The sequence below is a fragment of the Quercus suber genome, unplaced genomic scaffold (genome assembly GCF_002906115.3).
Source record: "Quercus suber isolate HL8 unplaced genomic scaffold, Cork oak 2.0 scaffold_77, whole genome shotgun sequence".
NCBI lineage: Eukaryota > Viridiplantae > Streptophyta > Magnoliopsida > Fagales > Fagaceae > Quercus > Quercus suber.
Window position 1 is genome coordinate 166688 of NW_027069542.1, and position 144179 is coordinate 310866.

A 144179-nucleotide genomic window follows, 5' to 3' on the forward strand; every position below is an offset into this window, starting at 1 on the left:
TGGTTTTTATTATACCCTTTTGGGACCAATATCATTGCTCAAAAAGGTTTTGGAATAATGTGGAAAAAAATTGTAAACTATATACCTCTGGATCCAACGGTTCCTTTAGTTTCTTACACACATTATGCTAAAGTGTATATGGGTTTGGTGTGAATTTGAGGATGGACACGTAGATTATATCCGAAGTTGTCTCTGTCATGTATACATGTGAAAGAATATATGTATATATATATATTTTGTGTGTGACAGTGAATCCCATTGATATATACGTTTAGAGCTTGTTTATATGGTGTACTTTTTTTCGGTGTGTACAGAAACCATGCTAAGTATAAGTCTAAAGTGATATATAACTAAGATACGACCTTCACATAGTCCCAGCAAGCAAGAGGACCCAACTCTCATGCGCATGCGCGACACTTCTAACGGTGACTGCGGCGCAGGGCCTAGCCTGTAAGTCACAAAAATATTCTACGTCTCAGAATTCTAATATACACGAATCTATTGGGGTCGGTGGACAGGATCTTCAGCCCTACATATTTTAAGCCTATAAAATTTTTGTTGTTTGTTGCTTTTGTTTGTTTGTTTGTTTTTTTTTTTTTTTTTCTCTCTCTCTCTCTCTTTGGTCTCTAGCTTAATTGCCCTAAGAATGATTGGTGTTTCTCTTAGTATTTTGCAATGTATCCAAGTCATTTGGGACCCACTTTAGCATGTAAAACCCGACCATATATTAGCTTGTCCTTTTCGCATCATCTTCTCTTCCAAATTTTGTGTCATTGTCCTGTTGGTCCTGGCTTGACTAAGATGGATATCCAATGAGTCAAGTGACAAGAGCAAGACATTGTTGGTTGGAACGTGTAGATTGGGTTTTGGGTTAATAAATTTGTCTGCAAGTCAACATTGGAGAAAATGTTCACACTTGGTTTTATTTAATGGATGGACTAGGCTTCATGCTTCAATCTTATAATATAAGACCCACGAAACAACAACTAGACATTAACCATCGAATTGGTTAATCAAAGTTGACTTCCACGTTTGATAATCACAATGGAGTATCAAGATGCATGTGTATCTATGAATAATCAACATGATTGGCTTGAAGAGCTATAACATATGGTTGGATAAGTATAGATTAATGTTAGCAAACTACATAATTAAATGTAGAAAGAATCTTAAAAGAAGGTAAGATTAGTACCAATCTTAGCACACTTATTGCAATTGTTGTTCCTTGGTATTGGCCATTTTTTCAAATGGATATCAATAATTTTCTTAATGATGATTTGAGTGAAGAATTCTACATGCAGTTTCCTCTGTCATCTTCGTCATATTGTATGTACTTAATATGTATACCTCAGCATGCTTAGTTATTTTCTTGGGCTTGGCATCTTTTTGTCTTCTTTAAATGGTTACCAGCTCAAATAGACCAAATATGCCTCGGATTTTATTTCTCCTGTTGGATTTATTGACAACGAAAGTATTAGCACTCCACAAGAGCCTAATAATGCTTGACTCACTCCCTTCAATTTCGAGCCTACACTGATGCTGATTGGGCATGAGACCATACTAATTATAATTAATTATTGCTTCACCATAGGTTTTTTATTTTTTAGTTGTGATGGTTGTTGCAGGATATTGGTGTCACTCTCTCCTCTGCCACTTCATTCTATTGTGATGGTTGTAGCACGATTCAAATTGCATACAATGACATTTTTTTTATAAGCAAACTAAACGAATCGAGATCGAGTGTCATTTTGTTCGTCATCACTATTAATCTTTTTCAGGGTACTTTGCAGCTTCACTCCATGTCATCTTGAGACTAATCTGCCAACATGTTTTTTACTAAATCTTATCCATTTTTGACAATTTTGTGATCATTTGTCCAGACTCAAGGTGTGCTATAACGAACCAACTTGAGTTTGAGGGAGATTGTTTGATTATGTCATCCCTAGACCTAAGCACATTTTGGCCCATTGCACTTTATTCTATGATTGTATTATGTACTATTAGTTCTAGACTCTACTTGTATATATTATAGGCTTCCACTATGCATTATGAAAGTTACTATTTAGACCCTTAAATGGCTTAGCTACCAATTTTAATCAATTGTTTCAAATATTATTTGAGAAATTTATTAGTCAATGTTTGAGTCATACGTATAATGGATAAATAAATAAATAAAATAACTATTAAGAATATAAGTAATAAACTTATACACAGAGAGAAAACATTCGTTCACTAAGTGAAAATCCAAAATTGTAAAAACACTTTGAGAGTGAACTCCAATAAGCAAATCCACTATAAAAGGTTGTTGTTGTATAAACAGTACTCACATGACTTCCTATACATGTAGTCGAGTACTGAATTGGAGCAAACCTGCTCCTTTTAGTTTTTGCAAACTCTACCTTCTGCCTTATATGTTATCTAATGTGTAATGCGATATGCAGCTTGCGAACTGATCTCTCAACTACTCCAAGATCTCTTGAAGATTTGACATAATTTATGTGGTTTGATCAACTTCAACATCCAACACATATATGGTGATCAAGTGTTTGGAACAATATAATCCATTCAATGATGAACAATAAGAGGGGTCAGAAGACAAAGAATTCTTAGATCTAATTTTTCTTGTGAAAGTGCAGTCGCCTTCCACTCTATGGATTAGTGTTTATTTTTTTCTTATAAAGGTGTAGTGTTTGGGCTTAAGAAGGCTACAAAATTTGTCATGAAAAATTAAATTAGTGCTTTCCATAATAAGGTTAATTAGCTCGACAGGGTCTCAATAGACCCTCTAACAAAAATTTATGTCCAACTTCCAACTTGGCTCAACCGATCATGGATTCCCACTTGACCAAGTTCTTCATATTTGCACTCCAAATGAAACTTTCAATCTTCAACCTACGCCCATACACAATACAAAGTATGGTATATTAGAAGAATTACAACACAAAATTTTGTCATGGAACTAATCAACACTAAAAATCCTCACACATTGTATTACTATTGAAGACATAATCCATACTTTTAATTTCAACAGCTTCAAATATTTTATCCCAAAAATCTCTCTTATGTCTTAATCCTCCTATTTTGTCACAGTAAAGGGATAAACACTGACTAAAAATATAATCAGCATACCTAGTTATTAGGAATATCAAATCTTATAGGAGTGTTTAATTTGATTACGTCTCATTTTCCTTAGAATATAGATGTAGCATACAACAAACTCCACGGCAGCTCTTATCATGAGATGTAAATGTATACTTGTATATAGAGTGGTGGCAAAATGGAATTTTACCCTCCCCGCACACAACAACGGCTCCAGAAAGTTTTTTCAGAGTGATCATTAAAAACACTTAATTTTAAAAATTTATTAATAATAAAATTTGAATATATTAACATCACAAAATAAAAACATATTCAAATACATAAAGTTTAAAAAAAAAAATTCACAAGTTTTCATATGTTAAAATTGTTGTGTGATATGATAGTTTCATTATTAATATTATCAGCTTCATCTTTTTCAATATATATAACCAAGCAATTATAAAGCTACTGATCTCCTATTTAATTACTAACATATTGCTTAAATAAGTACTAATATAAACAAAATATGTTATCTTTTTGAAAAAATATATCACATAAATTCAACAAATTCGGCTAAAGACTAAAGCATATACTAACAGACTAGCTATTTAAAAAATGTGCATTTTTTTAAATAAATAAATAGAAATTTTAAAATATGTCAGTTGGAAAAAAAAAATTTAATCACAATTAAACATTTGATTTGAGATTTTAGGCTAACATGTTTGTTTAAGCAATTTTTGAGAAGTGTTATATTCATAGCATTTTTGTAACAATTTCACAACAAAAACCTAAGTTATAAGTTTTTACTGGTTCTAATTTGAACTTACCACTGAAATTATTTTCTATTAATTAATAACAACCTGTTATTTAAGATTTGTTATGAAAATATTGCGAAAATGTTATGAACATAGCATTTCTTGCAAAAAAAAAAATTCAACATTCAACCGACAAAATTTTTGAAGAGGTTGAATTTTATTTTTAATGGGCTCAATTGTTATTAAGGGTTGTAAGGACCAGATAAACAAGCAGCTTAGGCTTACTTAGAACAGTGGGTAATACAAATTCAACCTTGGCCCAAAACAATAAAGTTATAAGAGAAGGAAACAAACAACAAAAGGGGGCTTGCCCGAGACTGAAAATAAGAAAGAAAAAGCTGAAATTGTTGAATAGATGAGTTAATGTCTCAATACAAGCTAGCCTGAGGAGGCCAAAGTCACACAAAAATGGTACTGTTCACTCTCTCCTCTCAGTGCTCTTCTTGTTTCTTTTTCTATTTCTCGAAACCCTTTTTTTTTTTTTCTCTCTCTCTCCCCCCCTTTTTTCTGAAACCCTATCTTTCTTATATACTCCTCTCTCTTTCATATCCTAACCTTCCATCTTTACCTAACAAATCTCCCTTCATGACACTTGTCTCTTTTTACATTTGAAGAAGGTGGTAAAAGGAGTTTGCTTAACTGTGATTTACACTGTTCAGGTCACTTCCTCATCAATGTAGCTGATAAAGTTGGTGTCCACCATTTAATGCGAAGGCAACAAGCTAGCCCAAACTGGAAACTTCCCCTATTATCACTGATTCTCTCTCTTTAGACCTTTCTTCCCACCTAGAATGCTTCAGAATCCTTTATCTCATCCCTTCCTCTCCTCGAGCAAATTTCCTTCTCGGGCCCGTGATATCTCAATATCAGCACTACAACTCTTCAACTTCATCCTCAATCTTCGACCACCCACAAGGGCGTTTAAGTGTTTTTAGACCCATATTAATTTAAAAGTCAAAATTTTTTAAGTTATATTAAAAAAAAAAATTTTAAAAATCAAGATGGTACTGTGACTACCTTGATTAACACTTGGCGCCGCCCATGTCCACACATATGATAAATGTTTTTTTTTATTAAGAATGAAAAATGTTGATCTGCTTATAGGGAGGACCAATCCTCCTATAGCCATGCTTGCTTAAGTTTAGAAAAAATAGCCAAAAACTTTATAACTTAATTGTCATCACATAACAAAGAGTTTGTAAGTTTAAGAGGGAAAGAATACGAGTTGTAAAATTAACAATATATTGTAACTATTTAAAAAAAAATTTGGAAAAAAAAAAATTGCCACTATTAATTTCATCATCAACGATTGTGTATATGACCTTACAAAGGTGATTGACAATAATAAAAATTGTGATAAAAGCGAAACTACTCACCAGTCACCACGCTAATTTAATAATTCATATTCTAAAGCTAATAACAATCCTATCCAAGCAGAACTCCACATCACTGGCTCAACGTCTTTGTAGTTTGTACTTCGTATGTTCATTTCCACGAAGCAACCACACACTGCATTTGCATTTTATTTGATAGATACGACAAAATAATAACATCGCTTTATAATTATTTCTTTTTATTATTAGGTTAAGATATTATTTAATTTTATGATGTAAGTGAAATTTGAACCTCATGTTTTTCTTATTCGATGATAATAAACTTTAGCATTTGAACTAACTGAAACCTATATCATTGCACTTGCACCAACAATATTAGGGACAACTATTTTCACATCAAATTTCACAACTTATTAACTTGTGCAGTTGTTAAAATTAACAAAAAGTGGTGGCTCCATATATATATATATATATATGCATAAAATGTTAACAAATTGTAAAATTGGATCTTTAAAATTATTTCACCGCACCATATCAATGTAATCATTAAAAAGTGGATTTGGGAGAAAACTATTTGTATATAGTTAAAGGGACCGGTTAATGTGTGCCTTTAGGGCATACATTAAGTTTTTTATTTTTGGAAATATTTTCTCGGGAATTGAAAAAGCTGATATTACTTTTTCAATTCTCGAGAAAACTTTTTTCAAAAATAAAAATTAATGTATGCCCTAAAGACACACATTAATAAAATCCATAGTTAAATTGTTAACCTTTATATAATATACACTACTGCAAGTCTGCAATGGATTCAACTTACACACAGTCAATGCAGAAGAAAATGATTATTCACGAGCAAAATAGGAAAAATAATTGGACCAAAAGATTCCCAAAGGCATATCTGAAGTTTCTTTCACACCAAATGACCAAATAGAATTTTGATGACGACTTGTATTTATCTCCATGATAGGTCCATCCGTCCATGCATATGGTCCAGCCTGCTATTTGCCTAAAAAATTGACAAGTTTCAACAATGTTCTTCCCTCTAATTGGATGAATTTTTATGTGATGGAACCCGTGGTTTTGGCTTTTTGTGGCAACATGTGTTGCACAAGGTTGGCGGCTTGGTTTATATTCTAGTTTTGGCCTTAATGGGCTTTTAAATTTTAGTCCAATTTGGCTACCAAATTAAAAAATTACTATCTTAGTAAAATATTTCGATCAAAGTAATGCACGTGTAAAAGAAAGATATATAATTAGGACAAAGTTTAGCTACAAAATCGATTGTAACTTTAGACTACAAACTCACTCAATATCTTTTTATTGGAGATGAATTTTGACAAATCCACTATTGGATTGCATCTTCTTCTTATATTATCCATGTTTGCAAAATTTCAAGAAAATTTAAGATCAATAGCTATGTCATCAATAAATTTTTAAATTGCAAGTTTTTATAATTTAAAATTATGCATAAAATATAAGATTATAGATTATATAATAAATGATATCCGATTGACACAAAAAATGACATTTGCATTAAGAGCGTAAAGAACATGTAATTCAACGGTTAGATTTTTAAAATGTGCAATAATATTTATTTTATTGAGTGAGTTTGTAACCTAAGACTATAACCAATTTTGTATCTAAACTTTGTCCATATAATAAATCATGGATTAAAGGATGTTTTTCATTTTAACATGGTTCAAGAATATGACATACAAAACACACTAGATAAATATATAATATTGATAATTATGTAACATGGATAGAGGAAATCCATCGCTGATTGACTTAGTTGTAACTTATGATGTACTGAATTTATCTTCTTCTTAATAAAGTTACAAAATTTTCATCAAAAAAGAAAAAAGAAAATAAAAGAAAAGAAAATGACATGCAAGCAAGACTACATCTTAGGTGTCCTACTTGAGCCAAGATTCAATTAATCTTTTTCTTGATTAAGACATAATATGTGCTTCATTTAATTTCTACACCACATTAGCATTAATGGATTGATAGGGGTGTTGATTCATTATATTTAGGGTCTATTTTGAATTCGCTTATTTTACTGAAATTGAATTTTTTTTGCTAAAAGTACTGTAGATAAAAGTAAAAGTTAGTTGAAATAGTACAGTGGAAACCCATGAATAATATTAAAAAGTTTAGTGAAATCTATAAAGATAAATAAAAATAAGTTAAATAGTAAAATAAGCTAATTTTTTTATTTGGAATCAAATGCACCATTAGTCTTTGTTATCAATAATTTGAAGCTCATTGGGCCATGGAAATGAAGCTTAACTTGTGAGTCTTTTTTTTTGGTTCCTTTAATGCCCACGTTTTAAGTGTGTCGTCAAGGCCCATTCTAAAAGGAGTCTGCACGTTACCTATTCATTTTGAAGCCCATCCTTTGGTGTCAATTTTGTCGCGAAATTGCCTCTTGGATCCTTGAAGCCCATCCTTAGGTGTCTCTACAATTGCCTCTTGGATCCAAGGTGAAACAGTGAATCTATTGCTTAATTTAACTACAAATTCCATAAGTAAATATCACAAACAATTTATATCAACCACAATATCAAATACCGAATCTAAAATCAATAATAATAGGCGGTTAAACATGTAAAACAAAGATTTTGGTAATAAATAGGAAACCAATGAAGAATCTCTTCCCAAAAAATAAAAAAAAAAAAAAAAACCCATTCCAATCCCATTAAAAAATCCATTGTAAAAGAACATTTATAAATTAACAAAATTTAGTTACAAAATTAGTTGTAACCTAAAACTACAATTTTACTTAATAAAATAAATATTACTACATATTTTGAAAATCTAACTGTTGAATTACACATTTTTTATGCTCTTAATACACATGTCAAATTTTTTGTCAATCAAATATTATTTACTATATTAACTATAAACTTATATCTTATTTATAATTTTAAATTACAAAAATTTACAATTTAAACAATTTATTGATAACATATCTATTGATCTTTAATTTTCTATAAATTTTGTAAGCATGGAGGATATAAGAAGAAAATGTAATTCAATGGTGGATTTGTCAAAATTCATCTCCAATAAAAAGATATTGAGTAAAGTTGTAACCTATTTTGTAGTTAAACTTTATCATTTACAAATTACAATAGTCTATACTCATAAAACATTGTCTTAGGCTCTATATGCAACCTTTGCAAAATACCATGCTTGTTTTCTTACCGTTATAGTCCCTGAACCACTTGAATCATCCTGTAGTGATCTTGCATATGAACGAATCTCGCTCGCATGAACTAAAAATATTGGCAGCCTAAAGAACTACTCGAATATTTGTAGCAACAATGAACTCTTTGGAAGCAAAGTTTGCATATTTAACGCCGGTTTAGGTTGGGTTTGGATTGTGATGATAAGGAAAAAAAGAAAGCACTTTTTTTTTTGGTGGGTCCCATGCACTGTTCACGGGATCCGCAAGCACGGATTTCAGCAAATTTTTATTTAAAATTGGGTCTCACGGTACTATTCACGCATTTAAAATTTATTTTGCTATAGTGTTTTCAATTTTTAGTTTTCAGCTGTGAGAGTACTTTTTTTTAGCACTATGGCCCGAGGATCCTGGGCCGTGTGAGGGGTACTTGGTGGACTGGGATCAATTCCCCGCAGCTAACAGGCTGATTTAGGAATAGATTTGTGCACAGAAACAAGCTTCCTACAATTACAAACAAACCTAAAAAAGAGTATTTGTATTGAACAACATTTAGCAGTAAAGGAAATGCATAATAAGTGAAATAAAATGCGAAGAACATGTTAGGGATCCTCCGACTGATGAGGTATGTTTTATTAGTTTTTTTTTTCCCCCCCCCCCCCTTTTTCTGAAACCCTATCTTTCTTATATACTCCTCTCTCTTTCACATCCTAGCCTTCCATCTTTACTTAACAAATCTCCCTTCATGACACTTGTCTCTTTTTACATTTGAAGAAGGTGGTAAAAGGAGTTTGCTTAACTGTAATTTACACTGTTCAGGTCACTTCCTCATCAATGCAGCTGATAAAGTTGGTGTCCACCATTTAATGCGAAGGCAACAAGCTAGCCCAAACTGGAAACTTCCCCTATTATCACTGATTCTCTCTCTTTAGACCTTTCTTCCCACCTAGAATGCTTCAGAATCCTTTATCTAATCCCTTACTCTCCTCGGGCGAATTTCCTCCTCGGGCCCGTGATATCTCAATATCAGCACTGCAACTCTTCAACTTCATCCTCAATCTTCGACCACCCACAAGGGCGTTTAAGTGTTTTTAGACCCATATTAATTTAAAAGTCAAGATTTTTTAAGTTATATTAAAATTAAAAAAAAAAAAAAAATCAAGATGGTCCTGTAACCACCTTGATTAACACTTGGCGCCACCAATGTCCACACATATGATAAATGTTTTTTTTTTATTAAGAATGAAAAATGTTGGTCTGCTTATAGGGAAGACCAATCCTCCTATAGCCATGCTTGCTTAAGTTTAGAAAAAATAGCCAAAAACTTTATAACTTAATTGACATCATATAACAAAGAGTTTGTAAGTTTAAGAGGGAAAGAATACGAGTTGTAAAATTAACAATATATTGTAACTATTTCAAAAAAAAAAAATTGGAAAAAAAAAATTGCCACTATTAATTTCATCATCAACGATTGTGTACATGACCTTACAAAGGTGATTGACAATAATAAAAATTGTGATAAAAGCGAAACTACTCACCAGTCACCACGCTAATTTAATAATTCATATTCTAAAGCTAATAACAATCCTATCCAAGCAGAACTCCACATCACTGGCTCAACGTCTTTGTAGTTTGTACTTCGTATGTTCATTTCCACGAAGCAAATACACACTGCACTTGCATTTTACTTGATAGATACGACAAAATAATAACATCGCTTTATAATTATTTCTTTTTATTATTAGGTTAAGATATTATTTAATTTTATGATGTAAGTGAAATTTGAACCTCATATTTTTCTTATTCGATGTAAGTTCACAACTTATTAATTTGTGCAGTTGTTAAAATTAACAAAAAGTGGTGGCTCCATATAAATGTATATATATATATATGCATAAAATGTTAACAAATTGTAAAATTGGATCTTTAAAATTATTTCACCTGCACCGTATCAATGTAATCATTAAAAAGTGGATTTGGGAGAAAACTATTTGTATATAGTTAAAGGGACCGGTTAATGTGTGCCCTTAGGGCACACATTAAGTTTTCTATTTTTTTAAATATTTTTTCGGAAATTGAAAAAACTAACATTAATTTTTTAATTCTCGAAAAAACTTTTTTCAAAAATAAAAATTAATGTGTGTCTTAAGGGCACATATTTGTAAAATTCATAGTTAAATTGTTAACCTTTATATAATATACACTACTGCAAGTCTGCAATGGATTCAACTTACACAGAGTCAATGCAGAAGAAAATGATTATTCACGAGCAAAATAGGAAAAATAATTGGACCAAAAGATTCCCAGAGGCATATCTGAAGTTTCTTACACACCAAGCGACCAAATAGAATTTTGATGACGACTTGTATATATCTCCATGATAGGTCCATCCGTCCATGCATATGGTCCAGCCTGCTATTTGCCTAAAAAATTGACAAGTTTCAACAATGTTCTTCCCTCTAATTGGATGAATTTTTATGTGATGGAACCCGTGGATTTGGCTTTTTGTGGCAACATGTGTTGCACAAGGTTGGCGGCTTGGTTTATATTCTAGTTTTGGCCTTAATGGGCTTTTAAATTTTAGTCCAATTTGGCTACCAAATTAAAAAATTACTATCTTAGTAAAATATTTGGATCAAAGTAATGCACGTGTAAAAGAAAGATATATAATTAGGACAAAGTTTAGTTACAAAATTAATTGTAACCTTAAGCTACAAACTCACTCAATATCTTTTTATTTGAGGTAAATTTTGACAAATCCACTATTGGATTGCATCTTCTTCTTATATTCTCCATGTTTGCAAAATTTCAAGAAAATTAAAGATCAATAGCTATGTCATCAATAAATTTTTAAATTGCAAGTTTTTGTAATTTAAAATTATGCATAAAATATAAGATTATAGATTATATAGTAAATGATATCCGATTGGCACAAAAATTGACATTTGCATTAAGAGCGTAAAGAACATGTAATTCAACAGTTAGATTTTTAAAATGTGTAATAATATTTATTTTATTGAGTGAGTTTGTAGTTTAAGGCTGCAATCAATTTTGTAACTAAACTTTGTCCATATAATTAATCATGGATTAAAGGATGTTTTTCATTTTAACATGGTTCAAGAAAATGACATACAAAACACACTAGAGAAATATATAATATTGATAATTATGTAACATGGATAGAGGAAATCCATCGCTGATTGACTTAGTTGTAACTTATGATGTACTGAATTTATCTTCTTCTTAATAAAGTTACAAAATTTTCATCAAAAAAGAAAAAAGAAAAGAAAATGACATGCAAGCAAGACTACATCTTAGGTGTCCTACTTGAGCCAAGATTCAATTAATCTTTTTCTTGATTAAGACATAATATGTGCTTCATTTAATTTCTACACCACATTAGCATTAATGGATTGATAGGGGTGTTGATTCATTATATTTAGGGTCTGTTTTGAATCCGCTTATTTTACTGAAACTGAAATTTTTTTGCTAAAAGTACTGTAGATAAAGGTAAAAATTAGCTGAAATAGTACAGTAGAAACCCATGAATAGTACTAAAAAGTGCAGTGAAATCTATAAAGAGTAGTAAAAATAAGTTAAATAGTAAAATAAGCTAATTTTTTTATTTGGAATCAAATGCACCATTAGTCTTTGTTATCAATAATTTGAAGCTCATTGGGCCATGGAAATGAAGCTTAACTTGTGAGTTTTTTTTTTTGGTTCCTTTAATGCCCACGTTTTAAGTGTGTCGTCAAGGCCCATTCTAAAAGGAGTCTGCACGTTACCTATTCATTTTGAAGCCCATCCTTTGGTGTCAATTTTGTCTCGAAATTGCCTCTTGGATCCTTGAAGCCCATCCTTAGGTGTCTCTACAATTGCCTCTTGGATCCAAGGTGAAACAATTGCATAATTTAACTACAAATCCCATGAGTAAATATCACAAACAATTTATATCAACCACAATATCAAATACCGAATCTAAAATCAATAATAATAGGCGGTTAAACATGTAAAACAAAGATTTTGTTAATAAATAGGAAACCAATGAAGAATCTCTTCCCAAAAAAAAAAAAACCATTCCAATCCCATTAAAAAATCCATTGTAAAAGAACATTTATAAATTAACAAAATTTAGTTACAAAATTAGTTGTAACCTAAAGCTACAATTTTACTTAATAAAATAAATATTACTACATATTTTAAAAAATCTAACTGTTGAATTACACGTTCTTTGTGCTCTTAATACACATGTCAAATTTTGTGTCAATTAAATATTATTTATTATATTAACTATAAACTTATATCTTATTTATAATTTTAAATTACAAAAATTTGCAATTTAAACAATTTATTGATGACATAGCTATTGATCTTTAATTTTCTATAAATTTTGTAAGCATGGAGGATATAAGAAGAAAATGTAATTCAATGGTGGATTTGTCAAAATTCATCTCCAATAAAAAGATATTGAGTAAAGTTGTAACCTATTTTGTAGTTAAACTTTTACATTTACAAATTACAATAGTCTATACTCATAAAACATTGTCTTAGGCTCTATATGCAACCTCTGCAAAATACCATGCTTGTTTTCTTACCGTTATAGTCCCTGAACCACTTGAATCATCCTATAGTGATCTTGCATATGAACGAATCTCGCTCGCATGAACTAAAAATATTGGCAGCCTAAAGAACTACTCGAATATTTGTAGCAACGATGAACTCTTTGGAAGCAAAGTTTGCATATTTAATGCCGGTTTAGGTTGGGTTTGGATTGCGATGATAAGGAAAAAAAGAAAGCACTTTTTTTTTTTTTGTGGGTTCTGTGCACCGTTCACGGGATTCGCAAGTACGGATTTCAGCAAATTTTTATTTAAAATTGGGTCTCATGGCACTATTCACGCATTTAAAATTTATTTTGTTACAGTGTTTTCAATTTTTAGTTTTCAATAATAAGTGGTATCCAAACAGACCCTTAGTGCTATAGGTGCATAGGAACATGTAATGGTTTTTCTTGTTTTTGCTATAGGCATGGTGATGCTTTTCTATGTTTAGGCTCAAGAAGGATTTAAGATCCGAATGTTTTAGCTTTGGTATGATAAAAATTGTGCAACAAGTTGTTTATATAGTTGTGCTTGTGCACAATAGGGTCAAAAGACTCAAAACATATCAAAATACCCTTCTTTTAGTAGAATCCAAATTGTAGATTCCAGCAATTTTGAGTGAAATTCTTATAGGCAACATAGTACCATCTTCAAAAATTATATCTCACTTGATCATTTCAAGTCCAAATTTGGTCAAATTTGTGTCATCAAAGTCCCGAATTCCACGTTTCAATAAAACAAGTTTCACTAAAATATTCAATGTAGTACGAAGGAAAATGGGCAAAATATCATAAAATTTGTTTTCTTTAAGTGGATTGAAATATTGTTGTCTATGAATGAGATTTAACTAAGATCTTGTGCTCACATGAGATGCAGTCGGGGAACTCGAACCCCATGTCTTGAGGCAATTTGGCCCAAGCTCTTACCACTAAACCAATCATGTGTTGATTGCATAAAGACCTTGCTTACATTAATATTTCTCAAAACAAAATATCCCAAAGACACCCACCAAAAGAGGGGAGGTCTTAGAATTACAATAATCTTTAGGGGCATTACCATAATTCTCTCGATCTTCTCTCCCACAAAACACGATTTGGCGCATTAACAAAATCTCCGCAAAAATCGGCCTCTTCCTGTCCCCTTAAAAAAAAAAAAAAAAAAACCATTCACGTTCATTCATTCACACACTCTCTCTCTCTCTCTCTCTCTGTGTCACTTCCTCTAAAACCCCAAACCCTTTCCTCTTCATTTTCGCGCCATTTCTCGCTCCCCAAACACAGCTCGACGACGAAGAAGAAGATGAACGCACCCTAGGGCATCTCCCCCTTCACTCTTAATTGCCATTCCATTTTCCATCGCTTTCGGAGGAAAATCGGGCGATGGTTACTTCGAGAGATGTACAGGAGATCGTCTCCAAGCTCTCCTCCGATAAAGCCAAAGCTCGCGATGTAACTCTCCTCTTTCCTTTCCTTCCTCCATTTCTCTTTTTCTCTTCCCTCCATTCCGACGGAAAAGGAAAGAAAAATGATTATTCGGTTTTAAAAAACAAAAAAAAAAATACGATAATGAAAATTGTTGACTGAACTTAAGACTAAATTTAAACGATATGCGTTTATTTGATTAGTGTGTAATACCGAAATTTGAATTTCGGTGAATTTGTGCATTTATTTTTTGCTGTTAGTTCTTATACTGAAATGATTAGAGTGAATAGTTCAGTTATACGAAAACCCTACTGTTTGATTTTTTCCTGTATTTTCTTGTTGACCAAACAGAGATTTAGTGTACACATGTTTCTTCTTGATTTCATTCGGAAACCAAAAGAGAAAAAAGAGAAATGCTACGTCCATAATATTTTCAGAATAAATTTTAGTTAATAGGTTGTTATCGGTTGATACTCATGGGCAAAAAAAGGTAATTTTAATAGTAGATTCAAATTAGAACTATTAACACTTCTTGAAACCAAAAATGTGATAAATAATATGAAGTCAATTGTGCGAAATGATTTTCACACCGGTGATACAATTTTTGGTTTAGTTTATATGTTTTACTTGGTTACCAAAGTGAATTTTTGTGTGGGTTACTCCCATTGTTTTATTTAGAAGAATGAGTACAATGCTCCATTCAATTGAGCTGGATTGCTTTGGTTCATGAATGCTTGTGTTTTCCTGGCTCAATAGTTGAAAATTTCAGTCTCTCATTATTTACTCTCAATTATCTGCAATTAAATGAATGTTATTTTATGCTTCTTTATGTCTAATTTGTGTTCTGAGTTAGTTCGTGCTTTAATATACGCTTGTTTATTTCTTGATTTCACCCAGAAATAAAAAAAAAAAGGAAAAAAAAAAAGAAAAGAAAAGAAAAGAAAAGAAAAAAGGAACCCATTGTGTGAAATAGTTGTATGGGGCTCAGTTCTGTGAATTGGTCACACCGTGATACAAGTTCTGATTTATTTTCTATGTTTCACTTGGTTACCAAAGTGAATTTTTGTGTAGGTCACACCCATTGTTTTATTTGGAAGAATAAGTACAATGCTTAATTTAATGTTTGTGCTTTCCTGGCTAAATTTCAGTCTCTTATTATTTACTTTAGATTATCTGCATTTAAATGAATGTTATTCTATGCAGCCTATGCTTCTATTCGTTTAATTTATGTTTTGAGTTAGTGTACGATTTAAAGCATGCCTGTTTGCTTCTTGATTTCATCCAGAAACCAAAAAAGAAAAAAACTCAATTATGTGAATTAGTTGTACGGGGCTTGGTTCGGTGAATTGGTCACAACGTGATACAAATTTTGATTTAGTTTCTATGTCTTACTTGGTTACCAAAGTGATTTTTCGTGTAGGTTATTTGATACAATCTGCTCAGGGTAAAACTTTATGTGGATTTGATGTACTCCATTGTTTTATTTGGAAGAATGAGCACAACGCTCCATTCAAGTGAACCAGATTGCTTTGCTTTGTGAATGATTGTTTTCATGGCTCAATAATCATAATCTTTGGTCTCTCATTATTAACTTCAGATTATTAGCAACCAAATGAATGTAACTCTATGTTTCTTTTTTGTTTAATTCATATTCTGAGTTTGATGCATGTGTGTAGGAAGGGATAAAGTTGTTGAATACATGGTTAGAAGGAGAAAGATCGATTGCCTTTTGTAAATTTCTTGGTCAGAACACTGCAAATCTAAGGCCTGATGAAATCCCTCATTGTAAGATTGAATCTTAATCAAAATTACATGTATTTTTATGGGCATGGCCTCATTGAAAACAAAATTAAATGGTCTTGTTTTGGTTCTGCAGCTGAGACATGGCCTTTTCTTGTTACTTTGCTGATTCAATGTACATCATTGGAAATATCCTCAAGCAAGAGACGATTGCCGAAATTGATATATGCAAAAACTCTTCGAATTGTTGTTCAACGGGCTGAAGATGCTAAATTTTCTGGTAGTTATTGAATGACATAGTTATTTATAGGGTTGGTACTGATATTGAATGTATGTGTCAGATAATTTTTAGAAAAACATATGTCTGCCTCATGTTTTACAGGTGCATGCTGAAACCTAGTTTCTAGTAGGTATTAAATTGACTTATTTATTGATATACCATAAGTTTTTATTTGGAAACTACTCAACTTCTCATTGGAGTTCTTTTCTACAATGCAAATCTTCTACTTTGGTGGAAACATGGTTAAGCTGAAAACTTGTTATTAGTATGTAGCATTTTAATTAAGCCGATGATGAAGTCTAATAGATGGCTGTCAGTTTTTGGTTAACTGAAGCTCTGTTTTCTTGCTTAGAGAGCAGAGCGTAGGACTTCTTATTTGAATGGAACTTAGTTTATGCTGATTTTCTTGTATGTAAATCAGAATCCAGTTATTAATTGTCATAATATCTTCCCATTCTGTTGCCAGTTTTCTCAGCAAAAAATGGAGGGATTGTTTAAAAAAAGAATTCTATATTGTACCATCCTGACATGATTGTTATTTATGAAGTTATTTGTATGCATTAATAGATATTATTTTTCTTGGAATTGACACTAGGAGATTTTGTTTGGGTTCTATCCTTATTTCAGGCAAAATGCTGCCTTTGTTATCTGCGGTTAAATTGCTTTCTAATCACATATGGGATGTCTTAAGCAATGTTCCAATCTTTCAGTCCGAATATGGGGTTATTCTCCGGCATCTTCTGGCTGTTAGAGATTATCGTTTCCACATGAGAAAGCGCATATATTGCAGTGAGTTTTTCTTTTAAATTATCATGAGGCAGACATGTCTCCTTCTAATTGTTAAATAATACAGTCATTAACAATCTTCTCTCTTTTTCTTATTCCGTTTTGGCAAGACTTGGTGCTTCTTTACATGGAGAAAGTGGAAACAAGTTTGGGTGAGAAGATTGATGGTCAATATAATCCCAAAGAGGAGGTCTTTCGATGCATCCTTACTCTCCAATCACTTTTGGAAAATCCTCCTGGAGATTTCCCTCATACTTTTAGGGACGATATTACCCTTAACTTATTATAAAACAATTGGATATCAAAATTCTCATTCTTTGTCAACTTCCGTCTCNCATATGGGATGTCTTAAGCAATGTTCCAATCTTTCAGTCCGAATATGGGGTTATTCTCCGGCATCTTCTGGCTGTTAGAGATTATCGTTTCCACATGAGAAAGCGCATATATTGCAGTGAGTTTTTCTTTTAAATTATCATGAGGCAGACATGTCTCCTTCTAATTGTTAAATAATACAGTCATTAACAATCTTCTCTCTTTTTCTTATTCCGTTTTGGCAAGACTTGGTGCTTCTTTACATGGAGAAAGTGGAAACAAGTTTGGGTGAGAAGATTGATGGTCAATATAATCCCAAAGAGGAGGTCTTTCGATGCATCCTTACTCTCCAATCACTTTTGGAAAATCCTCCTGGAGATTTCCCTCATACTTTTAGGGACGATATTATTAAGGGGTTTGTTGGGATTTTCTCTTACATAAGGTAAGTCATGAATTCACCCTGCTCTTGGTGAAAGGAAAAAAAAAAAATCACCTTGCTCCCACCCACTCCCCAAATTGAAATGATGTGCTTTTTTGTGATTTTTTTGGCTGATAGTGGTTTTGTACATGCTTTTTTCATTGTTTTTACTGTTTCAGGGATGAGGGAAAGATTTCACGCAAGCTTATTGAGTGTGTTAATACATTCTTGTTAAAGGATGGGCCAAATCTGGGCAGTCAATCCCTGGAAATCCATAATTCTGTGCAGCAATTTGTGTTCCGTTGTTGGTTGACAACCCATGATCGAGCACTTAAGGTTTCTTTATCTTATATTTTGTAATTATTTTACTGATCAAAAAAATATTTTGTAGTATTGTCTCTTTTGATGGCTAAAGTAGAATTTTGGTCATTGAAATTTAGGATTGATTCTATTTTAGTCTCTAGATTTAAAAAAAGATCTAATTTTGACCTTGACAAATTTGGGCAATGTAACTTCCATTCACATTGATGATGATGCCGTTATAAAATAACTGACAAGCTATTGTTTATTGAATGGATGGAAGGCTTGCATCACTCAAAGTTAAAAATTTCAAGAATGAAATTGGAAATTTTTAACATTTTGGAGCAATTGGAAACTACTCTCTATTTCATGGACCAAAAATATGGTCTATGCATTTGAATGTTGCAAATTGCTTATATATATATAATATTGTGTGTGTGTGTGTAATGTCCATACTTTATTTTGCAGGATGCACTTATTCAATATGCCAGGTTACAACTAAATTTAACTCGAGGTGGTGCTGATGCGGGTTCTTTGGTAGATCAACTTTTGGACGTAATTTGTAAGGATCTAGATCAAAGCAATATATCCAGCACTGGTGTGCCTTGGTGAGTGTTCTTAACTTTCCGTTCCCTCTTTTTTTCTTTTCTTTGGTGTGTGTTTATTGGTGGATTTTTTGGTATTGATCTGATTAGTGATTATTTATATATTCTTTGTTGTTCAGGAATGATGCCACTAAAGATGATAAATTTGGGACTTTAAATAGTTCACAATGTGGTTTGGTGGAACTTGCAGCTGTTGTATTTTATCGGGTAGTTTTCGACTCCTTTTGTATCTTGTACTTGTATTCAGTTAGCAAATGATGCTGTGTGATCCAATCGGATTTGTCTTTATCATAGAGCTTCTTCTCAATCTGAAGGTTACATAAAGTAACTTCAAGGACTGTTGCACAACCTTTGTGTTGGCTAATTTAGTGTGGTTTTAGTGGTACAGTGTTGTGAAATAGTGCCTGTTGGCCATGTATAATTTTTACTTACTTTATTTGTTTGATTTCACATTTCAAACAATTTACCAATCATGTCATATATATATATATATATATATCTCAACTCCTTATTATCTTTTGTTTGGATACTTTGGAGAATTAGACAACCTGAGAAAAGTTAAGAGTAATGCTTGTTTCAGTCTAGTTACTCCTGGCTTATCTTTTTTTTTTTCTCTTCACTTCTTCCTCTTCCCTGCCCCTTCTGTTTATGGGTGTAGCTGTACTTTTATGTACCTTATTTTTTAATCTATAAGCCAAGAAAATAAGCTACCCCTAATCCTTTATTATTATTATTATTATTTTATTACTGTTGTTCTTATCATTATTATTGTTTTCCTTTATTTTTTGTGGTGGAGAGTAGCCCTGGTTACTGGCTAATATGATTTCACTCCACAGGCGTGTATTGGCACAGCCAAAGCACCATCAACTCAAAAGCGCCTTAAGAGGGAGCATGCTTCTGCCCATTTAAAAGAGGCTCTTATGAAAGGAAAATGGCTATGGTAAGTTTTAAGACTGATTGGTATGAAGTTCTGGCTGTTTAATATTTCATTGGCCCTATTGTCTGCAGATAGATTTTAATCAAAGTTCTATTCATCTTCCAATGTCACTCATATTACCATGGATAATTAGTGATTAATATTTTTTTTTGATAAGTAATAAAGATGTAAATTCAAAAATATTACCTCATGCAGAAAATCACATACGATCTCCATTCTTTAGTGATTAATATAGTAGTGATTCATGCGTACTTTATTGGATGCCATGATGTGCTATATGGAATAAATAATATTTGGATACAAATGGAAAATTTCTTCCTATCTATATGTTCTTCCCACTCTACAAATTTGTATTTAGTAAAATTTGGTATTGGAAACATGTTGACTTAAAATAATAGAAGATGGATGAAGCCAATGAGCTATAGCTTAACTGGCACTTCCTTTTCCCATAATAATGGGATGGAGGGTAAGGTTGTGGGTTCAAGAGTGAGACCCACTAAGTGCATGTGTCACCTTTAAAAAAATGAAGAAGATGATGAATTCCGCCATCAAGTAATTTCTTTTTATTTTAGGTGAATAGTAATGTGCCTTAACTTTCATTTTGGTCATTTTGTTATGGAGAAGAAAGGTTGACATCATGATCATGAGATTACAATGCTCTGTAAGGGTTGGCTTTGAAGAGGAATTGTCTGTTGTCTTATAAGAAGATCTACACATGAGGAATGTTTGGAGAAAATAGTTTCCATAAATTTTTAGTCTTTTGAATAAAGTGGAGAAGTGCTTTTAGAGTTTGAAGAAGGATTTGCAAATAAAATCATCATTGTCCTCCATTTATTCATAACAAAAATGTCTATGTATGTGAGTTAATTGAGTGGCATGTTCCCATGCACAATTATGATTAACCCTTTTGAATATCAGTTTATGAAATTGAGCATTCATGTATTCTTTTTATTTTTTTATTTATAGACAATTGATGCTTGTCAATAATTGGCTTGGATTTTCTTGTTCTCTGACATACTAGATTCAGTGTAACAGAGTTACAAAATCAAATCTTTATATGCATGGCCCATGTGCCATATACCTGCTGTTATCTACTTCTTTATTTTTTTAGAGGATAATTCAGTGAAAATTTTATCATCACAAGAACAGAGAAATACAAAGGTAGAAAGACCACTTAGGGAACTCAAAGAACCTGATCCAGATCAAAATACAATAATACAGAGCACAAAGCCACGCAATCTATATTACCCACCAGTGATTTGGCATTGCATGATGGATCATACCTAGAGGGATTCCAGACTTGCTCTTTGGCTGGTGGAATTGGTTGGGGAAGCATTCATATAACATTTGGAATTTAGTCCCACTGCGTTTATTTTGGTGTCTTTGGAAGGAGCAGAATCGGCGAACGTTTGAGGATTTGGATAATTCTGAAGATTAGATGCTTGCTTCTTTTAGTGGAACTCTTTTTGATTGGTCTAAGGCTTGGGAACTCACGTCTAGTGATTCTCTCCCTTCTTTTCTTAGCTCTCTTCTCTTTTGTAATTAATTTGTTTTTTGGTTTCTTTCAGCTTGTTTGTTCTTTTGTTCTTTTTTGTATTTCTTGGTGTGCATTGTGCTTTTTATGCATTGAGAAGCCTTTTCGTATATATATCATTCTTACTTATTTAAAAAAAAAAAAATTACCCACCAGCTCACAGGAGAGGAAGCACCCTATCAAAACAGAGTTTACACTACTAAAACCCAAAAAACACATCAGGTCTGCTAGTGAGGTAGACACTCCCTTTGGTTATGATGATAAGCTATTACACAATAAAAGCCCCAATTGGAAGCAAGAATGCTACTATTAGAGGTTTGAATCTGGAGCTTAGCCTCCATTCTTCCTCTGACATCCCTTTCAATGCTTTTGATCAGCTGGTCTTCTGTTTTAATGCTCCCTCCATGATTTGCAGAGTTACTGTAGTTTTTAATTCTTTACTACAACATGTAGATATTAGTACTACTTGGAAATATATGAAACAAAATTGCCTAAATAAATGGCTGAGTATTTGAATGGTAAATATTGTTACACACTTTTTAGTGTGCATTTTGCACAAACAATGTCCATAATTTCACACACGTTGTCCACATTTTTTAAGCATGTCCATACTTGAACATGAAACAGGTGATGTAATGCGGACAATGTACACTAACCAGTTTGCAATAATTAATGCCCTATATGAAAAGACCAAATTTGAAACTAGTTTTTGGTTGGAATATGTATGTGAAAAAGCCTAAATTTAAAAACTTGTTTTCACTTATCAAAAAAAAAAAAAAAACTTGTTTTGAAAGAACTAACTCTAAAACTATCTTTTTTATGGAAATATGTTTGCTCCAATTTAAATGAAAATGGGTAAAATTTATAACTGGTTATATAGTTCTTAATTAGCAGGATTCTAATCTATGGCATCTCAAACACGTTCTTAAAGTATTTTGTCTTTCCCCATCCCAGTCCTTAAGTATATATAACTTTTAAAGAAGACATATATGTGTATAAGATCTAAAAATTACCACAAATAAGAAACAAAAGCAGATTCCGTCATCTACCACAAGTTCTTCAATAACAAAATATAAAGAAATTATTTGAAAGCCCGAAGAACAAGTAATTTCACCTTCAATCTGACACAAATTTTTGTATTAGAAGCTTCGTTGTTTGTTTTCTTTGCGAATAAAGCAAGATGTATGCATTGGCATTTGTTTGATAGGTATATAAAGCAGCCTTCAGCTTTTACTTAATCAAAAGCATTATGAAATGAATCTATATGACTATAACTATGACAGAGAAATCCCTCCTTAAAAGTTTATGTTAAGTTACTGATTGTTAAAAAACTAAAGTTGTTTGTGTTAAGTTACTGATTGTCCAAAAAAATTAAGTTGTTAGGAAATGGTGCATTTAATCATTTAGTCTAACAATTCCCCTTCATGTGTGGGCCTAAATTGCCCTTATTAGGTGGGGCCCTACATGTGATTTTATTTTATTTTTTATTTTTAATGGGAGGTAAGATGGAAACAAGATTTGAATGTAGGACTTTTGCTCTGATACAATGTTTAGTTATTGATTGTCCCAAAAGTTTAAGTTGTTAGGACATGGGGAATTTACTCATTTAATCTAACAGATTAAAATACCTAGGTTGTTAAGAACTTGTATTCTCTGTAACCATTTAAAATTGAAATCCTATGTTGTAAATTTTGAAAGTATCTTTGATGTTCATAATTACTTTCTATTAATTAATGTGACATCTTGTGATTTTATATTTGGGTGGTTGTGGATGATTGGCATGAACTAAGTTTCATTGATGTACTTGGGTTGGACAAATATGATATATGTTGCTTGGATCTATTCTTATTTGATCATATGCTTGTATCATTGACAAAGTTCTTTAGGACATTTTTGATATGGTACTGCATGCATTTATTGGTTTATGTGCAGATGTATGTGCTCATTAACATTTTTTTTCCTCTCTTTTTATACGCTTCTGGATATTAATGTGAAAGGGATGTACTACAGGAATGCTGCATTCTGTTATCTTACTCACAACTACAACAACCGCATTAGTAAGGATCTTTTGGTCTACTGGTTCAAGGGCATATGTTCAAACTTTGAAAGGTGATTCTATGCATATTATAGATAGTGTTGATTGTGATCTGCTCTAGTTTTTATTAGATTTATTGTCTCTTTTATGTTTCTCTTTTCACAGGTTTAATGTTATTGCTCTTGAAAAAAATACTGCTTATAGCGTTGAAATAAGAACAGAGAAATGCTAGGGTCTTCTCTGTTTCTAATTGTTACCACTTCCATTTTCTTGTTCTTCCAAGTTATTGTCACATATAATATTCAGGAAATGTGTAATTTTCTGGTTACTAATAATCAAATCTTGAGTTTATATGCCTTTTTTTTTTTTTTTTTTTTTTTTTTTTTTTTTTTTTTTTTTTTTTTTTTTTTTTTTTTTTTTTTTTTTTTGGTTCTGACATACTGGATTTAGTGTAAAACAGTTACAAATCCACATTTTATGCATTCCCAAACCCAAAGCCCTACTTGTTATCATGAATAAGAATTTGAGCTGTTATAGTTCTGTTCTTTATTGGACTGACATGTGGGAAAATATTGCAGAATTTTGAATGATGCAAATATGGGACATGATTATGATGGTTTGCTGTGGACTCTACGGTACATGCCCTGATTAAGTGTAACCATACATTACTTTTTATTTAAAATTTTGTTTCTTTAGCACATGTTAGTAATACTGTGAGGATTGCGTGCTTTAGGTTTCAATATTAAAAATTGTTAGTTCTCCCCCATTGTAATGTTCATATGTCTGCATCAGTGTTCATTGTTGGTTTGGCTTAGCATGCATAGATATGGCTTATCTCCTTATTCCCTTAGAGCTCATATGTATATTTACTTGCATTAAAAGGAGTTTGCAGGAACTCTCTTCTGTACCGCTGCTTCCGTATTCAAAGGGGGAGATATCATCTATATCATCTTCTACTTTGAGTGAGGTATCTAATTTTTTTTTCTCCAGCCTCTTTCTTGAATGTATCTTTAACAGACGGCACCTGAAGTCAGCAGACTTTATCACTTTCAGTTATTTTTTTAATAATCAAAATGGTTAGGGTTTTTAAATACTGTTAATTTAGAGGTGGTGGGAAATTGTCAGTCTGGAGAATCAGGAAAAGAATTAGGGTGGGATTGTTGGTTCATTTTTTTGTGGGGTTTGTCACAATTTTGAATAGTTAAATGGTGAATAATTGCAGCAATTAGGAATAGTTGAAGAAGAAATCCAGTTCTCTAACCTCTAGACTCAATGACACTTCTAGCCCGCATAGATGGGACGGTGGGTAAGGTCATGGATTCAATGGTTACCTGATTTTTCCTTTGGGCTAGGTCTATCTATTTATGTTCTCTGGGCATTGTAGAGTTCTATAAATTTCTTGAAGGGATCCTCTTCTGCACTTTTGTGTAGTTGAGTTCCTCTTTTTTTTGCAAGAAATGTTTTTATGTATCACAAAATTATAAATGCTATTAATGAACATATATGTCTTCTGTATTGCTCTGATTAATATTGTTATCATCATATTGAATTAAAAACTGACTTTTTTTTTTGGGGAGAAAATTTTGCAGTTTGACTGTAGTTGGCAAGTAATATGGAGTTGTCTTATGCATGGATTACCAATGTTCAGCTCAGTAACTGCAGTTGTAAGTTTTGTTTTTGGAATCTTCTTTCGTATTGTCAATATAGCTGTTGTAAGTTCAGTTTGTACAATCATCTTTGGTAGTGTCAATCTTCTTTGGTAGTCTTAGTATAAGCTATTGAGGGTTCGAGTTCTTGTATATTTCTTCAACTTATTTTTCTTTGAGCACCTTAAATTTTCACTCAACTTAACTCTTTTTTTATTTGTTGTTGTTGTTGTTGTTGTTGTTGTTGTTTTGTTTTGTGTGTATACTTTTATTTTTATAAGTAAGTTATGCCTGACTGAATTATAGTTATGATGATAGACAACCTTTCTAATTGTTTGTTTGAGTGCTACTTTAATGTACATTTTAATTTCCATGCAGGTTGATGCCGCTTTGGTGCTCCTTGGAAACATAATTTCATATGTGAGTGCTAGAACACGTATCCTCTTAGACTTTGTTCTCACACTTTATTTGCATTATTCTTTTTTCTAAGCAATTAGGCGATGCCTTCTATAGTAGTCCATTTACATCAATGTACATACTTTTGTTCGGAAAGTGTTTTTATGTCACCTATTCTTCTTTCCAGGATTTAATAAACACATATATCATACCTCAAGACATATGGGATCTTAGGTTATTTAAAAGAATGCCATCAGTGTAAGTGCATTTTACTTTGATTACATGTTAGTGGAAACAAATTCCTTTTGATTCTCCATGCTTGCTTCATTATAGTCTTTTAAATAGAGGAACTGAGGAGAAACATTTGCATTTCTCAGGACGTTTGTATGTTTTGTCAATTTTAGTTGGCTGTTTGATTTATGTGATATGTGCAGTAAAGACATTTTGCTAGGTACAAATGTGCATGTAAGCACTCGTAAATTGTTGGTTTTCCATTAAGTGGCAGTCACCATATTATGTTTTATTCTTGTGCAAGATAGAATTTGTTAGCATGATGCACTCATTTTAAAGGTGGAGGGTTGAAATTTCCACCCAGGATGTGTTTACAGCTTATACAATGGCACTGCCATATCAACAGTTAACTAGTCAACCTTTTAATTTTCGTGGTTACATTCTAGAATTATTGTATTGGACCTTTGTTAACATTGTGACATATTTTGTCAGTTGTAGCCTTTTGTTATTTTTCAAACTCTTATCTCTTGAGGAAATTTTGTGTCGGGAATAGAGTGAAAATTCTGAGCCATCCCGGGGAGGGCAGATGACAGAACTAGTTGGTGACTTGGTGATTGACTTTTGGATTGATAAGTTTCCCAAATTGCATCTGATTGTCCATCTTTGTTAAAACCGAACTGTCATAGAATACCTAATAGTTCAAAACTTTTTCCTTCACACACTAGTTACTGGCAAGTGTTATTCTTCATTGATTTGGCAAATTTCCCATGTAGATATAATTGAGAAAACATAAATGCATGATTATAGATGTTAGTGTATATTATTTCTATGAGTATATGACCATGTTTAGCATCCCCCTTACAAGTCATGGAAAACCCTAAAGTCACATTTTGTCATCTAAAATGGAAAAATAGGTTTTTTTTTTTTTTTTCATAGAGTAAATATCATTGAGATAAGAGAAGGGTGGTACCCAAGTACATGAGTTGTATACTGCGAGTGTAACACAAAAGCATGAGAAAGCAAGAAACAAATCAATTTAAAGTATAGAGCTAGTGAAAACTCAGGCAATGCAGGCATTACTGGAATCCCTTGACAGAAAAAAGCAAAAGTCTGAAATCCAATCATACAATGCCTTTGGCAATAAATATTTCAATTTCGCTCCTCTCAATTCATGGCCCTTGAAACACCTAGCATTACACTCTCTCCAAAAAAGCTACATGAGACACAAAGGAGGTTCTTGCCAAATCCCTCCATTACCTTGATGTCCTACACGCCCTTTCCAACATGCTAGCATATCGTGCATTGACTTAGGCATTTACCCTAGACACCAAATATACATGATACTTTAGCCCCTCCTCTTTTTGTGTATACTTATGGAACTTAAAGTCTATCTATTCTATTTATTATGTGGACTTATCTAATTATGTTTATAATTTTTTTTAGGTCTGTTTTGTACTTCATTTCATGTTACTTTTCAAGGAAAGGTTCTCAAGTAAGTGGCTTAAGCTGGCGTCTTTTGGATTTTTCTTGTCCATTATCTGGTTTATATTTGACTTATGTTTGTTGAGATGGATGATTTTGTCCTTATACATTAGGTGAATATCATTAGTGTTTTCTTTGGGAGGGGGTTTTTGGGCAAAAAGAAGAGGAGCAGGGAGGAATATAGAGTATTGTGTTTGACTCTTGTAGATTTTTGAGGAAGGAAAGGGAGGAATTTGGAAGGAGAAACCCACCCCTTTTGGTTCCCTATCCTTTCTTCCCATAGTCAAGCGAATTGGGACAGGTTGGAATGTCTTTTAATGAAACTGTGTTTCCAAAAATACAGCTAAATGAAAAAGAAAGAAAGAAAGGTGGGTGTAACTAGGCTTCAAAGAAAGCCCCTATCCTTTCCTCTACTTTATCTTCTACACGTGTAAAAAGGAGTGATAGATTCCTTTACTTTGCATTAACTATCCCTCTAAAATTTCCCAAATAATTTATGGGCGAAACAAATGAACACGCAAAAGTATTAGTCATAGCTCTTGCTAACCCGAACTGAATTAAGCATGTTACAAGTAGTATATAAGCTAGGGGAAAATTATTAATTTTTACCCTACACACTTCCCTGTAACATGGTATTAGAAGCACAACACACCTCCCACCACCCACCATTGCCAGCTTCGACATTCCACATCGCCAGTCACCACATCCTTTGTATTTTGTCTTCCAAGATCTCTTGATTGGGAGGAAGACTTGGGGTGGACATGAGTTTGGTGGACTCTACTATCTTGATGCTTGTGACTCCTCCTAGTTAGCAGCACTTGAATAATCTACTTCTCCTCTTCAACATCAATGTCACCACAATCAGCCTTCTCTTCAGTCTACTTCATATTATTCATCTCCTTCCTCTATGAGTGTCAGTCCTCCTCCGTGTCTTCCTTGATTGCCTCCCTCGCCTCCTTCACCAGTATTGATAGTTCTTTGGCCACAGCGCCCGAGAAGCCATTACAAGTGTTATGAGTAGTATATATGCTAGGGAAAAATTATTTATAATGTTTAGAAACTTCATATAAATGAAATGTCGTGTCTTAGGGTAATTTAATTTTTACCCTATTCACTTCTTGAGAAAAAAGAAACACAAGGTACTTGTCAACTTAATGAAGCTGGGGTAGAGTTGCAGAACATTTAAGTTTCATGTGAGTTTGGGTTTGATTGACTTTTGTATGAGTTTGGATGTATTCTTGGATTGGCCACACATCAGATCCTTCTTCAAGGAATCAAGAATGCAAATTACTTAAATGCTTACATGGGGTGTTGTTCTATGTAATGAGTTTCAATTATGGGTTGTTTACCAACATGTGTACTTGTACATATTCACTTTCTTCATTTTTGTGCAGGGTGACATTCGTGACATTTTAAATCTTAGGAAAAGTCTCCTGAGAGTAGTTTTGGGACATGTTAACTGGAAGGTCTGTTTGCTTATAGTATTATGAATATGACATGCTCTTTAGTTTTCTAGTTGTTCTCATTTGGTTTACAATATTTCTAATTTATTGAAGCATTGATGTTAATGTTGATGTTTAAATCTGTTGTGGTACTTGTGAATGTGATCTTAAAGACTGGAGCTTCAAATATTTTAGTTTACCACGCATAAATTATCCTTATGGGTTAGAATTCTGAAGTTTTGTCTAAAAGATCTTGCGTCTAAGAAATTTGCTTTATTTTTGTTAAACTTGACTTTTAGGAGGTAAGATTACTTTCATCCATTGTGCTTTGTAGTCTCCCTGTACTGGATATCCATGACTAAAAATATCTCGGTAAGCTCAATTTTCCATGGTCTGGTTTTAGGTGATGAAGGAAAGCATCATTTAGTTGATTGTGTTTTCTCATCCTTGAAACTTAAAAGGGCTTGAACTATTTGTAGTATATGAGAAGTTGACTAGATGTACTCGCATTGCTGGCCTGTGCTCACCTTGATCACTACAGCTACCATCATAATGTGGCCATGATAAAAGTACTTTGTACGTTATAACTCCTAGAAAACAAAAGAGGCTGGAATTTTATTTTAGTAGGGTAAGAAATGTGTATAGACCCCTAGGTTATGCTAAAATTATTTTAACTGAACCCTCAGCTTTATGAAACCTTAAATATTATCAAAAAAAAAAAAAATATAATCTATACTTGAAAGAGCCAGAGATTGACATGTTCTTCTTTTGGAACTGTTGTGATAGACTTAAAATTTAAATTTGCATATGGACCTTAGGTGTTTCATTTTGCTATTAGTTGAAGATGTTTTATATGATGCTTTATATTTCCTTTCTTCTATTTGATGTGTATTTTTCACTTTTGAAGCCTGCACACTTGAATCATTGATAAATTATTTTAGTACTTTGGTAGGGATCTTATATTTGATTTGTTTTTGAATGTTGTGGTATTATGTATTAGTAACTGTTTTTTATTTTTTTATTATTTATTATGTAGGAGCCTTCTATATTGAATGATCGGGTGGTATTATTCTTGCCTGCAGCAGTGTATGCTATATGTGCTGGTTGTGCTCCTTTTAAGCAATGCTACAATGGGTTTCCTCTGTCGTACTCTTTTGTAGATGATACTGAGGCCACACTAGAACAGGTTAAGGTTTGTGTTGACCTGTTCTGATTACCATCCAACTTTGGATCACATGCATGTTGGTTTTCTCTAAGAAACCCAAAATTTGATTGTGCTTGTAGACAGAAGACTTTGAGCATGATAGTCTTCATGAAGTTTTTGAGTGCTCTGTTGAAGTTCTTGCGAGAATTGATCAGGACTGTGGCGTTGAGGTGCTGAAATATTGTGTTGAGAATCACTCCATCTCTTTGGATTTTATATGATAAATTTTGGATAAATCCCTCTCTTTTATTTTTTTCAGGTTTCCCCACTTCAAAGCCATCAGGGTGTACGGCTTCCCCGTCAGTTGAGAGATCAGCTGCTGCAGGAAATGGAGACTTATATTCTTGGATCTCTTGTGGACAAGGAAATTGAAAAGAGTCCTATTTCAGATATATTCTTTAGATGTGCGCTATTTTCAAACTTCATATATGGCTCATGTTTCACGAGGTTTGTGTCATCTTCTGATGCAGGACAGTAGCTTGAATGAGCTTTGATACCAATTCTGATATAGGATCTTTAGGCATTCTGCACTAAATTAGATTCTTGATGTAGGATCTTTAAGGCATTCAGCAATATCAAAATTATGGTGTTGTACTTTGATATTTTGCATCCACTGGCATCTGATGTCGGCCCCTTGTGTTTCTTCACTGTTATGTATGCTTACAGGCTTTGTTAATTTTTTCAGGAAAAGTGAAGAAGTTTCACCATTTCTCTCTGAAATGGGCAAGTGCTTGTTAGAGTTGCTACATCATGCTCATAGTGTCATTCAAGGAAACTACACTAATTTTCGATCTCTTAGTTGCTTAGGCTCTGACTCCATTTTTGGTGGAACAAACACTCTGGTTGCATCCTTACGAAGTTTCATTTGCTGTCCAATTTTCATGAAATGGAGAGATCAAGATGATCTGGATGTATTCCTCTATGGGTCGGTTATGCAATCCATGGAAAAGCTTTTACATGCACTGGTGAAACTATATGAAGAATATTCTGAATGTGTAAGGAACTTCCGTTCTGAGAATATCTTGCAGGACTTATCTGTATCTGATAACTCTGTACAAAATTCTTTCGCATCTGATGGTAATAAAAGTAGGATCATGGATATGGAGTTGGATGTGAATGAAGATTCCAGAGATGTGGATATTTTAACTGTTGGTGTGAAGATTGCCACTGGCATATCCTTCTCTTCAGAGAAGTGGAAGTTCAGCATTATATCAGTCATTTCGAGTTTTTTCTCAGTTTTGCCTATTGTTACATGGGATATCCTTTTTGAACTCATGGGAAAAGAATCTGATCAGAAGGTATATTCCACATATATAAATTTATGTAAAATTTTTCTTAATTGATGTGTTAAAGGTTCTATTTTTTAATTCAGGTGTGTGAAAAGATCTTATACAATCTCTGTCAACATCCTTACTGGTCCTCTTCAACAAAAATTACAGACTTGGTAAAAGAATAACTTGATGCTGTTTGCATACATATCATCTAACAATCAATTAAAATATAAATAATAATATGCTGTACTATTTTTGATCCTTTGCGTTATTTTGCAGGTGAATTTATTTAATGACATGATTGAAATGCAAGTGAGTCTTAAGCTCAACTGTGTTAATATACTTGCTGCTATGCATGGGTTGCTTGCTTCTTTATTATCTGTGGTGACTGTCAGAAAGGATAAATATGCTGGCCCATCTTTGGGGGAGAAGGATTCTAAACAGGTATTTCAGATCTTCTTGTTGCCAATGAACCCTAGCTCAAATGCACTCCCTCCTCTCATAAGTGTGGGTGGAGGGTGAGGTCATGGGTTCAAAACCTGCTGGGTGTGTTTAACTTACTTACCAATTAATAGGTATTAAATAAATATGTTGGGAGAGGAGAAAATTTTATTAAATGAGATATTTGAATTTGTTCTATTTCTGACTTATCATGATGAATGTTGCTGGGTTGCCTTTTGTTGCGTGATTGTAATTATGGTATTCATCTAAACTTCAATTGAGAAACTTCTTGATTTGCTTTGCAGAGATTGACACGTCTTGGAGATCTGGTGAATAAAGTTGCTGACTTAGATCTTCTTGACTGGTTTGGTCGTGTTAAGCTGATTGATTGCACATGTGATTTTGTTTTACTTTGTCCGCAGATTGGTCAGGTGATTATCTTTTGACACAATTATTGGTGTGAGTGCTGAGGGTGGTGGGGGTAGTGGGACATTTAAATTTACTCATGATGTCACCCAGAAGGATTTCCATAAATTTAGGTTGGAGGACCAAAAGAAAATTGTAGGTTTATGGTAAACAATGTGCAGATTTGCTATGTGTTGAGTTTTCTATGATTTCAGTAAATGAGGCTCAAGATAACAAGATATTGGGCTAAAATGTGAAGCCCTATAAAGATTTTTTTAAAAAAAAATTATTATTATTATTTTTTTTAATTGGGAAGGGGGGTAGAGGAGGTACTGTTTGAGCTCAGTGTAGTCAAAAGCGTTTCAGGCGAGCGCCTAGGAGCTCAGGTGAGGCGAGGTGGCGTAAAAGCGCCTTAAGGCGATTGAGGCAAGGCGCCTTTAGTTAGGCGAACGCCTCTGTCGACTAGTCGCTTGCTTTGAACACTTTTTCCAGGCGCTAGGCGAGAGCCTTTGTCGCCTCTGTTTTCTTTCTGTCGGTTATGTTTTCTTTCTGGTGCAGAGGCCTTGGCTTCGTTAAAAACAAGATGACTGGCGCCTTTTTATTTTTATTTTTATTACTCAGTTTTGTCTTTTAGTAACATTAGTGGAGTTTGAGTTGACAACCGCTTAAAAAGCACATCAGACTTAACTTTGTAGAACTACAAATAAATAATAAAATAATTCATATAAGTATTTGGACCTTCCCACCACGACAGTTGCCCACCAGCACCCTATCTCACCGGATTTTATTTCTACTTTTAAATTTTATAACATTATTTTATTCTTGTTTCCTACACGTAATTTTAATTTAAAAAGCTCTCTTACTTCTCATTCTCCGGACCTCTTTTCTCTCTTTTCTTTTTTTGTTTTTGTCTTTCTTCTTTTTTCTACTCCTTTCTTACTCAGAGCAGCTCTCTTTGTTCTTTTCTTCCCCTCGTAGCTTCCCTCTGTCAGTTTTTTCCCCCCTACTCTCTAATAGCAACTCTCCTCTTTTTATTTTTATTCCTACTCTTTCTCTGCTTCTTCATTTTTTGGGTTCTATTGGATTCAACACAAAAACTGGTTTTATAGACTAAATCCCATGCATTAGGAACAAAGTAAGAGAGGCTTGATTAGAATTTCCAGTACATTAATATATATGATTTAAGCTCTATATATGTGAAAAAAACTATATTTATTATTTAGCGCCTTGCTTCACTCAGGCTAGCACCTTTTCGGCGCCTCGTCGCCTTGGGTGATACCAGGCCTTGGCGCCTCAAGGTCGCCTAACGCCTTTAACTACCTTGATGGCGAGTCCCTTTTTCTTTTCCCTGGTTCCGGATTTGCACCGATTCGGATGGTATCGGCCAAAACGGGCTTTGAATCAGGCCGAAATTCTAGTAAAAAAAAAAAATGGTTGCATTGATGATGATAGTCTCGTCTCAAAATTATTTTGCCCCTTTCAATATATGAACAGAGAAGGTGATAAAAAACAGGGGCAAGATGAAGCAGACGATTTTACTTGTGAAAGGAAGATGAAGAAGAAGGGAAGTAGATAGACCCACGGTAAAGATGGTAGAAAGAACGGCTGGAAGAAACTAGAAAGTAAAAAAAGACAAAGGTTACAAATTTAAGTAAACAAAATGACTAGGTGGGGATGTCAGGATGTGGGTGCTTTTCACGTGGGTGCATGAAGGACTTAGGAAAAACTAAAAAGTAATTAGTTGGATTGTTTAGAATTACCTAATATGTTAGTCTTTTACAAAAGAACCATGGTAAATGTTTTTCTTTTTTAAAATAAAAATTTAATTTTATTTGATTATTTAGATAAAAAATTATATATATATATATATATATATGCTGCCTAATCCTGGTTGCTAATGTTGCTTCGAGATCCTGATTATCGAGTTAGATTTTTCCTTGCTAGACGAATTGGCGTGCTTTTCCAAACGTGGGATGGTCATGAAGAGCTATTCCAGGATATTTGGTATGTTCCACCACAAAATTTACTATAGACCTTTTTGTTTTGTTTTTTTGTTTTATTTTTTTTGGGGGGTGGGGGGGGTTGTGATTTGCTTTAATGTGCCTGTTGTGGTTATTCCTAATTTTTTTGAGGCCATCCTAGTGGTAGATATTGTTATTGAATTCTTTGGCAAGTGGATATTTTTGTCTTTAGGGAGAAGCTATACATGTCACAAGGAGAATGTCAGCATTATTCTGACATTTTGGTGAACTGAAATTGTCTTCCGCAAGAATGTCTGTGAATCTGTGATGCTGATGTCTTTAGATTACCATAATCCATAAACGCAAATCAAATCAGATTTTCACCTGATCTCATTCCTGATAACAACTCTCTGTTAGTCTCTTAGTTTGAGCATAAATATACATCATGATTATCACCAAAAGTACATTATGGATATTGTTACCTTCTCTAATCAGTCTGATCATCATTAGCTGTGATTTCTCTTTGGTGCCCATTTATTTACTTTGTTGCAATGCCTTAATGCATGTACTCATTTATTTAGTTGCTGCCTAAATTTTGTACCTCTTTTATATTTCTGTTTGCTAGATTGAACCATGACTACCAACTTCACTTATTCTTCCCTGTTTGGTTGAAACCATTACTGTTATTAAGGATTTTCGGGATTTTTAAATATTAGAAAGGCCATCAGTAAACCAGGTCACTGTTGAAAGCTATTGATTTTAATTGTTAAATAATAATATTGGATAGTCATATTCAACTATTTCTTCCACCATTTTCCTAAGAATTTCTCTTTGAATAAGTTGATGGTCATTTTGCAGAAACACCAGTTTTAATATTAAGTGGAAAACCTATGAGTTCAAGATCCATTGGGTATGTGTGTAATTTACTAGTTAAAAAAAATTTAGAATTTATGCAGAAGAAAGACGTAGTTGGCCTATGACTTAAAATGCACTTGGAAATATTAAATTATGAAGGGTTTCATGGGGCCGCAAATAGGAATTAAGGATGGAGGATTTAATTTTGCAGCATGTATTTGAGGGAGTTAGGGTTGTTGGGGTTAGGGATTTGTGGTTGGTAATGCTGGAAAAATAGGTTGATAGAGATTCAATTAGGGAGTAACAAGCTGGGTATATTTTGGAGCTCAACAGTCAAAAAAGGTGTGAAAAAGGAAGAAAAGCAGATCTGGTTGGTTGTTAGCAATAACTCAGTAATGCAGATATAGGTTTGTGGATTATATAAGGGTTTTTATCCTATTCTTTTTAGGGTTCTCAGGGTGTGGAATTATGATCTAGTTGCAAGACTTCAGGTTATTGGAAATTAAAGAGAAAGGAATAAAAAAAGAAGAAGATAAATCTAGACATTGCATATATTTTTTTTGATAAGTGACATTGCACCTAGTTTTTGCAGGCGTTACACCTTTGGTCATTGACATTGCTTAGGGAAGGATTGCATCAAACAAACCTCTACACCATTATAGCTGTAAATTTATCTTTTTTTTAACCATTAAAAACCATAAAGAAAAAAAAAAAGCCCAATAAAATAACTAAACCCAAAGTAAAATGACCCAATGGTCTGAAACTACAAGCCGTTCTAGAAAACCTTAAAGCTCCAAAATGACCCTTGAATACTAAAAGAAAATTCCACAAAAATATAACAAGACCAACCTTTTGCCGCCTGCATCACTAGAGACTCGAAGTGCTGAACCATAAGAGAAGTAACAGAATCAAATAGAATTTTGCACTGATAAAGCCCTATTCTTGTTGTGGTCAATATTTTATTGTCATGTGGTTGCAACCATATATATTACTGTCACTAGATTCTTCTATGAATGTGAATGTTATTTTGGTTAACAGAGATTGATATTTAGATTTTGAAAAAGTGATTTTCAATACTAACGTCTATTAATATTCTCTTCTAGTTCGAACTTTGGTGTTACATTGGTGGTTTCCTCAAAAGAAAAACTTGTTACAGCAAGGGAGGTCNCCCCCCCCCCCCCCCCCCCCCCAATTTTTTTTTTTTCCAATTATGAAAAATGAAAAATTAATATGCATATGCATATTTATTCATTACATATCTGAATTTACCAATAAAAAAAAAGAATATGAAATGGTGGTGAAGATGTCCATTCTTGTAATGCCTAGCTTCCTTGAGAGCGACAATAATGAAGGATACTAGATCTCCACCTAAGATTTAGTGCAATCAAAGTGGATGGATACTAGGTAATTTCTCATGATGGATGAGCATGAATTGAATTCTGAACAAGGCCAATTCATTATTGTTAAACAATTCACCTTTGGTAAAGTGGTCAATCTTCAAAAAGCATCTTACAACCTGAATCTTCAATGCCTTTTTGCCTTTATACACGAAATCTTTGTTTATTGGCAAATCTCATCTTGATGTTGAGGCAAAGAAGACAACATCAAGCGTTGATTGATTTGTTCCCCTTAACAAGAGTTAGATAATAATTTTCATCACAGCTATTGAAGGGTATTCAATTTGCTGGTAGAAGATTGGGTTATTTCTTAATGCATGTTCACATATACATACTTTGCATATAAGTAGTCTTTTTCTTACCGATCTGTTTCTTTTCCATGGTGTGGCATATAAAAAATGCCTAGGATGTTTAAAACTTGCTACAATCTTGTTATTGGAATTTCAAATTCATGCATCTATATCAACTCATTATGTTTATTTGTGATTCTTGATGGTTCATCCAGGCTGTATTTATGATGTGTGCAGTTGCTGCTATTGATCCTTGTCAGAGGTATAAAATTCATCTTATTTCTATGGTTTGCATTATCAATTAGTAATGGTGAGTTTCTTATTATTTGCAGTCTTTTTATTTTTTATTTTTTTTTTCAGGGAATTGGTCAACGCAGTAATTCATAATCTATCCAGACAGCTTAAGTACACATCTATGTTGAAGGTAATGAATATAATTTTCTTCTTTTGGTAGTGTCTAAAATTTCATGAAACTAATTGAACTATTTACTTTTTAAAGGATCTGTGAGAACATTCATCTTAATGGATTTAAATTTCCTGAAAGTTGAAGTACTTCTCTGATATTCTTGAATTTCCTTTGTTCTTTGGCAGTATTTGGAGGAACTAATGGGATCAATTATCTTTTGCTGGGTCGCTTGTGGTGTAAGCTTAGTTGCACTTGTGGAGGTAATGCTTATCTTAGTGTGTGTGAACAACCCTCATTGATAATATAGTTTTCTCCAACATAGATAGGGAAACTGCTATCATATTTGGCATAGGTTGCAACTCAGTTAATTTGAGGACAGAGTTTGTAGAGATAGGGAGACGAAATTTAAAGTCTTGAAGTACTTTAAAAAAATGAAATTATAAGTTTGTACTAGCTTTTTTATTTTTTTTGTAAGTTTGTCCTTTTACGACTTTCCCCTTTTGTCTTCTTAGACCAGACAAAGGAAAGAACATCTAGAATTGATGCTTTTCTTACATACAACCTAACATGTTGGAAAAGGAGTTGACATAAACACTATGCTCACAAAATTACTAGGGGCCGATTTGTGTCTTCGGTTTAATATAGTGATTTAGGAATCAGACAAGGACGGCATTTGCTTCCTTAGAAAGAAACATTAAGTTGTTTCCCACTTTATAAACTGTAAATAAAGTTGTGCTATTCCTCCTTGCATTATTTTTACATGACATTCTCCAATACAAAGTAGGGTGACCTCAGTTTCAAGTGTTTCAAAAAGCTGTCATTTTGTTGAACTGGAAATGATTCAGGGTCGCATAGTTTCTACCCTGTAATCAAGTTGTTTCTGTTCCATAAGGCATGGATCTTTTGAAAATTCAAAGATATTGGTATATATGCTTGACGGGAAACTTGAATATTATGTTTTAAGTATGTATTTTTACCAAAAAAAGAAAAGGAAAAAAGGTTTTAAGTATGCATTTTTATACTATATTGCCAGGAACCAAATTCTTTACAGGTTAATTCTTTAAGTCATATACTGCCGTACTGGATGCTTCTATTTTTAAGCTAATCAATGTGTTTGATCTTCTGTTTGAGAAATAGATTAAGCAATGATTATTTTCTTGATTTGAGTTTATCCTAAACTACATTGATTTTTATGCCTGTTTTATTGCAACTATGTCTTGTGCTTTATTCTTTGATGTGGCATGTCCATCTCCTGTTCATTGTATTGCATTTTAACATGTCACATTCTGACCCTGCCACCGCTTAGCAATAAATAAATAAAAAGAATTAATTTCAACACACACACCAAATCAAATCTTGGAAAATATTTGGAGTTGTGGGAATTTCAGAGAATTCACTATTTGAATGCTTTGGTAGCTTTTTGATGTAGTGTGTTGTAACCTTTTTGACTTATTTTGGTGGTTTAATTGGAGTTGGTGCCTTTTGATATGAACTATTTCAAAAATCCAATATTTTTCATTTATTTTAGTTAAAAATGATTCATGAAACTGATAAGAAAATGCATTTGTGAACTTTTTTTTTTGATGAAATGCATTTGTGAACTTTATAAGTCTAAATGGTGTTAACCTATAGTCCCTTTTTATTTGACCACCAATGTGTTATTTTGTTATATTAATGTTGAAAACAAAGTTGATGCTTTGAATATTTAGTTGCTTGTGTAGTGCCTTTATGCGTATGCAATGCTGGTAGCTCAACTCCAACCTATATTGAAATTTCCACATTATCAATCTATTGTTGACTATTTAAAGTGTTAAATTACTGATTTTCCCAAAAGCTTAAACTATTAAGAAATGATGAATTTAATCACTTAACCATAATTCTAACACTTCCCCTCATGTGTGAGCCCAAACTCTCCCTTAATAAGTGAGGTCCAACATGTGGGATTTTAACATTTTAAATGTGAGGTTGAGTGAAGACAGGCATTGAACTTAGGGTCTCTTGCTCTAATACCATGTTAAATTACCAATTGTCCCAAAAACTTAAGTTATTAAAAAATGGTGAATAAAATCAATTAACCATGATCCTAACAAAGTTTATATTCTTCTAATGGATTTTTCTTGGTTTGTGTTATGGAGTCCATAAGTGTTCCATCTGACCACATTGCACCTGTTCAATGTAGATACGTCAACTTTTTGTTTCAGATGCCGAACCTAGTTATTTCATACAGTATTGTTGCCATTGGCTTCTTCCAGCTCTGGTCCTACATGGGGATATCTCCAACCTAAGCTGGGTCGCTAAGGTATGAGCATATTCTAATATCTATCTCATTTTTATAACAAGGGTATGGGAACCTCTAATTTCAGCTTGATATCAAGTTTCTTTGTTGAATACTTGAGTTTCTAGAATGTCATTGTTAAATATATAAGTTATAACTGTTGTGTTCTGTGTATTGCTTGTTGATTGTGCTGGTGTCTGGTTCTTTTATCTGTCTTCTTAAAAATATATTTCCTTGTAAATTTGTCATTGAATCTGATGGTTGTTTGATACCAGGTTGCTTGTCACCCGTTGGCAGTTCTGGTCAAAAATCACTTTGTGCCAATCTTTGCTATTTGTATGGCATTGCATTGCAGTAAGAAATCTGGGTGGGAAAAGGGAGCAGTTGTGCTTCAGAGTTCAATTTTGCGTCTTGCTGAGATATCTGAGAGTGAACGAGACAAACTCATAAAGAAACATATGGTTTGCTCCTGCTTTTCATCTCTCTCTCTCTCTCTCTATATATATATATACATATATATATATATATAAATGATTCAGGAAGTTTAAGATCTATGACATGCATAAAAATATTAGTCTAATTTAAAAGACATCACATAGTCTCATGCTCTTTGAACTATGTAATCTTTTTCTTTTTTTGGATAAGTAATGAGTAAATTTTATTGAAATATGTATGTCACCGATACATCATATCTTTGGTTTGATGAGTATGCTGGGTGTCTTCCTCCTAATTTGCCTTATTGTTAAATGTGCATATTCTTAAATGTGAGTGAATAATGGTTAAACGATTAAATTCACCCTTCCCATCAGCTTAATCTTTTGGGACAAGTGGTAGTTTATCATGGTATTGGAGCAAGTGATCTTGAGTTGAAAACTTGTCTCCACTTTATCTCCAATTTAAAAAATTAAAAATTCTATGTGCTAGACCCCTCATATTAAGGGAGTTTGGGCCTACACGTGAGGGATAATATTAGAATAAAAGTTAAATGATTAAATTTACTATTTCCTATTAGTTTAAACTTTTGGAACAAGCTGAATTTTACCATTTCCTATCAAAATGAGGAAATTCTTTTAAAGATCAAGGTAACTTCTAGTTTAAACTTTTGAGATGGTTTGGTCATATCTAGAGAATAGCAATTAATGCACTAGCCAGAAAAAGTGAATTGATTCAAGTTAATGGAATGAAAAAAGGTCGAGGAAGAACAAAAATAACATTAATAGAAGTAGTACAAAAAGGATGTGTCAATTAAGGAAGTAACATAGAGTAAGACTTTGGATTGAATGGAATGGTGGAAAAGAATACATGCGGCCAACCCTTAGTTGAGGATCCATGTTTGGGCCCAAAGTGTCTGGACTAAGGCTTGGTTATTGTTGTTGAAGGTTATTTATTAGAATTGCATTTTTTTTTTTTTTTTGTAATGCTAAAGAAAACCCTAAGAAAAAAAACTCTGGCCCCACCATTGATTAAATCTGGCCCTACATTAAAACCTTAATTAAAAATCCTGAAAAGACATAAATGGTCAAAACAATAATCTACTATATATCAGCTGACTTCCACGGACTCTTATTGGATTAAAAGGACTTCTTAAACTTAGCAGGGTTTATGAGCTAGTTTAGGGCATTGACAATGGAAAATTCTTCTCCATCCAGCCCAATGTTACATCATCACTAATTTCCATGTGCATCTCTCCATGAGAGGTTTTTTATGCAATTGCTGATTTGTTCTGATCTATATTATAGTTGATAAAAAACTAATTTATATTTCTTGTTAGTCAGGACTGAGTGAATTTTTTAAAGATTCTTTAGTTATAATTTGTTGTCTGGCTTCTTAATATTTGTAGGTATCTATTGTCAGCCACATTCTGTCTCTAGCCTCTTGTGCATCAGATCCTCCGGTCCCTTTATTTTCCAAGGATGCAATTGTGCATGCGGTTCAAACAGTTGTTGATGGTTTTTTGGAAATGTGCATTGCCTTTCTACACTCTTTGATTTTTCTCTGTGTTCCTTTGTGGAGCCTTATATTCATAATTGTTCTTACTGGACTCATGCAGGGAGGACAATCCTATAACTGCTGGTGTTGTCGATAAGATTAACATTTTTCGCCCAGATAGAGTTTTCATGGTGATGTTGCATTTTCATCTAATATGCTTTTCTGTTTCTGTGTTTCTGAAATTTTTCGTGCAAATTCCAGGTCTCTTTCTTATTTCTTAGAGTTTCCTTGCATTGTGCAGTTTATAGTAGAAATGCATTATAAAATAGCAGCAGCTGTTCATCATAGGCATAAATGTCATCGGTTGGCTGGAATTGAGGTTCTTATAAATATTCTCGGGCACAGAGCTGCTGTTTCAAGTACTTCCAAGTGAGTTTACATTGAAAAGCTTTATGTTTTAGTTGTTAATGTGAAGTACTTAGAATTTGCCCATTAGTATCTTTTTTGGTCTGTTAAGATGTGGTTGAGGTGCACAGGAAGAGGAGCTGTTGTTTAAGGCCTCATATGTTTAAAACCCCCTTTCATAAAGTCTTCTCAGATGTTGTGGGGCCTAGAGGTTTGGATTTAGGCTTCAAAAGATTTTATTTTACTAGCTCTGTTCAAGTAGATTTGAAGTCAGCTTGCAGCCACTTTTGTTGTCTTTTCTTCTGTCTTCTTTCTTATCTATGTTTTATAATTACTTTGTCCCCCCCCCCCCACCTTTCTTTTTTTTGGAAGTTGTTCTCCAAGTTTCAATTATTAGTGAGGGTATTAGACTTCACCTTGTGGGAGAAAGAATTAAATTCCTTCTTTGGATTTAGCTTCTACGATTAATTAGAAAAGGTCAAGAGGATGATCACTTGCTGGATGTTCTTAATGTAATTTGTGATGGTTGCTTTCTGGTTGGCATAAAAATATTTTGGATTTTCTAGGCCAGGGAGAGCTTCACTATTTTTTTCTTTATGATTGGTGGATATTATATTTTCACTTAATGCTGTGAATTTTTAGAGTGTTGTTGTTTGAAAATTGGGCTATTAATTAATTTTCATGTTATACAGTGCTAATTTTGTTCAATTATGTCACATTGCAGTCAATATGACTTCTCATTTAGATTTTCTAATGTTGAATTTATGCAGTTATCTTTTCAACTTAATTGGGCAATTCATTAGTTCTCATGCTTTACAAGACCAATGCTGTGGTATCATTTCCGCATTGCTGAGGACTTTTAAAAGTAACCCATCCGAGGAAATGATCAGTGTACTGGGTGAACAACTTCAGGTATATGTCACATATTGATCATAAGCTCTTTAGTAGTTTGCCCTTTTTCTCAGTCAAAAGTTACTGCTCTCCTCTGATTGTGTGTTGCAGTTTTTGGTGTCAAAGTTGGTGGCTTGTTGCATTCCATCAGAAGCTAATGGGGAGGATTCTGGAACTATATTGTCTCAAGTTTTATCTTTGTTACTCCAGCTAACTGTGGATTCTGATCCAGCCTTTTATGATTACATCAGAGTAAGGTTTTTAGAAGCAGATTTATTTCATTTGTAATTAAGCCTTGAACTCAATTTAGTTGAAATATTGTCTGAAAATTGACAAAGATATCTTTACGGCAGGAATTGGAACCATTCCCTGAAATAGATATCTTTGATAAAATACGAAAGTTCCATCAGGAATTATGCCGTGCCTACTCTCCAAGAGACCACTTATTGAAGGTAGAATGTGTTCAGCTTTTAAAAGGTTTACATTGGTGTTCAAGTAATTAGATATTGTTCACACCTTGTTTTCACTTTTTTTCCCCTTTTACTGGTCCCATTTTCAGTTCGTGAAGAGATCTTCCTATCTTCCACCGAGGTTACTTTTGTGGAGGTGATTTTCCTATTTACCATTATTGTCTGTACTAATGAAGTACATCAAATCTGAAGTTATAAAATGATATTGCTTTAAATGTTCAAAATAAGGAATAGAATTGCATAGTATTAACTTTCTTTTTTGGTGAAGAGTATCAACTTTTGATGTAATAGAAAGTTGGTTTGATTGCCTATTATTAAATTATTCAATTTGCAATGTTCTAGTTCTGTTAATTGAAAACTTGTGATCTTAGACGGCTTGTGAGATCCTTTATAAACTTGGTATATTCTTGCAGTCTCCAAGCACTGCACAAGAAGTTACTCATGGGTGAAACTTGTCAGAGTGGAAAGAATTCAGAAGATCTTGTGACAGATAGATATTGGAATGGTGACAATGAGATAGTGCATGCAGTCTGGACTCTTGTCCGTATGTGTGGTTCAGATGATGCTGATAGTGTTAGAGCATTGGCGTCAGATTTCATTTCTAGGGTATCATTATTAGATAGTTTCACTTCATATTTTTTTATTACAGGTTCATGTAATTGGGCTTGTGACATAATCTCTGTTGATTGTGACTGCAGGTTGGTATTGGGGACCCACATTGTGTTGTTTTCCATTTGCCTGGATATTCTAGTCACATTCATGTTTGCCAACCAATTAATCATGACACTGCTACAGAAATCAACTTTCACATGGTTACTGGCATATCTGATGAACTTTTAATGGCTATTTTGAAACTTCTGAAAAAGTACCTGATGGATGATTCTGTTAAAATAATTGATATGACATCACAAGCTCTTCGGGTGAGTGATAGACGTAACTACATAGTTTTGTGCGCTATGTTTGCTTCCCTGCCTTCCACCCCCCCCTGGGGGGGGGGGGGGGGGGGAGGAGTTTTTAACTTATTATTTTGAGGGCTTGTGGTAAGGTATAAAATAATATCTTCATTAGCTATTTGATTAACAAAATCATGTTTGTTTATTTAAATCTCAATGAAATTTAGTTTCAAAATTTTTAAGACGAGACGGTCCTTTTTCCTCTGTTGTCTTGGTACATGGAGCAAGAGAGGATGGTGAGGATATAAGTTTGACTGGAGGGTTTTGCGGTATTTGTTTTGCACAGGAAGTCATTTTTGGATGTAAAAATAACTAAATGTTCTACAGGGTGTAACTTGATCCTTAATGGGACAACCAATCCCAGGTGAAGGTGGGATGTCTGGCAAGTTAGCCTGCACCTTATGATTAATATATTTTTATGACTCTTGGTGTCTATTCTTTATCTTTTGCAGATATTATTTGGTTTAAGAAAAGTGATGATGGAAATGGAAAGGTTTAAAATATGGTTACTACTCTTAAATGCATAGTCAAAATGTTAGCCATTAAGACTAGAGTTGTTGAAGGGCTACAAGACAAAACAACTACAAAGAGATCTGTAATTGTAAATCATTGTAAAATGTGCAGACCAATGGAGTTTTAGTTCATCATCCACTTTCTTAACATAAGGAACATTGTAAAAGCTAACAGATTGTTTGTAGTTGATCAATTGATTAATTATAGATGAAAATTGTCAACAGAAAAACTCATTGGAAAAGTTTAGATTAGAGTGTTACAATGTTGATGAGAGTAATAATTGAGGGATGTAGATTGGGGGAAATGAAATGCAAGGACTTGGAGATTCATGGAAAGTATCAGAGAGCTTATCAGGATGGGAATAAGGCAGAGTACATAAGTTATTCTAAAAAAGTTGAAGAAATTTCTGGCAAGGATATGCCTTTAGGACTGCATTGAGGCATGATATGATTTTCAATTATATCATTATTGTTTAAAAATTTGGAATAGTTATGAGAAAGACTAGAAAATAGTAAATTTTTTTTGATAAGTAATGAAACTTCATTGAAAAGAACTGAAAAACAACATGCAAGCCTTCATGTACAGAGGTAGTATACTAGGGACAGGAAACGACAGAAAGTACAAAGATTTAAAAATTCTATAAGAGAAGAGAAAGAATGACCGCTCATCATATCCATCTAATCATACAAAGAACAAAAGAAAAAACTCCGCACATCCAACAGTGTTCCTCCTTTCAGATTCCACTCTCCCTAAATTGTCCACATAATTATTTAGAAAAAAAAGTTGGGTTCCCTTAGTTGAAATACTTACCTACATGCTATTGTATGACGATCTAAGATTTTGACAAAGTGATCTCCTGCTGCATACTCTTTAAGGTTTGTGGTAGCTGTCATGTTATTTTTTCCCATTTCTAGATTTTGAAGCTCATGACAGTTGAATGTATATGTGGGAAATCTAGTTTTAGGTCCTGTGTTCATAATGTTTTGTTTGAGAATTAACTTTGCATGTATGCCTTTTGTTCATAATCTTATTTTGTTACTAACAGTGCTTCATATAAAGGTGTTTATTTTGCAAGATTGACTTTGTTCCTGTTGAATTATCTTCTAGTACTGTATTGTATTTATGTGTTTATGATTGTTTCTTCGCCTAAACCAGGGAATTCTTTCAACTGAAAGTGGTCAAAGAGCTTTAATGTCATTTGATTCTTATGAGAGGTCTCTTATTGAGGCAAGTATTCTTCTATTTTAAATTTCTATTTTTTAATAATATTTTTTTTCAAGCCATAAAATGCTATAAAATCTTTTTGGCAATATGGTAAAAAGGTTCTTGTTTTGGCTTAAAGGCTTCAAATGTTATTGTTAGGGTATCAGTAACAGCTTCCTCAGCATCACTACTTTTATCACTGATTCATATTGAATTTTCCACGTTAATGATGAGTCAAAGTTATTTTAAGGGACTTTCAGTGGTTAGGAATTAGATGCAATGTGGTGGGGTTTGGAATCAAATTTGTATGAGATTTTTGTGAAATGTTATTTTGATTACAGAGGAAAACCAAAAGATGATGATTCAACCATTTTGGAACCTAGTGTGCAAATTAACTTTTACTTTCAACATTTTGTGAAAATTGAAAATTCATGTATATTTGTTCGTCTTGCAGGTTCACTCAAAAGGAATAAACATCGATCTAGTGGAAAAGTTCCTTTTGGATCTGGAAAGGAAGTTCAAAGGTACACACTGCTATTTTTTGAAGTTTATTTGTATTTCTGATGTGATTTTTTGCATGCGATGCTTTTTCCTTATGGAAGTGTTTTTGGTAATTTTTTTAATGTGTAATTACATGGTGTTGTCAGCTCTTACTCACTCATTATAGTGAACATTCTTCTTTCTCTTAGGATAGGTGGATGAATGATTCTTTTTTCAGTTGCTTTTTGGTTGTTTCTTTTCAATAGCCTGTTAACCATGTGCTTTATATTTTCCAGTGAACCTCTGTTACACCCTCCGCCCCTTAGAAACTTATTAGAAGTTTTCTTCTCTGTCTTCACTCCTCTTTTTTGTCCATCTCCTTTCTACTGTATTTTAATTCCTCTTATGGTCTCTTTATTGAGACTACAGAAAATGATTGTTCTTTGATCCTTTATTTTGGCCTTGAATCGTTGGTTTTAAACTTGCATTACCTGTATTTTCCTATCAAAATACACACATTTCATATGTACTATGTATATGTGGAGTCCTCCATATGTAGGAGTAGCCTTTAAAATTACACGACAAATTGTTGCATAACCATGTCTCTGGTGACAACGAAGTAAAAAGGATTTGAAGAGATCTAAATATAATATTTGACAAGTGATGTTCAGGATTATCAATTTGGAATGGATATAATGTCATCCAACAAGTGTTTGAGTAAGGATGATAACTATCTTGTATTTATTAATCATGTAGCCCAAAGAAGCCCAGCTTTGCAGGCCCTTCTTTAATTATCATAATTCTGCCATCTTTTTTTATTGGAACTGTAAGTGCCTCAGTATTTCACAACTATCATCTGAATAAAAAAAATGGAACTAGGCTAATTTATGCCTTCAGTTTGGTATAATTCACATTCTGATTTTATTTCCTTGGTACATTTTAGTTTATCCTCTGGAGTATAGATCTCCCCTTCCTCTTTTTTTGGCTTTTCTTTATTTGATGATTAGTGCATTGAATATTCACTATTATGATTGTATTTATATTATCAGCTGAAGCAATTTTGTTGGAGAAATCTACTGTATGGGTGACACAGGGTAAAACCTTCGAGATGTGGATTTGTCCACTTGTGTACGCACTAATTGGATATTGCAATGATGTGATTCTAAGGTATTGTATTTGTACTTCCTAGAGATATCGTGAGAGTTCCTAAACCAAATTCTGTTTACTGGTATTCATTATGGTTGCCTCATATTTTGGTTAATTAGGTTCAATTTTTGTATGCAGATTATGTCAGGAAATTGTGTTGTTGAAAGCTGAGGTTGCTGAGCTTCTATTACCAAGTGTTATTGTCAATCTGGCTGGTAGGAAAGATTTGGAAGCTGGTCTTCACAAAACTATCTCCTTGCAGGTTGTATTCTTGAGCTCTTTTGATTGGTTTCTAGTTATAAGTTTTTGAAGTTTATTTTACTTTTAAAATCAGTAGAATATTTAGACATTTTCTGTTTAAAACCGATCACTCTTTGGGAGGCAATAACTCAGAGGGAGTGTCTGTGGAAAGAATTGTGTCACTTGTTTCTTGTTTGTGGGCTATGCCTTTTCTTGTTCTCAAATAAAATGGGAAGATATCATGAGGTGAGTGTAAGGTCAACCATGCTCTATAATTCCAACTGCTTTGTGAAGCAGCAGACATTCTGAAAGGAGGATTTTGACAAGGACAAGTGATATCCAAAGGGAGATAAAAGATTAAGAATTTAACATAATCCTTGTATATTGGATGTGGAACCATTTGAGGACAATATGCAAACACTTTATGCATGAGAAACAAAGGTACATTGCACTAGGTTGTACTGGCCCTTGTAACTGTTTGCAAGTAGCTGGGTATTGGCTTTGTGGTTGAGTTGTTCACTGACAAATGTGCATCAGCATCATTACAATTAAGCTTAACGTAATTATTGTCTGATGTGCCATTCTGCTATATCTTTTGCATTGTTGCTCTCACAAAGTTGCTTTTTAACTTGGTTTCACTTGCAGTTGCAGGAACATATATTCACAGAGTCTAATAAGTTGATCAAATCAATTCAAGTTTTCTTGAATGCCCTTAATGAACTCCGATTATGTCATGTCATGGAAAGTTCTTCTCTGCCATCAAAGAGGGAAAGTTCTAAGGTGAATTTGTTAAACTATCCTTGAGTTCTTAGATTTTCTGAGATTGTTAAATTTTAAATTCAGTAAATAAATAAAATATTGTCCTCTAAGACTACATCCATCAATTCCCACTTAATTCATGACTTTGTGGTGCATTTGTTTGTGCTAAATATATATAGCTTTATTTATTAAATTTGCTTTGGGTTATCAGAAATATATGAAGGAAAAAGATAATTCAGAAGAGGTTTTTTATTTTGTTGATGCTATGATTGTTGAGAAAGAGTTTTGAGGAAAATAAGTATAGATAAAGTTGGGACAAAGTTTCCTGATTTTGGTCTTTACATTGCTTTTGACGGGATGAGGCTTTGCTTATTTGGTTTTGTATAAATTAATTGTCATAAGACAAACAAATTAATTCCGTCAATCATAAGCTGTCAAAGTTTCTATGGGTCATTACTTCGTGCTCATTCAGCCAAGTGGGGTGTTAGGAGGGGTGAGCCAGTCATATTTTCTTTGTCTTACACACATGCACACACATGGATATAAACGCATTCACAATGTGTTTTCTTTCAAGAGTTTAATCTGTATTTTTGTGCTTGATAGACTGATGTTTTGAACACTAAAAAACTAGGAAACGGAAATTAATTAATTAATATTTATTTTTAAGCAAAATATTTGTAAAACTATCTAAAATTAATTTAAAAGTAGTAATAATACCAAAGAAGTACAATGATACCCATAAAATGTTGTTTAAAGTACAAAACAAGAGTTCAAATAAAAAAAAAAAAAAAAAGTAATTACCCAATCATAACCAAACCAAATCTCTATCATAATTTTAAAACCAAAAAAAAAAAAAAAAAAAAAAACAAAAACAAAATTTATTACCACAATAGTTCCAAAACAATTTTAATGAAAAAGTCCAAACCAAATAAAGTCTCTCCTCTCACAAGTCACTACTGGCAACTAGTCATCCACCTTTGAAAACAAAAAAAAAAAACAGCTTAGTCTGAGAAAAGATAATGGAGGAGTGTGAGTAAGAGTGGGAAAGTCCAAAAATTAACTGTGGGTCACTGGTCCCCAAAGAGGTGGGTTAGGCTGTGATGGATTGTTGGTATTGGTTGATCTAAGGTTGGTCGAGAGAGAGAGAGAGAGAGGCTTGTGCTAAAATCCTCAATAGATGATGGAGGTGGTGCTAGGTTAGCAAACCTGTCGCCAAATCTGGCCTTTTTCTTCCCCCTTTTTTTTGCATTGTTTCATTTGTTAAAGTATTGGATTTATGTTGATGTAATGGCCCAAGAGGTCCAATTATGTTGTAAGCCCATGTTGTGCTAACCCTAGCTTCTAGTCTCTATATATACCGTATTAAGGGTTTTTACTGTAATTGATGACTTGAGTGTACAGTAAAGATGTAGCCGCTAGGACTTTATTTCGTGGATGTACCAAGTAATCTCTTGTGTTCTTCTCTCTTTCTTGCTTCGGCTTTTATTCTCATCTTTAACAACATCCAATTTGTGTTGTAAGCGTTTCCCATTTGTGTTACGAAAGTGTCCACATTAAAAAAAGAATTTTTTTTTGCTTCAAAAAAAGAGATGCTCATGGGAGATGCATGTGTTAGGCTATGTTAAGCCTGGTTTGTGTTCAATCCGGTTTTGACCAGACTTGACTTGGAAACTTTATGATTTTAAAAGTGTTTTTTATGAGACTTAGTCCATGAAGTGGAGGCTCGTTCTTTGGCTTATATATATTGTCGCTTCAGAATTAGGGTTTGATGTTTTGTAAGCTGCCTTTGTATTATTCTCTCTTGACATAATGAAAATCGCTGCAACTCGTGGATGTAGCCCTAGTGGTGGACCATGTAAATCTTTGTCTTGTGTGATTGTTCTTTGCGTTCTCTATTTTTGCTTCTCATAGGTTTTGGGAATTAGAGTCCATTCCCTTCAACATGTAGTCGTGGCTGTGTCGGACTCATGTTGGACGCCGACACTTTCTTATTTTGGCATGTCTGTGCTTTATAGATTGCTTTAAATGTTGGTATATGAGACTCCTTAAGTTTCTCCAATTATATTCAACTCATATGGTTGAGTTGTGAAATGTGAGATATTACAGGTAAAAAAGAGAAAAAGAAAGAAGAATGGAGATAGGGAGAGATTTGAGAAAAGATTCAGGCTACTCCAATCAACCCTTCACCTTAGCACATATTTATATTTAGGTTTATGACATGATTACAAGAATACCCTTGTTAAATTACTGATTCTCCCAAAAGTTTAAGATGTTAGAAAATTGTGAATTTAATCAGTTAACCATAATTATGATACTCTCTCACTTGTGGGCCTAAACTCCCCCTCAATAAGTTGGGCTCAACATGTGGGATTTTTATAACGTTTTAAATGGGAGGTAGAGTGAAGAGTGAAGATAGGGATTGAACTTAGGATCTTCTGCTCTGGTGCCATGTTAAATTACCAATTCTCTCAAAAGTTTAAGCTGTTAAGAAATAGTGAATTTAATCATTTAACCATAATTCTAACAACCCTTATTAACATGCTAATATAAAAAAATTGCAAGAATCAACTCTTTAACACTCACCTCAAGGTGGAGAATATAGACCAAACATGCCTAGCTTGAAAGGCAATGGCAGAAAGGAGTTACAAGCTAATGATTTGAGAGATTATCACCTAATAGTGTGTTTGGATGGAGGGTGAGGGGTGGGGAGTAGAGAGAAGGGGATGGGGAGTCTTTGATTGACCCTGTTTGGATTTTTTTGTTTTTTTTTTGTTTTTGTTTTTGGGAGTGGATTCGGAGGGATAAGATACGCCCGAACCCCTCATTTTTAATTCTCTTGTATTGGGAGAGATTCTACTTGTATTAAAATTTTTCTATTTACCTTTATGATGTCAATTTATATTTGTTTCTTTAAATTAAAAAAGAGCATGGTGTAATTGTCAATTTATATGATGTGTTATCATTTCTTCTCCTTCCCATTTTACTTTTCAAAACATCCAAACAAAGGGGAGGGGTATCTATTCCCCTCCCCATATATAATTTTTAAAACATCCAAACAAGGGGAAGGGAGAAATATGAGATACAAAGTTCAGTTGTCAAATATGTGTGTGTGAGAGAGAGAGAGAGAGAGAAGGTTTAGCTACTCCAAGCACTCCTTCACCTCATTGCATATCTATAATAGGGTTTATGGAATGATTATAAGAATACATTATTGACATGTTAATATAAAAATAATAATCAGAAGTAACTCTAACACATATATTGATGCTGCTGTTACCTACAAAAACTCTTTACTTCAAATAAAAAAAAAATACTGATGTGTGCACAAATCCTGAACAAATTTTTTTAATCTCATGAATTCAGCTTGTATCATTTGGGTCAGTCATGATAATCTTCCCATTGAGTGTTAATTACACTAGTTTAGCCAGTGCATGGTTTATTTGGAGTTCTTTTTGATGACCCCACTGCCCCCTCCCAAAAAATAATATACTGCTTTGTTCTGCAGTCTGCAAAGCCTTCAAGTTATAGCTCAAAATCCCGTTCCACAACAGTAAAGGCCAAAGATTTAGTTGCTACATCAAGTGCGGTAGAAATGGCAACATCTTTATGGGACAAGGTATTATCTACATGCACACAAAACTTATAAATTTGTGTTCATATTATGTTGTAATATTTGGCTTATAACATCATGAAAATTGGATTTAGTTATTTATCAAAAAAGAAAATTTGGATTTAATTGCGATTAAGTCTTTTACGGAGATCATGAAATGTGACAGTTTTTTGCTCCATTTTTCTTTTTTCTAACATGTTACATTTATTCCCAGGTTTATTGGCTTTGCATTGATTATCTTCATGTAGCTAAATCAGCAGTTGTGAGTATCAAAATTTCCTTCTTATTTTTGTGTTTTCAATTTTGCTGCCCCAATCCATTTACTTCTTTAGCATTTATTTGACAGTTTCTGTGACATGGATTGTTTACTTTATAGATTTGTGGTTCGTATTTTACTTCTATGATGTATGTTGAGTATTGGTGTGAAGAGCATTTCAACAGCCTCATACTGGGGAGCCCAGATTTCTCCCATAATGAAATGGTAAGTCTCATGGAGATACTGTGCGTCATACCCATTTTGGATATAGAGGTTTTTTTTTTTGCTATTCAGGATCATGTTTGTGGTCCAATTTGTTGTAAAAAAATAGACGGCCACCAAGTATCCATGTAATCTTCAAGTACATTTGAGCTGTTCTTATTTCTATTTTGCTCCTTTGCATTCTTGAAGATTCTCATAATTCCAGTCTTTTTTGTTTTTATGGGTCTTCTTGATCACCAGTTACCACTTCATGTTGAAATACTAGTCTCAGCAGTCACTCAAATCAATGAACCTGACAGCTTGTATGGGATCATCCAGTCACACAAGGTTAGTCTATATTATTTACCTTTCTAAATGTCCTTACAACCCATTATCAGCATCTTTTGTGCCCTACTGCTTATTATTTGTGTAGTGCTACCTTTTGTGCTGTGCTTAGGGGAATTTTTTGTGCACCTCTCTGTCCCCACCCCCCAAAAAACAAAAAAACCCTGGGTGGAGGACAAACACAACAAAAAAGAGATAAGGGGAAAATGGGAGAAAAGGTCTAATAGTACAACCCTTTGCTGTCCCTGATATGGAAATAAATGGCAAATGGTGCAAATCAGTAATTTTTTTGGCCCCTGCTTAGACGTATTGTTTACTATGCCTAGTTAGATTCTTTATTTATTTATTTTTGTATATGTGTATGCATGTATGTATATTATCATGCTGTTCGGAGTTTGAACTTCTGTCTGGGTGCTGTACACTGAATAGTCTACACAGATGTGACTCCGTATTTCTTTTTAGTGACCTATGGGCCACCCCTTTGATGTATTGATTGCATTCTTGTTTTTGAGTCTGATTTATCTAGTTAATTCTGACCTGCTGTTTCTATTCATTGGATTCTCAAACTACTTTTGGGTAACAGACTCTACCACTCTTCATGTGGTGGCGTTTAATTCTCACCCAGCCAAAACTTTATGATAATTTAAAATTGTCTTTGTCTTATGGATTTGAAACCTTTCCACTGATTGGATCCTCCATTTAGTTGGTTTGTCAATTAGCGAGTTGAACTGCCAAAGTGTATATATATCACTTAATTGGTAGATTTGGTCAAACATTGTGCGATCGAAGTCATTCAATCTAACTTAGCTGACAGGGACCAAAACATCATCCAAATATAAACTGGTAATGAAAGTCTGAGTCTGTAACTTTTTTTCTGCTGCAATAGTTTGACTTTATATCTGTGTTGGTTTGTAGCTTGTATTTACATTCGCAACATAATTATATCCTCACACTTCTATACTTTTGTGGCCTTTTGGTAATGGCTTCAAAAGTTGATCTCTCAAATCATTACCTTTGAGCACGAGGGGAACTGGAGCAAGGCCCTTGAATATTATGACTTGCAAGTACGATCAGATGCCTCACTACAAATGGATGATAGTTCCAGATATTTGTCATCGGAAGAAACTCAGCCAACGAATCATCTATCAGTATCCAAATTGGAGGATGAGATGACACACAGGAAACCTTATAAAGGACTGATTAGATCTTTGCAGCAAATTGGCTGTATGCATGTGCTGGACCTATATTGCCAAGGATTGACTTCTCGGAAGGGTCAGTTTCAGCATGATCTGGAATTTGCTGAATTGCAGGTTTGCCTTCTTTGTTTATTTTGTCTTGTTATAAAGTTATGATTAACAATATATGTCACCCATCTTTCTAGTTGTAGTAAGTTATTTGGATAAATTCATTCTAAAATTTCCATTTTCCTCATTTTTGTTTGTAGTATGAGGCTGCGTGGCGTGCGGGAAACTGGGATTTCTCTTTACTTGATGTGGGAGCAAATTCTCCATCTTCTAGTCGGCACATAAGAAGTGACCATTTCAATGAAAATTTGCACAGGTAATTTGTTTTGGCCTTTTGTTTAATAGGAGTCTATTGTAAAGTTCTAAATTTTATACCTTACTGGCTGGAACTGGTAGAATTTTTCGTACTGGCCACCCAACTAGTACAAGTAACCCCCTGTTCCATCTTGCCTAAAATACTGGCCCTTAGGTTTCTTATAGCTGTTTCAGCCAAAATATTTGTTTGACATGAAATGAGTTTCAAAGCCACAACAATGTCACCAGCAATTTCATGACGGAGCCACTGCGCGACATCTTGTTCTGCGCAACTGTCATCCTGTTTGTCTCAATGTTTTATTAGTCTCCGACAAGGCTGCCATATTCAGGAGATCTTATTCTCAATTTTTCTAGTGATTTGAGTTTTGAAACTTTAGGAGCAGTCTGTAGATGAAGTGAATGCCGGCAATGGTGGTGGAGTGTGGCATGTGAAGTAATCTGAAAGTGAATGTGGGGGGTTAATGAATGGTTGGGATCAGTTATGCCATCATTGTATATTGAATTTAGCTTTGGAATCTTGAAGGATCTAGACTCTAAAATTGTGGGAAGTGGACCATGACGTTTCACTATGACTTATTTTCGTTTTAATTTTACTTTCTTTGGAGTTTGGACCTCGGAAATGAGTCATGCAATGGACTTGTTATATTGTTCTTTAGCAAGGTCTTGAGCCAAAGTAGAACTACTAGTCCAACTCAAACATGGCTTGTGGTTTTTTTTTTACTCTCCAAATCACCTTTTTAAGAGATTAATTCCCAAAAAGTACAAACAAAATAATATTTATAAATTAAATTAAGGTTTCGATAAATAAAATAATCTTATTCAACAAGATAAAAAGAAGAAGAAAATAAATTAAGGTATATTTAGTTTGGTTTTGTATTTTTACATATACACACACATATTAGCAATAATCTTGAGACAGTATAGTGGTACACACCAGTACCAGAACATTTCGTTCTAGTGGCCAACTTGAAACAACCACCAATATGGTATTTATGACATTGGTGTATTGTAAACATTTCAATAATAAATTTCTTGATTTGAAATGAATACTCTTGATATATAATAGTGAAGAAACCATTTCCCCCTTTAATACATAGCCAAAATTGAGAAATCATTTGAACTATGCTACATCAAGTCACACTTTACCATAGGTTACTAATTACAAAGCATAAAAGAAGGCTAATAAGTAGCTCATGATTCTAACCTCACATCACACCTCGGAGTATAATTTTTAATGTTTTTCACCCATAGATATTTCATATTATGTAGGACATGTGAATGTGTATTAAGTGCACTTAATAGGGTAGCAAGAAAAGTATGTATTTTCATGAAATTGTTGCTAATGCAATCTTTTTTATTTCTACAAATTAGTTGCTTGAGGGCATTGCAGGAGGGAGATTTTGATGAATTTCATAGAAAACTGAAAGATTCAAAGCAGGTAATATTCATCAACATTTAATATCCTTAAACCAGCAATTGGACTTTATGTAATCAACTTATGTTTCATTTGTTTTAGGAGCTTGTGTTGTCTGTTTCTCGTGCAAGTGAAGAGAGCACTGAATACATCTACTCAACAATAATCAAACTCCAGGTACTTATAATACTTGTAATACAATGCTCCTAACATAGAGGGCAATAGCCAGTATGGCTTTATAAATTTTGAAGCATAAACTAGTAGTAGCAACCTTTTGGAAATCAAGTCCAAATTATAACTTGTGGTTCTTTCTGACATTGGTATAATTCTCTTTGGATAATTAGAATTGATTTTAGTCAATCCTGGTAGATGTATTAACAGATTTTCTTTCAATAAATGTTGGTTTTGGTGGGTACCAACACAAAGTCTAGCAGGTATTTGAATGGTTTGAAATCCTGTGAAATTTTAGTACCTAAATCACTGTGCAGGTCTTCATGGTTTCTTTTTTTTTTTTTTTTTTTTTTTTTGTTGCTAATAATGAATATAATATATATATATATATATATTTTTTTTTCTTTATATAGTGTTTGTTTCAAATTTCTGCTATGTCAATGTCCCCTTTGCAGATTTTTTATCATCTAGGCATGTCTTGGGATTTACGTTGGACAACATCTTCATGTGAGAGAATAAAATTCTTTCTGGAGAAGCAGAAAGTATTTTCTGAGCCTGTAATTCCAACCACAAACCAGGTATTTTGTTATCAACCTTGCTTTCATGATGAATGAAATGCAAGCATCTGTCTTTTATTCTATAAAAGCACACTCTTCTTCTGTTTTGTTGTTTTTTTTTTTTTTAAAATTCTGTTGATGATGTTGGTTCCTCTAATAGATCCTTTATTCCTAAACCATAGAAACTGCATTGCCTTTAATAGATTGTTCAATTCCAGTCATGTTCTAATGTTTAATTTTGTGGCAATATACTTCCTTGATCCGTTCTTATTAAATTGTAATAGTGACATGTCAGATGGCTCTGAGGTCTTTGTGGAATAAGATTAGAGCCTGTTCTATACTTATCTGCAATGATAGGGTGCTCCTAGATGCTTAAGAAAAACCGTCGTTACAATATTTCCTGGAAAATTGCCATTTTTATTCCTTGAAACCAAATTTTCATGTAGAGAAGAAGCTGCATAATTATCATAATAATGTACGTTTATGGCAGAAGTCTATTGTAATTGAATTTTGAAGCATATTTCCATTTTCACACCCAAAATGTATGTACATATATACAGAGGAAGGAAGACTGCAAAGGAAAAAAAAAAGAAAGAAAGAGAAAAGATATTCTGTTTTTTCTGTTCTTCTGATTGAAGTTTTTGAATGTCAACTAGTTGTCATGGTTGAATACGGATTGGAAGTCCATTTTGGAAAGATCACAGCTACATATGAATCTGTTGGAACCATTTATAGCATTCAGGCGAGTACTTCTTCAAATCCTTAGTTGTAAAAACAGTAAGATGCAACATCTATTGCAATCTGCATCCACACTTCGTAAGGTATGAACAATGGTTATTATTATTTAATTTATTTTTTAATCCATAAACCTTGACTTAATCCTGTTTCTGATATCTTGTTCTTTGGTTATAGGGCTCCAGGTTTTCTCAAGCTGCTGCAGCTTTGCATGAGTTTAAGTTCCTATGTCTTGAAGCCACAGAGCAATACTCAACCTTGTATTGGCTTGGAAGGGTAGAGAGTTTCGAAAACTTTTCCTTATGTCCAGAACTTTAAACTTTGTTTGATTGTAAACTGTTAGAGCTAGTATGAATTTATTTTTATCAACGCTCCATCATATTGAATCTGACTTTACTAGTTTCTTGAATTGTTTTGAACAATTTTGTGTTTTGAAACTATTGCATGTATGAATCCGTTTTGAATTGTTTAAAACTCACTTATCAAAAAAAATTGTTTAAAACTCATTTGATCTCAGAAGCAATGCAATGGAAAGCAGAGTTGATTGTTTGTCTACATTTAATTAATACATCAGTAAAATACTTTTAAATCTTTTGATATCAGACAGATATACAGTGAGTCTGGGTTTACATGTGATTGCATGTGTATTGACACTTCATTTACTACAGGGATCATTTTTCTTTATCTTTTATCTGAACACATGAACCTCTGGATCTCTAGATATTATGCACTTGCTCATTGTTAAACTTATTCTGAGTTTCTTTAATGACCCTCACCTAATGCTTCATCTTCCTATCCATATATGGAATATCCTTTATATTGTGGGTGAAAGTTGTTTAGTTTTATACCATTTCCAGACTTCCAATATGCTTCTGACCCAAAAAAATTGAAACTAATATCTAGTTTGCTTTTCTGTCATGTCTATGGATTTTATTCACAACTATAACTAGTGAACTGCATAATTTGCTCCCTTAGAACATTTGCTAGCGTTTGTGCAGAAAATCTTTGGACAGGCCCTTTTTTCCTGTGGAAAGAACATGATTTTTCCAATCATTATCCTTGGTTTGAATGGAGAGAAAACTAACTATCAAGATTTTTGGTTTCTATAGAAACTTTGTGCTTATGCATTTAAATACATTGATTTCTACCCAATTGTAGACATCTATTTCATGTGTATTGCTGAGATGCTCAGACATAGTTGGCACATGCATTATTGTAAGTACTTGTGTGATGGCAGCTTGAAGAAGCAAAGCTTTTGCGCGCCCAAGGTCAGGATGAGATTGCTATCAGCCTTGCAAAATATATCATACAGAATTATGAGTTAAATGAAGAGGCTTCAGATGTATATCGCTTGGTTGGGAAGTGGCTGGCAGAAACTCGAGCTAGCAAGTTATACTCTAAATTTATATATTCAAAAAATTTGTTTTGTGCCCCTTTAGGTTTTATATGTGCTAGTATTTTTAATTTTTCTAATTGTTTTGCACACTGTGCTTGTGGTTTAAAATGCAGCTCCAGAACTATTTTAGAGAAGTATTTGAAACCTGCTGTTTCACTTGCTGCGGATCAGAATACGACGAACAAGAAGTCTATCGAAAGACAAAGCCAAACTCATTTTCATCTTGCTCATTATGCAGATGCTCTATTTAGGAGTTATGAGGAAAGACTTACCTCTAATGAGTGGCAAGCAGCAATGCGCTTAAGGAAACACAAGGTATCAGCTGCCTACTAATTTATGAGATCCTTGGAATCCTAAGTTACATTTTTTTTTTTTTTTTTAAAATATTTCATGGGTATATTAATTATGCAGAAAAAAGAATTTGAAGCACTTATTAGACGTTTGAGAAGTTCATCAAAGGTGAACTCCAATGCCTAATCCACTTATTTTACTGGTGAATTCTATACTGTTGGTTCCATAGTGGTATGCTCACTAAGTTGCTTTACCTTTCTAATAACATTTTCATGTACAATATTTTAGGGGGAGAAGATTGACTACTCTGGAAAAATACAAGAATTACAAAAGCAAGTTGCAATGGATGGGGAAGAGGCTGAAAAATTGCAGGTATTGAGAATTTGTCTATGTCACATGTTCCGCTGAACAGGACCTTTGGTGAACTGAACAGTCAGTAATCTGCTGAGCACACGAACGTACAAACTTGTTTCTGTATTCAAACCCACTTGATGGAGTTGCCAGTGAAGCATACTTGGAATATTTATGTTTAATTTTTACATGGATGCTTGTTCACATTCTAACGGAGAGGAATTTTAAGCCTATAAACTTTTGTTTGAATTAATTAAATTTTGTGATTGTTTTCATTTAATCTTGCAGGATGACAGAGACAATTTTCTCAGTCTAGCATTGGAGGGATATCAACGTTGTTTGGTTATAGGTGACAAATACGATGTGAGAGTGGTATGCAATTATTTATCCATGTCCTCTTTTCAACAAATTGAAATATGTTATGCACTATTTGGGCGAAATGGATAAAGTTGAAAAGCTTGAATCATGATACATGAGAATATATGACACTGAATCTGAATTACTTTACATGAATTTTAATTAAAGTGAATTTAGCTTCCTTGGAGGACCTAACATATGTGGTTTCAGGTGTTTCGACTAGTTTCCCTGTGGTTCACTCTCTTTTCTAGACAAAATGTTGTAAATAGCATGCTTAGCACAATTAATGAGGTACATTGAAATTAGCAGACTTAGTTACTTCTTAAATTTTTTTTCCCCTTTCTTAAAAATGTTTGATGTCTTATTCTTAAATATATATATATATATATATAAATATAGGTTCAGTCTTACAAATTCATACCACTTGCTTACCAAATTGCATCAAGAATGGGTAGCTCAAAGGACACCTCGGGGCCACATAATTTTCAGGTTTGAAACTGAGGTGATATTTTTATACTTTATACAGTTGGGTGTTCGTTTTTAACCAGGATTGTTGGACTATGCAGTTTGCTTTGGTTTCTCTGGTGAAGAAAATGGCCATTGACCATCCATACCACACAATCTTTCAGGTATATAAGATCCACTCCTTTTGCTGGTCTGAAGCATATTATATGGCTCATGGTTTTCATCCGCGTAATTTGCCTTTGGATTACTTCTGTATGGAATTGCAACTGATAAGGATAGCGCAAAACTTGAACCTTCACCTTATCAATGATATATTAATATGCACTCTTGCACGTTTGACTGGAGGTATTGTAAATGTGGCCTTTTGCATCCTTTTCTATATTTTAATGTTTTACTTCTCTCTGTGTTACTAGCTTCTAGCTCTGGCAAATGGTGACCGTATTAAGGACAAACAGCGTAGCAGAAACTCATTCGTGGTAGATTTGGATAAAAAAATTGCAGCAGAAAACTTATTAAAGGAGTTATCATCATATCATGGAGCTATTATAGTACAAGTAACTTCCATATGTTAGACTTCTATAAATATACCATAAGATTCCAGTCTTGTGTAAAATCTTATATTATTCCCTCTCTCTCTCTCTCTGTATAGATGAAACAAATGGTAGAGATCTATATCAAACTTGCAGAACTAGAAACGAGGAGAGAGGTTAGTCAAATAGGTTCTAATTTCAGAATTTATTCTCTTCCATTTATTTCATTCTTAATTATGGAAGTTAAAAACTCAATATTGTGTTCCTAATGTGAAGCTGAGAATTTGTTTTGTTGGCACTGAACTAACATGATTTTGTCAACAGGATACCAATAAGAGGATTGCACTACCAAGAGAAATACGTAGTCTTCGACAGCTAGAACTTGTAAGTACAAAACTATCATCTCTAGTTTGGGATTTTTGTGTTTTATATTGATTTGATGATGCACTATTAGCCCAAGATAGTTTCCGTGATGAGAGAGAATGGTAATGTGAAGTTGAAGTTGAGCTTTTAGACAAAAAACAAGATAGGTTTGTGGTCAGCTAGATCCTTTTATTTGTTTTCCTCTAACTGTGCCATGTTAGCAATTCTACCATCTGATTTCTAGGTGCTCTTTTTTTTAGTTTCATTAAATATAAGCCTTTGACACAAGCACCCACAAGATGCAATGCAAACCCCTCCACATATATCCACAACCACATTTACAGGCAGGCAATTACTCTCTTATACATGCCCTTGGCCTGCTTTGTATATGCATTAGACAGATGCTTGCCAAGTGATGGTCACCTATAGTTTTCCCCAAATGATCAAATGAGACAGATTTCAGATGTTTGGTTGGTTGGGCGTGCATGCCTTCCTTCTCACTTTGTACATTGGACATATCAATATCTACTCTTTCAATTCATTCTCAAGTATCTCATGCCAAGGGCTTTCCTATATCAATCATATATTTCACAGCCACAGCAGCATTACAGGATTGTTGGATGTCTATGATGTAATGCAGTTCAGTTCAAAGTTTATAAAAAATACTAGTTTTCATTTTGTTGCAGCACTTCTGTTTCAAAGCTAAAAATGTCCTTTAGTTGCCCTAGAGGATAAATTTCAATTTTCCTCCTTGTGGTTTGGCCCCATCAGAATTTAGTCCCACAAACTTTTCAATATTACATTTTCACCCCCTACGGTATGGACTAAAATGAAATGTTAGGGATCACATGCCTAGTGTAAAAGGTGGCTATTTTGGATGGAACCATAACAATTTCTTATTTCATTTTTGTCAACCCCCCACCCTCCCAAAAGAAAAGGACTTTTTTCTTTTTTTGTAATTCTTGGAATAAAAATGTTAACCTGAAATAGCCTATACATTTATGCAAATTCATCAGAGAGTTTGTGAGTGATTTTTGTGACTCTTGAGACTTATGCTTGATGATGTGTTCAATATTTGCTTCTTATTTGGCTTATTGATGCAACATTGTGTCATCGATCTTGCATTACTTTTCTTTCCGTAGTCCCACACTTAAAGTAGTAAAAACCTTAGAAGTTTTGCATTTGTGTTGGATCTTCAGGTGCCAGTAGTGACAGCTACCTTTCCAGTTGATCGTAGCTGTCAGTATCATGAAGGCTCTTTTCCTTACTTCAAAGGTTTAGTGGATTCTGTAATGTATGTATTAGCCAGATAAATCTGTTTCATACCAGTTTACTTTTTTTTACTTTTATTTTTTTATTTTTTTATTTTTATTTTGTGACAAAAATGTAATTTAGACCTGCCAACTTTTTCCAAAAATCATTTTAGTCCTTTAAGTTCGAAGTTGGTCATTTTGTCCAGTAGCTTTACCCAAAAATCATTTTAGTCCTTTAAGGACTAAAATGATTTTCTATGACCAACTTCAATTTTTAAGGACTAAATGATTTTTGGGCTAATTAAGTGGGTGTAAATTGCATTTTTTCCTCACTATAATAGCAGTACTTGATGTGATGCTAATAATCTAATATATATGATGAGACATGCAGGGTAATGAATGGTATTAATGCTCCAAAAGTGGTAGAATGCCTAGGTTCTGATGGTCGCAGATATCGACAGCTCGCAAAATCTGGCAATGATGATCTGCGACAAGATGCTGTAAGAATTTTAACTATACACTGTTCATCATTTTTTTACTCTGTTAACATTTAAACATTGGGAAAATATGTGATAAGTTTTCAATCAATTTGAATGGGAAGCATAAACTCCATGTGACCATGCTTGGCAATAATTGATCCAAATTTCAGTCCTTGCTTCTTCTATAGCTGATATTGGCAATACATAAATGAGTATGAATTTATTGTTCTGCATCACCCACCTGCCAAGTTCTTCTTCCTTGTCTTGAGGTAAAATATTTCTATAAAGTGTTACACAAGGAGTGCCAGCCTATTCCCATGGAAGAGCATTTGGAGGGTTAAAGCTCCTTCTAAGGTGGCTTTCTTTGTTTGGACTGCTGCTTTAGGGAAAATCCTTACTATGATATTTTGAGAAGACGGAGGATTCTTTTTGTTGACTGTTGTTGTATGTGTAAGCAAGATGGGGTGTCTGTGGATCGTCTGCTGTTTCATTGTCTTATGGCTAGAGAGATATGGTCATTTGTTGTCTGCTTGTTTGGGGTGCAATGGGTTATGCCTAAAAAGGTGGTGGATCTGTTGGCGTGTTGGAATTGGCAGGATTCTAGGAATTGTATAGGAGTTATTTGGAATGCTATCCCTTTATGCATCACGCTGATTATCTGGAAGGAATGGGATAACAGGACATTCGAAGACTTGGAACATTCGTTGGCAAGTGTGAAACTGAGTTTGTTACATACCTTGTATACTTGGATGGCTACACTAACTGGTCATTCATTCTCTAGTATGCTGGATTTTCTAGATTATTGAACTTTTGTTTGATTATCCCTTACAGTATATGTCCCGTTTACTGTTTGTTGTTTTTTTCTCATTCAGGTTTATTAAAGTTTCACTTATTTATCAAAAAAATAATTTGCACATTTTAAAATCAGCATACATGCTGCTTTTTGTTGGGATTGGGTCTATGTATACATATGATTATGATAAATGTAGCACTTCCTCTGTAATAGTTTCACCTTAGTTTTACAATACATTTTCTTGTCTCTCTCCCTGCGGAAATACTTTTGATATATATATTTATATATATATATTTAAGAATGCTGGAATAACTTATTTTTTAGGAATACAGGATGCATGTTTTATGTCTCATCACACTGATGGTATATCTCTAAATCATTTACAGGTTATGGAACAATTTTTTGGTTTAGTTAACACCTTTTTACAGAACCATCGGGATACATGGAAAAGAAGATTGGGAGTGCGTACATACAAGGTATCTTCTCCTTTCAAATATAACAAAAGACATGGTTGAGATTAAATTTGATGGATTTTCTTATAGATGAAAGTTTTGGTGAAAATGAAAAGTCAGTTCCGTTCAAACTTTAGCATGAAAGAAAATTGCTTTGGATTTCCATCTGGAAACAATTGATTGTTGATAAGTGGATGATATTATTCTTCCATCTTTCTTTTGATTTAACTCTTTGACCTGGTCAATAATTAAAAATCCTTTTCAACTGTAAAACCCTTGGAATTGTGTTTGGGTTAGTTAATTTACTGTAACACATATGCATCTTATTTACATGTGTGTAATTATATTGACATTAGAATATTACTATTTTACCCTTCACATATACATTCTCATAACACCCCCAAACTGGGACAAATATTATATAATCCCAGCTTGTTACCTAACATAACAAATCCAAAATGTGTATTGCACAAAGGTTTAGTAAATATATTAGGGACTTGAGCTCCTATAGAGACGTGGAGTAGCAATTACACCTCTTTCCACTCTTTCTCAAGGTCTGCTCATGAAACACATGATTATAAGCAACAGGAATCACTGCCTGATTGTTGGCAGCCAACATGTTTTTTTTAGGGCAATGTCATATTGAGTCTTGGAACTTGTGTTTGGGTTAATTACCTTACCTTTAACACGCATACATCTTATTTATATGTGAGAAATTATACTGATTGCAATTTTATCCCTCACGCATATGTACTCTTGACATAAACTTCTTTGGGCTGTTTCATTTTTCTTGGTTCTAGTAATTTGTATTCTTTCTACAATGGGACAATTTTCCTGTACATGTACTGGGTATCCAACTTTTGAAGAACTTGACCCATAGTTGGACATTACTCTAGTAGTCTTGACCCTTTACTGATCTTGGGGTGTATGGAATCTTGTGTATAAAAAGATTGCAGTTATTGCTTTCTCTTAATTGTTACATACATATGTGCATAGAACTTTAATGTTCATTGTTAATAATTATGGTGCTCATGAAGTTTGGAAATTTGCATCTCTTACATTAAATAGGTGGTTCCTTTTACTCCGAGTGCTGGTGTTCTTGAATGGGTTGATGGCACCCTTCCCCTTGGGGAATATCTTATTGGGAGGTCAGTTAAATTCCAACAGGTCTGGTCTTTTAGTGTTGCCTCTGGTATATCTGGTCTTTATATGTTAATATCACATTCTTCAAATTACAGTACCAGAAATGGAGGTGCTCATGGTCGGTATGGATTAGGAGACTGGTCATTTCTTAGATGCCGAGAGCATATGGCAAATGTAAGTACCATACTTCTGTACTTTTTATATAATAATAACTGATTTTTTTTTTTTTTTTAAGTGATAATGAATTTTATTAATAAGAGGACTCCAAAATACAAGTATCTAGAATTGCAATTCGAAATAAAAGATCCATAATTACTAATGATTAATAGATACCCCTTGGAAAGCACCGACTCGGCTCCGGAGGAGCCGCACCCGCGTCGGACTCGGCGGGATGCGGCGACGCGGGAGGGACGCCGCAGACCCCGCGTCGGCCGCGTCCTGCCACGTGGAGCGCCGGACTCGCGCCGACGCGCGCCGATTCGCGCCGAACCGGATCGTCTTCTTCCTCCTTTTTCTTTCGCGAGCCCAGCGTTGCTCACTTGTTCTTCTGTTTCTTTTTTCTTTATCAGTTTTGTTTTGTTTTTTTTTGAAAGGAATGGTTAAATGCGTTTGGTCAATGGTGCTTTATTTTGTTTGTTGTGCCTCACTGCCTCTCACGTGAGCCACATTTTCCCTCTTCTTTTTTTTTTTTTTGAAAAGAATGGTTAAATGCGTTTGGTCAATGGTGCTTTATTTTGTTTGTTGTGCCTCACTGCCTCTCACGTGAGCGACATTTTCCTTCCTTTTTTTTTTTTTTTTTTTTTTTTTTTTTGAGCCATTGAACTGGTACATGATTCACTGAGCCACTAATAAGCTTTTGGTTAGTAAGGTTTTATTTTGTACAGTATATTATTATTATTATTATTATATATAAGTTCTCTATTATTATTATATAAAAAAATGCTTAGCAATATAAAATATATAAATAAAAATATTTTTAATAATTTTTTAATCGCCGAGTCCTGCCGCACCCGCACCCACCTTTTTAAAAAATTGCCGAGTCCCGCACCCGCACCCGCACCCGAGTCTCGAAACGCACCCGTGCTTCATTGGATACCCCCTATTATTATAAAAGATTCAAACAAAGAGCACAGGAGAACAGGCTTGGTGTTCATTTGGTATGGCTATTTGAAAACAGGCTTTTTTGAAAAATCGGCTATTTCAATAATTGCTAAATGAAAAAGTGATTTTGAAAAATCAGTTGAGCATTTGGTATAATTTGTGAAAAGTTGTTGTGTTTATTAATTGAGTGTCTGGCTAACATTGGTACAAAAGTGTTGTTTCAAGTGCAAACATTCACTATTGATGATAAAATGACTTTTGGAGAATAACAGCCAATGGGAATTTTAAGTAAAGAAAAATTAATAGCACTGCTTTAGAATAATTATAATAATAGTGATTATTTTTGCATATTTATTCTCGGATAAATGCTTTGATGTATTCATGTTATGACATTTTCTGAAAGGGTCAATGGCCTTGCCAAGATTCAATTCTCCAGTGGGAGATTTTTTGGAAAAGGATTGTAATATCATTTTGAGCCCTTGTTCTTTCTTTTAAAGGATGGGTAAATACTAGGCTCACTACCAAAAAGTCTGACCATAATCTTTAAACTTTTATTCATGCATGGCTCAGCATTCCTTAATATTAGTGCAGTGCTTATTCTTACAGACCAGTTTAACGAATGCTTTTAAAACTGTGGTAATGATGCAATAATTAAAGAACCTTATACCAAAAGCATGTATGAGAACACTCTTTGTTTGAACTTTACTTCTTGTGAAATATTCTGTTGCCAGAGTAAACAATTCAACACCTTACCATGACAATTCGAAAGTGGTGTTAGTGAATTGGGAAAGTAGATTGAAATTACTTCATTTACTCTTTTAAAATATTTTTTTGTTCACCTTTAAGTGTTTTGGTCTTTTTAATAGGAAAAAGACAAGCGCAAAGCATTTCATGCAGTCTCTGAGAATTTCAGGTTAATCCTTTGTCTGAGTAGAAAATATCGTTTAAAATTAAAAACAAAACCAAAAAGAAAAAAAATCCACTGTGCCACTTTTTCTTTTTTTGTGACACCACATGCAGGCCTGTCATGCATTACTTTTTCTTGGAGAGATTTTTACAACCAGCTGACTGGTTTGAGAAGAGACTTGCTTACACACGAAGTGTGGCTGCTAGTTCCATGGTCAGTTTGTTCTACCCTGGCTATGATATTGATGTTGGTCCATTATTTATTGAGTTGATCATGGTTTCTATCTGTTATGGAATCCAAGTTTGCATTTTCATCGCAATCTTTTCCCCTCTAATATATTTAATATGGTTATATAATACTTGGAAGTCTATTTTTTTCCTTCTATTTTAGTGGTGAGATGAATACACGCATGTACTTTTAACAGAAGCAGGTGAAGGATGGATGAATTTTCCTAAAAGCTTATCTTGCATGTCTTTTTCTTATTCTTATTCAATGGCATCGCCTGCTAATTTGTGCCAACATATGGCTGCCAAAACAGTTTTGCCATGGACAGTTCTGACTATACAACCAAACCAATGTGGATATGGTTCTCTCTGATAACTGTAACTCTTGCACCCCAAGTTCCTTAACTAACCAAACAGCAGAATTTCATCCTATGAGGCAAAATCCAAATCCTACTTTTAACTCTTTCCCTCTGAAAAAAGATCTCTTTCTATTAAAGTCAGCCAAATTGTACATATGCGGTGTGATTATCGTCTTATCTTGCAACTGTATTAAATGCCAACAAACTTGCTCCATATTCAGGTTGGTTACATTGTTGGTCTTGGGGATCGACATTCCATGAATATTTTAATTGATCAAGCGACTGCTGAAGTTGTTCACATAGATCTTGGCGTTGCCTTTGAACAAGGGTTGATGCTAAAGACACCAGAGCGGGTTTGTTTTTCCCAGTCCTTATGAAGATTTATTTTTTCCATTTCCTCTGTTTACTTGGTCACCATTTTATATGGTCTCCTTATTTTTCATGTCTTAACTCATAATATGCCAACTTTGGCAGGTTCCATTCAGGCTCACAAGAGACATAATTGATGGCATGGGTGTCACTGGAGTGGAAGGGGTTTTCAGGAGATGTTGTGAGGAAACACTTTCTGTTATGCGGGCAAATAAAGAAGCGTTGCTGACCATTGTTGAAGTATGACTATTGTTGCCAATTTCTTTCAATAGTGAATCAAAGTTGCAATTTCTTAAATCCTTGATAGCTGATGGGAATTCTTTTCAGGTTTTTATTCATGATCCCCTGTATAAGTGGGCATTATCTCCTCTGAAGGCTTTGCAGCGACAAAAGGTATTTCAGAAATTTTTCTGATCATATGCATATATATTGGGTCCAGGACTAATTTGCCTCTGGAAAATAAAGAGGGAAAGGGACAAAGGTTTGTTTGAAATTTTGTTGAAACTTGTGAAAGACTGGTTATAACAATAATGATATTGGAATATTAATGACTTGAAATAAAACAAAAGGATAAATTACACTATTCTTCTTATAATTCGGGGGTTGTTTCAAAATAAATTACTGGATTTTAAAAAGTTTCAAATAAAATCGTGAACTTTAAAAGTTGTTTCAATTTGGCCCCTTAATGATTCATTAGGGGTAAAAAAAAAAAACAAAAAATCACATAAGCTGTAATAAAAATCTATCTAGCACAAAAAATCCTTCCATCTGCATCACATATTGTATTTTGGCACCCAAAAAAAAAAAAGCTTAGAAAATGACTTTAAAAATTTTAACACAATTCAAAGAAAATGTGATTATTACAAGGGCTTTTTTTCCCCTGCTAAAATGCCACATGGTATTCTTTGTTGTGTTTTTTAGTACCCAGATATGTCCCTGGTGCAATTTACTTGATGACTACTTTTTAGTTAGCTGTGACTCTTTGGTTGGGATTGGTTGCATTACTGTTAGAAAATAAAATTTATTTTCTATGAAAGTGGAGCAAATCAAGACATTGATTGCAGAGAAAATCTTGGGACAATCAATATCCAATTCAAAATTTAAATTATCATTGACTTTTGTGTGTAAATTCCATTATAAATATGAATTTCATTGCAATGTACTATCAAGAAAAGTATATGGGAAAATGTAGCCCTTTGGTCTCTTGTCCTGCGGATGTAAGCCATAAGGCCTAACCATGTAACTCTCATGTTTTCTCTCCATTCTCTTTATCTTCTTCTCAATTATATATTTCTAAACGTATAATTTGCCCCAACATGTCTATGTGTTGAGCATGCTATACACAATTCGTCATGCAACATTTACCTTTTTTCTCCTTGATAGGAAACTGATGATGATATAGAGACAATCTTGGAAGACTCACAAGATGAATGTGAAGGGAACAAGGATGCTACACGTGCACTGATTCGTGTCAAACAAAAACTAGATGGATATGAAGAAGGTGAAATGCGAAGTGTACGTGGGCAGGTAATTTTCCAATATTAATGCATATTCCCATATGCAAATATATGGCTTCTGTCTTTTACCTAATTGTGTATAAGTTTGGCCATGTAAATTAATATGCATGTTAGTGAGCACGACCCTATCATCATGCTTAGCAGTGTTTTTCTATACTTCTCGTTTCCTTTGTAGGTAAAATTTGCTTCTCAGAGCAATGTTCATGTTCAATGGTTATGAATAATAGCTAGTTTTCCTTCTAAACATGATTGATAAGAGAAATAGTGAAGAAATTTTGAGTTAAATTGTTAAATACGTATCCAATGCACTATAGATTTTTGACAGCAAATGCAAATTCTTGTCAGCCTCCTGAACCAAGAGATTGCAAGCCTTGTAGCCAAACAAGTATCTCGGGTTTTTATTTCTTAGCCTAACAAAAGGTCGATATCATGGCCTAACTTTTGTTTAGTTTTCGGTGTAATTTGATGTTTACACAACTTCAGCCTTCTTAGCCTAGTGGTAGAAAGGGGAAGACCTTGAATTCAAACAGATATTGCTGGAAATTAGGGTCTGTAGAGTAGGGGGTTCTATGTTTTGCAGTATTTGCTGGTGTTACACTGAAAAGAATATGTAGAAAAGAAAAAAACAAAAATGTCTTGTTGAAGGTTTAGTCAACCTGGATATAACAAGGCTGAGTAACCTAAGTTAGAAGCAGCTGATTGGACTTCGAAATAGAACTTCAGAAACCTCGCAATTTCCTTTTCTAGTACTTGGGGCTATAATTTTGATTAGTAGCCAAAAGCGGAATATGAGATTTTAGGAAGTTTATTTTGTAGCAAAATCAATCCGCTCTATTCAGGCGAGGAAACTTTTGCAATTTTTTTTGGGTTGGTGGCCATAATTTGTGCAGAGGATGAGATTGGTATTTTAATATGTGGTAGCATATCTGATGTAAGATCAATCTGAATATTCCTTTGTAGGTTCAACAATTAATACAAGATGCAATTGATCCTGAACGCTTGTGTCATATGTTTCCTGGATGGGGAGCTTGGTTGTGATAAAATCTGTCTTCTTCAGCCAAACGGCAGTCAATCTTGTACAGGCGGCTTTTCATTTTGCAGAATATTGTTGAGGCGATTTTCTTTTGTGATCCGATTCCTTGTAATGGTTGTAAATTGGTGTATATATAACAAGATACCTGAACAATTAACCTGTACAGAAGCAGCGTATAGTTTAAAATTATCATAAGCTTATTTTTGTGGTAAATATTCTGATCAGGACTAGGGGTTCACTGGGATGATTTAATTCTGCCTCGTTGCTGCCCTAACTAGAACGGAAAAAGACACCAAACTCACGGTGGTGCAATCTAATTTTGCTCTCCTATCTGTCTCAATTCTCATCATCTGGGATTATGCTTGATTTTCTTGACACTTGCAGGATTCAAAAATTAAGTCACCAGTACAATGACATTCAAATGCAAGCCTCGACAGTTTTTTTTCTAAAATAAAAGCTAGTATTAATTTCCTGGTGCCTGAGCCCCAAGAAAAAGAAAAAAAGAGGGCAAATTACATACACAACCTGTGTGACATGGGGTTATCTTGTGGTTTGCTTTATGAGGCATTTCAATTAATTTTAATGGAATTTGATGATATGACAAGTGCAAACAACACCTGTTGTGAAAAAAATTAAAATTTTAAAATAAAAAATGTTCTATTTTAAAACTTTACGCTTTGTGAATAGACAATCCCAATGAGAACTTATGTAAAAAGAAAGAGAATCATAGTATCTATGGTATTCATGTAATATTTAACAGAGGGTGTGGCTTGTATTCATTGCTTTAAAATCTTGCCCTTTGAATAGACGACCACCTTAGACTTTAGAGTGGAAAACGTAAAATCCAACAAAAAATTGAAAATAGGGCATTATCTCCTTTCATGTACCATAAGAATTCTAAATTTTTTTTAGAGGTAATATATGGATGTGGGATCTTAATGCAGCAATTTAAGCTCTTCCAAGTTCCAACAATCCGGAGGTATGTTAAAGCTTGTTGGGTGTACATGATAGTGTGGAATTATTTTCAGATGAGTCAGGCATTAAATTACCGCATGATATTTACATGACTGCTAAATGTTAGTGCTTGATAATGAGAAAAAACAAATGTAAAGGAAAATAAAACATAGGTTATTTAACGTGGAAATCCTCTATGTTTGGAGAGGGAGAAAATCATAGGCTAATGATCCACTATATTTTTGAAAATTGTTATAGTAGTGTATATACTTACAAAAGAGTAAAGTGAAAAGAGGGAAAAAAAATTAGAGAATAAGAAAATGGATAAAGACATTATTAGATGTGGATACCATTGTAGCGAAAGGGAGAGAGAGTGTTTTTTCCTGTGTCCATCATCCTTTTGTAACGGTAGGAAGTTGTTTTCCTATTAGAAAAATATATTACTTCATGTTCATACATTTGGTGCTCATGCACAAAGTCTTGACAAAAAAATAGTACTCACGCGTATAGTGCTTCCTGCACACATGTCCTTTGTATTGTTACCTCTCTAGTAGGGTTGTCTTTTGCAAGAGGTTGTCTTTTGCAAGTATATGGCCAAAATTTATTATTGTAGTTGTAGTTGTCCCTACTTGTAGTTAGCATTTTTCTCACCTTTGCTTTCATGAGAGACTATGGAGTACATGGTCAAGGACTCTTGCAAAAAGAGCAATGGTTAATAACTAAAAGCATTCGTATTCGTTCATGCAAATTTTTTTCTCTATTTTAGCATAAAAAGTTATTTTTTATTATTATTTTACATACTCATTTTTCAAAATATCTTACATAAGATTGTATATTTTACACTACATTTTATTAAAACATCAATTTTTCTTGTTTTTTATTAATTGTTTCTATTTCTTCATAATAACAATTACCATCCATTATTTTCTTTCATCCTCGGGATACATAAAGAAAGAATAAAAAACTAAATGCAAAATTAATAGTACTAGTATAAATTTATAAGGTTACTATGGCAACTATGTATTTTTCACAACTTTATATGACTTGATGTGAGTAAATTTTAAATTTAATTGGATAAAATGTAGTACTTTTTTCTATTATACAAGCATTGATAATGGCTAAATGCTTTTCTTTTTTCTTTTTTCGATCTCTAGAGGTTAATGGCCACATGCCTTTGCATCTATGACCAAAGGAAAATTGCCTAATGACTAATAATTAATGGCTACGAACTTTTTTCAATATCTAAATGATAACGGGCACATGCCTTTGCATCCATGCAAAATGCTATATACCTAGGAATAAAGAACTAACTAAATTAGACAATATGAGCCATTAAATATGCTCACACTACACTTTAATTCATTGAGCCATAACTTTAAAACAAATCTTTGATTTTTTCTTTTATTTCTTTTTTTATAATTATTTTATTTATCCTTAGACATGTGTCATTTACAAATTGATCCATTATTTTGTTAAGGGACACCATTAATCCTTCACTTCAAGGTTCTTGCAGTCTCTTCTAGCAATAGTATATATAGTGGAAATCTGGATACAAGCATTGTACATCATATGTTGTCATGATTTCTCAAATGACAATTTGCTTCCTTCATTTTCTTTTGTTTTCTTTTACTATTTTCCTTATTATTGACCATCATCAATCGGTATCGTATAATAAAAGAATGCAGTGTGGAATGATATACGTGATCCTACCGCTGATATTGACATGAGAATAACAGCTAGGTACACATCAATTCTCATTCCTTATCGTAGCAGGCAAGAAATTTATAATTATTTCAATAACGAAGATATGAACCAGATATATATATATATATATATTCCTTTCTTTTTTTTCTTCCCTTACTATAATGAGTATTCTTCTGAAATATACCAGACGATATTCTTGCCCCTTGTTTGTCTAGAAAAAGCTTCACTTGAGTTCTTTTACCTAAGCTCAACTTTTTAGTGATTCTAATAGTTGTATTCAGTTCAAATCTCCTCCTTCACTTATGATGTATTAAAAAAAAAAAAAATGAAAGCTTTAAACTTTTTGTTAACTTCTTCTAATGTTGGTGCATAAGTTTTTGAAAGCTCACATCTTCTATAAATATACTTAAAACGAAAGTCTTTAACTCTTGTTAACTTCTTCTAATATTGGCACATAAGTTTTTGAAAGCTCACATTTTCGATAATATATATAAAATGAAAACCTTTAAACTTTTGTTAACTTCTTCTTATGTTTCTCACATTTGCTTTTAAAAGGTTGTATTTTCTCAAATCATCGTTATAAGATATATTTTTAATTTGGTGTTTAGAAAATACAACAAAAATAACAATTAAAGAAGTTTATTAATTATGAATTATGATGTTTATGTGGCACCAATTGTGTCAATATGTACTTCTATTAAAGCAATTAAAAGTTATTGAGGATATAATCTGATATTTAAAATTAAGTAAATAAGAATCAAGGTTTGATATATTAGTTTAAATTAATTAGTTAAAACCACCATCATTTTTAAAGCAAATAAATTTTTTCAAAGAAAAAAATAATTAAATTAGATTTCATTTTCTATTTTACTAAAAAAAAAAAAGATTTCATTTTCTACAAACAAATTCTAACCAAATTAGGTATATTCTTTTCCACACAATCTATATTTGACTCTTTATTTATTAATACGAATTAAATAAATATGTATCATATGCGAAATTTTTTTATTGAATATATATAAGAAAGCAATATTAAAGACATTTTTCTCCCTATAATTTGTTGATGTGGTAAGTTGTAATTTTTAGCAAATCGTTACATGTGTAGCTACAATTAACACTATTTTTATAATGCACAAATTATATATAATAAATCATGACAATGATTGCAATAAAAGTTTTAAAATTTTTCATGTTTCCCGTAGTTTATATAAAACAAAGATGGCTATTATCTTTCTCTCCAAGGCAAACTATTTATAGTTGAGTCCACATAGTTTCTGACTTAGCTTAGCAGTAGCTGCCCCACTCAGGCATCACCCACAGATTCTCCATGACTCTACCACACCTTTCGTGTGAAATGCAATTATGTAGTTTTACCATGTTATTTATTTAAAAAGTTTGAGAGTCATAATTTGAAATCTTAGTTATTGTTCACGCCTAAAAATTCATAAAAATATGATATTATAATGACTTTCATTTTAAAGTTATATCTTAATACCAATTATTATGTTTCAAATTGAACAATATGTTTATCTTATAGAGTGTTTAGATTAGTTTTATGTCGATTTCTTGAAAGCACACAAATTTGTTGATATTTATTTGTTAAATTTGAATGTGCTTTACTGATTGCTTATTTGTTAAAAGTAGGAGTGTTCACCAAACCGCATAAACCGTACCAAAACCGCCCGCAAAATGGCATAACTGCACCACACCGCATGATGCAGTGTGGTTTGCGGTTTTATAATAAGAAAACTGCACAAACCACACCGCACTGCACCCTCTCTATATATTAATATATTTATTTATTTATAATATTAAATATTTTTTTTTTTTTTTTTTTTTTTTTGAGAAACTAACATGCACTTACAAGAAAGAAGGAAGCAAAATGGTTTTAAGTTTTAAGTAATTTCTTTTAGAAATACAAAAGGCCATATTTTGTGTCACCTTTAAACAAATAAGAATAATAAAACACGTGCACGTCAAGAATTTTATAATTTAATAACATTTCTTGGTTCCCATTATCGATAATAATTTGATATGTATTTTGATATCCGATCTCGTACATGTATTATGGAATCTTTTTTTTTTCTTTTTCTTTTTTTAATTACAATAATTTTAGTGTCTATCAGTCCACGTAGAGTAAGAATATCAGGAATTGTCTTATTAAGTAATTAAAAAAAATGTATTAAAATAAAAAAAGAAGAATCAAATATAATAATAAATAATATAAAGAGAAGAAAAAGATGTGCATGGATAGAAGAGTAAGTCTAGTGCTACAAACTTTTTCACAATTTTGTCACGACTTTGCTTTTAAAAAGTTGTATTTTCTCAAACCATCATTATAAGATATATTTTTAATTTGGTGTTTGGAACACAACAAAAATAATAATTAAAGAAGTTTATTAATTATAATGTTTATGTGGCACCAATCATGTCAATATGTACTTCTATTAAAGCAATTAAAAGTTATTGAGGAAATAATCTGATATTTAAAATTAAGTAAATAAGAATCAAGGTTTGATATATTAGTTTAAATTAATTAAAACCACCATAATTTTTAGAGAAAATAGATTTTTTTTTTAAATTAATTAAATTTTATTTGATTTTCTATAAACAAATTCTAACTAAATTAGGTATATCATTTTCTACACAATCAATCTCTAATTGACTCTTTATTTATTAATACTTATTAAATAAATATGCATCATATATGAAAAAAAATTTATTGAATATATATAGAAAGCAACATTCAAGACTTTATTTTTCCCTACAATTTGTTGATGTGGTTAGTCATAATTTGAGCAATATCGATTCATGTGTGCCTACGATTAACACTATTTTTATTATGCACAAATTATATATAATAAATCATGACAATGATTGCAATAAAAGTTTTAAAAATCTTCATGTTCCTGTACTTTATATAAAACAAACAAAGATGATTATTATCTTTCTCTCCAAGGCAAACTATAGTCGATCGAGTCCACAGCATAGTTCTGACTTAGCTTAGCAGTAGCTGCCCCACTCAGGCATCACCCACAGATTCTCCATGACTCTACCACACCTTTCGGGTGAATGCAATTATGTAGTTTTACCATGTGATTTATTTAAAAAGTTTGAGAGTCATAATTTTAAATCTTAGTCATTGTTCACGCCTAAAAATTCATAAAAATATGATATTATAATGACTTTCATTTTAAAGCTATATCTTAATCCCAATTATTATGTTTCAAACTGAACAATATGTTTATTTTATAGAGTGTTTAAATTAGTTTTATGTCGATTTCCTGAAAGCATACAAATTTGTTGATATTTATAAAAAGCAAGGCTTTTGAAACTAATAAATTTAAATGTGTTTTACTGATTGCTTATTTGTTAAAAGTATCGTGAAAAATTATTTATTTATTTATTTATTTATTTTCTGCGTAAGACCATTAAAATAAGCTCAAAGCTACAAAAGTCCAAAATTTTGAGTTCTTCTTCTTTTTTTTTTTTTCTTTTTTTTTTTTGAGAAACTAATACATACATACAAAGAAGAGGTTTTAGGTAATTTCCTTTAGAAATACAAAAGTCATATTTTGTGTCACGAATAAGAATAATAAAACACGTACACGTCAAGAATTTTATAATTCAATAACATTGCTTGTTCCCTAGTTAAGAGAATCACCTTACGTGCAGCAGAATTGGTGTATTGCAGCCCATTATCGACAATAATTTGATATGGATTTTGATCTCCGTATATGGAATCTAAATATGAAATTCAGAATCTGAAACGGACCAAGAAGTCCATAGGCCTAGCAGTTGGCTTCTCCAAAATTCTTGCTGCCTGTTTTTAGCTGTATTTATTTCAATCACCATCTTTTCTTTTCTTTTTTGAAAAAAAAATTACAATAATTTTAGTGTTTATAAGTAAGGTTTTTAGAATCAGACAATTAATTGAACCGTAAAATGGAAAGATTCAAAGTTTTTGAAGTCGAACTGAGGTCGAACCGAAGCGTCGAATTGTAATGACATTATAATTAATTTAATACTCTCTCCGTTCCACTTTTTTTTGTCTTCTATTCTATTTTGAGATGTCCCAAAATATTGTCATATTTCTAGAAATAAAAGTCATTAATTTACTAATATTCCTATTATACCTCTATTAATTTATGTAGGGTTCAATTTCTTTACGTAAACCCAAAGACAATTAATTTGTAGAGTATGGGTCAAAGAACTAGAGTTGGCAAGGGATTAATAATAAAGGATTATCACTCTTTCCACTATTCATTGATCAGTTTCCATACATTCCATGGTTTGTTTCAAACCCTCTCCCTCTATTATATAGCCACTCTCACCCTCATCTCCACCGTCCACGTGCTCCCCATCCATGAACTTGCTCAAGTACCTGTCACGTCAGGCAGATTCTTTTCATCTCTGTGTGAGTGGCGGTAGGTTAGGAGGCACTGTTCAGAGGTCTTCTCCACATAAATGCGGCCAGAAAAGCTGTTGCAATGCATTGAATACGGTGGCAGCAGCCTTTCCCTCAGATATTTCCTCATCCTTATCGTTCCTGAATATGCTTTGAGCTTATCTTGATCAGGTGGAGTCCTTGGACAATCAATCGGGCTTCTCCCCTACTCAGTTAGTCTCCGATATCACATCAAAGTAAAGCATCTTCCTCAGACAGGTGATGTCCTCCTCGGACTGGAGATATCCTCCTCGGACAGAGATGATTCTCTACCAGGAGGATTCCACTTCACTCTGGGCCCTGCATTCTCCGCATCCTTCTCTTCGGATGTGAAACAGTCCTCTCCTGGGTATTCGGCCCATTAACTTGGGCTTGACCCCCTTATCCCCCACAATTTATTAATTCAATTTTTTGACAAAATTTTTTAAGGGTAATTTTGGAAACTTATACATTTTAAAAAAGTAGATAAGATAATAAATATATTTTCTTAAAAAGTTTGACTTTTCAAACAGGATAAAAAAAGTAGAACAGAATGAGTAATTATTTTAAATATAAATAAATGTATAAAATTATTACAAATAGAATATTTTATTAAAATAGTACAAATAAATACAGAGATGCAGCACTTTCTAGCTTCAAATATTATTTTAAAGTTTATCTTAATATATTAAATTAAAATGGGTTCTAGTTAAACTCTGTCGGTAAAGTCTTTTGATGGTTGTATAAGAGAGTTGAGATTTAATTCTCGCTTACATCAAAAATTAATTAGTATTTTCGTCTGATGATAAAAAAATTATAATTAAGAGCGGACGCCGTAAATTGAAATTCTAAAAAAAAGAATTTAAATTTAATGATAAAAAGCTATGAATCTTCCTAAAAAAAATAAATTAAATTAAAAAGTTTAACATTTAAAATTAAATATAAAAATAATTGCAATGTCCACTCATGCATTTAATTTGCCATTTTCCCAAAAAACCTCACTTTCCCACGTCAGCACTCCCCATCCTCATAAAACCATCATACCCTGGCCCACAAGTACACTGCCACTAGGCCGGCTAGTCTTTTCTTCTTTTTCTTCTTGTTTATCTTAATATATTAAATAAAAAAGTTTAACATTTGAAATTAAATATAAAAATAATTGCAACGTCCACTCATGCATTAAACAAACTCCCTTCCCCACGTCAGTATTCACCGTCCTCATAAAACCATTAGACCGGCTACTCTTTTCTTGCTTTCTTTCCCTCACAGGTTTCTTGTTTTCTTTCTCTCTTCCTGAACTGATCTGATCAGCAAACTCTTCTCCCCTTTCTTCCAAAACAGATCCGAGAAAAATCTCTCCCAAAACATCAATTTAGCGAACAAGATGACCCTCTCGACGATGAAAGATCAAAACTTCCGGCGAGTTTTCAGTGAATATTTTCAAACAAAAAGCTTGTCTATAAGTCCACGTAAAGTAAGAATATCAGGAATTGTCTTTTTAAGTAAAAATAAACAAATAATATTAAAAAAAAAAAGAAGAATCAAATATAATAATAAATAATATAAAGAGAAGAAAAAGATGTACATGGATAGGGAAGTAAGACTATAGTCACGAATTTTTTTACATTTTTGTTATAATTTTGCCATATAGCTACTAGTAAATAATAAAATCATAGACTCACATAGATTTATTATTTTTTTCCACTTTTTATTAGTCGGACGTATAATAAAATTGTGAAAAAATTTGTGACACTAAAATTATCCCTGATAAAATGAAAGAGTTGGAAGACCGTCATATTCATACTTATCCTTTAAGCACACAATTTTATTTTATTTTTTTGGTAAAGCTTCAAAGCACACAATATTACGTGTGTTAACAGCTTTCCAGGCACAAGTGGCATGAAAACTGAAAAAGTGAAAAGTCCAACCAAGCTCACGGTACCCAAAACATTGTTTACGAATATTGTTTTGGTTCAAAATTACGAATATGCCTACCCTTCCATATTGGCATATTGCCCCCTTATTTAGCAACAGCCTCTCCGTATAAATATTTACTTGTTTGTTGCAACTCTTCCACAATTATGGAACCATCGTGGGATCATGCAAATTCGTTGTACTCATGCAAATTTGATGCACACATTGACTTGTCACACAAGCAACCTCAAAATTACTTACAAAATTATTTTTCATTACACTTATATTTTGGATTGTAAATTCATTTAATAATTTTCAAAATAATAACATTAAGAATCATAGTTTGACTTGTGTAGTGAGAAAATACAAATTTAATTTGTTTGTTCTGTTTCAAAATTTCAAATTTTTAAGGAAACAATATTTATTATCTTGTTGGCGGTATAAAATGTTTAAGTTTCTAAAACTACCATTAAATAAATTTATCAAAAATGGTTTTGAAAATAAAGTAGGGGCATAACAGAAATATTAGTAAACTAATGGTTTTTAATTTTAAAAATAAGACAATACTTTGAGACATTTCAAAATGAAACATGAGGCAAACAAATTAGGACATAAAGAATATATTAAGATTATGTTTATTTTAGTATACGTATTTTTGAAAAAAGTTTGCTCTAAACATCTAATAGGAAAATGACATGTATCTCACCATATGCAATACTCATAATTTGGCTAAATATTAAGTGATCTTTCTATTAGTGGTTGGAGCCTTATTTGAATTCAAGCTTTGTCCTTTTTTTTCTCTCTCTCTCTTTTTTTTTTTTTTTTGCTTATTTGGTTATGTAATAAACTCTTTTTTTAAATGAGGTAATAAACTCATCTAAACATTCCCTAAATTTAGATTTTGATGGTAGATTCATTTTAAGTTTCCATAGTAATATTATTTTCTTTTATATGATTGATTAAAAATAAGAGTAATTTTCATGGGTCTGATCAATAGTGGAGAGGGTACGCCACCCCCCCCCCCCTTTTTTTTTAATCCACAAGTAGTAATATGGAATATTTTTTTTTGGTAAAATAAATGAGCTTAAATTTTGATACCATACCACTAGTTTTGCTAGTGAATTATGGGAGATTGGAGACGATCTATCTCTTATGTGGAAATTAGGCTATCAAATCTCATAAATATCTTTATAAGATTAGTCTCAAGAATGATTCTTGAGACCAATCTTATAAATATTTAGCCTCCTTACGTAAAAGTTAAAACTCTCTCTCTCAATACTTGAGACTAATCTTATAGAGATATTTAGCTTCCTTACGTAAAAGTTAAAACTCTCTATCTCTCAATTCTTGAGACTAACTCTCTTTCATTAAAAAAAAAAAAAATTCTTGTCTCTCATTCGTCACTATAAAGTATAAACTAGTTGCCTTGGCCTTTGGAACATTTATTAAAAAAAAATTTAAAATTTGTTTTTTGTTTATATTAAACTTGCTTATCATCTTTGTATCTTGTATATCTATAGAAAGTCCAAAAAATATCTAATATGACTATTTTTAACAGTAGCTTAAAATAAATATATTTTACTTAGAAAAAAAATTTTCAGTTTTTATGGAGACGATACAAAAAAAGAAAAGGCAGAAACTGACTAGATGATTTTATTGGAGACCTAACTAAGAAAATTTGCTGGGTACCATTCATTGAATTGGTGAGTCACACTAACATGTCACATGATCAAAACTTTTAAACTTAAAAAGCTCTCAATCCAAAACCACATCACATACATATCTCCATAAAAAATATCGACAGACCACAGAGTCCCCAAATGTTGTAATTCCCATATTGTCCTTAGAAGATTTATCCTCTCTTGTATTAATTAATTAATTAACTACTACTCAGAATTGTTCCTCAAAACAAAAACAAAAAACTACTACTCAGAATTTAAAATAAATATAAAAAAATCTAACAGAAACTGTAATTCCCATATTATCCCTTATAAGACTTATCCTCTAGTATTAATTAATTAATTAACTAATACTCAGAATTTAAATAAAAATAAAAAATAAAAAATATCTACCGACCCCGGAAGCTGTAATTCCCATATTATCCTTACAAGACTTATCCTCTAGTTTAAAAAAATATTTTTTTTTACCACAGAAGCTGTAATTCCCATATCATCTATACAAGGCTTATACTCTAGTATTAATTAATTAGTTAATTAATTAATACTCAGAATTTAAAAAGTATTTTAAAAAAAAAAAAATCTAAAGGGTGTGACAGTAATTTGACTATTTCACTCATTCAAAGGACATAAATCAGCAAACTACGTCCGGCTCTAAGACTCTAAGAATAGTAAAATAGATAGTCTAGAGTCCTCTCCAAGAATTGAATTTTAAAAACAAATGGCTCTCTCTCTCTCTCTCTCTCTTCAACTTTTGGAAACAAAAAAACAAAAACAATTAGCGCCGCCCTTCACCGCCCATCAATTAACCCAAAGCGGGTCTGTTATTTTGTCTCTCTCTCTCTCTCTCTCTCCATAACCGTCCATAGCTTTTGATATCTCTCTCTCTATCTCTCTCTCATCAAGTAAACATAAAATAGAAACCCATGCCATTTTTGTTTTCTCATCCAAATTCCAAACTCACACAACACACATATTTTTGAAAGCACAGCACATTCATACTTCTTCGCCAAGTCTCCTATTCCTACAATCCTCCCAACACACACACACACAAAAGCCACACGCTCTTCCTCGATCTACAAAAACCCCATTGTCCCATTTCATTCTTCATTGAATATAGTAACACCCAATTCTCGAATTTTCGATTTGCTTTAATATTAGCCAAACGTTACTTTACATTGTGTTTAATTGGTACAGATTCTTTGTCATTTGGGTTCTTCTTTTGCTTTTGTTTCCAATATATAAATACATCAATATCTTCATCTTCTTCTTCTTTTTTTTTTTTTTTTGGTTCCAAATTAAAGCATACAGTTCCTTGGGATTCTCTTTTTTCTTAATCATCTACTATTTCTTTTTCAACTCTAAGTCCGTACACTCCGTACAAATATACACGTTCCTGCATGGAAAAAAGAACAACCTCAAATCTTTAACCTCTTTTCTCTTTAGGATTTAGCCTAGTTTGCAAAAATCACTCTTAGGTTTTTTTTTCCTTAACAAAGTTACAGTTTCTTTCTTTGTTTTTCTGATATGGAATATAGCAACGGTGTTGATCACAGTTTGTTACCGTCAACCGATGAAATTTCAAACACACGTGATTCATCTCCACATGGGTTTGCGGAGACTTCTTCCTCGTACACTTCAGCCTCGTCCGAAAAACTAAAATCCGACGACGACATGGGTGTCGAGGATTCACTCTCCGAGAGCCTCTCCGATGAAGAAGAACCGTCGGTTTCAGACTGCGAGAGCGCCGTGATTGTTGATCACAGTTTGTTACCGTCAACCGATGAAATTTCAAACACACGTGATTCATCTCCACATGGGTTTGCGGAGACTTCTTCCTCGTACACTTCAGCCTCGTCCGAAAAACTAAAATCCGACGACGACATGGGTGTCGAGGATTCACTCTCCGAGAGCCTCTCCGATGAAGAACCGTCGGTTTCAGACAGCGAGAGCGCCGTGACCAGCGGCAGTTACGGGCAGTTTCATCTGTTCGACGAAGGTTTGGGATTGGTAAAGCTTGACGAAGGCGAAAAGGTTTACGACATCATCAAGAGAAAATTCATGATGAGCTTTGAGAGGCTTGGAGTGCAAGCAAGCGTGGTGAGCATTCACAAGCACGTTTACTTGGGCGTGAAGGAACAAGCGAGGTTGAATTCGTTTCAGATTTACGCTAAGGCGGTTGAGAACAAATGTGGTGGCAATGCCAACATTAAATATAGTTGGTTTGGTGGTTCGAAGGATGACATAACAAAGATTGTTTCCTATGGTTTTGGTCTTCACGAGATGTCCCAAAACAATGGATTGTATGGCTCTGGGGTTTACCTTACTCCGGATTCTTCTCCTTTAGAAAGGTAACTTACTCTCTAATATAGTTACACACGCATCCAATAGGTCGATAATTTAGTATGAACGTTATATTGTTAGTGTTTTTTAATAAAGAATTTTTGTTGATAAATTATATAGTATATTGTTGTGGTTTTGTTGATGAATTTGTGATTTGTGTTGTATATAGTGCGTGCAATTCGCCTGTTGATAAGGATGGTCTAAGACATCTTTTGTTGACTCGAGTTATAATGGGGAAATCAGAGGTTGTACCTATTGGTTCTGAGCAGTGCCAGCCTAGTTCTGATGAATTTGATTCGGGAATGGACAATCTTCAGACCCCTACCAAGTATATTGTTTGGAGCACCCACATGAACACTCATACCTTGCCTGAGTACATTGTTAGTTTCAGAGCTCCACCTAGCTTGGCAGGCGAGCAATTTGACTTAATTTTTTGCTGTGGGTTTGTTTCAAATTTGATTCTTTTACTGTCACTGATGCTGGTTTTTCTTTCTTTCTCTTTTTTTTTTTTTTTTTTTGTGTGTATGTGTAATTTGTGTAGGATTTGTAAGAACTAAAAGGCAGCCATGTGAACCAACTTCACCTTGGATGCCATTTCCAGTTTTAATTTCAGAACTCTCAAAGTTCTTACCTCCAACTTCTGTTTCTTTGATCCGCAAGCATCATGAAGCTCACAAAGTAAGTACTTTGGCACTGCATTTATGATGGGTCACAAACACAAACTACCTTTTTGTTTTAGCATTGTCCCTTGGTTTCATATGTTCTCATCAATTTGCTGGATCGGCAGGAGAGGAAGATTTCAAGAAATGAACTGATACAACGATTAAGACATCTAGCAGGAGATAGGCTGTTGATTGCAATAATCAAGTCATTCAGAACCAAGGTACTATTTCTGTGATCTAATAGTTGTACTCTTGTTATTATTTGTAAAATCTGGTATTTTCTCTGGCAGTAATGTCGAGAAAATTGATTATGTTTTTTTTTTTTTTTGAAATTGTTTAATGAACAATGTTGTTTTAAACCCTCTTTGAGTATTGACCTGTTAATAGAGTTTACGGATTACGTAAAATTGTTGTTTTTGTTATACAAGTATAAAGTCTTTAAAGGAGCTGAAAGTTCCAAAGAAAAGAATGGTTGCCTTTTGATTTACGGATTTAATTAGAATCAAGGAATTTGAACAATAATTATGGGTATAAACTGTTTGATATATATTTAACACGATATCATGATATGATTCTTGAAGATGTTGCTCATATAATGGATTTGAAATGACATCATATAATAAAATTCAGATTCTTCCATATATAAATTCTATTAATAGCAAAATCTGTTCTTAAACAAAGTATTGAAATACAAAATATTCTCTTCAAATACATTTATTCCATCAATTGTGCATTCTGATGAATGTCTTTCTAGAATATATGAACTTTATAGCTGCAGGGAATTCACTTTTGTATTATATATGTTGATGGTAGATGGCTCTCTAGAACGAACCAGTTGTGAATTGGAATATAAAGTCTTTCTAGAAGAATTTACTTAATGCTGCAGGAATCACTTTGTGTAACAAATGTTGATGTTTGCTGACTCTCTAGGCTGTGACATAGAATCTTTACTTTGGTGAAAAGAGTGTTCTAGTGGCATTGTATTGTAGAGAATTCGCTCGAATAAAGAGGAAGTGGTGTCTGGATATTAAAATTTGAATCTGATTGGACCATACAGAAGGTGGGGAGGATAAGGATAATCTTTTTCTCCACTTGATTCTTGTATCATCTGTGCTTTATTGTTCCAATAGGCCCTTCTTCTAGATGAAGTCATGTAGCTTATGCTTACTTCTTTCTGTAGCAAGAAATGACCTCTTGTGTTACTTCATTAGTAGATGCCCTTCCTGTCATAGTTATTGTTTATGACTTATCAAAATTCACTTTGTCCTGGAGAGAGCTATCCACCTCCAATCGAGTAGTTAATATAACATATAGAGACGCCACTATACCCCAAAAGATTTAAGCCTATAGTTATGAGCTTAGCTACGTTATATTAATAACTCATTCTTTTCATTAATATTCAATATGGAACTTCACTTTTTAACTAATCACACCACTCACATGAATATCCTAACACTTTGATTTAAACCCACTCCAAAAAAAGGGTTATTTTTCTGACTAGTATATACTATTTTTTTTTTTCATTTTTTGACTGCTCTATTTGGTTTACATTCAATTATTTGCCTTTACATGTCCACAAAATTTGTATTAGAAAAAACTCTATTAACGGAATTTGAATTGAATGTTTTGTTTTTCCAGCAACTTAAGGCTCGGACAGGCCTTAAATAGGTAGTTGGCTTGAAGTGAATCGTGGATGGGAGTAATAAATATCATAATCAGAGCACAGGCAGTACAGAAGAATCAATTTTGTGTGGAGGAAAATAGGGGCAGCTGTCAAGAATCAGAATGATTGAGAATGCAAATTATGTTGACATGTTCCGTTTATGGAAATGGATGGTGAGGAATCTAGCTATAGCAGAGATGCTAGAGTGGCTAAGTGGAATTTGCTCATTGTTTTTGGTGTATAGTGACGCTATAATCTTAGCTATTAGTGTTTTACCTAATGGACTCCTTTTTTCTGTTGTAATCACATGGTTTCTTTATCAATGGAAATGATATTGTGAGCTGTTTTTGACCTTAACGAGTTTTTCTGGTTGAACTAATTGGGAAATTAAAACATCTTTTGCAGCTCAAAATCTTCTTCTTTTGTTTTTTTTTTTTTTAAATATTTTTTATAAAGGGATTAGGTTCTGTGAGCATTTGTGTTTATAATTGCCAATAGCTAGTGTCATAAGTAGATCATTAATTCTATGCTACAATGGATTTGCTCTTTTCGCTCACACTACACGCGGGGACTGAGTTTCAAATCTCTTTGGTAGTAATCCTGAAATTTCAGTCTCTTGTTTTTTGATAATACAATAGTTATAACATTGGGGGAGGGGATTACTATCACGGGAGAAGGGAGGATTTGAACCTTGGTTCTCCTTAAAAAGGAGAGCAAGCTAGGCCATTGAGTGAAGCTCGGTCAATGGTGTGGCACAATCCTGCAATTTCAGTCACTACCTTCCCTAAGCAAACCTTCCATCCTACTATGCTCTGCCCCTTGTATAAGAAAAAGTGTGCTGATTCAATTGTGTACACTGCACACATCAACCTCTTTCTTGCACAACTAGTGAATCTAGAACCAGGAAATTAAACGGTTCAACAAGAAATTCAAGTTGGCCTTGAAATTCAAAAGATACCACTGACTGAGACTACCCAACAACTTGACTTTGAGATCAAAGAAACACCCTGCCTTTGGCTTAGAAAATTGAACTTAGTAGCGTTACTAACGGCATAATTGACTACTAATTTTTACAAAACTGATATATGATCCTCAAAAAAGTTTCTTAAATTTGACATTCAACAAGGGTCTTCATGATGAAGAATTAGAATATAGAGCACTGATTGTGTCCTTTGGGTGAAGAAGCTGACGAGCGAATGCAGCTTTCATCTGTCAAATGATGCTTTCTTTCTTTTTTTTCCTGATAGGATTCTGTCAAATGATGCTTATTTGTTTCATAAGGTCAAATTGTGTATGTTCAAAGACTATGCAGGTAACCATCATTGGTATGTTAAAATTCTTTGAAAAACCATCCTGGAAATAGTGAATAGTGATTTATTCCTATCAATGGAATAGTGAATAAATCCCAAAACCTGAGGTTGGGAAATCTAAAGAACTGTGTTTGTAGTAAGGTAGTTGTTCTAGATCCAATGGAGTTGCAGAACAAAATTTTCAGTCTTCAAAGGGTAGTGGCTCAAGCAAAAACCTTAAATAAGAACTTTGTTCTTGGTAAAATGGTCTAACCCAAATGGAACAGGAGGAAGCAGTGAACCAATTAAAAATAAATAAATAAAATATTTCATCAAGATGAACTATTGTCAGACTAGAACTTTCAGGTTTGTGAGCTTTTAAGCTGAAGTTACATGTGTGTTTGGATTGACTTATTTGTTGAAAGTGGATAAAAATAAAAATTTAGTAGAAAAAAATTTGAGACTTTAAAAAGGTTAGCATTCTTAAAAGTGTAAGCTAAGGGAAAGTGTAACCTCAATATTCTTAGAATTGCTCATTGGATGCACATGATTATGCTAAGAATTTTTTTTTGGAAAGAGATTATGCTAAGAATTTAATTGTGACATTTTATACCAAGGTGTTGAAAAGTATCTCAAATTTCTATTTGGACTAGGTTACCTATTTTGGCTCTTTTTGGTATGTTGAGAAAGTTGACATAATTACTTCTATTGGGTTTTCTTTACGAGGAAGAAAAGTTTATTCATTGTTAAAGAAGTAATTAATCTTTCATGTTCACTAAGTAATAATATTTATAGGCATATAAATAGACACTACAATAAAAAGTTCGGTGACCTTGATTCAAGGGGTTTTTTTTTTTTTTTAATTATTATTATTATTATTATAATTTCTTGATAGAGGAGAACTCTTGAAGGAGGAAGAATAATTTGAAAATTCTTTCGGGGCTGAAAAAAATTACCCAATGAAAGCTATGTAAAGTGATTGTTGTAATCCTTAATAAATATAGTGGATTTGATCTCTCTCTCTCTCTATGTAGGTAGATTGCTTGATAAACCACGTAAAGTCTTGTGTTCTTTAAGTGTATGCTTGTTAATTTATTTGTCATTTATTGTTATATATTCAAATCCTTTACTTCTATTTGTTCAAATGCATTGAATAATTTTTTTTTTTTTGAAAGTTTCAACCTATGGCGTCTGCTCATAATGATAACCCTTTATCATTAAACAAAAACACCAATATGTTTCTAATGCAAACGGAAAATCCATTGATTACCATTGCAGCACAAGTAGCACCAAAGCATGAGCGTACGAGAATGCTTTTACTTTTAATGGCTCACATGGTTACATTTATTTATGTTAATTCTGGTCTGTCGGACCTTTGTAGGCATAGTTAACACTCAACAGTTCTATGTATAAACAAATAAGCAACGCAATGAGGCAACCCATACTATGTCAATGGGCTTGTAGACATTGGCCTCTACCAAACACTTCAAACTGCCCACCCCAAGAAGCCCAAACATGTCCCATCTTTTTTTCTTTTTTCTTCTTCTTCTTCTTCGAAACTCAACTCAAGCAAACCTCATATTTCAATCCACAAACTCTCATTTATGGTTTGTTAATTGGCTAACTCTATTCTACTACCCTCTACTCTCCCTTTTTCTCCCCTCAATTCAAACGAGCCCTTGAAAATTTATAACTTGTTTGGATAAAGGGGAGTAAAGTAGAGGGGGAGAGTAAGTTAAATTACATTTTTTGGATTTTTTTAAGAAATGATGGGGAGGGATTTAGAGGAATTTTAACTACTTCTAACCCTTTATTTTTAATTCCCCAAAATTAGAGAGATTTGGAGGGAGAGTAGAGTACATAAATGCTTGACCAAACGAATTACCAAATTTACCCTTACCATATTAACAAATTTACAAACTATGAAAATGTTAATTATTCCCCTCCCCCTTATTTAATTTTAAAAACATTCAAATAAGGTAGAGGATAATCATTCCCTCTCCTCTCCTTCCCACTACTCTCCTCTTCCTCCAAACTTCCAAACATAACATTATTGCATGTGTATGTGCGTGTGAAATGAACAGTTTAGACCCTAAGAATATGTGAAAAATGTTGATCTCTCAGTTAAGCATATGCCCATTAAAAATAAAGCATATGTTCCCAAGAATTAGCTAAAAGAGAATAAAATGTTTCGAGAAGCAAATGGAGGATGAATGGAAGACTTGGATTCTGTGTAGATAAAAACCAAGGAATATTTCTTCTAGGTGGATATATATGGATTTTGTGGATAATAGCACTTTTCTTGTTTCTAGAGCCTTGAAGATTAAAAACCCAAAACGACCCAATATGACTAGGACTTGGATAGGTTTGGGCCTCAATTAATACCTTGTGGAATCCAAAATTAGTGTAGTGCATACTGTATACTTCAAAATTCAAAAAAACTTTGAAGTTTTGCTTTATAATTAAAGTTGTTCTAGATCCAATGGAGCTGCAGAACAAATTTTCAGTCTTCAAAGGCAGTGGCTCAAGCAAACCTTAAATAAGAACTTTGTTCTTGGGAAAATGGTATGTGACCCAAATGGATCGTGTTGAATTTGATGAAGCAGTTAACCAATTAAAAAAAAATAATAATAATAAAAATATTTCATCAAGATGAACTATTGTCCGACTAGAACTTTCAAGTTTGTGAGCTTTTAAGTTGAGGTTACATGTGTGTTTGAATTGACTTATTTGTTGAAAGTGGATAAAAAAAACATTTTAGTAGAAAAAAATATGAGGCTTGAAAAAGGTTAGCATTCTTAAAAGTGTAAGCTAAGAGAAAGTGTAACCTCAACATTCTTAGAATTGCTCATTGGATGCACATGATTATGCTAAGAATTTAATTGTGACATTTTATACCAAGGTGTTGAGAATTATCTTAAATTTCTATTTGGACTAGGTTACCTATTTGGCTCTTTTTGGTGTGATAAGAAAGTTGACATAATTACTTCTTTTGGGTTTTTTTTTTTTTAATCTAAGTTGTGGAGTGACCACCGTACCAAAGGTGCACGGTGGTCTTTTGGGTTTTCTTTACGAGGAAGAAAAGTTTATTCATTGTTAAAGAAGTGTGAGGTCTTTTTTGGACAGTATCCAGGCCCAAGTTGAAGCAAGGATCCTGGGCCTTTTATATTTTGTTTAAAGGGTCTGAGCTTGGTTCACCACAGCTAAATGGGCTGTTTACAAACCAAGTGGTACACAAAGCAAGAATCTTACAATACATACATACTAGCAGGCTAGAATATATGTATTGAACAACAAGAAACAGTAAAGGAACAATGCAATAAAGAGAGAGACAAAATAATTGTTAAGGATCCTTAAAACGCTGTGAAATATTTCATTACTTTTATTAGTTGTAAATTACAATGTGCTCACTAAAACACGTCACAAGGTTTAAATAAGTTCAAAATTACAGATTTAGATGGCTATCTAATTCTTTTAAGACTTGCAAAGTTTGAATCCCTTTAAATCCAAGTATGTTCTATAGTGGCTGTTTTGGGATACCGGGCGAAATTCCTCTTTCTTTTACTACTTTCTTTGAGTTTTTGACAGAGTTTTCTCAATGATTTTGTTCTGATTCACTCTTGCTGAATTCTCCTTTAATGTTGACTGCTTCTCCCTTTTATAGTGTCATTCTAAGGTTTTGGGGTACCACTGATTCCCCCCTTCTCTTCTCCTAGGTACCAGTGCCTATGTCGTGCTAGCCACTTCGGTTGCTGGTCCCTTTCTTATTTTCTCATAACTTTCTTCTTTTGATGCCTTTTCCCCAAAAGCTCCTTGCTGACTTTCCCGTCTGGGGTGTCCCTGGAGAGCTGACTTCTAATCTCTCTTCCTTCAAGACTTCTACACCTCATCTTTTCAGATTCAGCTTTTTTGGCTACCTTTCATTTTGTCATTTTTCCCGAGTGAACTGATTCCATCTCTGCCAGGTTGCAAGTTTTCCCAACTACTTCTTTTCGTGGTTCTTCCTTCTGGGTTCCCTGAGGTACCAGCTCTTTGTTTATAAATTATTAGTCCCAAGTTCTCTGATTCTTTTCTGCATCATTGGGTGGCTGATAAAGATGTATCTGTTCCTCGTTTCTTGTGTTTTCTGGGCACTTCTTTTGAGCTGTCTTAATCTCATCACAGCTTTGCTGCATGTCTTGAGGACCCCGGGCTTCTGGCAGTCCCTAGGTATCCTAGTCTAGTTCTTATCACTGGACTCCTTTTTTATTTTTTTGGTTTTGATAGGCTGGGCTTCTTCCTTTCTTTCCTTCGTTTTTTTTTTTTTCTAAGGCCTATCCCTTCATGGGTTCTAGGCTTTAGATCTTTTTAATAGATTTGGGCCTACCATCCTTTTCTCTTGTGGTGAGCTCAACCCTTTTATATGGGGTTCACCCACTGTGCTATTTTGGGCCTTGGTGTTATAACTTTTTAGACCTCAACAAGAAGTAATTAATATTTCTTGTCCACCAAGTAATAGCATTTATAGACATATATATAGACACTACAATAAAGAGTTTGGTAACCTTAATCCAAGGGTTTGGTGTTTTTTTTTTTTTTTTTTTTTTTTTTTTATAATAAATTTGTTGAAAGAGGAGAACTCTTGAAGAAGGAAAAATAATTTTGTAATTCTTTTGGGGCTGAAAAAATATCCTATGAAAGTTATGTAAAGTGATTGTTGTAATCCATAATAAATACAGTGAACTCTCTCTCTCTCTCTCTCTCTATGTAGGTAGATTGTTTGATAAACCATGTAAAGTCTTGTGTTCTTTATATGTGTGCTTGTTAGTTTATTTTTCATTTATTGCTATTTGTTCAAATCCTTACATACCATTGCACAAGTAGTATCAAAGCAGAAATGAATGGATTATCAACACACACACACACACACACACACACACACACAAAGCAGAAATGAATGGTTACATTTATTTAATGTTAATTTTGGTCTGTTGGACCTTTATAGACATAGTCAACAATTCTGTGTATACACAAATAAGCAACACAATGAGGCCCATGCTCTATCAATGAGCTTGTAGATATTGGCCTCAACCAAACACTTCAAACTGTCCTGCCCCAAGAAGCCCAAACATGTCCATCTCTTCTTTTTTTTTTTTTCTTTTTTTCTTTGTCTTGTTTTCTTTCCTTCGAAACTCAACTTAAGCAAACCTCCTATTTCGATTCACAAACTCTCATTTATAGTCTGTTTAGATTGAGGAAGAGACAGGGCCAGAGTAGAGTAGGGTTGGCCAGAAATTAGTCTATTTCCAACCAACTCTACTCTCCTTCCCTCCCCTTCAATCCAAATGGACCCTTAGAGATTTAAGGCATGTGTATGTGTGTATGAAATGAACATTTTAGACCCTACATGTATGAGAAAAATATTGCATACACATTACATGGACTCAATGGCGAAGCCACGTTGGGGCTAGGGGGCCATGGCCCCCCTAGCTTTTCCGAGTGAAGCCCCCCTAGCTTTTCCAATTTTTGCTTATAATGTGTAATATAAGCATGATTTACACACAAAAAATACTTACTGGCCCCCCCCCCTAAATCTTAGAATTTGGTCCCTGCTCCTCAAAATTTTGAAGTAGTCTAGTAAAGCCCAAAATATTTAATTGGTACCAAAAAACCAAAAAAAAAAAAAAATTGATAAAAAAAAAAGACCTAAAAAAGAATCCATCAGATGGCCCATTCATTAACCCATGGCCTCCAAATCCTAAAGCAAAACCCAAATTTCTCCTTTTGACACATTCCAAATCAAATCACCATAAATCAAACGCTCAAAAATAAAACTAATTTGTCTAAGTTACTTAATGTGCTGTGCACCTTCCCCATCGAATGGCTAGCCACCAATGGCATTGACGTGAGTCTGTGGTCATCCATGTTGAGTTAGCGAAAGCTCTGACACTAGATTGTTGAATAAAAAACTAAACAAGAGGGCTTTTATTTAAAACTTGACTCTTTAAATTACAACACTTTACAAGCACTGATGCTTGACTCCCTTAAACTAACACCAATGCACTGCAAACACGACCAAATACACTTGCACACACCTCACTTCTAGACACCTACACACACTAGCTCTTGACTCTATTTCACTTTACACACTTGCTAGCTATGGCACATACTTCACCACCTCATACAACTTCACACATCTCTCACTTGGTACTTTATGACACACTTCACTTCACACGTCTCTCACTCACCCCATTACATCTATTTATACTAGATGTATGTTGGTTAGGAAACCAACTTGAAGCTTCTAGCTTCTTCCTTTTTATTGGCATTAAATTAATGCAGTTCTCTAACCTTCTAGACATCTTATAAATTTGTGGCTGAAATTCACTAGTGCAGGGAAGCTTCTAGAGAAAATATGAAAACTATCTTGGAGAGAATTTCGGAAAGAGAGTAAGAGAAAAATGTCCTGAATTAGAGAAAAATTTCTAGAAAGAGAGAGAGAGATTGTGTGAGAAGTTCTAAAAGTTTCTAGAGAGAGATAGTATCGATTTTTAACAATCCATCAGCTTTAAGCTCCTTCACTTAGTAATAGTAGTACCAGCGATATATCTCTCTCTTTTCTCTCTTTGTTTAAGTGTTGTGAATGGCTCAGTCAAAGGAGTGTATATCGTATATACTACTAGTTTTACTGCTTCTGTTTTGAGATACCATGTGCTGTACACTGTATTGTTGTACTTTAATAGTTTAAAGGGTAAAATCCAATAAACTACTCTGAGGTTTGACATAATGCTAAACACATTCAACACTTTTTTAAAATGACCAATTTAATCCTTTAATACAAATGGAGTTAATGTTTTTTGTTAATAACAATATTTTCACAAAACCAAATTGAAACTCAGATCTACTCTCTCTCCCTCTTCTTTTCTTTTTTTTCCTAATCTCATCAACTCTATATCTCTCTCAACTCTCTTTTTCTTTGTGTTTCAAATCGTGGAGAAAACCTGTAAAAAATTGTGGCTGTCAATTTTTTTTTTTTTTTGGTTGCCAATTTCTTTACCATTTTGTTTATTACTTTATATAATAATATATTAGTATTAGTATATTACAGTGTTGTTGCGTAAATGAATAACAGTGATGTCAGTTCAAAGTGAATGTTTATATATAACAGTACTGTTTATTGTATTTATATTTGGTTTTGAGAATTTTTTAATTATTTGGTTTTATCTCATTGCATTTAGTAGTTTATACTTAATTATTCATAATTTTTTTTCTTTTTAAATTAGCTAAAATTTGAGTGATTTGTGAAAAAAAAATCCACAATATATCTATTCCTACTGCTGAAACTTTAGATATTGAACATCTTAAAAAGGCTCCCAAATGTGAACTTAAACAATTAGATATTGTTTCTTTAAATACGATCCTAGATTTCGACAATATAAAACATGAGATTTTAAGTGATTGTTTAATTGTGAATGTAGAAAAAAACATTGCTAAAAAATTTCATTTAGAGTCCATTATAAATTATTTTAGTACCATAAAAGAACATTAGATACAACTTTTTGATCATAAAAGATTTTTTAGTCCTTAAGAATATTTTTATGTTTAGCTTGGCCCTCCTAGGAAATAATCCTAGCTCTCAAGGTAGATATGAAGCCCTGATCTCTCATTTATTTGCCCATTATTAAAAATAAAGCATTTGTTCTCAAGAATTAGCTAAAAGAGAATAAAATGTTTCGAGAAGCAAAGGGAGGATGAGTGGAAAACTTGGATTCTGTGTGGATAAAAATCAAGGAATATTCTTGTAGGTGGATATATATGGATTTCGTGGATAATAATACTCTTCTTTTTCTAGAGCATTGAAGATGAAAAACCCAACACCACCCAATGTGACTAGGTCTTGGATAGGTTTGGGCCTCAATTAACACCTCGTGGAATCCAGAATTTGTGTAGTGGAATCCAGAATTTGTGTAGTATATATACTATATATATACTTCAAAATCCAACAGATCAATGAAGTTTTGCTTTCTAAAAGTCTACTCAATTTGAAGCCAGTACTAGCACGTTGCACGTTGCTTGGAATAAGAATTCCTTGTTTAAACGAAAATTATTGTTCTAGAAAATTGACTGAAGAAGCAAGAAGTCTCACATGGCTAATGGGCCATAAATATAAATAGTCCACAACATGAACCTACAATTGAATTGTTACCATCTAAATAATTGCTTCAATTCCCTTCCAATTGACGTTTTATTTTTAAGTCTCTCACGATTTCACAGTTCACACTTCACACCCATTAGGTCTAACCTTAATTAAGAAGCTTACGTTTGTCATGGCCCATGGTTGAAACCTAACCTTAATTAATGGTATATTCTATATTGCGAAACCATTAATTATACCAATTTTTATTTGGTTAAATTAATATTTGGTTCCCCAACTATAAGGTAAGGTTTTATTTCACCCCTCAATTGATTGTATCAATTTAGTCCCTTAACTATTAATTGTGTTAATTTTTAGTCATTCAATTTTGAAAATTAAGTCGATTTCATCCTTAAATCAACTTTTTTTTTTTAATTTTAATGAATTTAGTTAATTTATTAAATGAAGAAAAAAATTAAAAGGATTGCAAATTTTTTTAAGTCAAATCAGTTTCAAGTTTTCAACCATTATCATTAATGGAATTGAGTTGATTTTGAAAATTGAGGGACTCAATTGAAACAATTAATAGTTGAGAGATCAAATTTCCCTTCATCCAATAGTTCGAGGACCAAATTAATAATTTAACCTTTTTAATTTAGTTTAGCAGTGCAATTTTAAAAATTATTTTTTGGAGAAAATTTTCATATGGTCCTAAAATTTGGATATATAAGCCTTTATTTTAGTCTCTAATTTTTTTTTTAAAATCATTTTTAATCATATAAAAAAAAACCCTAAACATACCAAGTTGGTCATTCTTAATTACTTACATAACAAAATTTCACAAAGGCTCATAGCGCTAGCGCGCTCCATTTAAGGGCAAAATTACGGAAAGACTAACATGATAACTTTACAGTTACTATAACACTATAAATTTCAAAAACTAAAATAAAACCTATCTCAAATTTTAGGACCAATTATAAATTTTCATCTTTATTTTTTTATTTATTGGAAATTACATTATTAGCTTCATTTTGAAGGGATAGGGTTTGAAATTGAAAACCCCCATTGCTGATGAGAGGAATTCTATCCCTTTCCTAATAGGAACAAATCATGGGGATTGATTGTGGAGCATGATGAGGTTGAGACTTGAGAGCTCACATGGTTATTAAAAGCTAATACAACTTCACGCAATGGAATAAGGTGATATGTTAGACTGTTCGACAAAATCACTCTCAATGGCCATTATAGTCCATTGCTAAAAACTTTGTCAAAACTTTCAATTATTAAGTTTACAGACACAGCCTCACTCACACTGCTCTTGATTGCACTCGGATAGCTTATTCTGGAGTTTTACCCATGCTTGGCAATTAATTCACAAGCAAGAAAAAGAACAATCAATGAGATCTCAACTAAACAATTCCTACATTAAACTAGCTAGTAATAATTCAAAAGTAATCATTCAAAGTGAAAAGTGAATAAAACTTACACATGAGGAATGTGAAAACCAAGTGATAAGGAATGCATGACATTTTTTTACTTTGAAGAAAAAGACACAATGCATGACAAATTACAGTCATAAAATTCACACCAGATATGCGCCAATCATGCCACAGCTTGTCGTAATTTGCAGCAATATTCCATTCAAAATTTTTTTTAAAAGCAACAGTACGACAAAAAAACCTAATGGCAGGTCCATTTCATTTATTTTCTTCTAGTGGCCTTGACTTATACTAATAATGAATGTGTTTCTTCTATAAACAAAAACAAAAAAAAAAAAGTTCTTTGTCCATGCTTTCCAGCATACTCATTTAATAAAAATCATCTTTCACAAGTTTTAAATACAATTTATATATATGAATTTTGTCTTGATAGTGCAACAATGACCTAAACAGAAGCCAACAAAAATTTGTCACATCATGATCCCCTTGAGAAGTGGTTGATTTACACCCAATCACTTTCATACAGACCTTCAAATTCTCCATATCTATAATATTTTTGCTCATATTGTCTCATGTATGCTACTAGTACTAATTACTAGTGAGTATCATCCAAAAACAAAATTTCAAAAGTACATTCCATTATGATTTAGGCTTAGCCCATTAAATCACCGCCCAAACTAGCTAGGTTATCATGTTTGCTTGGCTTATTAGGTTAATAATATTATAAATCATGTTTTGATATGATAATAGTATGAATTATACTTTGATTAAAAGCTTGTCTTAGTCGTACAGATTGGATATCTTCCTTCCTCCAAAACTTGGTATTCTATCAACATCCCCACTTGCAGACTCCAAGACTTTTCTTCCACAACCGTAAATTTCCCCCTAGAAAAAAAACACGAACTACCGACTTAATTGGATATATCAATCGACCAATTTATTTTCTAATTTATGATATTTATCTTTATTTATATCACTATTGTTTATTCGTTTTTCGTAAGAGCTATTATGACATGGGAGTGAAATGTGTAAAATTATCGAAGACTTTAATAATTGTTAGGTTTACATGTATGAGAGAAATCTTACATTGAATAATAATAAGAATATTTGGTTAAAATAACATGGTTGAAAACATACTCATTGGGCTTAAACCTTTTAGATTAAAGTGTATTTTTATATGTTATATTAACTACTTAAGGAGTCTCCCTATAGTATTTTTCTCCTCAACAATAATAAAGATATAATCATTCAAAACTTTCTATTGTAGGTGTTTATCTTCCCAACAATAGTAAAAATATAGTCATTTAGAGCTTTTTCTTGTATACGAAGATTGACATACCTCTAACTGATGTTCTTTCTTCACAACAATGCTTATTTTTTTCAGAAATTTTATCATTCGCCACATATCTACCCAATCCAAATATTAATTTTCTTCTCCAAACACACAACTCAATCCCTTGAAAGACGACTACATGATGCTGAAAGAATAGTCACAAAATCATCTTTAATGTGCCTAAACAAGCCTTCATGTGTCCGCACACAACCACTCTTTCATGTGCCTCATAAGGGTATGTGTGCCTCTCAAACCAACTGTCAACCAGCCACTGATGACGCTATCTACAGTTGATCTTATCAACGATGCTTTTGTTTGTCAATGCATTATTCTGGCTATTACTACAACTATTATTTTCGGCCATTCTCAGTTGCCAACCCCTACTAACATTTATTTTGTATATTATTGTCAATATGAAGCCCTATCATTAAGGTTTTGCATTCCAAATTCAAACTTCTACCTTTAGTTGGAGGGTAGTATTCGAGATTTAATGGCCTAATAGACTCAAATTCATCGTAGGCCGACCTATGCACTAGTAGAGTAAGTGAAGTAATTGTAATCTTAGTTGTAACAAAAGTAGTTAAATTTTAGGGTTAGGTTAGTATTAGCCCAATTAGTTTAGCTACTTTGTTACTCTAGGGACCTTAATTACACACATTAACTGATGTTCTTTCTTTCAGAAATTTTGCAGGTGGTTGATTTAGGATTTGTTTGATAATGTTGTTCTAATAACGTTATTTGTATTTTTTAAAAATACTTATAGATGAAAAAATGTGTAAAAGTACATATAATATTATTTAAATACTAAAACCTATTGTAAACATCGATAACAAAACCGCCCTAATTTCTTTCCATTTCTTACCTAAACGAAAGGATTCCTTCCATTTATGCTACTGTTCCATTCATAAAAATGGTGAGTCTGCAGCTAAATACAAGTGTGAGGCCTACTACATGACACGCGTCAAGTTGCAGAGCCCGGACTCTGATGTATATCTTCCTCCATGTTAGTTGGTAGAGACACCGTCCTTCTTGCTGTTGGCCATACGAGTCTTGGCACGAAAAAGTTCATAAATAATTATGCAAAAAATAACTAGTAGTCCCATCAAAATAAATAAATAACTAGTAGTGGGCAATGCATTATTGTTGTATAGAATTGCTTAATCAATAGAAACTCCCGTCAATCAATCAGAAATATTTGTGTTACAAAAAAAAAAAAAATCAGAAATATTTGCAGTTCCTACTGTTTTGAGAATGGTGTATCTTTTAGAAGCCTTAATTGTAAATATTTATGAATATTGATACTTGCTACTTAGGAGATTATGTTCATATTGAAATTTATAATGCCGTTATATGTAATGAGCATATATATATATATAGTGATAGAGCTCGAAAATTCTCTTAGGGTAAGCTAAATGAATTATTGTATTTCGGTATTTTTAATTCTTTCAATAAAAAATGCATATGATTTTATTTTTTGAAAACAAAATCTTTGCTAGAGAGATAGATTTACTTTTGTATGAGTGTGTATATATAAATATATATATTTATATATATTTTTTAAGTGATTATATAAAATAAAAAAAAGTTAATTCTTATGCTAAAATAAATAAATAAATAAAATTTGCATTAATTGATGCAAATGCTTTAATTTAATAAATACTTTTATTATGCACCCTAAATTATGAAAAATCATTAATCCAACTGTAACAAAATTGGTAAATGAAACCTTGCCACTACTATAGGATATACGAAGAAATATGTCATGACCCAAATAATGAAACGTTATTATAGTTAAACATCTAATCTTATACTAAAACATCTAATCGTAAATCAAAACACACCACACCAGCCATGGATTAAGTATGCATTTCATGTCAGCTTATTAGCTTTAAAATTTTTTCCTTCTTTCTAAAAGTGTGCTAAAATGTACTTGTACTTAAAAAAAAAAAGTTAAATTTATTAAAAAGAAACTATATATAAAAGTAAAAAGTTAAAAGCTAAGCCAAACGAACACTTAAGTGAGATGATTCTTTCTCAAAAAAAAAATGAGATGATTAATGGCAAAGACCAAAAGAGAACAAAAAGCAACAACCACAATTTACAAAAGCAATTGCAAAACCCGCATTAAAGTATGCCTCTCAAGTATTAGATTTTGAAACAGCTAACGTGTATCATTTAATACTAAATAATTTTTTTTTTAATGTTTATTTGATTTGAGACACCCTACGTAACAAGAAAACGAGGCACCAAATTAAAGCATTTATTCATTCATTCTAGAAATGAAGATAAGTCTACCAAACACGTGTGAACCCTTCACAATCTTCCAACTCAATAAAGTGTAAACACAAACAAAACCAACCTGTTATTGTTTATTTAACGTGTGAAAGAAGCAAAGAACAACAAAATGTCAAAAACCCCTAACTGAAAATTCAATTCAATAAGGAAAAAAAAAAAAAAAAAAACCTCCTCAGATAATAACGCCGACTTTCGATCACACCCTCCCAAACTCTACACCCAGTCTCACCCGATTGAAACCTCTCTCTTCCACTCTCTCTCTCACACACACGCAAAATTGAAAAATTATCTCAACCACTCACACCTATATATCGCAACCCAAAACCCCACACTTTTTGGCCATTTCAACAAACCCCTCTATCTCTCTCTCTCTCTCGTATCTGAAGCTAAAAAGGAACAAAATTTGCATTTGAGGCAAGTGGGGTTTGCTCCAAAATGCAAGAAAGTTCAGTGCTTTCCGTATCTCCATTATCTCCACCAAGCTTCAACAGCTACTCTTCTGAAAAGCTTTCAGATATCGCCGCCAGAGTGGTGGAGGAGCTTCGAAAAGAATCTGAATCCGACCCAGATTCTGATATCTTCAACTGGGCTCCGAAAACTACACAACCTCAACCTCAACAACAACAACAACAACAACAACAACAACAGCAAGACAAAGCAAAAGACAACAACAACAACAGCGACAAAGAGAAGCGTGAGTACGAGGAAGAAGTAGAAGAAAAAGAAGATGACGATGATTTCGAGTTTGCTTTTGTTTGTAGAGAGCCAGACACGACAACAATCTCGGCCGACGAGATCTTCTCCAACGGTCAGATAAGACCCACTTACCCAATCTTCGACCAAAGCTTGCTTCTATCTCTATACGAATCCCACATCGAAAAGACCAACACCGTCACCGCCACCGCTACGAGAACAACAACTATCTCCTCCGCCAAAGCGCCGCCGCCGTCGTTTCGTCGTCCTCCGCTGAGAAAGCTCATGATCGAAGAGCAAGAACGAGATCGTGACACGTCGTGCTCTTCCTCCGAAGCCGATGACCTCGAAGGTGTACCAGATGGGAGCTACTGCGTTTGGACCCCACACAGTTCTTCTTCATGCAAGAAGAGCCACTCAACTGGGTCGTCCTCGAAGAGATGGAGATTTCGGGACTTGCTTTACCGGAGCAACAGTGATGGCAAGGACACTTTCGTCTTTTTGACACCGAGCAAGAAGGCTGAGAAGATTCCTGTAAGAAACAACAGCAGCAACAGCAATAGCAACAAGAAGAAGACTACTGTAGTTAATAAGGTTGCAGAGGAGAATAAGAGGAAGTCATTCTTGCCTTACAGGAAGGAATTGGTGGGTTTTTTCAATAATGCCAATGGCCTCAGTAAGAGTTTGCAGCCATTCTAAACACAGAATTGAGAGGTGGGTTGGGTTGGTTTTTTTGTCAATTTCTCTGAGTGTTTAGTGGAGTAATTTTTGTTAGCTAGGCCTTCCTAATGATTCATTAGGATTCTAATTTTCAATGTTTTTTTTTTTTGGTTTTGTGTAAATATTTGTTATGTTTCTTTTTAGACTTCAATCTTCCTATAGTGTTTATATGTTTTTTTTTTCTTTTAAAAGAAAAAATTGAAATGATAGTTTTGATTTGCTTTGTTTTTTATATTTTAGATTTCTCTATTAGAAATACGAGGAAGTGTGAGCAATTTAATTACAAGACTATTAGCAGAAAGGATGATTGTGTTTTGTATGGTTAATTAGGTTCATTTACTTGAACTTCCGAAGCTTGAAGTGGCTCATATGTGTATGAAATGGATTGCCATTGCGCCTATTGTGATGTTAAAAAAAAAAAACTTTTGTTCTTGTGAAATTATTCTTTCATTTGAGTTTGATTCATTTCATAATTTGAATTAATTTTAAATTAAAATGATCTAGTTAACTAATACTCTTTTAGGATATTTGTTTATAAACTATTTTAAGAAAATTTTGATACCTCTGTTATCGAAAATATAAAAATTCATTGACTACTATTTTAGGAAAGTTTTAATACTACTGTTATGAAAACTATAAAAATATGTTGACTACTTTTTTCTTTTTTCATAAAAAGTTTCTATAAATATTCTCTAAATCAATGTTCTTAAGATATTTGACATTTTCCTATTTAAAATAAGGGTCATGTTAAGTTGTTAATGAATATTTTTAGAACAATTGTTAATAAACTATAACAAGAAAGTTTTGACATTACTTTTATAAAAATATAAAAAATTATCAACAACATTTATTATTTTATCATTTTTTAAATAAAATATTTCTAAAAATAAGTCATAAACCAATGCTGTAAAATGAACTATTTTTAAAAAATAAAAATGAAACAAAGATTTCAAACGAAAACCACGAGTTCAAACGAATATATGTGATCAATCCTAACGAATATCTTAAAGATCTATAACCAACTACAAAAAATATATTAGATCATGATTTAGTTGTTGTGGTTGAGGATTATATTTCAAAAAAAAAAAAAACAGTACTTAAAAATTAAAAACCAAGCCTACAAAACCGCCTGAACAACTCAATTTTTGGAGTGGCATGAGAACAATGGTTAACGTTTGGGTGTGTATTCCGTGTTAAACTTAAAATAATTAGAAGTTAGTTTTGCTTTTATGTTTACGAGTAATCGTGTGGGTCTCACACGCCACAAGTGTGTACCCAAACTAGCCGTATATGAATTGCTAAAGTTTTTTAAAAAAGCGATTGAAAGTGAAAATTTTGAAAGTATTTCTATTTTAGAAGAATAAATGGTGTCTCTATCTTGTATTATCTTCCACAAAATTGAAAATTTGACTTTTAAATTTTTTTTTTTTTCTCACTAGTTGTTTATGTATTTAGTTAGTATAAGATTTGGGGTTTTTTTTTTTTTTTTTTTCGGTTGTTAAAAAAAAAAAAAAAAAAAAAAATTTATGTTGGGTTTCTTCCGCTTGACCAAAATATTAATTATTTATAAAATGATACCATTTTATAAATTTATTGCAAATCTACTTTTTTTTTTAAATATAGAAATTATGTTTTTTATTTTAATTAACACTAGCTCATGGCATGGGGAACTGCATTTGAGTGAATGGTCGCATATTTTTGTGTTTATAAAAAAAAGAAAAAAAAAAAAAAGGGAATCTAGCATTTATTTTTTTAAACAGAGTTTTAAAATAATATTATTTTACAAATTTTGTCTAAATAATAATCTATTTACTTTTTTGTGCTGATAAAATTTGATACCACAAAAAATTCTATTCTCTTTCTTGGATTTCCCATTCCACAAAATTATTTAAAAAAAAAAAAAAAAATCAAACCAAGGGTGGGTTCAACTGAAAAGATTCTCCTTCATAAAACTTTCCAATTCGGCAATTCCTCGTAGACACCCAATCAAAACGGAAATACACAGTGAAATTCGCTTTCCATTTTTTCCACGAAAACTATTTTCCTAAACCCTAACCTTAAATTTCCCTCTTCTCTTCATGAATGAAAATGTAAATCCCACCCAATCACACCTCAAAAAATCCTTAAATTCCAAAACCCCCCAAGTAATTAAACCCTAGAAAGAATCTATCATCATATTCAGCCATGGATCCAATGGGCCTGAGCCTGAGCCCCATTCCCTCCCCCGACGGCGACGGCGACGGTGGTGGCGGCGTCGATGCCTGGTACGGTAACATCCAGTACCTTCTCAACATCTCCGCCATCGGCTCCATCTGCTGCGTCGTCATCTTCCTCTCCATCAAGCTCCGCAGCGACCACCGCCGGATCCCCGGTCCCACCGCCCTCTTCACCAAGCTCCTCGCCGTCTGGCACGCCACGTGTCGCGAGATCGCCCGCCATTGCGGCGCCGACGCCGCTCAGTTCCTCCTGATCGAAGGCGGAAGCTTCGCCGTACTCTCCTCCATCGCTCTCCTCTCGATCTTCCTGGTTCTCCCTATCAACCTCTACGCCGGCACCGCTTCTCTGAACGACGACCAGTTCTTCAAAACGACGATCAACAACATCGCCAAAGGCTCTCCTTTGCTCTGGATCCATTTCCTCTTCGTCGTAGTCGTCGTCGTTTTGGTTCATTTAGGTCTCTCCGCGATCGAAGAGAGGTTGAGGTTCACTAGGTTTAGAGACGGGAATGGAAATCTGAGCGATCCGGCTGCGAATTCAACTGCGATTTTCACTATAATGGTGCAAGGAATTCCAAAGCGTCTCAGCGCCGATGATCGAAGCGCTTTACATGAGTATTTCCAGTACAAGTATCCCGGAAAGGTGTACCGCGTTGTTCTTCCGATCGATTTGTGTGCCTTGGATGATTTAGCCACCGAATTGGTCAAGGTTAGGGACAATATTTCTCGTTTGGTTGCTCGAATAGACTCGCGCGAATTCAATGAGATTGAGGTGAATTACGTGAATGCAATGTGGAGAAATGTACTGGAAAAGTTGGGATTCACAGATGAAGATAAGTTGAGAAAGTTGCAAGAATCGCGAGCTAAGTTAGAGACCGAATTGGCTGCTTATAAAGAAGGCCGAGCACAGGGTGCTGGTGTTGCCTTCGTTGTGTTCAAGGATGTTTATACGGCGAATAAAGCAGTTCAGGATTTTCGGAACGAGAGGATGAAGCGGTTTGGGAAGTTCTTTTCTATTGTGGAGTTAAGGCTGCAGAGGAATCAATGGAAGGTCGAGCGAGCTCCTTTGGCTACGGATATATATTGGAATCATTTGGGTTCGACGAAGCTTCAATTGAGATTGCGGAGAGTGATGGTGAACACTTGCTTGCTGTTGATGCTCTTGTTTTTCAGCTCTCCACTTGCTGTGATCAGTGCTGTGAAAGGCGCCGGTCGGATTATAAATGCAGAAGCTATGGATAGTGCGCAGTCATGGTTGGCTTGGGTGCAAAGTTCGAGCTGGCTCGCGAGTCTAATCTTTCAGTTCTTGCCAAATGTGATTATATTTGTGAGCATGTATATAATAATCCCGTCTGTTCTTTCGTATCTCTCTAAGTTTGAACGGCATCTTACAGTGTCGGGGGAGCAAAGAGCTGAACTTTTGAAGCTGGTGTGCTTCTTCTTGGTGAATCTGATTCTCCTAAGGGCTTTAGTCGAGTCTTCGTTAGAGAGTGCATTGTTGAGTATGGGAAGGTGTTATTTGGATGGGGAGGATTGTAAGAGGATTGAGCAATACATGAGTGCATCATTCTTGTCAAGATCATGCCTTTCCTCGCTTGCATTTTTGATCACGAGCACGTTTTTGGGTATATCGTTTGATCTATTGGCTCCGATTCCTTGGATTAAAAGGAATATTCAAAAGTTCAGGAAGAATGATATGCTTCAGCTGGTCCCTGAAACTGAAGAATACCCATTAGAGCATCAAGAAATAGATGGTCTTAGGAGACCATTGATACCCGAGAGTATGTATGACAGTCCTAGGTTCAATAGTATTGAATCTATCGATATCCCGGGCCAAGATCTTTCTGTATATCCAATCAATAGAACATCAACTGCCCCAAAACAGACATTTGATTTTGCACAGTATTATGCATTCAATTTGACAATATTTGCACTGACCATGATATATTCATCATTTGCTCCACTTGTGGTTCCTGTGGGTGCAGTTTATTTTGGCTACAGGTATGTGGTTGACAAGTATAACTTTCTGTTTGTATATAGAGTCCGGGGATTTCCTGCCGGAAATGATGGGACGTTAATGGATACTGTATTGAGCATCATGCGTTTCTGCGTAGATCTGTACTTGCTCTCAATGCTCTTGTTCTTCTCGGTCCAAGGAGACTCTACCAAGTTGCAAGCTATATTCACACTTGGGTTGTTAGTAATGTATAAATTGTTGCCTTCTAATAATGATGGTTTTCACCCAGCTCTTTTGGAAGGCATACAGACTATTGACAATGTTGTAGATGGGCCAATTGATTATGAGGTCTTTTCTCAGCCTAAGTTCGATTGGGATGTATATAATTCATGAGTGGAGCTGTAACTGTAACACATTATTGATCAGTTAGTTGACTTGTGCAGATCCTTCTCTGTTGGCCTTATAGAATTTATTTTTAAAAAAAAAAAAAACTTATTTCTCTGTTGTTCATATGTAATTGTAAACGTGTTTTATTATATTTATTCATTCTTGTTTACTTTGTATATATGCTGCTAAAGTCTCACATAGTACATTGCAGTCTGAAATGCATGTAATGCAGATTATATCTGGCTTTGTTTTTGAAGCCCCACGATCGGTGAAGGTTTGCTGGAGGTACACAATTCATTGGATTATGCACATTCCTCCAATTCTTTCATTTTTTGCAACCCATTTGATTTTTTTGTTCTTGGCTGCTTATGGCAGAGTCATGCTCATTTATAGGGTTCAAGTTCAGTAGTGTGAAATTCATTTTACTTCTTTTAACTAGTGGCTTCATGGAGCTATTTGGGAATTGTTTGAATCTCTAAATTACTGTAGTTTTGATGAATTTAACTACAAATGATTAGTATAATAGATGACTTAGTTTCGAAAATGCCTCAAGCCCTTGCTAATGTCTACCATTGAAGGCAAGGTATCATGAAATTTTTCAATCCCTCTATTATATTATACATGTTGTTCTCATGACCAATATAAGTAAGCCATTGTGAGTTTTAGTGACTATGTGGACTGTTTAAAATTAGGAGTGGATAAGAGAAATAGCTTCTTCTTATTTATGGTAAGACCACATGGCTTCTTCCCATTGTATTGAATAATATCTCCACCCTCTTTTAACTCTTGATCGTGGCCTATCTAAAGCATTTTATTTCTTACCTCTTGTCATTAAAAGTGGGAACCAAAATTTGAGGTGCTCATGTGAAAATAACTCTCGATCTGGCTATCCAAAATGATGCATTGAGAAAGGGTCAGATTAGAGTTAATGCTTCATTGTTAGTATTTGATTAATGATTTAAGGATTTAGCTCATCATTTACTGAAAAAGAAAAAAGAAAAATTAGCTGCACAAAGTGCATGACCATATATAACAATTATTCTATCAATTATATATATATATATAGAGAGAGAGAGAGAGAGAGAGAGAGAGAGAACAATTATTCTCTCTTATCCAGATTTATCTTGTTAAAACAGGCATGCTTTACAAGCAAAAAAGTGGGGTCAAACCCAAAACATCCAGTAGTCCATGCTGCAAACGTGAGGGTTCATGCAATTACGCATGACCTGCCTCATGATAGTCACCATGAAAAATGAAACTGTTGTGATGCTCTAAATGAATATTTGAAAAATTATAATTGCATTGGAGAAAGTGTTGAAAATGCCAGGTGAGCTATATTTTGGGAGTTTGATGACAAGTGGGTGCAAATTTACTTGGACCAAATGAAATGTAGGCAAAGATGAGAAATAGAGAAGAGTTTGGAGATAAAAGCCAACTGGTCAAGACACATCCTATAGCCATTCTTAGCCAAGCAAATGCTCTCTCTCCTACACTTGAGCAGGTTTTACAATCCAATGTGGCTTCACTTATCAGTAATTTCTCACTTGCAACTCTCTCTCTTTTAAACATGTGGCTAACCTTTAAATTAACTGAAACTTTTTAATTAATTACCATTTTGATGAAGAAGAGTTAAATTGCGAGTCACAAGTAAGTTGTTGTTTAATTTACTTGTGACATTGATTTTCTTCTTCAATTTTGAGGGTCAAGGCAGGGGAGAGTTATGCAATATGCACCATTCAACAGTGAAAAGCAATCTTGTTGATTCAGGTTCAGAAACAAACAAGCTTGGGTCTAGAGGAAATGACCAGCCCCTCTGCCCTAAGCCCCGTCGGATTGGGCCTGCCATACCTGAATTTCTCAAACCCCAAAGATGTAGCAAGCACAGGTTTGATTGTTTGTTACACTGTTCCTCCTTTAACTGTTTAATTTTTTTTCCCTTTTACCTTAAACTCAAACATTAATGCTAGCATTATAAAATTGTGCTGAAGATTTGTTAATACAGTGATTTTTTTTTTTTTTTCAATAATATCGTACAACTTATTGTTACGCTTTGTAACCAGCCAACCAAATACAGAGGGGAGAAGAGATATTTTGAATATAATTTCTGAAAAAGTGAGTTCATGTTATGCTTACTAAGATTTTGTTGTTGTTATTATTATTTGTCCCCTTTATATTATCCCACTCCAATATTTTCCTTCCTCAAGAGTTTCAATGTCAAATATGATTTGATCATCTCTAATGGTTCAATGTGAGTGTTTACACAGAATAGTACTGATGGAAGGGATTCTATATGCAATGGGTGCACACCATCATGTTACATGGGGTCCCCTCCGCGAAGAACAGATAACCCATTAGTTCACGACGTGCAATTTGTTCATCAGATGGAACTTCTTTCGCCGTTTACACGAACTAAGCTCTCAGATAAATTTGACTTTACCTCCGCCTCTCCAGTATGAGAGCTTTAGAAAAGAACGCAACAGTTTTAGGAAAGAATATGATTGTCCTTCAAATGAGATTTCCCTTCACTAGGAGCATCATTTTGAGGGTTTCTTTTTTGTAGCGTTATTAGTATGAGTATGCACTTTTAAGTCTTAATTTTGGGAATCAGTTTGTAAATATCGTGAGATGAATGTATTCAAATGCATCTTGTACATATTCTGAGGTGGCCATGGTTTCCAATTCTTGTATATTTACTATGTCAGTTGTAGTCATTGAAAAAAAAAAAAAAAAAAAAAAAAAAAAAAAAAAAGAGAAAGTTTCAACATATGACGTCCGCTCTTGATGACAGCTCTTTATCATCAGACTAAGACACCAATCAGTTTTTGGTGTAGGCGGGGATTGAACCCCAGATTTCTTATATAATCATCAGAGATTTTATCAGTTGAACTAATTAGAACCCACCGGTTGTAGTCATTGTTAAAGAGTATTTCATTTCAAGTTTGTTCGGGTAGGAAAATATGTGAGGGCAATGAATATCTCATCAATTTCATTATATACACAGATTACGCAAAATGTAAATCAATAAATTTGTTGAATCCACTAAACACATCTTGCCTACTAAATAAATCTTCAAAATCAAAATTGTCAATCCTACCCCTCCAAGAGGTTAAAGAAAAATATAAGGAAGAACAATCCAATGAATTTTATTTTTCAAAATATATTGTCAGGTAAATTTTTTTATTGGGAGTTATAGTCATTGATTATGAGTTTGTAGTTAAATTTTGTTCTTAATTTAATGAGTGAGACTTACTAATATAATTTTATGTGAGATTGACGAGTACACAATTAATCTAAGAAGCATGGACACTTTATTTATAGTGTTTTATCCATGTCGTATCTGTGTCATACTAGTGTCATACATGTTATCGTATTGTACCTACGTTTGTCCATATCCGTACTCGTGTCTATGTCCATACTTCTTAGCATTTAATGGTATTGTTGAAATGTTCCATAATTAATGAGTTAATTTAATGAGTGAGACTTACTAATATAATTTTAGGGTCATGTTAACGAGTGCCGTAGGGCATTGATTAACAATCCAATTAAAGAAAGTTTTTACGGGAAAAGAAAAAAAAACAATTAATATTTTGACAGTTTTTTTCATTTCCCATAAAAGTGATATCAAAATTTTCTTAAAATGGATTCTTAACCAATGCCCCAACTGCACTCGTTAACATTTCTCATAGTTTTATGTGAGATTGACGAGTACACAATTAATCTAAGAAGCACAGACACTTTATTTATAGTGTCCTATCCATGTTGTATTTGTGCCATACTAGTGTCATACATGTTATTGTATTGTCCCTGTGTTTGTCCATATCTGTACTCGTGTCTATGTCTGTACTTCTTAGCATTTAATGGTATTGTTGAAATATTCCATAATTAATGATTTAATTTAATGAGTGAGACTTACTAATATAGTTTTATGTGAGACTGATGAGTACACAATTAATCTAAGAAGGACAGACACTTTATTTATAGTGTCCTATCCATATCGTATCTATGTCATTTTAGTGTCATGCATGTTATCATATTATACCTGCGTCTGTCCATATCCATACCAATGTCTATGTCCGTACTTCTTAGGTATTGTTGTCATGTTCCATAATTACCCCGCCAGTCCTGGGTTCTATTTAAGTACAATGCAAAAATATACATTTCCACAAAACACAAAAACACATGTTCTCTCTCTCCATCCTCACTCAAGTTCCTACGGTTTGAAAGTTGAAACCATCAATCTTCCAATGGCTCTCTGTCTGAGAACATCTTCAAGAAGTATTCTCTATTATCTTAAATCTAAAATGGGTTTGTTGAGCTCTTCTTCGAGTACTTTAACCCATCAGCATCATCAAAAACCTCCATTTACAGCTCCCACGGCTCAAAATCTAAGAGACCCATTTGCAAATTTCTCTACTAAGGTGAACCTTCTCTCCACTCGCCGTTTTCAATCTACCAAAGTCGAAGAACAATGGGATTCTCTCAATCATGCTCATCATAATCAGGTACACCCTGAATGTAAACTTTTTGTGTGTGTGTAGCTTTAGATTGTCATTCATTGCCAGTGTAACAGTCATATAGTGTTCAAATGATTGAGTTTCTTGTGCTGTTTGGGATCTCTGTGTTTGATGAATTATAATTTGCTTCATTGGAATTAGTAGCGAAGTGCAAATTTGGGGTTTTAAGGCATTTGTTAACAAGGGAAAACAAATGGGTTTACGCCAATAAACTTCATCATCTCCTTTTACTTAGCAAACAAGAAATTTAAAAGAGAAAAAGAAAAAAATGGGTTCAATTATCAGCTCAGCTGCAATGCACTTTATTTAAAATGAAGAAATCAAGAAACACCCATGTAAATAAATCGCTGGTTGCAGGAATTTTGAGTTTCCTAGTTGCTTTGAAAAAAAAAAATTGTGCAACAGATTGTGAAACTTTCTACATCTTCCTAGAACTGAAACTTTTTTGTTGACATTTGGTGCTATGTTTTATCATGCATAAGATGCAGTTTGGTTGCCCCATGTATGGTCAAGTATGTAAGAGAGATTATACATTACACTTAAAGATGGCATTTTTTTACCTATTTAGATTAGTAAATAACTTTTTAGTTTTCATTGGTCCATCTCCTATCACTATTGATGTCTTAAGGTTCAAGGAAGCAGTCTTTATGATGAGTACAAGGTGAATTTTCAAGGCCATTTCTGATATATAAATAAATAAATAAATATATATATATATATAACACTAATTTTATTATCAAGTAATTCGGTAAATTAAAAATGTGTTATGGAATGAAAATTTTCATGTTTACTCAGCAAAATTGTGCCATGGCATGAATTTAAAAAATATTAATAATAAAAAAATTGTATTGCAATTTCATGTGCATATATTTGCGTAGTTCTGGAAGCAAGATGGAGAAATAATGGCTTCTTATGACCTCCATATTTGTTATACCATTTGAAGGGATGTCATGGAGAGTTTGTTAATCCATTTTTAAGGTGGCCATTGTTGGAATGATTACTAAGCAGAGCTGTATGGGCTGTATCACTCTTCAATTAGAAGTGATTAAGCAATTAGAATTTTAGAATGCTGAATATGGGTATAGATAAGAGGCACAAGCATCATCACAGACTTAACAAGACAGTATGCAGGCCAGCAAAAAATTTATTCTGAAATTTCTTCAAAAGTACCCTTGAATCTCTAGACACAGCATCATGCATTTTTTTCTTCTTCTATTTTTATTCCAAACTACACTTTTTTCGTATATTATCATTATTTTTTAAAATTGTGTGTGTATGTCTTTCATACTCATTCGGGTCCCTTTTTGTTGCAGGTCTTAGATTTCCCAGGAGGAAAGGTTGCATTCACCCCTGAGATGAGGTTCATATCTGAATCACCTGTGGAGCGGGTACACTGCTACCGTGTACTTGATGACAATGGGCAGGTGATTATGAGCAGCAAATTTAAACAGGTATTCCACCTTTAATTTTTCCCCTCTCAAGATGAAGTAATTCATTTTTAATATATTTTTCATTGTAAAAATATATCCAACAAAACAGACCTTTATGGGCTAATAGGTCAGTGAGGAAATTGCTGTAAAAATGTACAGTGACATGGTTACGTTGCAAACCATGGATTCTGTTTTCTATGAAGCACAGAGGCAAGGAAGAATTTCCTTTTATGCAACTGCAATTGGAGAAGAGGCCATTAACATTGCATCAGCAGCAGCACTCACCATTGATGACCTTGTCTTCCCTCAGGTTAGAAGCACATGCATGAAATACATACTCGTGTTACTATTCTTCTAAGCAGTATATAATCACCAAAATTTCCATTCCCTTGCCCATGAGTGAGATTGTGAATAATGCAAGAAGAAAGTTTGTATGCTGTGCAGTACAGGGAACCAGGGGTTCTGTTATGGCGTGGTTTCTCCCTCCAAGAATTTGCAAACCAATGTTTTGGAAACAAAGATGATTATGGGAAAGGGAGGCAGATGCCTATCCATTATGGGTCTCACAAGCACAATTACTTCACTGTAGCAGCAACAATTGCGTAAGTTATAAACTGTTTATGTCGTAGTGCTTTCATGTATAGGGACAGAGCCAGAATTGCAAGATTGGAGGGTCCAAAGTAAATAGTAATGGTCATAATGAAGTGTGACCAAACATAGGGGAGACATATAAATTCTCTCTCTCTCTCTCTCTCTCTCTCTCTCTCTCTTTCTCTCCCCCCTTCAACACACACACAGAAAAAGTGGGAGGGAGGGAGGGGGGACGCCTTTATATTTTGTGCAAAATTAAGGTCAGAAGTAAGGGCAAAACTATAACTTAGAGAAAGTTTGGGGGCCATGGCCAAAATATCTATGTAACTTCACTCCTGTTCATGTAGAGCCTTTTGCACTCTTCATGAAGAAAATGACAGCCACAAATATACCTTCTTTTTTGCAGTACGCAAGTTCCCCATGCAGTGGGTGCTGCATATTCTTTGAAGATGGACAGAAAAAAGGCATGTGTAATCACTTATTTTGGTGATGGCGGCACAAGTGAGGTGAACATATTGTTACTGTATAACCCAAAAGAGACCTCTCTCCCTCTTAATTTTTTTTATAGGGGAGTTTGGACACAACATATGGAATGAAGCCATTGGACAGTTTTGGAAATTATTTTTATTATAGTTTCAGTAACCATTTGGCAATAGTATAAAAAATGAAAGATACTATAACCCACTACTTATCAAAAAAATAAAATAGATACTGTAACACATTGCCTTTAAGGGAGAACTCTTAATGCCAAAACATCTATTCATATCCTTATCTACCATGGCTGGCTGTGACTCCTCAATTCTAGGTAATGATTTCAATTCGTTTTCCATGACTTATTCTAGAAAGTAAAAGAATAGACAGTGCTATCAAGGCAATGAAAGACAAATGAATGATTTTATTTTCATTAGCTGTCCAGGGAGCCTTATGAATTCACTGACTCTGGATTGTGGTTGTATATTTTTTGATACATCAAATCATTTTAGGGAGATTTCCATGCTGCTTTGAATTTTGCGGCAGTTATGGAGGTGCCAGTTATATTTTTCTGTCGGAACAATGGTTGGGCTATCAGTACCCCTACTTCAGACCAGTTTCGAAGTACTCTTCCTTCTCATGTGCATTGTTTTACTTTAAAATTCCTTTTACTGTCTTTTTAAATGGGGATATTAACATGTTTGTGGTATTGTTTCACTGGCAGGTGACGGTGTTGTTGTTAAAGGCCCTGCTTATGGAGTTCGAAGTATTCGAGTAGATGGTAATGATACTCTAGCCATTTATACTGCAGTTCATGCCGCACGTGAAATGGCAATTAGTGAAAACAGACCAATCTTGATTGAGGTGAATTAATTATCTATTTTGTTAGTTTTTTGGGCCTTACAGTTTTTATGTTAAAAATAGATGTCTCACATTCTTATGTTCAATTTTATCTTTTTTTTTTTTGTTAACAGGCCCTAACATATCGTGTGGGACATCACTCCACTTCTGATGATTCCACTAAGTACCGTCCAGTTGATGAGATTGAATGGTGGAGATCAGCACGAGACCCTGTTGCTAGATTTAGAAAATGGATTGAAAGCAATGGTTGGTGGTGCAGTGAGGATGAGTCAGAGCTAAGAATGTCTGTGAGGAAGCAGGTAAAACGTACAGTATGGTTAAAAGATATTTAAATAAGATAGACTTATTTAAACTAAAACTATATTTCCATGTGTTAGTTCCTCATGCCTTTTGAAACTAGTAACTTATAGGAAGCAGGAAACACCAGTTTTACAAAAAAGTTATGAATTGGTATTTGGAAGATCAACGCAAAAGTGTTCTGTTGGAGCTTGCAAAGTCAAGTGTTAGATTTACTACTGAATTGATTGGAAAAAATAAATAAATAAAAAAAAAGAAAAAGAAAAAGAAAAAGAAAAAGAAAAAGAAAAGAGGACTAGATAAAGGCAGAATCACTTGCTTTCTCGAAGAAAACAAGATGTTCACAATCAAAGTTTGCAATAAATGTTTCTCTTCTGCTGGCTCTGCTCTCTCACCTTGAAGAACAAAACCAACAAATAAATACCAGAAACTTAGAGCACTTTCTAACGCATATAACTTTGTCTTAAATTTATTAAGATTATTGATGGTCTATCACTATGCTTCAGAAAATAAAGGGACATAACTAAAATTTATTTTTTTAGGATATAGACTAAATACTGCCAATATTATATGATACAACTTTGATCCAATCTGTAAGAACTGCAAATGAGTTATTTCATAAGCCATTACAGATCATTTTAAGTTGTTTTAAATACACTGTTGGGGCCCATAGTTAAATTGTATAATACAGGTTTTGCAAGTTTCTGACCAATGACACTTTTCATACAGATGTTACATGCAATTCAAGTGGCAGAAAAGGCCAATAAACCACCAATTGCCGAGCTTTTTACAGATGTATATAATGTTCCCCCATCAAATCTTTGTGAGCAGGAGAAATTTCTTAGAGAAACCATGAAAAGACACCCACAGGATTACATGCCAGATGTTCCTGTTTAGATGAATCCAAATGTGCATGTATATGCAGCTTAGTTCATTCATGAAAGCTTGAACATGTTTTCTTGCACCCAATATTCTTTTACTGCTAGGGTAGTGAAAGCATATCAGATGGTTGCCATCTAACTTTAACGTTTACCCGGACCTCCATCTTATCAAGAACAAATGCCTTAGTACCTTGCTTTGCTGAATCTTTATCAATCCATGCCAGCTGACATCCGTAATTTTGACATGGATGAAAAACTGATGCTTGATTTGCTAAAACTAGAATTGCAAAGTGCTAGTCTAGCATCATTGTGATAGAGTTCAACTGAACAACATATCTTAAAGTAGCAAGCACGCCACTTTTATAGCCGCATGAAGGTTTTTGCATTATACACAAGGAGGCCACTTGTAACTGCATTAAAATTAAAAAAAAAAAAATAGAAGGGAGATACAAAATTCTGACTCTGAAGTTGAGAGCATTAAACCAAAAGGGTGGACTAGCGACACTGAACAAAACACCCAAAACATCATACTTTCACAAACTTTTCATTGGTCCTACCACCGCACATAAAATAGGGGCAACTAGGCAATGCTAACAACAATATTATTATTGATTTTCATATGATCTCACCACTAACACTATTTTATTATCTACCTTTAACAGTTTGTCACCTCAAACATTTGTGAAATTTGTTGTGCCCCTAGAGTCTTATCAATATATGAGAGTATGTAGTCTTTTCGGTGGCTTGTTCAGTGTCTAGAGGGTTAACCAAACCAAAAGAGTGGAACTAGTGATACCAAACAATCAATGATAAAATCACACTCAGAAACTCAGAAAATTTTAGAAGCGTGAGTGTTTGCTAATTCAGCTAGTAAAGTATCTTTACTACAGTAAATGACCCTATGAGGAAGATTGTACCTTATCCATCAGGCAATGTCTGTCCCCTAGTGAAGACCAAAGCCATCTTGGGAGGTCAACGACCCTACCCATGCAACAACTTCCGATGTTGGATAAGGCTAGAGTTGTAAATGAACCAAGTCATTTATAAACAATTTAGATTTGGTTTTAAAAAATAAAACTATTTTATCTTTATCTATTTAGCAAACAAGTCAAGTTCAAGCATAAGTTTAGACTCAACTATTAAATTATTCAAGTTCAAACATAACGATTTGTTTGTGAACAAGCTTGTGTATAAGGTTTAGTTTAAATATATATAAAAATATAACTTGATATTGGATTGTGAAAATTATAAGTAAGTTCCAAAGATATCAAATTATAATTTAATAATATAAATGTGTAGTAAAAATTATACTTATACATATTTTGTAATGGTACAAGATTGGTAAGCATAATTTTTACAAATTCCTAAATGAAAACCATTCTATCTAAGTAATTCAAATAATAAAATTTAAACTATAACTTATTTATGAAATATTAGCATAGAGTTGTGAATGGATAAAAGGATTGATCAACAAAACCCCCCCACCACAATTACTAAAATCAATTTGTTATTAAAATATATTTCTCATCATTGAAACAGTTACTATCTGACACATTCCAAAGAAGGTTACTCAAAAGGCAAATTTGATGATCTTTGTTTCTTGCAAGTAATCCATATAACCATTTACTTAAAGAATACTCATGTAACCTCAACATTGATAGTAGTCACTTGCGGAGGCTGCCTATGGGAAATCGCAGAGAAAAAAAGATCTATTGGATTTTAAGACACGCCTCAAATGATTAGAAGGGTCTATTGGATTTTTAAGACGAACGCCTCAAATAAATAGAAGAAAAGGGAAAAGAACATCACTAACCTCCACATACACATGTTGAAAATCCCAAATGATGACAAATTGCAAGTTGAAGAAGTAAAAATATTAGGTTTACCGTTTATGTTTTCAGTTTAGTTAGGTGTATACATTTCGGGTAAAGGTACATTTTGCCAGGTGTGTAAACAATAGGTATTATAGGGTTTTTAGTGGGGAAAGGAATAGTAGGGTTTTGGGGATAAAACAAAGGGGAAAACCTAAGATTTGGGTTGCTATTAGACTATTAGTCAATAGTACAGACAAGGCTTTCTAAGAGTTATTTTAGGACTATTTGATGGATGTGTAGTTTTGGGTTTTAGAGTTTTGGATTTTTGGGGTTTAAAGGGTGACAAGGTTTAAGTTGTTGGGAATTTAGACCCGTTTGGATTGAGAGAAAAGGGAGGGAGAGTGGAGAGGAGTAAAGTAGAGTTAGCTAAAAATAAGTTAATTTTACTCTACTCTACTTCTCCTCTCTCTTCATTAATCCAAATGAACCATTAAGAACAAAAGAAGATTATTAAAAAAAAAAAAAAAATTAGTGGGGGTGTTTGAATTTTATTGTATTTTGTCTCCCATTATAAGTCAAGCTTCTTTTTTTTTTTTTAACCCCATTATAAAAGTCAAGGTGTGCATTGAATCTCTTACTGGTTTTAATTTAATAAAACAGCAGATTCTTGAAATGAACCTGCTATATCAAACAAGAGAAAGCGGCTGTGGTAAAACGCACAATAAGCCTTGAAGCCCAAGTTAGCGGCCCAACCACCATATTTAGCCATGGATGACATGGGCCATGTCAGATGTCCATTTACAAACACATTAAATCCTTTCAGAAAACCATGGCCCAAGCCTATTGGTGATTAGAATTTTGCAGCAATTGGAGAATGGTTGGCACATGGGAGAGTGACTTTTCTAATGGGCTGACTTGTGAGTCAAGCCCTTGATCTATGTTAGCTTGAGTTACACTAACCAAGGGTTTGGCTCTATTTTTTTTTTTTTTTTTTTTTTTTGGGAGGGTTTGGCTCTATTTAGCCAAGTGCTTTCATGTTTAGTCCTCATGATGCTTCACCAAATGTTTCATGGTGCAATGATTCATATTATTTTGTGCAGACTATCTCAATGTAACACTACTTAATGTTTTCCACCATGACAAAATGCCTTGTCAAGTCTGAATGCTTTCCACCACTACTGACAACACAAGCAATTACTAGATAAATTTTGTATCTTATTATTTCAACTCTCTCTTGCATTAGATTCTCAAAAGAAAAATATCTATTACATTATGAACATTACTTTTGTTACATATTTATCCCTTATCTTCATAAAGGAAAAGTACCATACCACTAAGTATCTCTTTTACACAATTTCTTATCTTGTTTCACCTACTCATTATGTTATGTCATTGCCTATGGAAAATACAATAATAATGACCAACAAGCTACCTATTGACAAAATTTCTAGACTCAATTACTTAACATAATAGGGTTTAATTACTGTTGTATTAAAGCATAACACTTGTCTTAAGAAAAACTCACCACTGCCTACGTTTGGCGAGTTGGTACTTCACCAAACCTTAAAGGCTTGAGGGGTTCATTGACCCAGGTGCAAATGGTCTCGGGGTGGAGAGGGGTGAGGTTATACTGTCGATTGTCAAAAAAAAAAAAAAAAAGACTCGAACAATATGAAATGGTCTCTCTCTCTCTCTCTCTCTCTCTCTCTCTCTCTCTCTCTCTCTCTCTCTCTCTCTCTCTCAAAACAGCCTAATCTTAATATATGGCCAAAAGAATATGAAAAAATGGGTTAATTGCACTTTTCCCATCTTAATTATGGAGCACATTGGGCAATTTTAAAGTTTATGATGTAGATTAAAGTGGATCCCATAGTTAGGGGGAAAGTGCAATTAAACCCTAAAAAATTGCTCTCTCTCTCTCTCTCTCTCAAAAACAACCTAATCTTAATATATGGCCAAAAGAATATGAAAAAATGGGTTAATTGCACTTTCCCCATCTGAATTATGGGGCACATTGGGCAATTTTAAAGTTTATGATGTAGATTAAAGTGGATCCCATAGTTAGGGGGAAAGTGCAATTAAACCCTAAAAAATTGCTCTTTCTCTCTCAAAAACAACCTAATCTTAATATATGGCCAAAAGAATATGAAAAAAATGGGTTAATTGCACTTTCCCCATCATAATTATGGGGCACATTGGGCAATTTTAAAGTTTATGATGTAGATTAAAGTGGATCCCATAGTTAGGGGAAAAGTGCAATTAAACCCTAAAAAATTGCTGTCCTTGCTTTCCCATGGCCACAACTTGAAATTCTATTCATGTGCTATAATAAATATGAAAACTTTAATATTCTCCCATAGAAAGCATCAGTGCATTACAACTCTTAAAATAGAACTCATACTTATTCCTAGTTGAAATAGGACTTTATTTTAAACCCAAACTAAATAACTAAACTCAAATGAAACCAAAATAACACCCAATGGACTGCACAGCCCATACCAGAAATTAAGAAATTACAAAATTGCCCCTGCCACTTAAAAATAAATAAAACAAAATAAAACTGAGATTGACCCTATGCCAGAATCAGCATGTCCTAAATTATTCATTCTTGTACAAATCATCAATGGCTTGTTCAATTTAGCACATTGCCAATTATTTTACCAATCCTATAAACATTACCAAAACTGACAATGCAACACTAGTCTTCTCTTCTCCACATAAAATAGCCGATGTGAACTTCATGGACATTACAGAGATTGCTTAAACTGTAATCTTGTGTGCTTAAGCATTTTCTTTTGCTCGCTTCATCAGCTCTATGAATTCCGGAAAATCTGTAGCAAGAATACCTTATGTCAATACTGTGGTGGAAGTTGTCATACGACCTATATAAACATAATTCACAATATGGGCAAAGAGAATTAAAAAGGAAATCCCCAAAACCAGCTCTTCTCTCATTCGTTTAGCCTCTTCGACTGTGGAATTCTTTGAGATTTGCATTAGCCATGACTTACTTTAATACATATCTCAAGGAATGCTCTAATACAAATGATGTGAGCACCTTCCCAATGGGTGAAAATTGATTCTAAACGTTAATGATAAATGTGTGTGCATTGGGGGGGGGGGGGGGGGGGGGTGGGGGGGGGGGGGGGNGGGGGGGGGTGTGGGGGGGTTGTGGGGAGGAGGGTGTCCATTACCATTATCTGAATCATGGGGTCCTGGGGATGCTTCAGGGTGATATTGAAGAGACATGATGTTTTGTGCAGGGTATGCAAGACCAGCACAGCTTCCATCATTAAGATTGACATGAGTTACTTCCACACCCTCTGGAAGTGATGCAGGGTCAACTGCATAGTGGTGATTCTGCCAGTTTATAAATTTAAAGTGAAAAACAATCCCATAGAAAGAAAAAAAAATTATATAATTTACAAATGAATTACATTACTTTGACAAACTGTGAATTCTCTTAGTTTTAAATTATTAATATATTACTGAAAAAGAAAACATTTGTCAACGTCATATTTAGCTGTTCCTCAGAGAAAAGTTCAAATGTGATTTAGGGAGAGAAAAAGTCAAATAGATAGAGTTAAATAAAATTAACACACCTGAGCACTAATTTCAACATGGCCACTCCAAAGGTTACGAACTGGATGATTTCCACCATGGTGACCAAACTTCATTTGAAAGGTTGTACCTCCTAATGCCTGGCCAAGCAACTGATGACCCATGCATATTCCAAAAACAGGAACCTTACCCAGTATTTCCTTCACTGTTTCAACTGCATAAGGAACCGCAGAAGGGTCTCCGGGGCCATTGCTGAAAAGAACCCCATCTGGCTTTATCTTAAGAGTCTCTAAGCTGGCCATGTTGAAGGGACGACTGTAATCTTACAACCATAGGATGACAAGTGTCTAAGTATGTTATGTTTGATCTCAAAATCATATGCAACAACCTTCAGTTCTTACACAAACACAAAAAAGAGTAGGAACAAATGCCAACTTATACAGGGATGGTACTTTGACTACTTTCAAAAAAAATAAATTAAATAATGCTTACATGAAAAGTGTTTCCATCTCTCCCATTGGTGTTAAAATCCCACTGTGACTGTGTTGTCAGTCCATTCATAAGGGGTCTTGCATAAAACACCACTTATCAAATCAACACGTGCAAATTAAAAGCAAGAAAACTATGGACTTAAAATTTTGGCAAGAAAACTAGGGACCAAAAATTTTATTATTTGGCCAATGACCTTTAGGTTAACTGGCTCCTCTTGGTATTTCCAATGGAGATATCCAGGATATGAGTCCTCCCTTCCCCACTTGAAATGTTTTTTTTTTTAAAAAATAATAATAATAATATTTGCAAACCCCTTTAACTAACAGCATCAAATCCTTACCAACAATGTCCCATGAACGGGACAATTCCAATAGTTCCTCATCTGATTTAGATTCTTCTGTGCTCAAAACACCGATAAGGCTTCCATCTTGCCTTAATCTACAGGTAATAGCACGTGTGTCAACATCATCTGTAGGATAATGACACAGAATCAAAAGATGAAGGGAGGTCAGAAGTTTCATGGAGAGCAAAGCACAATAATTTAAAATTACACATGTCGAAATTATTGGTCTTTAAGATAACTCATGCTATATTAAATAACACTTACAAATCCCCACGATGTTCCTTTCTGCTAAATAATCACCAAGTGTTTCTGCACATCTCCAATTTGAAGTACTGGAAGAAATTTATAAAAAAATAAATGAGCACAGCTCAACAACAAAGTTGCTAGCATGAAAGTTTCCAAACCAGCATTAACAAACTGTACCTGATACTTAAGCTTCTGATGACTAGACCACCAAGGAAGCATTGCATTGATTCTTCATCATCTGACATTAAAGACATCAAACTTAGATTTCAAATAGTATCCAAGACATAAGAGTTTGCAATGACTTAAAGTACAAATTTCACCCACCAAAATTTACACCAGTGTTGCCAATATGCGGGTTTGTCATCAGGACAAACTGTCCAGCATAACTAGGGTCTGTAAGAATCTCTTGATACCTGCAGAATATATGTATTACAACCATAAATCAAATTCCAAATATGAGCATCCGTGTTGCACAACTAGTTAACTCATGAACCTTAATAATAAGTTCTCTCTGTTGTTAAAAGTGCACCTAGGCATGGTTAAAGCACAGAGTACCAAAGGAAAAGCACTAATTGATCTAAAATAGAAGCATGTTACAAGTGTTAAATGTGTAACAGTACAAACTTCTTGTGGAAGCTCCAGATGCAAAAAAGTACACCTTACATTTCCATCATAACATAGAATACAAACAATCAAAATCAATCAGCAGCATCCAACTAAGAATAACACTTGATTAGTTTTCAGCCATCAAGTATAAATGTTACTGCACATTCAAATGCTATGTTGCACGGACAAGGACACGGACACGAGGATACGGCAATTTTTGAAAAATAAGAACATGACACGGCGGTTAAATAATTAATTAAATTTTATATTTAGGCATATTTTTTAATATTTTTAGACATAAAATACGTTTATGTCTAGAATTTAAATTATGTAAGAACTACAAATAAGTAAATTAACACTCAAAGTAGTACAATAATAGACATAAAATGTTTAGAGTACAAACCATAAAAGGATAACAAGTTCAACATCAAACTAAAAACATAAAAGGATAACAAGTTTTAAACTTTCAAAATTATCATAGAACAACAACATCATCGTCATCAACATAGACATCATTCTCAACAATACTTGTCTCCATCTCTGGCTCATCTAGTGTGAGATTAGCAATCTCAAGCAACCCAGGTCCTCCAAATGGTTCATCCCAATTATCTCCACCAATGTCCCACTTCTTAGATTCTCCTGTAGTGTACTCGGGCCTCCTCCTTGAAAGAAGTCGAAGATTAGAATGAACAAACTCTAAATCTTTAGCACGTTTAGGAGTAATTCTATTCCTCCTCATACAATGGATGAAGCCATATGTACTCCAATTCCTCTCAGCACATGATGATGAGCAAGGCTGTCCAAGAAGCTTTAGAGCTAAAGTTTGAAGCACTGGTAAACTGGACCCATAAGTTGACCACCAAAGTATTGGATCGTAGGTCCACCTATCCTCCATGTTATCATCATCATAAGCCTTAATTCCAAAAAACAAACCAAACTCCATATTAACATTCTTCCTATCATCAGGATTAGGAAAGATCCTTTTGAGGCACTTGTTTCTCTCCGTTGCAATTTTAGCATCCTTATGTGGTGCAACACGGCCTTTGACTTCCTCAATCCATTGATTAGTATAATACCTAGTTAAAAGCAAATAAATAAGTATAACTAATGAGTTTAGTTTATTTGTTTGGAAATGCCTAAAGAATATAAACGAAAAGATTAAAGAGATAGGAAAATTACTTTGGATTCAAGGAGTGGGCTAGGCAATGAAGTGGTGTGCAATTTTTAGTCCACTGTTCAATGAGTATATTGTGTACCACCTCATAGAATGGAGACTCCTCATACTCTTCCTTGCCTTCATGCCGGTATATTTCTTTCTTCACATTTTCTATCATGGAATCCCACATTTCATACACCTTATGGAGAATAGGTGCATCTGAGTTAGCCACTTGAAGCATCTCATAAATAGGTCTTGTGAATCTCAGAATATATGCAACCTTGTCCCACCACAAATCATTCAAAACATAATCCCTCACAGTTTGAGCTTTTCCTACATCATCTTCTCTATATGACATCCATTCCTCACCAATGACCATATTTTGAAGATGCTGTTTTACTTGAAACAATCTTTTAAGCATGATGATTATTGAAGCAAATCGTGTTTCAGCAACAGCAAGTAACTTCAAAGGGGAATATGAATTAAAAATTGCTAATCTCATAGAATGATTTGTGATGAAAATACGAATGAAAGTTGCCTCATCTGCAACTTGTGCAATCCATTTACATTCATTATATGGAACCTCATTCTGCAAAGAGTTCTTAGGTACACATATATTACTCAAGGCCAAATTGAGGGTATGCACAACACAAGGTGACCAAAATATATGAGGATATTTAGCTTCAACAATAGATCCTGCAGCCTTCATAACAGATGCATTATCAGTAATAATTTGGACAACATGTTGATGCCCAACCTCACCAATGACCTTTAGAAACATGTCAGAAATGAAGTGCTTGTCTTTGTACTCTTTGGTACCATCAATGGATTTGATAAAAAGTGACCCTTTCTCTGATGTAGCCATAAAATTGATAAGTGGCCTTTTTTGAATATCTGTCCACCCATCACTTACAATGCTTAAACCCTTTTCTTTCCAAGTTTCTTTAACTGACTTCAACAACTTCTCAATATGTGCCCTCTCTTTATGCAACAGAGTTGTTCTTAATTTATTGTAACCCGGAGGAACATAGCCCACTAAATTATTATTAGCTGCAAATTTGATCATCTCAATCCAATACGGGTTCTTAGCAAAGTGAAAGGGTAAACCAGCAGAATAAAATGTTCTAGCAATAAGAGAATCTAATTGCTCTCGACATTGATTGTTAAAAGCCTTCTCCAAAGGAGAATTCCCAACCCCTTTTTTTTTCTGAAAAAATGGATGACTTGTAGCTGTACTACTCTCACTAGGACCCAAATTAGGACAACTAGCAGAATCAGTTGGTAAAGACACTAGCTTAGGCTTCTTAGGTCTATGCAAAGATTCCTCATTTGCATCTTCTAATTTCTGCATTTCATTCTGATACTCATTTCCAACCTTAACACATGCTTGTATTCCACCACCACTTGCTTTTTGTAACTTAGTAACATATTTCCATGGAGGAGCAGCTGACTCAGTCGATTTTTCAGTACTCATTTTAGTAAAATCACCTACAATATTTAACTTTAATAAATAAATAAAACTATAGCAGGACACACAAAAACAAAAATCACTAAATTCATAACAAACATTATAATTTATAAGGCAAAAGGCTGAGTAAAGAGACAAAAAAAATTATGTGTTAGTGTTCAATTTAGTCTTAAAAAAAAGGGTTCGATTTTACACCTTGCCTTCACTTGCCACCAAAAATTTAACTGCCAAAATCAAACAAATCATGCTTTCCTTTGAACCCTTTGGTCTTTTATCAATAACAATCAAATTTGAATCACTCAATCAGTCAATTTGTAAATCAAATTTCACCATAGACAGAATTGACACAATCAATAGTTGAGAAACAACATCACATATATGATACATATATGCAAAAGTAGTGAACTTTATTAGAACAAAGGAATGACGGAGCTTAAGGAATCACCACAATATGATACACACACAAAAATCTAAATATTTACAGTCTTTTTTTTTTTTTTGGGTTTTAAATGTTGAAAATAAAGAAATGTAGAGAGGGTTACCTAAGGAGGCACGGTGGTGGTCGGAGGAGGAGAAAGAGACAGAGCATCTGACAGTGAAAGGCGGAGACTTGATGAAGCAAAGCAGCTGAGTGGGTTTGTCACTGTCACACCCAATTCCATTTCTTTGCTTCACATTCTCCGAGTCTCACACAGAACGAAGCGGCACTTTGAGTTTTGCAAAAAATGAAAATTAAGTGCTTATTTATAATAGTATTGCAAAAAAAAATTAAAAAAAAAAAAACATATATGTGCTTATTTATAATTGTACCTTAAAATATAGGAGTAATACATTAGATTTATTTTTCTTATTTTATTGTACAAAATTATAGGATTTGTTTAGTTAGGAGTTTTGAACCGTTCATAACAGCAACTCCTTGTATCTTTTTCACAAATGCTCATTTTAAAGCCAAAACATTGATTTGCAACAACTTATCTAAATGCACCCCAAGTAAACAATTGGTTTACTTTGGTCCATTTGGTCAACTTTGGTCAATTTGGTCCAATCGGTATACTTTGGTCTACTTCCGTGTAGTTTGGTTCATTTGGTTCATTTCAATTTAATTTGTCCAGTTCGGTCTACTTTGGTCTAATTGGTCTACTTCGGTTCATTTAGATCTATTTAGGTTAATTGGTCTACTTCGGTCCATTTAGTCCAATTCTACTTTAGTCCATTTTGGTCAACTTCAGTCCATTTTGTTCCATTTCCATCCAATTGGTCCACTTCTGTCCAGCTTCAATCTTTATATGAAAATTGATTTAGTTCTCACAGGTGTCAAGACTTCGATTTTTTTTTTTCTCTTAAAGTGAAAAAAAAAAAAAAAATCAGCTTTAGAATCTATATTTTTTCATACTTAAGCAAAATGTCAAGTAATATTATGTTCAGAAAGTTACATGAGTAAATATTTGTTATTTTACCCGCATTCATATCAGGCTCAATACACTTTCAGTCAAATTTAGTCTAAAAAACCTCACTTTTTTTATTTTAATTAATCTATTATTCATAGACAACTACATCATTCTCAATATTCTACCATTATTTTATTTAAAATAGAATGATAAAGAGAGACGTGAGAATAAGAATAAAAAAAACCTTTTTTTTTTGGCATCAAGTGTATAGTGCTCTATTAAGCCAATGTTCACTTTTATTTTTTTTTTTTAAACAATTTATTGAACATGATGCATGAGTCTTTCGGCTGAGTGTAGTTAAATTTTTGGCTAAATGTGGTTTTGAAGAGTCTGATACTAATGCTGACAGCCTAAGACTCACCATTTTGGCCCAGATTGTCCACAGCAGTCAAAGCTACAACCTAGTCCACAAAATGTAGCCACATAGACAATCAACATGTCCAAGCTTAATAAAAGCTTGCTATATGATGTAATCTTCACCTCTGGCTGTTTTCTTGCAGAAATTTCCACAACATGAAACATCCTGACTCTAGTTTGATTTGTGAACTTTGCTAGTGGTTCTTATCCTAGTAGGTGCATCAACCGGTTTTCTCTTTTGCCTCCAAGTAGCTTAGCTCCTCTCTTATTGCAATGACAAGGGAAAGAAAAATCAAAATGCAAACAGCAACAAGACCTAATATTTCATAGGCAGCGTAAGAGCTGCTTCATAATCACTATTGTGGAAGTATAATCAACAACTGCATACATTTAGAGTTGTAAACACAGAATTGCCCAAGTCTTATTTTAAGGATAAAATGGGAGAATACAACAGTAATGAGGATTAATACAAAACTTATTCTACATCACAGGATACAGATGCCTCTCATAAAGGAAATACAAGGAGACAAAACATGATGATAATCGGAGGCTTCAATTGCCACAAAATCAAACAGATCTATTCAGTTCCAGCAATCTTCTTCTTCAGTGATTCAATATCTGTAGCTAGTTCCTTTCTGCTTGACTGAAGTAAAAGAATAACATCATTTGTTAGAATAGGTGATCTATATGCTAATGAAAAATACATGAGGTCTATCAGGATCATGATAATAACTAGCTTATCTTGGATAGAGTATATATTCTAAGATTAAGGTCCAACCACATTGAACACTCTCTCAGGTTTGGCTTCTTTTTTCTTTTCTTTTTTTGATAATCAAGATACATTTATTGAAACAAGCTGGGATGGCAGAAACTACAACAAAACACACGGCCAAGCCAATAGGCCAGACCCAAAACAGCAAGAGCCCCCCAATAGCATAAAAGCAACACCTCCTAGGCCTAAAAACCAGAATTACACCCCAACTAAATAAACAGGAACAAGAGCAGGGACACCAGCCACAACATTCTGACAAAACAACTAACACCACCCGCATAAAAGCAACAAACCACTCTAGATCACTACAGCAGCCTTCAACTGGACCATAGATCATTTAGAACTAAGCAGGGCCTTCCCATCTTTAGAACGGAATCTGCAAAACCCCATCTGTAACAGAATTCTTGATTAATTATGGAGCAAGCATAGGGCATGCCACCCTCAATTTGAGATTTGACTTGCTTCCTAATGAGTTCCCCAATCTGGTCCTCCGTTTTGACCAAGCCTAGGAAAATGATAGCATTCCTCTTAGCCCATATTTGATAAACAGCAGCACTGAATGCTAGCCTACTACAGACAGCCTTCAAAGAATTCCCTATTCAATTCTTCTCAGCCCAATCAATTAACTTATCCCATTCATCCCCAGTGAAGAAAAGACACTCTATTTTCCACAGCAGATATGGTTTGGTTTGGCATTCTCTGGATTCTTTTTTTGGTTACAGTAAGTTGAAGGGACCTTGCCCCAGGGGACAAACCTGAGTCCTCCACCTAGTGCTACTAAGCCAAGAGGTTCTTGGCCCTTGTTGACTAGTTAAAAGTTAAGGCTTAATAATGTGATTTTATTCACGCTGATTTGGGGTCAAGTGGTGAAATTTCTACTTTCTAATGTGACTTTATTCACATCGATTTGGGACTGCAGGATGAAAATTCAAAGCTTTCCAAATTGAAAATGAAACAATTCAAGCTCTAGTGATTCAAAGGAACAATAAATCATGAGCCACAGAAAATGGGAAACCAAATCAATTGGAGTATTGCATGTGGAATGAAAACATAAATGCAACAAAACCAATCTAGTCGCCCCTAAAACCACAAATTCTATAAATAAAGTACTTATGATTTTAAAGCAAAAAAAAAAATTGTAGCCTCTTGGATTTACCTTGAAGAGAAGGTAACGGTACACAAACCATCCTGTATATCCTAGCCCTACCAACTCCATAATCTTTGGAAGCTGGCAAAAGAAGACAACCATGTCAGAGTGCTTGAATAATCCACTCTTATGAGAGAGAGCAATTTTTATTTGCTGAAAATTTATCAGCCTACTAAGGACTTAAACAACATAAATTTCTTTTATATAATCCAGTTTAAGAAAATAGAAGCATGTGCTATTTAAAGAAATCACCTACCAATGGGACTGAGTTGATGGCACCAACAAGAATCGAAGAAAGCCAAACAGCAACTACTGCCCCACCCCCATAGAGAATTACTGTGGACTTGTTCTCAAGTGCATCCCACTAATTATTACAAAAGAAGGAAATGACTTAAACCCATAGAATTTTTTCTCAAAACAAAATAAGTACCATTAGTAAACTGAAAAGAGTCAGAAAACAAAATCAGCTAATTCAAAAGACACAATGCACGAGAAAATTGGTAAAATTTCTTCAGTAGTATTATGCCAGCTTTCCTTCTTACCTTCTCCTTCAAGTCTGTAAAAAGTTCATTAGCATCAAGGGAAGTGGATGTGTCTTCCGAAGAAGAGGCTCTGATCTGAGACAGAGAGGACCTACGGCACTCTGTTCAAAAGAGAAACAAGAATCTTAGTTATAAAATTTAAACAGTTTCAATAAACTGTTTTACTTCTTCTTTCAAAAAAAAAAATCATTTCTTCCTTTTTATGATAAGGCAACGTTCAAGCAACTTTTACAAATAGAAACAAATTAAAAATGGAAAACTCAGCTCAATCACAAACCAATAAATAGTTAGAACCAATGATATTGAAAAAAAAAACTCAATACATAATACACAGACGCATTCTCCAAAAAGCCCATCAACATTGTCTTCCCCTGCATGTCTTGCACATAATTTTTTAAGCACCCTCCAAAGGTGTAGTAAGTCTTAGAATACTTATATTAAGCATTTAGATGCTCTCAGTCAATTCCCACATTTAATTACAATTCACAATATGGGAACTTAAGTTCCATTTGCTGGCTCATCACCTACTATCAATCATGCTAGAAATTGAGTAGGCCGGCCTCATTCCAACTACAAAGTTTGTACATTAGGTTCAGTTATCCTCAGCTTCAATTAGAAGTATGTTAAAATTGGATTACTGTTTTATATCGATTTTCATGTTTTAACTCCCTGATGCCTATTCCATCAATTAAATGATCGCAAGTCAGCAAATCCCAACCACATTCCTTCAAATCACCATTTTCAACAAGCATTTAGGCTGACTCACTCAACTAAAAACAAACATTCGTGTGCATCTCAACCACCTCAAATAATGAAGTTCAAAATTTTGTGGGGGCTTTATGAACCAATATGTAATGTAATTTCCATAACTTTTACTATATTATTTGGTTTCCAAAAGTTAAGAAGAACCCAGTTGAGTGAGACACAAATTAAACCCACATATTACTAAAAAATCCTCATTCCCAATCTACCACAAGTCCATAAGCTGGGACCACATACTCCATAGCAAGTAGCAACTCAAAACTCAAAACAAAACAAAAAACAAAACAAAACAAAAAAACAAAAAAAAAACAAAAAAAAAATGATGACCCATTTAAATACATTTTTAAAAGATTACTTTAGTTTAGTCATTAAGCTCTAAATTTTTTCATATATTATTTGGTATCCAAAAGTTAAGAAGAACCCAGTTGAGTAATACACAAATGAAACCCATATCACTAAAGGCAAAAAAAAAAAAAAAGACTCATTTATATACATTATAATAAGATTAGTTTAGTTTAGTCATTAAGCTCTAACTAAGTGCTTCACCAAATGCCACAAAGAAAAAAAGACAAATATACCTGCAAAGTGCTTAGTAGAAGCTGGGAAAGAAGCAGAGGACAGGCGAGGAGGTGGGAGGTAAGGCAAGGCAGAGCAGCGAGCGGTGGTGGTGGAGGAGACGCGAGGGACTAAGACGGCGGTGTTAGTGTAGGCCGTCGCATACGGCGTCGCTGCTGCCATAGATACTGATGATAGATAGATTGAAATATGTGGACAACCAAACAATGTGTTGCTCTCTCTCTCTCTCTCGGTTTTTTTTTTTGTCACTTCGAGTTTGTGTTCTGAGTTCTTGACTTTGATAATGTTTTTTTTATTTATTTATTTAATGTTTTTTATTATCCTTTCCTCGGTGGTTGATAAATTCGGTCACACGTTCCAGAGTGTAACACGTGGAAACTCTAACGTTTTTGATTGGCTACTTCCCTATCCGATATCTACGTTTGTGGTTCCATTCACTCTCACTTCTCTTCGTCTTCAGCTTCTCTTTTGTGTGTCTAGATGCACACCAATATTTCACTAAGAAAAACGATAAATAAATTAATTAATTAAAATTACGAAACGATATCATGAGAATGTAATTGGTACTATTACTTAAACAATATAATAACTAAGTCTCTATTTGGAATAGTTTATTTAATTGAAATTGAAAAAATTTTACTAAAAATAAAAAAAAAAAATGTTAAAAAATAAGATGAATAGTACAATGAGATCTATAAATAGTATAAAAAAGTGCAATAAGACCCATGAATAGTAGAAAAAATAAGCTGAAAGTGGAGATAAGTTGAAAAATTATGCTCGTCCCAAAAATTTTAATTTTAATTTTTTTTTGGGATAAGATAGAATTTTAATTTATAGTAAAAATTGGAAACAAAACATTTTTTTTTTAATAAGATAGAATTTTAATCTATGATGATTGTTCTTAACATGCATGGTTTTAAAAATTGGAATAGTCAAATAATCGAAAATAAGTCTGGCTTCCGATTTTTACTAGTTGAATTAGTAGTTTTTATGGTTGAACAATTACAGATCGATTTTTTATGTAAGTAAGATTTGAATCTCATATTTTTATTTTATAATTGGTAGTATTTGCAAAACTTGTGTAATAAAATATGTAATATCATTATTGTCATAAAATATTTCAAATCTATTGAGGTCAATGGTAAATGATAAAATAATAGCAACTGTGGGGTCCGTGGGCCTGATAGCCTCGGTCCATCATATAGCAGGCCCAAGGCCCATGCCAAGGAGCGCAAGCTATTTCTGAAGAGAAGGGGGGAAGCCTATTCTCTTGAATCCACGCCGAGGATACCTTGTCCTCGGCCTGACAAGAGCGACTTCAGGGAGTGGCTAACCCCAAAGTAAGCTGTCACTCTCGCATTTAATGCACTCAACTAACCCTCCTGGCCGCATTAATGGAGAGGTAACCCCTTGGCAGGATAACGTTGGTCAGAGTGATCCACTTGAGTATCGATAAAGCTTCTGATGGGATGGACGACCAGAGAAAAAGGCGAATAGACAATCAACAGATGGAAGCAAAAGATAGGAAGATTAAAACTATAAAAGAAGAGCTAGTAAAGCCAAGAAAAGGGAGGAAAAAAGAAGGGCCTCCTCGGCCACAGGCCGAGGAGCATTCCCTCATTTGTAAGAAAACACTTAGCCATTTTTAAAAGTAAGTTTGGGCATGGTGATCAACGGCCAGCACCTAAGCCTGTCAGCCCACTCTCTATAAATGTATTGTTTGGGCTTGTTGGGCTGAAAACCCAACACTCAATTCAAATTGAGTCCTTACAGCAACGATACCCTAGTTGAAAACCATAAAAACTAGTTAAAATTTAAAATGTATTTTGAAAAATATTGTGTTTCTATGTTTGGTTGAATAAATTAAGTGATTCATTAAAAATAAAATAAATGAAATTATTTAGTGCACATGACACATAACCCTACCTGTGAGTCTTACACATGTGGAGACAAAGCACCCCATGTGCACAAAAATTAACAGAATGGATTGAGGCTTGTCATGTTTCAAGTCCAGTCTAACTCTGGGCCTAAAAGAAAGCCCAAATGTACCTATGCAATGCAAGGCCTAATCATTGTGCAGATTGAGTTAGTTCAAATCCGGGTTGCATCCTAATGTGTCAATTTGTCCCCAATCCAATCCAAAGTCTGACGAAAATACAAAATTGTTTCAGACCAAAATCTGTCACTCTCAATCATTGGAAGTCAAAAAAGATCGAACTGGCCTATAATTCAATCCACATTTAATGTGCCAAACTTCCACTTTGCTTGGATTTTTAGGTCCTGGTCAAATTTTGCTATCTCTAAACTACACTGAGAATACAAAGAGAAGCATCCTACCACATGCTACAAGATCTAGTAACATCTAAAACAATAGGTACTACAAGCTTATCAGAATCCAGAATCCAGAATCCAAGGGGTAGAGAGTTCCCATGACTTTTGTATCATTTTCAGTATCTGTTTCTTGCTATGAAATAAATAAGATGGTGAATTGATAAAGTAGGGACATTGTTTTAACTTTGCAGAAATATCTTTCTCAAACTATATCCCTGTTGGGAGGGGAACACACAAGGAAATTAATTTAGTTAGGCTTAGGAGATTTTGAGTCTTGCCCATCATTAAATGCAAGAAAAAGCTAATGCTTTCTAGAAACTTAATTTGTTTAGAACAAGGCCTAAGGCATTAGAAATGGTTGTCATAGTGAAGAGCTTTCTGATCCTATTTGCACAAGGTACTGGAAAAGAAGTGGTCAAGACAATCAAAGAAGTTGCATCCTCGCAGCAAAGTGAGATTATCATCAATTTTTTTGGCCTTTCTGTTAACATTCCCATTGATTTCTTCTGAATTAAGCACTTAAATGGCCAAGATACGCATTCAAACATTTGAAAACCTACATGGGGAACACATTTCAGATACCTATTTTCATTTTTATACATGTTCGATACAATTGCTCAATTTTCCCCATATCGATTTATGATACAGTCACTGAACAACAACCCCCACCACCACCCCCCCCCCCCCCCTGTTGCCAATACCGGCGAAACCGTCCTTCGCAAAAATGCTAATTTTTTGACAGGAATTCAACGTCTCCATTCCAAGTTGGACCAACTTTATACAGGCCAACAAGGGCTAGCTTCACTCATGCAAGAACAGGACTTGCACGGCAAGACTCTTCCAAACTGGCAGCATATTTCCGTGCCCACAAGTCATAATGTATAATTTCCTCAAGGGAAGGTGAAGTCACCAACTCCTTCTGATGCTGATCACATGTTAGCTCCACAACCTTAAAAATATCTAGATATTTAATCCTGAAAACAAAGCAAACCATTCAATGGCAAAGAAATCACATCTGGGAAGCAGTATTTATACAAGAACAGGATTGCATTATAAATGACTAAGTAGACAAACAGCTGAGGTAATTTAATAATTGGATTCCAAATAATATGTGTTAGGCAAACCAGGATAGTGAATGCAAATGCAAAGGGCAAGAAACCCGGTCCAGTTTGAAAGTAATAGTTTCATGACAAATGCAGTTTCTAAAGATGTGAATAAGTAGTCATGCTCAGGGCCCATGGAAAATTTTCCCAAGGAATTTAGAAATAGAAATAGACCGGAAAATTTTTGGAGAAAAATACCAATAAACAGATCTTCAATCTCTGAAAAAATTACAACCTTTACAAAAGGAAAACATATAATATTTTGCATATTACTGAAAAATAAGCAACAAAAGTTACATTATCTGGAAAAAGAATTCCAAGGAAAGCAGAAATAGAAAACACACTTATCAAGAAAATATGCACCAATGTTCGAAAGGAAACACTTGGACTGAGTGAAAATCAAGAATTAGAACACATACTTTTCATCAATAAACATCTCTACAGCTTTCTCATTAGCAGCACTAAGAACACCTGTCATTGTGCCACCAGCCCGGCCAGCAGCATATGCAAGATCCATCGAGGGGTATTTTACATTGTCAGGAGCTTTAAACGTTAGTGAACCAAGCCTGCATAACCCCGTTTTAACTTGAGTCATATTAAACAAGCAAGCTAACATGAAGTTATAAGCATGTTGACCATTTTCAGCTTGATCATCATATCTTAAAGACTCTCGGCTAGAAGAGGAATTGCTTATCTTCTAAGATGAGAATTCTCACTATAATTTCTGGAAAGGTATCCAGAAAAAGGTTGTTTGAGAAAAGAAGTTTGTGTGACCAATTTAGCGAGCATCTACTACTAAGGAAATTAACCCTGGAAATGCAGGTAAGTGATACCCGCCTGGAATTTAAAAAGGAAATGACAGGGAGTATAAAACCATAACATGATTGGGGAAAGACTATGTACTTGCAAAGATCAAGGCGAGGCCAAGTCACTTCAGAGCAATAGATTCTGTCTGGCCATGACATTGTGTAGAGAATGGGCAAGCGCATATCAGGCCACCCCAACTGTGCCAGAACAGATGAATCCTGGAAAGAAAGAAATAAATAGAGATAGATATAAAAAGAGAAATTTCACATGTATATTCAGAAGCATTATCATTTCAATTTCCCTGCCTCTACAAAAATAAAAGCATTTGCAAATATCAGACACTTTAAACATAATTAGAGCAACACTAAAAAATGTATAAAACCAAACCTGCGTTTCAACCATCGAATGGATGATAGATTGCGGATGAATCACAATTTCAATTTCATCATATCCAGCTCCATACAGGTAGTGGGCTTCGATAACTTCTAGACCCTATCCAAAAAAGAGGAACTTATTTTCTTATTCCTGGCACCTTATACCATTATAGCACATCAGTTGGATGAAGTACAGTATTTCAATCTGAACTACAGACAGAAAGAGAACAAACCTTATTGAAAAGGGTAGCAGAGTCAACAGTGATCTTTTTTCCCATATTCCAGTTTGGATGCTTCAAGGCATCAGCAACTTTAACATCTTTCAGTTTATCGACAGGCCAATCCCTGTTGGTAACCAAGTAAACTAATTGTAAAATTCAGGTCCTTTTTTCATTGATAAGTAAAGATATCTTTATTAATATGAGAAAATCAAATACACAAGAAGTTCATCAAGCCGGTCCTAAATAATTATAACCTGAAATCTTAAAGATCATTAAACTCTTAAATGTATTAATTATCAGAGGTAGGAGATGTGAGTCATGTGACACTCCAAAATTGGCCATGAAAGAAATTATATGAGTCATATATACTACACATGAGAGGCAAGGAGTTTTCAATGGCTTTGCAGGAAACTATCATTAAACTGAATATAAGAAAAATGTCTGGGGCCTGAGACGTTTTCTTGATGCTTTCCTTTTGTTCTATAAAAGGTAATGTATACTTGAGTTCATTAAAACTGTACTAAAAGATTTTCAAATTACAAAAATACATTGATCACTAAATACATGTCTTATCAAGAAAACTAACATAGAAGAGCCAAATTAATCCACACTGGTAATAATTGCATATTGACTCCAGCTCTGCAAATTAGAATTGATTACTGCCCCCTGTACATTTAAAGTTACAAGCTCAAGTATTATAGCTTAAATTTTGATTTCACACCTGAAAGCCCCACCAGACGCGGTTAAAATAATGCGTCGAAGTGCACCTTCCGGCAAGCCTTGAATACACTGAAGAAGAGAGATTTCTTTAAGCTTTTCTTCTTATAAGCGTATTGTGGAGTAAAATGATATAGTGATCATTCAATCGACACAGATAACACGAACCAAGTAATATTCATGAATTATTCATATCACTACCAAAAGCAAAAAACTAAATGCAATGGAAGTATCTGAAATTTTGTTGGATAAGCTTAGCAATCAATACACGTCTTTTCATACCTGAAATATGGCAGAATGTTCTGAATCAGCAGGAAGAATTTTTATGTTATGCTTGTGAGCTAGAGGAAGGACAAAGGGTCCTCCAGCTATCAGGGTCTCTTTATTGGCCAAAGCTATGTCTTTCCCTGCTTCGATTGCAGCGACTGTAGGCTAAGGGGAAAAAAAACAGGAGCACTTCAGTTAGCCAAATATGTGTTTGTTCCTAATAAGTGATATCTTGCTTTTGATTTCGCCCCTTCAATAAAAGACACTTAAAATTGAAGGATTTACCTTTAGTCCTGCGCAACCTACTATTCCTGTAACTACAGTAACTGCATCTGGGTGGCGGGCAACCTGAAAAAATATGCAGAAAATATCTATTGAATAACAAGAATGGCTTTCATTATCCAGACAAAGACCAAATAAATAGATTGTATGCCACCTCTATAACACCTTGCTCCCCAGGAATAATCTCAGGTTTTGATTCAACATCAGCCAAAGCTTCCTTGAGTTCATCAACTAAGGACTCATTTCTAACGGCAACTAGTTGAGGTTTGAATGTTTTCACCTATCCAGAAAGAACAAATAAGTACATAAAATGAAATCAACAATAATACTGGATCATAATCAAGTGACAGCTCAGACTATCATCTAAAAATTTAAGGCTTGCTGTAAATCAGAAAAACTAAACCATTGCAAGTTCTATTATATGTTATGTATCTAACTGTTACCTGATCTGCAAGAAGAGTTACGTTTGAACCAGCTGCAAGTGCCACAACTCTGAATTTATCAGGATTCTCTGCCACAATGTCCAATGTCTGTAGAACACCAAAGCTAATTCTTAGCAACTAATTACGGGTCAAGACATACTTCACATGCAAGCATTAGTTTGAATTCAGAACAAAAATGTTCTACCGTCAAACAAAAAATTAGACAGAGAAAATAATAATAATAATAATAATAATAATAATAAAAAGAAGTTAAGACACATAAAAAACAAGTCACTACAGATTCCACAATTACAAAAGGAAATACCAAATAGACGAGTTTCTTATAAAACAAAATGAAAAAATTTTAGTGCCAACTTGACAATACATCATGTCATCAATGTTTATTGATCTCAAAACCTGCTAATCCTTTTTGGTTTCCAATTCCCCCTTATAATACATCACAATTTACAATATCTAGCTAGTACTAACAACACATTTTATAAAGGTGCATCTAATTGTTCTCCTTAAGTATAATTTTATTGTGGTCACAAAACAAATTACTTTTGTTTTACCTGAGTTCCAATTGACCCGGTTGATCCAACAATGGAGATAGGCTTTGGACCATCCCAAGTCTTACAACCAGACTCAGGAACGGCTCGTCCTGGCCAGGCCGGTGGAGGTCCCTGTGCCAAACAACGAATATTTTTCCCAAATACCACTCTATGATCCTTCCTCTTCAAATTATATCCAACTACAAATCAAAAAGAACTAAAGATTAAACCCCCAACAAAAGGGTTTTAAAGTCAAACTACTTAACACAACAATATCTAATACACTAATAAAAAATATTGAAAATTTCACCAAAAAATCATTGAAGCATAATTACTGAAATTCATACACTGTGAATAATCAATAACAACAAAATCATGACCAAATTACTCTACAAATCCGAATAGCGTTTTCGAGAATATACAACACCAAATTATACTCAAATAAAAGTTTAATATATCAAATTTCAATTTTCACAGACCCAGATACTCAAAAGTTCTAAAATCCTTACACACACTAAAAATTCAACCAAAAGAAATAAAGCTAAACACCAAAAACTACCCACTTCCATAAAAGAAAAAAAATGTTTATTTATTTATTCAGTTAAACCTCTTTGTAATTAAAGCTATATGCTTCGTTCATAATTTCACACAGCAACCAACACAGAGAGTCAAATGTTAAGAACTGGAAGTACATACAAACATAACTGTTCTGTCCTTAAGCTAAAGAAAGCAACTGTTTGGCAACAAGTTTGAGTTTTTCTCTCATTTAAACAAAACTGAAGTACCCAAAGGAAAGGAAGTATCAGAAAGCAACTTTTCCAGGATTTTTTTTTTTTTTTTGCAGAGAAGGAAAATAAAGTTGTGAGCTTTAGAAAGTTTAAAAAGGCAGTGAGTGAGTGAACCTGAGACTGAAAGCTTGTGGGAGTGGTTGGACTTTGTGGAGTCCAAGAACGATAAGGCTTTGATTTCAGCTGGAGAAACCAAATTCAAAGCCATCACAAATAAGATTTCAGAGAACAAAAAATGTTGATGTGGAAATGAAAAACTGGGTTTTTAAGAATAAAATTTGTGGTCACAGAAATGCAAAAAGTTTATAATATATAGGCCCTGGGTTGGGTTGTTTAGTTTTATGTGGCATGGGATTGATACTTGACAGAGTTTTTTTTTTTTTTTTTTTTTTTTTTTTAATGAGTGAAAAATGGGTAAAGGGAGCGCTCTAATTTAGCCTTTTTTTTTTTTTTTTTTTTTTTTTAATACCTGAACGTAGTTATAGTGAAACTTTATTAACTAATTTGGTTCTTAGAGTATATTTGGATACAGTATATTTTATTGAAAATTAAAAATATTATAGTAAAATAATTTTTAAATATGTGGATAATGTCGTGAGACCTATTTTTAATATTTTTTTAATAAAGTAGTTGTGATCCGATAAACAGTGCTCTCTGTCTCTGAAACGCGTGAATCAAAAAAAAAAAAAAAAAAAAAAAAACCGCAAAACGTTGAATCCAAATCACACCTTAATTACTACGAGAGTCTAAGTTTGGATTTAGGAACCATATCAATCAGTTTTGAAAAATTTTGAACATGCTCTCATTAAACCAAAGTCTCAAAAGTATTAGCAGCCGAACATTTCATTTAGAGTGTCTTACTCGTTCATATCTATATCGTACTCATGTCATACATATGTCGTAGTGGCCGTTTCATGTTATAATTTTTTAGAAATAGTTTGTGTTAGTACTTATACCTATGTCTATGTCCATACTTCCTAGATTAGCAAGATTTTAGCCTTAATTTTATGTAGAAAATGGTTATAAATAATAAGTTAATAAGTTAATAAGTAGGAGTGGAAGGACGAATGGACAGGGGCGAGAGGGAATCAAGGAAAGGGTGGTCTCTGACTCTGAGTGGATTATTTGGATTTCAGTTGGGTCCAAAATCTCCAATCCAACTTTGTTTGTACCAAATTTGTAATTGTAAAGAGTGATGTGATGTTGCCAGATCTAAATATTATTGCTTGCCTCGTACAAGTGTACAACCTTCTTTTATCGTTTTCTTTTTGTTAGAACTTTACCATTTTTTAGTTCAAGTTAGTCAATTATAGTAAAATTTTGGAGTAAATACACTTTTGGTCTTTACATTTTGGACCGATTCTTGATTTGATTCCTAGATTGATTTAGCTTCTAGACCAGTCCTTTATTTCAAAAAATCGTTTTTATTTTAGTCCCTATCGTCAACCTGGTAACAAAAAATGTTAAGATAGCAAACGGAGTGCACTGTGTGCACAGTAAATGCAAACGTGGCTATTATAATAATATTAAAAAATTTGATTAGGCATTTTTAAAATGTCACGTCAGCATTTAAAATGCTACATCAGCATATAAATTAATAAAAAAATCAATTTCTTGATTTTAATTTAAACTGAAAAAATTAATTAAAAATTATGTCTTAGAGCTCAAGTTTTTCTTATATAAAAAATTAATTAATATTTTATATTGATGATAAAAAAAATTTATATACTTATAGATTAAAATTTGATCATATTTATAAAAAATAAAAAAAAATAAAAAAATTATGACTTCCTGTGATGGTCAGTATTATTATTATTATTATTATTTTTTGGGCTGACAGGCTGAGAGTAATGTATTTGAAAGTACTAGATACTAAAATTAAAATAATAATAATAATAATACTATTTATTTTCGCTAAACATAATAATAATAATACTAGATACTCTGCTTGGGTTGCTAATTGATTCTTTGTTATAGTAAGTCCAAATACTTATTTTTTCTGAGTAATAAATTATATATTAGATGCTTTCGCATAAGGAGAAACCTGTAAAGTACAATTTTTTTTAGGACTTTACGATAGTGATTTTTGTTTTTCTGGTTGTTGTTATTAATCGCATGCTATTATATCCGTGGTTATTTCCTTCTCAAAAAAATAAATAAATAAATAAAATCCGTGGTTATTTTTGTTTTTTAGTGGATTTGATTAATTAACCGTTTGTGTGTAATCCATTTTTGCATTTTGAAAGACCCCCGTAATAGAGACACATCAAAATTTTTATGGGTCTCGGGTCTTTCAGCTTTAGTCAATTCAATACAGTATTACAGTCCCTACTTTTTTTTTTTTGGTTAAACCACCCGGTATCCGGAGCCACAGGGGCTCTGACTAAATCCGAATTCGAGCCGGGTAGGACCACAAGGGCAGCAAAGCTCTCCCAACCGAGTTTTAACGCAACTGCATACCCAAGGCTCGAACATGAGACCTTGGTTAAGCTAGGACAACCCCTTACCAGTTGACCAACGCGCCCGGTGGTTACAGTCCCTACTTTACTACTTACCTTTTTTTTCTTTTTCTTTTTTAATGAATAAAATAATAATAATAATGATAATACCAATACAGTCCCTTGCTTAACAACTTTTAAGTTGAGATTTTTTTCCCCCTAATTATAGCTTTCTATGTGTATTTTTTTTAATTTCAATTATATATACATTATATATATATATATATTATCTATACTACTATTTAATTGTGTTTTTTTTTTTTTTTAATTTCAATTATATATACATTATATATAGATATATATATATATTTATCTATACTACTATCTAAGAGGTTTCTCCTGTTTGGAATCTTCATTTTTTTGGTTAAAAATGTTCATACATCCTTATGTTAAAGTAAAGAAAAAAATTAAAGGATAATTTAGTAAAAATACAATTCTAACTCCCACTAAAATATTGCCTAAAAAATAAAGTCACTTTCCTGTTAATTTTCAAATTACTTTATCCACTTATAAATTAGATTCTCAAAATAAAAACAAAGGTTTTTTTTTTTTTTGGCCACAAAATTGGACCACTAACAAAAAGGTTTCATTGCTTGCACGAATCGTGTGTGATGAGGCTAGTGTAGAATAAGGGTTTTATAAGTTTTAGAGATGAGGATGATCTTCATTATAAAAGAAATAAATATGTCAGTAATATATTTAATACATAGAAAAGTTTAATAATAACTAGTCTCATCACACGCGCTCTGCACGTGCGATAAAAATCTCTTTTTTATTTATTTTGAGTTCAATGTAATTTTTCAATTTGAATTTATCTATTGTTAGTGAGGTTACACAGAAAGAGATTTTTACGAAACTAAAATTTAGGATTTGAAATGGAGTAATCTGCTGGATTTAGTTTGTGTTAATTTTTAGGAAAAAATATATCAAATGTGCATGAGAATATTTAAGAAGAGTGCTATGTCTACAACATTTTCACAACAAATTCTAGTTGGTAGGTTGTTACAGGTTTTTATTTAAATCCAACACTGAAATTACTTTCTTACCCACTAGTTGCAGGTTGTTACAGATTTTTAATTTAATTTTTAGAAAAAAAAAATTCTCTAGTATTTTTTTTTTTAATTTTGTTGAATTACAATTTTAACCCTTTTTTATTTTTTTAATAATAAGGATTATCTAATTAGATTAGGGGTATTTTTGACATTTTTTAAGCTATAACTAACTTTTTGAATTCGCTTAATATATAGAGATTATGATATGCATAGTAAACTAAGTATATAATGAGTATAAATAAATATAAAGAGTATTAGATAATTTTTTAAAATGAACACATCCAATTTAAACAATATTTGTTTCAAGAAAAACAAACCCAGTTGGGTTTCTTTATTCAAAAGTATGATATATTAGCATTATTTTTAATTTAAAAAATCAAATTAAAAAACCTTTATTATAATAATAACATGAAAAAATATACGCATTTAAAAGCTTGTGTGATAACATTATAAAAGATTAACAAAATGTTAAATATTTTTAAGTTTTATTATATATATTTTTGTGAAAAGGGGATTTAATAATATACGGATAAAAAGCATTATATAATGAATATTTAATTTTACAGTAACTTATATATATGTAAAATCTTATAGATTAAATTCATGAAAAATTAAATCATTATATTATAGAAATATTTTTAATAGAAATTGTGGGGGGAAAAGGGCTCAATCAAACATAATGGGCCGAGAGCCCATATGAGAGCTATTGTGCGACCGAGAAGAAAGAGATGGTAAGGGCAAGGCCCATCTGGAAGTGGGACCCTCAAAGGGAAGAATGATTACAATCCGAAGAGGTTATAGTCCTCTGACGATAATAGTATAGATCAATTGAACGTATAAAAAATCAAAATGATCTTCTGATGACTCTTCCTAATCAAGATAAGCTCTTAGTACATTGGGAGACGATAAGGATGAAGAAATATCTAAGGGGAAAGCTGCTACCACCGTATTTAATGTTCTGTAGCAACTTTTCTAACCGCATTTATGTGGAGAAGACCCCTGAGCAGTGTATCCTCACCTACCGCCACTCACACGGAGCTGAAGAAGATACTTGACGTGACACATACTCAAGTAGATTCACGGATGAAGTACAAGTGGACGATGAAGATGAAGAGAAGGGAGGTTATATAAAGGAAAGAAGCTCCTAACGTAAAGAGAGAGTGAAAGAAAGGAATAAAAGAAAGAGAGAACTTGACTGTAACCCTAAGACCTTTGTTTATCAGATAAACAATAATATAGCTCTTCAGATTTTCAGAATTTACGTGTAAATTCATGTTGGCTTGTGTTTGAAAGTTGTAATTCGTTGTTGTCAATCCAATACTTAACCTAGCTCTTTCACCCATACTTTACAAATTTATTGTTTTTGGCTTGGGCCACAAATCTTAACCCTACAGAAATTATCCTTTCAGTACTACCAATTCAACTTGTATAATACAAATAATTTTTCTTTAGTTATTTATTTATTTTCATAATCTATCAATACTATCTATAATAGCATTCCCCTTTTTGAACTAAATTTTTATGTAATTTAAAAATACCTCTAGACCTACACATAACAAGGACAAAACTTGAGACAACCCGATAAAAATATATCTCTAACTCCACTTAAAATACCTACGAAATAGGACACTCTCCTACTAATTCGTGTCTTCAAAACAAACTTATCCCAAAAAAAAAACCTTCTTAGTCCACTCTGTATATTTCCTTCAAGACCACATTCCAAACTTCTTCTTTAAAAAAAAAAAAAAAACTTTATCAAGACTCATGGTTTCTTTTTTTTTTTTTTCTTTTTAAATAGAACTTTTCAAGACTCATGGTTTCTTTTTTTAATCTCTCTCTCTCTCTCTCTCTCTCAAATTGGTGCTCCCCCACAAAGAAGATAAGGGTTCCATGGTTGGAGAAATTGTAGAGTCCCCTAGTGGATCACGTCACTTGTTCACCATTCCACTAAAAAACTTCCACTTGTTTAAAATTGCTGAGTCAATAATTAATTTATGTTTAAAAAAAATTTATAACTAACAATTTTAAACAAGTGGCAGTTTTTTAGTGGAATGATGAACCACATCACTTGTCCACCATGTGGATCTTATAATTTCTCCCATGGTTGGTTCATAATGATTTTTGGTAGGTACATTTTTTTGTTACTTTCTCTTCTTTTCTTTTTTCTTTTTTGCTTTTTCAATTCGTATATTGGTTTTTACTGAATCCATGATTTTGCTAAAGCACCATTCCAGGCCAAGAGGGTCAAGAGCTTCAAACATCTTGCTCATTTTGCACTAACAAGTACACAACAAAATATGGAAATTTTTTTTTTTGAGATGACGTCGCTAAATAACAGC

At 33.5% G+C, this 144179-nt stretch overlaps 8 protein-coding genes across 8 annotated transcripts; 5 read left to right on the forward strand and 3 right to left on the reverse strand.

The window, feature by feature from the left end:
- The first annotated feature begins 14157 nt into the window (after nucleotides 1–14157).
- On the forward strand, nucleotides 14158–70532 carry LOC112019333 (serine/threonine-protein kinase ATM). Its single transcript, XM_065773610.1, has 79 exons — nucleotides 14158–14466; nucleotides 16116–16224; nucleotides 16316–16459; nucleotides 17087–17248; nucleotides 17804–17999; nucleotides 18155–18311; nucleotides 18744–18883; nucleotides 19000–19087; nucleotides 19717–19820; nucleotides 23362–23460; nucleotides 23965–24021; nucleotides 24269–24353; nucleotides 24976–25050; nucleotides 25411–25452; nucleotides 25616–25686; nucleotides 27103–27151; nucleotides 28536–28607; nucleotides 29620–29775; nucleotides 29868–29957; nucleotides 30047–30234; nucleotides 30473–31085; nucleotides 31160–31231; nucleotides 31338–31502; nucleotides 31805–31938; nucleotides 33789–33908; nucleotides 35824–35884; nucleotides 36623–36669; nucleotides 36768–36831; nucleotides 36999–37073; nucleotides 38993–39112; nucleotides 39364–39549; nucleotides 40929–41050; nucleotides 41139–41208; nucleotides 41319–41446; nucleotides 42193–42334; nucleotides 42425–42565; nucleotides 42667–42765; nucleotides 42873–42919; nucleotides 43197–43389; nucleotides 43482–43703; nucleotides 45405–45476; nucleotides 45907–45976; nucleotides 46982–47099; nucleotides 47217–47340; nucleotides 47964–48098; nucleotides 51583–51693; nucleotides 51902–51949; nucleotides 52064–52168; nucleotides 52406–52492; nucleotides 53482–53799; nucleotides 53934–54049; nucleotides 55420–55486; nucleotides 55565–55639; nucleotides 56089–56211; nucleotides 56847–57011; nucleotides 57103–57201; nucleotides 58163–58314; nucleotides 58435–58636; nucleotides 58733–58780; nucleotides 58901–58984; nucleotides 59252–59335; nucleotides 59531–59611; nucleotides 59720–59809; nucleotides 59887–59949; nucleotides 60199–60339; nucleotides 60435–60491; nucleotides 60640–60699; nucleotides 61878–61972; nucleotides 62323–62431; nucleotides 63590–63679; nucleotides 64724–64803; nucleotides 64894–64972; nucleotides 66766–66812; nucleotides 66920–67019; nucleotides 67611–67742; nucleotides 67864–67998; nucleotides 68086–68151; nucleotides 69142–69285; nucleotides 70236–70532. The coding sequence occupies exons 1-79, from the start codon at nucleotides 14398–14400 to the stop codon at nucleotides 70311–70313; spliced, it is 9024 nt and encodes a 3007-aa protein (XP_065629682.1). The 5' UTR covers nucleotides 14158–14397; the 3' UTR covers nucleotides 70314–70532.
- Nucleotides 70533–82742: 12210 nt separating this feature from the next.
- On the forward strand, nucleotides 82743–86007 carry LOC112019346 (probable inactive poly [ADP-ribose] polymerase SRO5). Its single transcript, XM_024051876.2, has 5 exons — nucleotides 82743–83333; nucleotides 83495–83736; nucleotides 83867–84003; nucleotides 84113–84208; nucleotides 85626–86007. The coding sequence occupies exons 1-5, from the start codon at nucleotides 82867–82869 to the stop codon at nucleotides 85653–85655; spliced, it is 972 nt and encodes a 323-aa protein (XP_023907644.2). The 5' UTR covers nucleotides 82743–82866; the 3' UTR covers nucleotides 85656–86007.
- A 14414-nt stretch (nucleotides 86008–100421) lies between these two features.
- On the forward strand, nucleotides 100422–101764 carry LOC112019301 (uncharacterized). Its single transcript, XM_024051839.2, has one exon. The coding sequence runs from the start codon at nucleotides 100555–100557 to the stop codon at nucleotides 101509–101511; it is 957 nt and encodes a 318-aa protein (XP_023907607.1). The 5' UTR covers nucleotides 100422–100554; the 3' UTR covers nucleotides 101512–101764.
- A 1670-nt stretch (nucleotides 101765–103434) lies between these two features.
- Nucleotides 103435–106270, forward strand: LOC111995091 (CSC1-like protein At4g35870). Its single transcript, XM_024026987.2, has one exon. It carries the CDS (start codon nucleotides 103717–103719, stop codon nucleotides 106096–106098), a length of 2382 nt encoding a protein of 793 aa, XP_023882755.2. The 5' UTR covers nucleotides 103435–103716; the 3' UTR covers nucleotides 106099–106270.
- Nucleotides 106271–110238: 3968 nt separating this feature from the next.
- LOC111995076 (2-oxoisovalerate dehydrogenase subunit alpha 2, mitochondrial) lies at nucleotides 110239–115330 on the forward strand. The gene is made up of 9 exons (XM_024026965.2): nucleotides 110239–110594; nucleotides 111920–112057; nucleotides 112164–112346; nucleotides 112481–112638; nucleotides 113034–113133; nucleotides 113611–113722; nucleotides 113823–113962; nucleotides 114073–114258; nucleotides 114986–115330. Exons 1-9 carry the CDS (start codon nucleotides 110337–110339, stop codon nucleotides 115151–115153), a joined length of 1443 nt encoding a protein of 480 aa, XP_023882733.1. The 5' UTR covers nucleotides 110239–110336; the 3' UTR covers nucleotides 115154–115330.
- Nucleotides 115331–119284: 3954 nt separating this feature from the next.
- LOC112019302 (carbamoyl phosphate synthase small chain, chloroplastic-like) lies at nucleotides 119285–125562 on the reverse strand. The gene is given in 11 exon segments (XM_065773593.1): nucleotides 119285–119782; nucleotides 120146–120311; nucleotides 120554–120804; nucleotides 120807–120900; nucleotides 121005–121059; nucleotides 121061–121096; nucleotides 121329–121473; nucleotides 121612–121679; nucleotides 121771–121831; nucleotides 121918–122006; nucleotides 125366–125562. Coding segments are annotated over 11 exon segments (1062 nt in total). The 5' UTR covers nucleotides 125413–125562; the 3' UTR covers nucleotides 119285–119732.
- Nucleotides 125563–126950: 1388 nt separating this feature from the next.
- On the reverse strand, nucleotides 126951–130695 carry LOC112019303 (protein CURVATURE THYLAKOID 1A, chloroplastic). Its single transcript, XM_024051840.2, has 5 exons — nucleotides 130430–130695; nucleotides 129090–129190; nucleotides 128804–128911; nucleotides 128557–128628; nucleotides 126951–127271 (listed from the first exon to the last, which is right to left on the reverse strand). The coding sequence occupies exons 1-5, from the start codon at nucleotides 130587–130589 to the stop codon at nucleotides 127206–127208; spliced, it is 507 nt and encodes a 168-aa protein (XP_023907608.1). The 5' UTR covers nucleotides 130590–130695; the 3' UTR covers nucleotides 126951–127205.
- Nucleotides 130696–133432: 2737 nt separating this feature from the next.
- LOC112019304 (1-deoxy-D-xylulose 5-phosphate reductoisomerase, chloroplastic) lies at nucleotides 133433–138608 on the reverse strand. The gene is made up of 12 exons (XM_024051841.2): nucleotides 138405–138608; nucleotides 137524–137702; nucleotides 136973–137059; nucleotides 136684–136809; nucleotides 136533–136595; nucleotides 136263–136412; nucleotides 135985–136052; nucleotides 135276–135387; nucleotides 135056–135160; nucleotides 134765–134886; nucleotides 134281–134427; nucleotides 133433–133732 (listed from the first exon to the last, which is right to left on the reverse strand). Exons 1-12 carry the CDS (start codon nucleotides 138496–138498, stop codon nucleotides 133564–133566), a joined length of 1422 nt encoding a protein of 473 aa, XP_023907609.1. The 5' UTR covers nucleotides 138499–138608; the 3' UTR covers nucleotides 133433–133563.
- Nucleotides 138609–144179: the final 5571 nt, after the last annotated feature.

What these genes read in the sequence shown, in the direction of transcription:
- LOC112019333 (XM_065773610.1), top strand. Translation starts at nt 14,398, where the DNA reads ATGGTTACTTCGAGAGATGTACAGGAGATCGTCTCCAAGCTCTCCTCC. An exon ending in GGGATTTTCTCTTACATAAG is followed by an intron (nt 18,000 to 18,154) that starts GTAAGTCATGAA and finishes TTACTGTTTCAG; the next exon opens with GGATGAGGGAAAGATTTCAC. An exon ending in CAACAAAAATTACAGACTTG is followed by an intron (nt 31,232 to 31,337) that starts GTAAAAGAATAA and finishes GTTATTTTGCAG; the next exon opens with GTGAATTTATTTAATGACAT.
- LOC112019346 (XM_024051876.2), top strand. Translation starts at nt 82,867, where the DNA reads ATGGGTGTCGAGGATTCACTCTCCGAGAGCCTCTCCGATGAAGAACCG. An exon ending in AGCATCATGAAGCTCACAAA is followed by an intron (nt 84,004 to 84,112) that starts GTAAGTACTTTG and finishes CTGGATCGGCAG; the next exon opens with GAGAGGAAGATTTCAAGAAA. An exon ending in TCAAGTCATTCAGAACCAAG is followed by an intron (nt 84,209 to 85,625) that starts GTACTATTTCTG and finishes TTGTTTTTCCAG; the next exon opens with CAACTTAAGGCTCGGACAGG.
- LOC112019301 (XM_024051839.2), top strand. Translation starts at nt 100,555, where the DNA reads ATGCAAGAAAGTTCAGTGCTTTCCGTATCTCCATTATCTCCACCAAGC.
- LOC111995091 (XM_024026987.2), top strand. Translation starts at nt 103,717, where the DNA reads ATGGATCCAATGGGCCTGAGCCTGAGCCCCATTCCCTCCCCCGACGGC.
- LOC111995076 (XM_024026965.2), top strand. Translation starts at nt 110,337, where the DNA reads ATGGCTCTCTGTCTGAGAACATCTTCAAGAAGTATTCTCTATTATCTT. An exon ending in ATCATGCTCATCATAATCAG is followed by an intron (nt 110,595 to 111,919) that starts GTACACCCTGAA and finishes TTTTTGTTGCAG; the next exon opens with GTCTTAGATTTCCCAGGAGG. An exon ending in TACTTCAGACCAGTTTCGAA is followed by an intron (nt 113,723 to 113,822) that starts GTACTCTTCCTT and finishes TTTCACTGGCAG; the next exon opens with GTGACGGTGTTGTTGTTAAA.
- LOC112019303 (XM_024051840.2), bottom strand. Translation starts at nt 130,589, where the DNA reads ATGGCAGCAGCGACGCCGTATGCGACGGCCTACACTAACACCGCCGTC. An exon ending in TTACAGACTTGAAGGAGAAG is followed by an intron (nt 128,912 to 129,089) that starts GTAAGAAGGAAA and finishes TGTAATAATTAG; the next exon opens with TGGGATGCACTTGAGAACAA. An exon ending in ACCGTTACCTTCTCTTCAAG is followed by an intron (nt 127,272 to 128,556) that starts GTAAATCCAAGA and finishes CTTTTACTTCAG; the next exon opens with TCAAGCAGAAAGGAACTAGC.
- LOC112019304 (XM_024051841.2), bottom strand. Translation starts at nt 138,498, where the DNA reads ATGGCTTTGAATTTGGTTTCTCCAGCTGAAATCAAAGCCTTATCGTTC. An exon ending in CCACAAGCTTTCAGTCTCAG is followed by an intron (nt 137,703 to 138,404) that starts GTTCACTCACTC and finishes TTTGATTTGTAG; the next exon opens with TTGGATATAATTTGAAGAGG. An exon ending in GCGTCTGGTGGGGCTTTCAG is followed by an intron (nt 135,388 to 135,984) that starts GTGTGAAATCAA and finishes GGTTACCAACAG; the next exon opens with GGATTGGCCTGTCGATAAAC.